This window comes from Triticum urartu, chromosome 7A (assembly GCF_056163025.1).
Source record: "Triticum urartu cultivar PI428250 chromosome 7A, HENAU_Tu73, whole genome shotgun sequence".
NCBI classification, from domain to species: domain Eukaryota; kingdom Viridiplantae; phylum Streptophyta; class Magnoliopsida; order Poales; family Poaceae; genus Triticum; species Triticum urartu.
Window position 1 is genome coordinate 735,121,474 of NC_141879.1, and position 142,039 is coordinate 735,263,512.

The 142,039-nt window shown below is 45.5% G+C and overlaps 11 protein-coding genes, 1 long non-coding RNA gene, 1 other non-coding gene and 3 pseudogenes across 18 annotated transcripts in view; 10 read left to right on the plus strand and 6 right to left on the minus strand.

Moving 5' to 3' along the window:
* LOC147962453 (uncharacterized) overlaps nt 1-9,925 on the plus strand; it is an 11,477-nt gene extending 1,552 nt beyond the window's left edge. The window contains exon 2 of the mRNA XM_087537470.1: nt 9,777-9,925. Within this exon, the coding sequence (XP_087393596.1) occupies nt 9,777-9,925 (149 nt within the window). The remainder of the gene's footprint in view (nt 1-9,776) is intronic.
* LOC147962454 (uncharacterized) lies at nt 3,834-9,365 on the plus strand. Its single transcript, XM_087531375.1, has 3 exons — nt 3,834-4,935; nt 7,274-7,280; nt 9,020-9,365. The coding sequence occupies exons 1-3, from the start codon at nt 3,834-3,836 to the stop codon at nt 9,075-9,077; spliced, it is 1,167 nt and encodes a 388-aa protein (XP_087387501.1). The 3' UTR covers nt 9,078-9,365.
* Nucleotides 9,926-72,959: 63,034 nt separating the features above from the next.
* Nucleotides 72,960-78,887, plus strand: LOC125519588 (catalase isozyme 1). Of its 2 annotated transcripts, none has more exons than XM_048684340.1 (8): nt 72,960-73,117; nt 73,265-73,361; nt 74,253-74,530; nt 74,992-75,768; nt 75,903-75,992; nt 76,160-76,227; nt 76,328-76,421; nt 78,828-78,887. In XM_048684340.1, the coding sequence occupies exons 1-8, from the start codon at nt 73,103-73,105 to the stop codon at nt 78,885-78,887; spliced, it is 1,479 nt and encodes a 492-aa protein (XP_048540297.1). In that variant the 5' UTR covers nt 72,960-73,102. The 2 variants fall into 2 exon arrangements, with proteins under 2 accessions (XP_048540297.1, XP_048540296.1); XM_048684339.2 differs by lacking the exon at nt 78,828-78,887 and adding an exon at nt 76,553-77,169.
* On the minus strand, nt 77,365-77,579 carry LOC125526202 (small nucleolar RNA U3). Its single transcript, XR_007291618.1, has one exon. It is a non-coding gene; the product is annotated as a small nucleolar RNA U3 (small nucleolar RNA).
* A 376-nt stretch (nt 78,888-79,263) lies between the features above and the next one.
* On the plus strand, nt 79,264-85,639 carry LOC125523599 (uncharacterized). Of its 4 annotated transcripts, none has more exons than XR_007290299.2 (6): nt 79,264-79,858; nt 81,180-81,441; nt 81,522-81,623; nt 82,546-82,678; nt 82,847-83,048; nt 83,144-85,636. It is a non-coding gene; the product is annotated as an uncharacterized LOC125523599 (long non-coding RNA). The 4 variants fall into 4 exon arrangements; XR_007290300.2 differs by having other exon boundaries at nt 81,183-81,441; XR_007290297.2 differs by having other exon boundaries at nt 79,264-81,441; nt 83,144-85,639.
* Nucleotides 85,640-88,111: 2,472 nt separating this feature from the next.
* LOC125519345 (catalase isozyme 1-like) lies at nt 88,112-89,174 on the plus strand. Its single transcript, XM_087534921.1, has 2 exons — nt 88,112-88,828; nt 88,964-89,174. Exons 1-2 carry the CDS (start codon nt 88,157-88,159, stop codon nt 89,072-89,074), a joined length of 783 nt encoding a protein of 260 aa, XP_087391047.1. The 5' UTR covers nt 88,112-88,156; the 3' UTR covers nt 89,075-89,174.
* A 938-nt stretch (nt 89,175-90,112) lies between these two features.
* On the minus strand, nt 90,113-90,247 carry LOC125526210 (small nucleolar RNA U3; annotated as a pseudogene).
* Nucleotides 90,248-91,740: 1,493 nt separating this feature from the next.
* On the plus strand, nt 91,741-92,809 carry LOC125530310 (catalase isozyme 1-like). Its single transcript, XM_087534922.1, has 2 exons — nt 91,741-92,462; nt 92,598-92,809. The coding sequence occupies exons 1-2, from the start codon at nt 91,791-91,793 to the stop codon at nt 92,706-92,708; spliced, it is 783 nt and encodes a 260-aa protein (XP_087391048.1). The 5' UTR covers nt 91,741-91,790; the 3' UTR covers nt 92,709-92,809.
* A 937-nt stretch (nt 92,810-93,746) lies between these two features.
* On the minus strand, nt 93,747-93,881 carry LOC147962455 (small nucleolar RNA U3; annotated as a pseudogene).
* A 1,522-nt stretch (nt 93,882-95,403) lies between these two features.
* Nucleotides 95,404-97,184, plus strand: LOC147962456 (catalase isozyme 1-like; the record flags this gene model as incomplete). The annotated part of the gene is made up of 5 exons (XM_087534198.1): nt 95,404-96,096; nt 96,232-96,323; nt 96,512-96,577; nt 96,678-96,771; nt 96,887-97,184. Coding segments are annotated over 5 exons (1,005 nt in total), but the record flags the coding sequence as incomplete, so codon positions are not given.
* A 198-nt stretch (nt 97,185-97,382) lies between these two features.
* Nucleotides 97,383-97,517, minus strand: LOC147962457 (small nucleolar RNA U3; annotated as a pseudogene).
* Nucleotides 97,518-100,348: 2,831 nt separating this feature from the next.
* LOC125521196 (uncharacterized) lies at nt 100,349-103,611 on the plus strand. The gene is made up of 2 exons (XM_048686255.2): nt 100,349-103,094; nt 103,241-103,611. Exons 1-2 carry the CDS (start codon nt 100,361-100,363, stop codon nt 103,609-103,611), a joined length of 3,105 nt encoding a protein of 1,034 aa, XP_048542212.2. The 5' UTR covers nt 100,349-100,360.
* A 1,027-nt stretch (nt 103,612-104,638) lies between these two features.
* Nucleotides 104,639-108,186, plus strand: LOC125521195 (uncharacterized). 2 transcript variants are annotated; one of them, XM_048686253.2, is made up of 2 exons: nt 104,639-107,438; nt 107,603-108,186. In XM_048686253.2, the coding sequence occupies exons 1-2, from the start codon at nt 104,639-104,641 to the stop codon at nt 108,019-108,021; spliced, it is 3,219 nt and encodes a 1,072-aa protein (XP_048542210.2). In that variant the 3' UTR covers nt 108,022-108,186. The 2 variants fall into 2 exon arrangements, with proteins under 2 accessions (XP_048542210.2, XP_048542211.2); XM_048686254.2 differs by having other exon boundaries at nt 105,143-107,486; nt 107,603-107,814.
* A 1,734-nt stretch (nt 108,187-109,920) lies between these two features.
* Nucleotides 109,921-113,131, minus strand: LOC125521197 (putative galacturonosyltransferase 3). The gene is made up of 8 exons (XM_048686257.2): nt 112,957-113,131; nt 112,706-112,776; nt 112,567-112,615; nt 112,325-112,471; nt 112,136-112,246; nt 111,546-111,880; nt 110,468-111,440; nt 109,921-110,323 (listed from the first exon to the last, which is right to left on the minus strand). The coding sequence occupies exons 1-8, from the start codon at nt 113,059-113,061 to the stop codon at nt 110,045-110,047; spliced, it is 2,070 nt and encodes a 689-aa protein (XP_048542214.1). The 5' UTR covers nt 113,062-113,131; the 3' UTR covers nt 109,921-110,044.
* A 3,637-nt stretch (nt 113,132-116,768) lies between these two features.
* Nucleotides 116,769-120,742, minus strand: LOC125520653 (putative serine/threonine-protein kinase PIX13). Its single transcript, XM_048685615.2, has 6 exons — nt 120,335-120,742; nt 119,114-119,466; nt 118,316-118,451; nt 117,743-117,885; nt 117,528-117,651; nt 116,769-117,432 (listed from the first exon to the last, which is right to left on the minus strand). Exons 1-6 carry the CDS (start codon nt 120,411-120,413, stop codon nt 117,017-117,019), a joined length of 1,251 nt encoding a protein of 416 aa, XP_048541572.1. The 5' UTR covers nt 120,414-120,742; the 3' UTR covers nt 116,769-117,016.
* A 13,819-nt stretch (nt 120,743-134,561) lies between these two features.
* On the plus strand, nt 134,562-138,745 carry LOC147962458 (uncharacterized). The gene is made up of 4 exons (XM_087534920.1): nt 134,562-134,896; nt 135,367-135,490; nt 135,615-135,840; nt 138,585-138,745. The coding sequence occupies exons 1-4, from the start codon at nt 134,562-134,564 to the stop codon at nt 138,743-138,745; spliced, it is 846 nt and encodes a 281-aa protein (XP_087391046.1).
* Nucleotides 138,746-142,039: the final 3,294 nt, after the last annotated feature.

Consider the following 142,039-nt stretch of genomic DNA (forward strand, 5'->3'; position numbering starts at 1 on the left):
CTTCACCATGCGCAGCTTTCCTTACCAGCAGATTTTATAATAGAACTGTCATTACAGATGGCAAATTAACTTGAAAACGAAGCTTGATGCTTAATTAGTAAATAAAAAATGCACTTGCTGTGAATACCACCCTGGCAATTATAAAGAATATGACATAATGATATATCAAAACTTTAGCATATTTCAGAGTTAACTGCTGATAATTGGAAATCAAGTTATATTGTAATACTTGCAACCTGTAAACCCATTTGATCCTTTGTGAAATATAATTACTGGTAGGCAGTTGATAAGCTAACACGATATATAATTTATATATACTCCTCTCTGTACAGTTTCTGTTTTTTATTAGGATGCTCTGTGTTGGATGTGGCTGCCACATTCAGATCATTTTTTAACAGCTCGTGATGTACAACAATTAAGTGTTTAGAAACACTCGCAAAAAAAAGTGTTTTAGAAACGATATGACTAACAGAATGCGTTTTTCCAATTTATCCATTTTGTGTGCAGCTAGTCTTACTGTTGTCTTCGAAGAGAACATTGACACCGATTGATTTATGTGAAACTAGAATTTTTTTTTGTTTAGTACGCTTATCACATGATTCCTCTGATCAATAAAGTGATTGCGGTCGGAGTTGGACTGGCATTGGTGCAATCTTGGGTAAATTCAAGCAGTCACAAATCAGATCAGTATAATAGAGCCCATCCACCCACCGATTCTGAGATATCCTTTCCAAGAGAAGCCTGACGTATATATACTCAGGGTAGCAGTAGCGAGATAAATTTTTCATAACATTTTATTTTGAGCACAAGAAATTGCAACAGCCTTTGCCCAAATAAAAGCAGGAGATGCAGTACTCCCTCCATTCCACAATGTAGTGTGTCCCCGCTTTCCGAGATCTAACTTTGACCATTGATTTAGCCAACGAGACCAACTGCGGCTGGAGTAGAAATTATACCACTGAATTTGTCTCTCGATACGAATTTAGTGGTATATTTTGTTCCCGCCGCAGTCGGTCTCATTGGTTAAATTTAGAGTCAAACTTAAATCTCAGGAAACGCAGGGGCATTACATTGTGGAATGGAGGGAGTAGTTGATATACAAGACAATTAGTCCAACTTTCATCTGTTGAAAAAAAAACAAAGGGAGGAGCCGAGATGGCGTGCGACACGCTCCCGTGCACCACACTTCCGTGCGACGCACGTCTCTCATATGAGACCGATTTCGCTGCGAATACGTGCCGGATCTAGGCGCGGCGCTGCTGATTTTTCGACCTGGTTCAATTAGCCGGCGAGGACGTCGCCTAGAGCTCGCTGACGCCGATGGAGTGGTGGTGGACGCGCGAAGTTGGCCCGAGGGAGATGCGGTCAAGGTGGGCGAAATGGTGGAATTCCCATGTCACCTGGCACGTGTCGCGGCGGATGACCGGTGGGGCGTCCCCAGGTTGGTTCCCGAGGAGAGTAATGGCGATGAGAGGGGAGGGGGGAGAGAGAAGTTATTTGCCCGACGCACCGGCTCTTCGTCACTTCCTCCACCACTTCCCCGCATCCAGATCTCATCCAGAGCAACCGCTGCGGCACGACCCACCCAGAGTTAGGGTTCGATGACGACGCGCGAGCAGCAGATTTGGGCCCTGGCCGCCGGCGACGAGGTGATGATGGGGAGACTCCAGGAGCTCGACCGCTGGTTTCCGACGGCAAAGGCCCTCAACGACGCGTCGGAGTTGGTGCGGGACAAGCTCATGGAGAGGAGATCCTCTGGTGCTTCCCCAACTACGAGCGCCAGCTGGCGATGGGGGTGCTTCTCTGGGCGATGTTGGAGGCGGAATCGTTGGATCCGGTGTAGAGGGAGAAGTGGAAGCTGTTCCGCTCCCTCCGCTATCGTCTAATCCAGCCGAGGGCGCCGCTGCCGATGCAACCGCAGGAGCCGCCACGGGCGGTGGTGATGGGGATCCTGGCCCCCGGGTCCAGATGGCTGCCTATCGAGATCGAAGAGGGCGAAGTGGCGGCGGTGACTCCAAGACGCAGGGCAAGAGCACCAGCGACCCCGACCACGCTCCCCCGCCGCTCCCCCCGCTTCCCGAGGCGCTCGCCGCGCCTCCTTGCCCTCCGCCGCCAGTAGGATGTTCGCCGGCTGGTAGCCACTTCTGGTTACTGGCCGGTGAAGGCTCCGAGGAGGTGGAGGGAGGGGGGGCCTCTGTCTTCTGCTCAGGTATGTTTCCCAACCCTAAATACCTAGTTTCTACTGCTTCAATTGAGGTAGATGATATTAGATTGGGGAAGAAAAAGGGGAACAAGGGATTCCGTGATGATCATAGGGAGAAAAATGGGTTCAAATCCCAAATCGCAGATGACTGCGATAGAATTTCTGTTGAGGCTAATAGTCTGAATAGTATAAACCATATAGAAGGGATTGGGGGAGAATTATTGGAATAGCTTGTAGAAATAATGGTATTGATGCACAGATTGTTTCTAATCACATGGGAAAAACACAAATCATCCTATTCCCGTTTGGTATGAAGAAGATGAGATTGATTTTGGAGAAATGGTCATCTGTAAGACTCCCATTGGGGCCTTTTGTGCCCCAGGAGAGGAGAGAGGGGAAAAAACGAGGAGAAAGTGGTTCTGAGACCCCTGATTATTTTGGGGGGCTCAGTTGGGGAGGATTTGAATATGGACTTGGATGTAGGCCTGGCCTGGTGGAAGCCCAGTGGGCCTGATAGCAACATGGCCCAGGAAGAAGTGGTGGGTCTGGCAGGTATAAAGGCTAGTGAGAGGGAGGGGGTGAGCAACTCCATCGTGTAGGGTTCCCCCCCTCTCCTCCCACGCCGCCGCCAGTAGACAAAATGGAAGGGAACTTTGGGAGGGGATTTGGAGGTCCTAGATTCAATCATGGAGGAGTTGGGGGTTTTGCTAGAGGGAGATCTAACTACAGTAACAGAGGGGGTGGATGGAATAGAGGAAGTTTCAACTCAACTGATCATTTTGGCAGCTTTGGGAGAGGAGGTGGTAGATTTGGGGTTGATTTCGGAGGGGGCAGAGGGAATGAAGGTGGAGAGGGGAGCATCGAAGAAGGAAAGGAAGAGAGCTTGATTTGGCAAGCTAAGACAGGGAAAAAGGAGACGGTGGAAGCTAGGATGGAGAAGGCAAGTAATGAAGGAGAGAACTCTAGAATGGAGAAAGGAATTGAGAAAGATCTGATGATTCAGAAAGAGCAGAATGGTCAACAACAGCTTCTGACTTCCCTTCTGTCTCAGTTAGTTCAAGGTTTGAGGGGTGGTGAAAAAGAGATCTTAGAAGGGATGGTTGGGAAGCCCACGGAGACCCAGGCTAGCAGAGACAGCATTAGGAGAGAAGATGGTAGGGGAGATCAGGTTCAGAAAGCTGACAAGAGAGGTGATCAAGACTCAGTTATGGGGCTGAAAAAACAGGGGGGAAAGGGAAATTGGCAAATAAACTTGGATGAAGGCAAGAAAGGGATGGAAAGGTTCAACAAGCAAGTTTGTGGTAAATGCAAGGACCCCAGACATTCTACCAGAGATTGCAGAGTGGGACACTATTTGATTTGTGGAAGGGAGAACCATATCACCAGTGAATGTAATTTGTTGAAGTAGATGAAACCAGTTCCCAAGTATGTTGGATATGCTGCCAAAGGACTGGGAATACTTCTGGTTCAGAGTTACAAGGATGTGCTGGTAGCTGAACATACAAACCCCTTAGGTGTGGTGATCATCAGAGAAGGGAACATTAATGAGACTGAACTCATAAAAGCCATGGGGGAGATGTTTGACTGGGGGTGGCAATGGAGAGTCAAAGAATTTGGGAAAAATGGTTTCATGATGAGATTTCCTAACAAGGCAAAACTAGTGGAGCTGGCTAAGTTCAATGATTTCAACTTGCTTGGGACAGGGGTAGTCATCAAAGTGCAACCCTGGTCTCTGGACCACCAAGCCATTGGGAAGTTACATACTGTTTGGATTAAGCTAAATAAGGTGCCTGATTGTTTCAGACACTTCTTGGGCATGTGTGAAGTGGCTGCTGCAGTGGGCCCTGTACTAGAAGTGGATATGGATACAGTCAGTGAAGAAAAAGTGAGGGTCAAATGTGGGCTCAAAGATGTAGAAAAAACTCCACCCCATGTGGAAATCACTGCCCCTGATCTTCTCATGTTCAGGATTGGGATGGAAGTGGAAAAGGTGGTGGAAATTGGATGGTATAAAGAGGATAAGAGGAAAAATGAAAACACAAATGATCTAGAGGAGGAGGATAGAGATACTGAAAACAGAAAGAGATCCAGAGTGGAAGATGCTGACCACAGAGGCATTACACTTGGATGTTTGTCTCTCAAACAGAGTGAGGAAGTGGATGGAAAACTGACAAAAATGAAGTTACAATTGGAAGAAAATATGATGCAATGGCAAGATGAGATATATTCTGAGAGGAGAAAGTGGCAAAAAGAAAGTGATATCATGTTCAGCAAGATCAAAAATTTGGAAGAAGATAAAGCCAGACACAATGCATTGTGGGCTAAGGCTGAGCAAAAAATTAAGGATTTGGAGAGCAATCAACAAGTGATGCAGGGAAAGATCAATCAACAACAGGAAGAGATCCAAAAGTTAATTCAAGAGGCTGTTAACAAAGAACAATATGAAATGGAGCTGGCCAATATGGACCTGGAAGACTATGAGAAGGAAAACCAACAAAAAAAAGGAGAGTCTGAGTCTAGGAAATACAATGAACCCACTGACTATAATGCTAGCCAGGAATCAATTGGGACACTGGGTGAGAGGATGATTGACCTGCATGGAGCTGAGGTTACAAATAAGGAGGAGGAGGAAAAAGAAGTTGAACTTAAAAGAAGTCTCAGGAACAAAGGGAAGGAAGATCAGAAAATAGAGGAAATGGCTAAGATCAGAGCTGAAGAAAGAGATGACTATGGTAAGGATACTGGTTCTGACTTTGTTAACTCTTCCTTACTACAAATTAGCTCCATGGTAGGGATTGACTTGGGGTGCTCTATAGACATGATTGAGAGAAATCTGGATATTATCAATAAAATGGAGAAAGCTAGAAGAGATATATATATTTTCAAAATATTAAGAGAGAAAGAGATAATGAAAATGAAAATGAGAAGGTAAGAGAGAATATAGAAAAAGGTAGTGACACACCAGTATACATTAATACTGGAGATGTGGATTTGGATGAATTATGTTCTGATTTGGAGCACTCTGATGCTGAGATTGAAGAACGGCAATATAAAAAACTCAGAGAGATGCTCTTGGGGAAAAAAGGGGGCAGAAGAGGCTCACCAGCATTAAGCTGTGTGAAGCAGTCGGTGGGGATTGGAGTACTAAGGAGAAAAAGAGGGAAGAAGACTAATTAGTCTCTAACCTATAAACAGTTAGACTAGGGGCGATTGAATAGAATATAAAAATATCAGAAAGTTACTAATTAGTAGCTATTTAAAAATGAGGGGGTTTTTTTGGAATGTGAGGGGTATAGGGCAAGACCATAAAAAGAGATATATAAGAGAGATGATCATGGAACACAAGTTAGATTTTATTGGAATTTCAGAAACAATCAAACGAGACTTCACCAAAAATGAATTACACAACCTATGTGGGGGTAAAAGTTATCAATGGAGCTGGAATCCTCCAAGAGGAATGTCAGGAGGGATCCTACTTGGCATTAATAGGGAGATGTTCGATGTTGAACACATTGAGAATGGGCAATATTTCATAAGAATGCTATTGTTTGACAAAAAATAAAAATGCATTGGAATCTAGTTGCTGTATATGGGGATGCACAGAAGGAAGGGAAAGCTGATTTCCTTGCTGAGTTAGCTAGACTATATCATGACAATCCGCTGCCTTGTTTGGTGGGAGGAGATTTTAACATCATTAGAAATGATAAAGAAAAAAACAAACCCATGTTAAATGAACAGTGGTCTTTTATGTTCAATGCCATAATAGAACAAGCTGGTCTGAGGGAGCTACCTTTAAATGGGGGGCAATATACTTGGGCTAACAACCAGGATGACCCCACTTATGAGAAGTTGGACAGGGTGTTGATGTGCCCTGCATGGGAGGAAAGATATCCTTTAACTATTTTGAAAGCCTTTGCTAGGGAAATATCTGACCATACTCCTCTATACTTAGATACAGGGGAGTCACAAACAACAAAATATACATTCAGATATGAAAATGCCTGGTTTTTGAGAGAAGGATTTAAAGAATTAATATATAAGACCTGGAATGAGAGATATGGAGGGAATGTGTTGGATAGATGGCAACTAAGAATGAGGAATTTAAGAAGAAAAGCCAAAGGATGGAATAAAAACATGGATGCTTGGTATAGGAAACTCAAAGTAGAAATCGTCAATAAATTAGATGGAATAGATAAAAGAGCTGAGAGAATGGGCCTAACTGCTGCAGATAGAACTGAGCAGAAAGAGCTCAGAGAGCAACTTAAAAGAATTATGATACAAGAAGAAATAAAATGGATACAGAAATATAAGGATAATGAGATTAAAGATGGGGATGGGAACACTAGATACTACCATGCAAAGGTGAATGGGAGGAGAAGGAAGAACAGAATAATTTCCTTGGAACAAGAAGAAGGGAATATAGAGGGGGACAAGAACCTGATGGACTACATTACCAAATTTTACAAAAATCTGTTTGGACACCCTGAAGAATCTAACATATCCTTGGGGATATGGTTATGGAAAAAATAAAACCACAAGAGAAAGAAGATCTGCTGTCCCCGTTTTCCCTAGATGAGATACATCATGTAGTTTTTGGCATGAAAAGGAACAAAAGTCCAGGGCCTGATGGGTTCCCTGCTGACTTCTACCAAGACTTCTGGGATTTGGTTAAGTGGGATCTGAAAGCTCTAGTTGATGGTTTTGCTAAAGGGGAAATTAACATAGCCAGACTTAATTATGGCATCATTACACTGATCCCCAAGACCAATGATGCCAAACAAATTCAAAAATTTAGGCCTATTTGCCTACTAAATGTGAGTTTCAAGATTGTTACAAAAATTCTGATGAACAGACTGACCAAGTGTGTCTCCCCTGTTATTTCCAAAACACAAACTGCATTTATCAAGGGGAGGTACATTATGGAAGGGGTGGTTATATTGCACGAAGCTCTGAATTCATTTCATAGAGATAAGGAAGATGCTTTGGTTTTCAAGGTTGATTTTGAAAAAGCATATGATAAAATCAAATGGCCCTTTGTTATGCAAATGCTAAGATTGAAAGGTTTTCCAGATAAGTGGTGTGACTGGGTTATGGAAACTATGAGAGGGGGGCATGTAGGAATTAAAGTCAATGATGATATAGGGCCTTACTTTAAAACTTACAAAGGCTTGAGGCAAGGAGATGCTATGTCACCACTACTTTTTGACGTAGCTGCTGATGCACTAGCTATTTTAATGAATAATGCCCTGGAACATGATATTGTCAAGGGGGTCCTGAGTGAAAATGGCAATAAAGGAGTTAACATGTTACAATATGCTGATGACACCATCTTTCTGATTAAAGATGATTTGGAAAGTGTGAGAAATCTTAAATTCATATTAGGGGCCTTTGAACAAATGTCAGGACTTAAAATAAACTTTCATAAAAGTGAACTGATGCTATTTGGGAAAACTAAAGAAAAACAATTGATATATCATGAATTACTGACATGCAAAATGGGAGATATGCCCATTAAATACCTGGGTATGCCTGTGTCTGAGACCAGGATTAGAAATGCACACTGGAACTATGTAACTGATAAGATTGAAAAGAGATGTGGATGCTGGCAAGGAAAACTACTAGGCTCTATAGCTGGTAGGATTACCCTGGTACAAGCCTGTCTGACTAATATTCCTCTGTTCATGATGTCCTTCTATGCCATTCCTAAAAAGATTATTAAGAAAGCTGATTTCTTCAGGGCAAGGCTGGTTTGGCAAGAAGATGAGAATGTTAAAAAAATATCATTTAGTGAAATGGAAAGAATGTTGTCTACCCAAAGAGATGGGGGGCCTAGGAATTCTTAATTTGGAAATGATGAACATAGCTTTGCTGGCTAAATGGTTCTGGAAAATGGAGACAGAAAAGGGGATTTGGCAAGACATTCTAAAAAGAAAATATAAAACAGAGAAATGCTTAGCTCTAACAGAGAAAAAACCTGGTGACTCCCAGTTTTGGAGCAGCCTGATGAAAATAAAGAATACTTTCTATAAATTTACGAAAAAAGAACTTGGGGATGGAAAAAATACTAGATTTTGGGAGGACACTTGGGTAGATGACAAGCCTTTGAAAGATGCTTATCCTAGAATTTATGATATATGCTTTGACCACAAGATTACTGTGGATGAGGCCATTCAAAAAGGATGGAGGGGATTTAGGTTTAGGAGGACCTTATATGGGGAAACTCTGGATTTGTGGAATGCTCTTAAAAGAAGATGTGAAAAAATAAAAATGAAGGGAGGGGATGATAGGATTACCTGGACCCTCACTGCTGATGGAAAATTTTCTGTGAGATCCTTATATAAGAAAATGATTACAATTGGGCTGAAATTTCCACAAAAATACCTGTCGAAAACCAAAGTTCCTGCCAAAATCAAAGTCTTTCTGTGGCTGATTAATAAGAAAAGCATTTTAACTAGGGATGTCCTACTCAGAAAAGGGTGGAAAGGGGGAAAGGGGTGTGTGCTTTGTGGACAGGATGAATCAATTGATCATCTGCTGTTCACCTGCTCTGTGGCTTCCCTGCTGTGGAGCTTGGTTAAGTGCGTTTGTGGTCTTAAGACCACTCCTGCAAATACTGAAGAATGTTTTGGGGAGTGGATTAACAAATTTAGCAAAGAGGACAAGAAAATGGTATTGGTTGGGGTTTCTGCCTTATTCTGGGCAATCTGGAAAAGTAGAAATGCTATAATATTTGAGAATAAGAGGATAAATGATCCTTTTTATATAATCAAACTAATGAGTCGATGGTTGGTTGATTGGTCCATATTGCAGATAAAGGAGCCATCAAGAAAATGTTGGAGCTGGGAGCAAGAGTGCTAGAACGGGCAGCAAGTGAGGTGTACACAGCTGGGCAAGGGTGGCGGATCAACGTGGCGAGGCTACCCGGCTGATGAATGTGACATCCTCGCTGCGGCTGCTGCAGTTCTTAGTTTCTTTGTTCTCTGGCTTAGTTAGATCGCTTTTATTTTGCTGTCGCCTTGTTGGTTCTGTAAGACTTATGTGCGCTGGGTCCTGTTACCCCTTGCCTATGATCGAGATGTTGAGGCCTGTGTTGGCCTGTTGGTGGGATGCTGGTCCTGTTAGCTATCTGTTAGGTTCTGCTATGTAGCTCTTGAATACTTTGTTACTCTGATGCGTGGTTTTCAGTAATGAAAATCGGAAGGGGGCAAGCCCTTCTTTGATCAAAAAAAAAACTTTCATCTGTTATTTAGATCCTGTGGAGTGATATCATTAGGTGTGTTTGGCTCGATGGTATTGGTTCACTTCATCGGATATCTACCTAGTCTTGATGTTCAGAATAATTGTCTAAGGTATACACTATGATAGTATGAAATATACACTCTCCAAAGTTGATGGCGCCAGTATTGTGTGGAGATCCGCCACGGCGGTTTTGGAGGAACCAATGTCATGTGCTTGGGTGCTTATTTATGTCGCTAGTAGTGGGATGCCTTTTTTTATTTCCATTCGCCTATTTTACTTTCTATATGTATGTTTTTGTCTCGATGGTGATGAGAGTTTTTTGGATTTCAAGCAGGAGAGTTTGGTCGCTGCAGAGGTCTGGATAGCATGCCGAGCCCAGAAGATCCTTCCATCCCGACAAGCATAGAAGCTCCACCAGTCATGAAGGCACCAGAGCAACAGGCTTGGACGTTCCAGCATGTACCAAGGAAGCGTAGGAGTTGATGGTCAGTTTGGTAGTGTGATGCCTGTCGGGTTCGTTAGCTTAGAAGAGCGGAGTCACTACTACCGGAGGATACGTCAGAAGTAGAACAACACCGTTTCAGCTTCTTGGAGAATTGTCGATGTCTTCACAGTAGGATGATATAATGTACTAGTATGATCCTCCCACGCGCATTTTTCTTCTTCCTCTCCGATCGAGCCCTCCCCTCACTATTTGAATCTCCATTAATAATACTTATCTCTCATGTGGTCTAGTGGTAGACACCTTGGTTGGAGTTGTGGCGGACCCAGGACTCATTTCCCCTATAAGAATAAGACATGGAGCTTCTTTTCCTCTTTTCTCATCGTTTTCTTATAATACTGCAAACTCCTACGATCTGGATTTTTGAGTGCCCTTGTTTTAGGGTTAGTCGGGTTTTTTATTGGGCTTGAAGAACAGTCCTGACGCAGTGGTGCAATACTCTTCATTTATGCCAAGAGGTCATGGGTTCTACGTGCCTTCTATGCATTGCATTGTGCTAGGATAAGGCATGGCTCGTATAATTCTTCCGGAAACCCAACCTAATGTGGAAGCTTCTAGCACAAGGTCTGTCCTTAAACCTCATTATCCATTATTTGTTATTTTTTCCTTTTTTCATGTGTTATTTTTTTAGTCAATTTTATTTTTCCTATGATTATTTCTGGGATGTTGGGTCATTTGAATCTTTGTCATTCACTATTGAGGATGCAGATATGTTACAATAGACTGGCAAAGTGTTTAGATATGCATGACACATCAATATTTAAATTTAAATCACCACTCAAAATTATCAAAAGAGTCTTAAAAGGCATAACAATGAGACTTTGGTTTTCCCTCTCCAGTTACCTATAGCAATAATAAATCATAAAAACATATATGGAAAAGTACATCCACTCAATAGCCCAACAATCCAACCCCACACAGCAACTCTTTAGCCCTACCGTAGCTGGAGTAACAAGCGCGCGCTACCACGCTCGGCCCAAGTGATCGGAGAGTGCTAGGCGTATAAGCTGCTGGGAGTCGCAGTCGTCTAGCAAGGTGGTACTATTAACTTCACTGAATCAGCGTCCCGGCGTGCATGAGACGTACGAGCTGGGCCACGTTTGTGAGCCATGCGTGGTTCCAACAAACACACGCGTGCACAAACCTAGCCAGTCACTGCTCACTAGCACGTACACTTGCGCGAATCAACTTGTGGTTGGATGATTAGAGGGACTGTGCTATCCTCAGCCCACCAGGGTTCAAATCCTGATGCTCGTATTTATTTCTGGATTTATTTCAGGATTTCCGGCGATGCGCATTCAATGGGAGGAGACGTTCCCGTCGACGACGAGGCGCCTACGGTGACTTTGTAAATTTCAAGATAATATGACAGCTCAGTTTTTCGGAGGTGCTCATAGGGGTAGGGTGTGCGTGTATACGTTCATAGGGGTGAGTGTATGCGAGTGTATGTGAGCGCTTGCGTCTGTACATTTCTCAAGGTTCAAGTCCTAGACTTGACACATGTGCTCGCATTTCTCTAGATTTATTTCAGGCCTTCCATATACTTTCGGTGGGAGGAGACGTTTCCGTCGACTACGAAGGCGTCAGCAATGACTCTATCAATCTCAAGATGATGTGCCGATCGACTCGGTTTCTCGGAAGAGCTCGGTCGTTCAAAGAGATGAGTGTATATGTGTATGTATGAACTTCCGCGTCTATATGGTATTAAAACATTCTAACTGGCGTGCGTGCATTTTTCTTATTTCTTCCCCGAGGGCACACGTGCATGCAACCCATCTCTCTGCATTGGATAAGAGTATCTACAACCGGGGGGCCCATATCCGCAAATTGCCCGGTCATTGCCCTGACAGAAAATTGGCACCCAGCCGGACCTGCCAAAATCGGCCTAAACGTCTGGCCTGACCGTTCTCCCCATACCCAACCCATATCTGAGACAGATATGGACACGCCCAGACAAGTATGCCATGTTGGATCCAACATACCAGACCCATGCTAAATCCACTACAAATTGACTAGTCCACCAAACCGACCACACTCCCCAAGTGTTTGTCCTCCATTTCCCCGCTCTGCACCGCCATCCTCTTCTGTCGACGTAGATGTCATCGCCGACTACCTTGCTTGCAACCATCAACATGGATGATGCCTCTACAAAATCGGTGGGGTTCCCGACCATGGTGCTAGCTAGGTTGCAAGGCGGAGAACGTTGCCTAGAGATTGCACTGCCGGAAGTGGCGCGAGCGTGAAGCAGTTGGGAAGGTAGTTGCGGAGATGCCCGGTGGTGATGATATGGACTTGGGCACAGGCGGTCTGGCGACCCCGACCGACCCCTTCATCCAAAATTGGTAAGTAGTATAAAGTTGCCCCAAAATTGGTAATATGATTTTGGATGATATATTATGATGCTGAGGAGGTTATTGGTGTTGAATAGAATAGCAATATGAAATAACCCTGCATATATGTGTTGGTTTTTAATTTGAGCCTTTCAACTAAACTGGAATTTTTATTTGTACAGTATTTACTGTCTTTTACCTCTTGTTTTGCAGGTTATCTGGAATGATGGTAGGTATTAATGAAGTAGTCCACGTTAGCTGGACTGGCTAAAAATGGAGAAGCATGATTGTATTAAGCATTTAAGCTCTTAGCAATTTAGAACCTCAATATCTTGGGGTTGCCTTTGTTGGGGAACGTAGTAATTTCAAAAAATTTCCTACGCACACGCAAGATCATGGTGATGCATAGCAACGAGAGGGGAGAGTGTTGTCTACGTACCCTCGTAGACCGAAGCGGAAGCGTTGACGCAACGTAGAGGAAGTAGTCGTACGTCTTCCCGGTCCAACCGATCCAAGCACCGTTACTCCGGGACCTCCGAGTTCTTGACACACGTACAGATTGATGACGCACCCCGGGCTCCGATCCAGCAAAGCTTCGGGGAGGAGTTTCGTCAGCACGACGGCGTGGTGACGATCTTGATGTTTAACTGTCGCAGGGCTTCGCCTAAGCACCGCTACAATATGATCGAGGTGTAATATCATGGAGGGGGCACCGCACACGGCTAAGGAATGATCGCGAAGATCAACTTGTGTGTTCTAGGGTGCCCCCCTGCCCCCGTGAAAGCACAAGTGCTCCCTAGGTGGTTTTGATAATTGATGACAACATATCTCTTGTTGGACTAACACTTCTATCTAGCATGTTTCAGATAAGTTCAACAATGGAGTGGCATGGACTAAAGGTTGTGGGAACTCCTTCAAGATGCTAAGGACAAATGATTAGCTAAAGCTTCAAGCTCAAGACTCTTCACTTTTACATTTTAGTGATCCAAGATCACATTGAGTCCATAGGAAAAGCCAATACTATCAAGGAGGGATGAGGTGTTGCTTAATGAGCCTCTTGCTTCATGTGCTTAATGATATGCTCCAAAATCCTCAACTACTTTCCCACATCCACATATGACCTAAACTCTAAGCCAAACTCGGTCCTACCGATTTTTCCTATCCGGCGCCACCGAGTTTCAATTGTCATTAGCCACTGCCAAACCCTAGCAATTCGGTTCTACCGATAAGGATCTCGGTCCCACCGAGATGGGATTGCAAACTCTCTGTTACCCATTGCACTATTCTCGGTCCCACCGAGTTTGTGTAATCGGTCCCACCGAGATTGCAATGTAAACTCAGTGTTTCCCCTTTGTAACTTTTCGGTCTCACCGAGTTCCACTCGGTCTCACCGAAAGAGCAAATCGGTCCCACCGAGTTTGCCTGACCAACTCTCTGGTTAGCTAATTACCAAACTCGGTCTCACCGAGTTTGTGTAATCGGTCTCACCGAGATTACGTTATGCCCAAGCCCTAACCGAATCGGTCCTACCGAGTTGCATGTCAGTCCCACCGAAATTCCTAACGGTCACTAGGTTTACTACTTCGGTCAGACCGAGTTTATTTATTCGGTCCCACCGAGATTGGTAAATTGTGTGTAACGGTTGGATTTTGTGTGGAGGCTATATATACCCCTCCACCTCCTTCTCATTCGATGAGAGAGCCATCAGAACACACACATCATTCCTACTCATATGTTCTGAGGGAAAACCACCTACTCATGTGTTGAGATCAAGACATTCCATTCCTACCATATGAATCTTGATTTCTAGCCTTCCCAAGTTGCTTTCCACTCAAATCTTCTTTCCACCAAATCCAAATCCTATGAGAGAGAGTTGAGTGTTGGGGAGACTATCATTTGAAGCACAAGAGCAAGGAGTTCATTATCTACACACCATTTGTTACTTCTTGGAGAGTGGTGTCTCCTAGATTGGCTAGGTGTCACTTGGGAGCCTCCGACAAGATTGTGGAGTTGAACCAAGGAGTTTGTAAGGGCAAGGAGATCGCCTATTTCGTGAAGATCTACCGCTAGTGAGGCAAGTCCTTCGTGGGCGTTGGCCATGGTGGGATAGAGCAGGTTGCTTCTTCATGGACCCTTTGTGGGTGGTTGCTTCTTCGTGGACCCTTCGTGGGTGGAGCCCTCCGTGGACTCGTGCAACCATTGCCCTTGGGTGGAGCCCTGTGTGGACTCGCGCAACCGTTACCCTTCGTGGGTTGAAGTCTCCATCAACGTGGATGTAGGATAGCACCACCTATCCGAACCACGGGAAAAACATCCGTGTCTCCAATTGCGTTTGAAATCTCCAAACCTTTCCCTTTACATTCTTGCAAGTTGCATGCTTTACATTCCGCTGCTTATATACTCTTTGCTTGCTTGCTTGATATGTATTGTGTGTGCTGAAATTGTGCCTAAACTTCACTTAAACCGAAAAGGCTTAAAAATTGCAACTTTAGCACGAAGTGTCTAATCACCCCCCTCTAGACACATCTACTTCTAGATCCTACAAGTGGTATCAGAGCTTTGGTCTCCATTGCCTTGGTTTAATCACCATTGGAGGAAGATGGATGTGTCTACTCTAGGGAGTCTTAGACATAGAGTGCCTATTTTTGATGGAAAGTATTTTCATGAGTGGAAAAATGAGATGCTTGTAATCTTCAATCAATATCATTTGAACAAGTATATTGCTAGCCCTTGTGCACCCCATATTGATCCCTTGCATCCTACCCTAGATGAAGATATTGACATGATTCGCAATCTTAGAACTATTGAGCTCATCATTACAGGATTGCCCAAAAATCTGATTGCTAGTTTGCCTACTCAAGATTGTGCCTATACTATATGGAAATTTCTTGAGGAATGATTTTCCAATCATTCCTTGAAAACTTTAGATGAAATTCTCCATAAAACCATTGCCTTGAGTAAGATGAACTCTAGTGATTCTAGTTTTGGTAAATGTCTTCTTGAACTTGCCAATCTTAAGCATGCTAAAGGAGATGTTGGAATCATTAATGATATCATATTCAAAGCTATGAGAATTCATAAAAGTAACCACTTCGATCATTTATCTAATGATTTGCCCTCTCTAGGAAATGACGAGTCACAAGATCATGATGAACATGAATATAATGATGATGATGATGATAGTGACTTCGATCTCGACGATGCAATGAGACATTTTGGTCTTATGGCAAATCTTCGGGGATATGAATCAGGAGGAAAGGAATGGGTTCTTCATAGTGGATGTACTGATCATATGACCGGAGATGAAGAGATGTTTCGTGAGCTTGCTGAAAACAACAGCCCTCGAAAATATGTCACCTTTGGTGATAATTCAAAGGGTAAAGTGGTCGGCCTTGGTAAGGTGGCCATCTCACATGATAGTTCCATTCAAAATGTCATGCTCGTTGAATCTCTTGGCTACAACTTACTTTCAGTATCTAGACTTGCTGATTTCGGTTTGAACATCCTGTTTACTGAAGTAGATTGCCAAGTATTTCGTCGGGACAATCATAAAATGGTCTTTACTGGTATGCGTAGAGGTGATCTTTACATTGTCGATTTCTCTAAAAAGGCACAACCTAAAACTTGCTTTGTTGCTAAATCCCCAAAAGATTGGTTGTGGCATATACGACTAGGTCATGTTGGCATGAGAAATCTTGACAAACTTATTAAAGGAAATCATGTCCTTGGAATTAATGATGTCTTATTTGATAAGGATAGACTTTGCAGTGCTTGTCAAGCAGGTAAACAGGTTGGAGGAAGACATCCAGTGAAGAACATCATGACCACAAGGAGGCCACTTGAGCTGCTTCACATGGATCTTTTTGGTCCCAATGCCTACAAGAGTCTCGGTGGAAATTCATCTAGAGTTTCCAAGGAGAGGGGGGAGTCCTCCTCCTAGTGGGAGTAGGACTCCCCTTTCCTAGTCCAACTAGGAATAGGGAGGGGAAGGAAAGAGAGGGAGAGGGAGAGGGAAAGGAGGGCCGCCCCCCCCTCCTAGTCCTATTCGGACTCCCCATGAGGGGGGGCGTGCCACCTCCTGGGCTGCTGCCCTCTCTCTCCCCTCAGGCCCAATAAGGCCCATTACTTCCCCGGGGGGTTCCGGTAACCCCTCCGGCACTCCGGTTTTATCCGAAATCACCCGGAACAATTCCGGTGTCCGAATATAGTCGTCCAATATATCGATCTTTATGTCTCGACCATTTAGAGACTCCTCGTCATGTCCATGATCACATCCGGGACTCCGAACAACCTTCGGTACATCAAAATACATAAACTCATAATAACTGTCATCGTAACGTTAAGTGTGCGGACCCTATGGTTCGAGAACAATGTAGACATGACCGAGATACGTCTCCGGTCAATAACCAATAGCGGGACCTGGATGCCCATATTGGCTCCTACATATTCTATGAAGATCTTTATCGGTCAGACCGCATAACTACATACGTTGTTCCCTTTGTCATCGGTATGTTACTTGCCCGAGATTCGATCGTCGGTATCCAATACCTAGTTCAATCTCGTTACTGGCAAGTCTCTTTACTCGTTCCGTAATACATCATCTCACAACTAACACATTAGTTGTAATGCTTGCAAGGCTTATGTGATGTGCATTACCGAGAGGGCCCAGAGATACCTCTCTGACATTCGGAATGACAAATCCTAATCTCGAAATACGCCAACCCAACAAGTACCTTTGGAGACACCTGTAGAGCACCTTTATGATCACCCAGTTACGTTGTGACGTTTGGTAGCACACAAAGTGTTCCTCCGGTAAATGGGAGTTGCATAATCTCATAGTCATAGGAACATGTATAAGTCATGAAGAAAGCAATAGCAACATACTAAACGATCGGGTGCTAAGCTAATGGAATGGGTCATGTCAATCAGATCATTCAACTAATGATGTGACCTCGTTAATGAAATAACAACTCTTTGTTCATGGTTAGGAAACGTAACCATCTTTGATTAACGAGCTAGTCAAGTAGAGGCATACTAGTGACACTCTGTTTGTTTATATATTCACACATGTATTATGTTTCCGGTTAATACAATTCTAGCATGAATAATAAACATTTATCATGATATATGAGGAAATAAATAATAACTTTATTATTGCCTCTAGGGCATATTTCCTTCAGTCTCCCACTTGCACTAGAGTCAATAATCTAGATTACACAGTAATGATTCTAACACCCATGGAGCCTTGGTGCTGATCATGTTTTGCTCGTGGAAGAGGCTTAGTCAACGGGTCTGCTACATTCAGATCCGTATGTATCTTGCAAATCTCTATGTCTCCCACGTGGACTAGATCCCGGATGGAATTGAAGCGTCTCTTGATGTGCTTGGTTCTTTTGTGAAATCTGGATTCCTTTGCCAAGGCAATTGCACCAGTATTGTCACAAAAGATTTTCATTGGACCCGATGCACTAGGTATGACACCTAGATCGGATATGAACTCCTTCATCCAGACTCCTTCTTTTGCTGCTTCCGAAGCAGCTATGTACTCCGCTTCACATGTAGATCCCGCCACGACGCTTTGTTTAGAACTGCACCAACTGACAGCTCCACCGTTTAATGTAAACATGTATCCGGTTTGCGATTTAGAATCATCCGGATCAGTGTCAAAGCTTGCATCAACGTAACCGTTTACAATGAGCTCTTTGTCACCTCCATATACGAGAAACATATCCTTAGTCCTTTTCAGGTACTTCAGGATGTTCTTGACCACTGTCCAGTGATCCACTCCTGGATTACTTTGGTACCTCCCTGCTAAACTTATAGCAAGGCACACATCAGGTCTGGTACACAGCATTGCATACATGATAGAGCCTATGGCTGAAGCATAGGGAACATCTTTCATTTTCTCTCTATCTTCTGCAGTGGTCGGGCATTGAGTCTGACTCAACTTCACACCTTGTAACACAGGCAAGAACCCTTTCTTTGCTTGATCCATTTTGAACTTCTTCAAAATCTTGTCATGGTATGTGCTTTGTGAAAGTCCAATTAAGCGTCTTGATCTATCTCTATAGATCTTTATGCCTAATATGTAAGCAGCTTCACCGAGGTCTTTCATTGAAAAACTCTTATTCAAATATCCCTTTATGCTATCCAGAAATTCTATATCATTTCCAATCAGTAATATGTCATCCACACATAATATCAGAAATGCTACAGAGCTCCCACTCACTTTCTTGTAAATACAGGCTTCTCCGAAAGTCTGTATAAAACCAAATGCTTTGAACACACTATCAAAGCGTTTATTCCAACTCCGAGAGGCTTGCACCAGTCCATAAATGGATCGCTGGAGCTTGCACACTTTGTTAGCTCCCTTTGGATCGACAAAATCTTCTGGTTGCATCATATACAACTCTTCTTCCAGAAATCCATTCAGGAATGCAGTTTTGACATCCATCTGCCAAATTTCATAATAATAAAATGCGGCAATTGCTAACATGATTCGGACAGACTTAAGCATCGCTACGGGTGAGAAGGTCTCATCGTAGTCAACCCCTTGAACTTGTCGAAAACCTTTTGCGACAAGTCGAGCTTTGTAGACAGTAATATTACCGTCAGCGTCAGTCTTCTTCTTGAAGATCCATTTATTCTCAATTGCTTGCCGATCATCGGGCAAGTCAACCAAAGTCCATACTTTGTTCTCATACATGGATCCCATCTCAGATTTCATGGCTTCAAGCCACTTTGCGGAATCTGGGCTCACCATCGCTTCTTCATAGTTCGTAGGTTCATCATGATCTAGTAGCATGATTTCAAGAACAGGATTACCGTACCACTCTGGCGCGGTTCTCACTCTGGTTGATCTACGAGGTTCAGTAGTATCTTGTCCTGAAGTTTCATGATCATTATCATTAGCTTCCTCACTAATTGGTGTAGGTGTCGCAGAAACAGTTTTCTGTGATGTACTACTTTCCAATAAGGGAGCAGGTACAGTTACCTCATCAAGTTCTACTTTCTTCCCACTCACATCTTTCGAGAGAAACTCCTTCTCCAGAAAGTTTCCGAATTTAGCAACAAAAGTCTTGCCTTCGGATCTGTGATAGAAGGTGTATCCAATAGTTTCCTTTGGATATCCTATGAAGACACATTTCTCCGATTTGGGTTCGAGCTTATCAGGTTGAAGCTTTTTCACATAAGCATCGCAGCCCCAAACTTTCAGAAACGACAACTTTGGTTTCTTGCCAAACCATAGTTCATAAGGCGTCGTCTCAACGGATTTCGATGGTGCCCTATTCAATGTGAATGCGGCCGTCTCTAAAGCATAACCCCAAAACGATAGCGGTAAATCAGTAAGAGACATCATAGATCGCACCATATCTAGTAAAGTACAATTACGACGTTCGGACACACCATTACGCTGTGGTGTTCCAGGTGGCGTGAGTTTGCGAAACTATTCCGCATTGCTTCAAATGTACACCAAACTCGTAACTCAAATATTCTCCTCCACGATCAGATTGTAGAAACTTTATTTTCTTGTTACGATGATTTTCAACTTCACTCTGAAATTCTTTGAACTTTTCAAATGTTTCAGACTTATGTTTCATTAAGTAGATATACCCATATCTGCTTAAGTCATCTGTGAAGGTGAGAAAATAACGATATCCGCCACGAGCCTCAATATTCATCGGACCACATACATCTGTATGTATGATTTCCAACAAATCTGTTGCTCTCTCCATAGTACCGGAGAACGGTGTTTTAGTCATCTTGCCCATGAGGCATGGTTCGCAAGTACCAAGTGATTCATAATCAAGTGGTTCCAAAAGTCCATCAGTATGGAGTTTCTTCATGTGTTTTACACCGATATGACCTAAACGGCAGTGCCACAAATAAGTTGCACCATCATTATCAACTCTGCATCTTTTGGCTTCAACATTATGAATATGTGTATCACTACTATCGAGATTCAACAAGAATAGACCACTCTTCAAGGGTGCATGACCATAAAAGATATTACTCATATAAATAGAACAACCATTATTCTCTGATTTAAATGAATAACCGTCTCGCATTAAACAAGATCCAGATATAATGTTCATGCTCAACGCTGGCACCAAATAACAATTATTTAGGTCTAATACTAATCCCGAAGGTAGATGTAGAGGTAGCGTGCCGACTGCGATCACATCGACTTTGGAACCGTTTCCCACGCGCATCGTCACCTCGTCCTTAGCCAATCATCGCTTAATCCGTAGTCCCTGTTTCGAGTTGCAAATATTAGCAACAGAACCAGTATCAAATACCCAGGTGCTACTGCGAGCATTAGTAAGGTACACATCAATAACATGTATATCACATATACCTTTGTTCACCTTGCCATCCTTCTTATCCGCCAAATACTTGGGGCAGTTCCGTTTCCAGTGACCAGTCTGCTTGCAGTAGAAGCACTCAGTTTCAGGCTTAGGTCCAGACTTGAGTTTCTTCTCTTGAGCAGCAACTTGCTTGCCGTTCTTCTTGAAGTTCCCCTTCTTCTTCCCTTTGCCCTTTTTCTTGAAACTAGTGGTCTTGTTGACCATCAACACTTGATGCTCCTTTTTGATTTCTACCTCCGCAGCTTTCAGCATTGCGAAGAGCTCGGGAATAGTCTTATTCATCCCTTGCATATTATAGTTCATCACGAAGCTCTTGTAGCTTGGTGGCAGTGATTGGAGAATTATGTCAATGACGCAATCATCTGGAAGATTAACTCCCATCTGAATCAAGTGATTATTATACCCAGACATTTTGAGTATATGCTCACTGACATAACTGTTCTCCTCCATCTTGCAGCTATAGAACTTATTGGAGACTTCATATCTCTCAATCCGGGCATTTGCTTGAAATATTAACTTCAACTCCTGGAACATCTCATATGCTCCATGACGTTCAAAACGTCGTTGAAGTCCCGATTCTAAGCCGTAAAGCATGGCACACTGAACTATCGAGTAGTCATCAGCTTTGCTCTGCCAGATGTTCATAACATCTGGTGTTGCTCCAGCAGCAGGCCTGTCACCCAGCGGTGCTTCCAGGACGTAATTCTTCTGTGCAGCAATGAGGATAATCCTCAAGTTACGGACCCAGTCCGTGTAATTGCTACCATCATCTTTCAACTTTGCTTTCTCAAGGAACGCATTAAAATTCAACGGAACAACAGCACGGGCCATCTATCTACAATCAAACATACATAAGCAAGATACTATCAGGTACTAAGTTCATGATAAATTTAAGTTCAATTAATCAAAATACTTAAAGAACTCCCACTTAGATAGACATCCCTCTAATCCTCTAAGTGATCACGTGATCCAAATCAACTAAACCATGTCCGATCATCACGTGAGATGGAGTAGTTTCGTTGGTGAACATCGCTATGTTGATCATATCTACTATATGATTCACGCTCGACCTTTCAGTCTCCGTGTTCCGAGGCCATATCTGTATATGCTTGGCTCGTCAAGTATAACCTGAGTATTCCGCGTGTGCAACTGTTTTGCACCCTTTGTATTTGAACGTAGAGCCTATCACACCCGATCATCACGTGGTGTCTCAGCACGAAGAACTTTCGCAACGGTGCATACTCAGGGAGAACACTTCTTGATAATTTTAGTGAGAGATCATCTTATAATGCTACCGTCAATCAAAGCAAGATAAGATGCATAAAAGATAAACATCACATGCAATCAATATAAGTGATATGATATGGCCATCATCATCTTGTGCCTGTGATCTCCATCTCCGAAGCACCGTCATGATCACCATCGTCACCGGCGCGACACCTTGATCTCCATCGTAGCATCGTTGTCATCTCGCCAATTTTATGCTTCCACGACTATCGCTACCGCTTAGTGATAAAGTAAAGCATCACAGTGCGATTGCATTGCATACAATAAAGCGACAACCATATGGCTCCTGCCAGTTGCCGATAACTCAGTTACAAAACATGATCATCTCATACAATAAGATTTAGCATCATGTCTTGACCATATCACATCACAACATGCCCTGCAAAAACAAGTTAGACGTCCTCTACTTTGTTTGTTACAAGTTTTACGTGGCTGCTACGGGCTTAAGCAAGAACCAATCTTACCTACGCATCAAAACCACAACGATAGTTTGTCAAGTTGATGCCGTTTTAACCTTCGCAAGGACCGGGCGTAGTCACGCTTGGTTCAACTAAAGTTGGAGAAATAGTCACCCGCAAGCCACCTATGTGCAAAGCACGTCGGGAGAACCGGTCTCGCGTAAGCGTACGCGTAATGTCGGTCCGGGCCGCTTCATCCAACAATACCGCCGAACCAAAGTATGACATGCTGGTAGGCAGTATGACTTATATCACCCACAACTCACTTGTGTTCTATTCGTGCATATAACATCAGACCATAAAACCTGGCTCGGATGCCACTATTGGGGAACGTAGTAATTTCAAAAAATTTCCTACGCACACGCAAGATCATGGTGATGCATAGCAACGAGAGGGGAGAGTGTTGTCTACGTACCCTCATAGACCGAAGCGGAAGCGTTGACGCAACGTAGAGGAAGTAGTCGTACGTCTTCCCGGTCCAACCGATCCAAGCACCGTTACTCCGGCACCTCCGAGTTCTTGACACACGTACAGCTCGATGACGCACCCCGGGCTCCGATCCAGCAAAGCTTCGGGGAGGAGTTTCGTCAGCACGACGGCGTGGTGACGATCTTGATGTTTAACTGTCGCAGGGCTTCGCCTAAGCACCGCTACAATATGATCGAGGTGTAATATCATGGAGGGGGCACCGCACACGGCTAAGGAACGATCGCGAAGATCAACTTGTGTGTTCTAGGGTGCCCCCCTGCCCCCGTGAAAGCACAAGTGCTCCCTAGGTGGTTTTGATAATTGATGACAACATATCTCTTGTTGGACTAACACTTCTATCTAGCATGTTTCAGATAAGTTCAACAATGGAGTGGCATGGACTAAAGGTTGTGGGAACTCCTTCAAGATGCTAAGGACAAATGATTGGCTAAAGCTTCAAGCTCAAGACTCTTCACTTTTACATTTTAGTGATCCAAGATCACATTGAGTCCATAGGAAAAGCCAATACTATCAAGGAGGGATGAGGTGTTGCTTAATGAGCCTCTTGCTTCATGTGCTTAATGATATGCTCCAAAATCCTCAACTACTTTCCCACATCCACATATGACCTAAACTCTAAGCCAAACTCGGTCCTACCGATTTTTCCTATCCGGCGCCACCGAGTTTCAATTGTCATTAGCCACTGCCAAACCCTAGCAATTCGGTTCTACCGATAAGGATCTCGGTCCCACCGAGATGGGATTGCAAACTCTCTGTTACCCATTGCACTATTCTCGGTCCCACCGAGTTTGTGTAATCGGTCCCACCGAGATTGCAATGTAAACTCAGTGTTTCCCCTTTGTAACTTTTCGGTCTCGCCGAGTTCCACTCGGTCTCACCGAAAGAGCAAATCGGTCCCATCGAGTTTGCCTGACCAACTCTCTGGTTAGCTAATTACCAAACTCGGTCTCACCGAGTTTGTGTAATCGGTCTCACCGAGATTACGTTATGCCCAAGCCCTAACCGAATCGGTCCTACCGAGTTGCATGTCAGTCCCACCGAAATTCCTAACGGTCACTAGGTTTACTACTTCGGTCAGACCGAGTTTATTTATTCGGTCCCACCGAGATTGGTAAATTGTGTGTAACGGTTGGATTTTGTGTGGAGGCTATATATACCCCTCCACCTCCTTCTCATTCGATGAGAGAGCCATCAGAACACACACATCATTCCTACTCATATGTTCTGAGGGAAAACCACCTACTCATGTGTTGAGATCAAGACATTCCATTCCTACCATATGAATCTTGATTTCTAGCCTTCCCAAGTTGCTTTCCACTCAAATCTTCTTTCCACCAAATCCAAATCCTATGAGAGAGAGTTGAGTGTTGGGGAGACTATCATTTGAAGCACAAGAGCAAGGAGTTCATTATCTACACACCATTTGTTACTTCTTGGAGAGTGGCGTCTCCTAGATTGGCTAGGTGTCACTTGGGAGCCTCCGACAAGATTGTGGAGTTGAACCAAGGAGTTTGTAAGGGCAAGGAGATCGCCTACTTCGTGAAGATCTACCGCTAGTGAGGCAAGTCCTTCGTGGGCGTTGGCCATGGTGGGATAGAGAAGGTTGCTTCTTCATGGACCCTTTGTGGGTGGTTGCTTCTTCGTGGACCCTTCGTGGGTGGAGCCCTCCGTGGACTCGTGCAACCATTGCCCTTGGGTGGAGCCCTGTGTGGACTCGCGCAACCGTTACCCTTCGTGGGTTGAAGTCTCCATCAACGTGGATGTAGGATAGCACCACCTATCCGAACCACGGGAAAAACATCCGTGTCTCCAATTGCGTTTGAAATCTCCAAACCTTTCCCTTTACATTCTTGCAAGTTGCATGCTTTACATTCCGCTGCTTATATACTCTTTGCTTGCTTGCTTGATATGTATTGTGTGTGCTGAAATTGTGCCTAAACTTCACTTAAACCGAAAAGGCTTAAAAATTGCAACTTTAGCACGAAGTGTCTAATCACCCCCCTCTAGACACATCTACTTCTAGATCCTACAAGTGGTATCAGAGCTTTGGTCTCCATTGCCTTGGTTTAATCACCATTGGAGGAAGATGGATGTGTCTACTCTAGGGAGTCTTAGACATAGAGTGCCTATTTTTGATGGAAAGTATTTTCATGAGTGGAAAAATGAGATGCTTGTAATCTTCAATCAATATCATTTGAACAAGTATATTTCTAGCCCTTGTGCACCCCATATTGATCCCTTGCATCCTACCCTAGATGAAGATATTGACATGATTCGCAATCTTAGAACTATTGAGCTCATCATTACAGGATTGCCCAAAAATCTGATTGCTAGTTTGCCTACTCAAGATTGTGCCTATACTATATGGAAATTTCTTGAGGAATGATTTTCCAATCATTCCTTGAAAACTTTAGATGAAATTCTCCATAAAACCATTGCCTTGAGTAAGATGAACTCTAGTGATTCTAGTTTTTGTAAATGTCTTCTTGAACTTGCCAATCTTAAGCATGCTAAAGGAGATGTTGGAATCATTAATGATATCATATTCAAAGCTATGAGAATTCACAAAAGTAACCACTTCGATCATTTATCTAATGATTTGCCCTCTCTAGGAAATGACGAGTCACAAGATCATGATGAACATGAATATAATGATGATGATGATGATGATAGTGACTTCGATCTCGATGATGCAATGAGACATTTTGGTCTTATGGCAAATCTTCGGGGATATGAATCAGGAGGAAAGGAATGGGTTCTTCATAGTGGATGTACTGATCATATGACCGGAGATGAAGAGATGTTTCGTGAGCTTGCTGAAAACAACAGCCCTCGAAAATATGTCACCTTTGGTGATAATTCAAAGGGTAAAGTGGTCGGCCTTGGTAAGGTGGCCATCTCACATGATAGTTCCATTCAAAATGTCATGCTCGTTGAATCTCTTGGCTACAACTTACTTTCAGTATCTAGACTTGCTGATTTCGGTTTGAACATCCTGTTTACTGAAGTAGATTGCCAAGTATTTCGTCAGGACAATCATAAAATGGTCTTTACTGGTATGCGTAGAGGTGATCTTTACATTGTCGATTTCTCTAAAAAGGCACAACCTAAAACTTGCTTTGTTGCTAAATCCTCAAAAGGTTGGTTGTGGCATATACGACTAGGTCATGTTGGCATGAGAAATCTTGACAAACTTATTAAAGGAAATCATGTCCTTGGAATTAATGATGTCTTATTTGATAAGGATAGACTTTGCAGTGCTTGTCAAGCAGGTAAACAGGTTGGAGGAAGACATCCAGTGAAGAACATCATGACCACAAGGAGGCCACTTGAGCTGCTTCACATGGATCTTTTTGGTCCCAATGCCTACAAGAGTCTCGGTGGAAATTCATCTAGAGTTTCCAAGGAGAGGGGGGAGTCCTCCTCCTAGTGGGAGTAGGACTCCCCTTTCCTAGTCCAACTAGGAATAGAGAGGGGAAGGAAAGAGAGGGAGAGGGAGAGGGAAAGGGGGGCCGCCCCCCCCCTCCTAGTCCTATTCGGACTCCCCATGAGGGGGGGGCGTGCCACCTCCTGGGCTGCTGCCCTCTCTCTCCCCTCAGGCCCAATAAGGCCCATTACTTCCCCGGGGGGTTCCGGTAACCCCTCCGGCACTCCGGTTTTATCCGAAATCACCCGGAACAATTCCGGTGTCCGAATATAGTCGTCCAATATATCGATCTTTATGTCTCGACCATTTAGAGACTCCTCGTCATGTCCATGATCACATCCGGGACTCCGAACAACCTTCGGTACATCAAAATACATAAACTCATAATAACTGTCATCGTAATGTTAAGTGTGCGGACCCTATGGTTCGAGAACAATGTAGACATGACCGAGATACGTCTCCGGTCAATAACCAATAGCAGGACCTGGATGCCCATATTGGCTCCTACATATTCTATGAAGATCTTTATCGGTCAGACCGCATAACTACATACGTTGTTCCCTTTGTCATCGGTATGTTACTTGCCCGAGATTCGATCGTCGGTATCCAATACCTAGTTCAATCTCGTTACTGGCAAGTCTCTTTACTCGTTCCGTAATACATCATCTCACAACTAACACATTAGTTGTAATGCTTGCAAGGCTTATGTGATGTGCATTACCGAGAGGGCCCAGAGATACCTCTCCGACATTCAGAGTGACAAATCCTAATCTCGAAATACGCCAACCCAACAAGTACCTTTGGAGACACCTGTAGAGCACCTTTATGATCACCCAGTTACGTTGTGACGTTTGGTAGCACACAAACTATTCCTCCGGTAAACGGGAGTTGCATAATCTCATAGTCATAGGAACATGTATAAGTCATGAAGAAAGCAATAGCAACATACTAAACGATCGGGTGCTCAGCTAATGGAATGGGTCATGTCAATCAGATCATTCAACTAATGATGTGACCTCGTTAATGAAATAACAACTCTTTGTTCATGGTTAGGAAACGTAACCATCTTTGATTAACGAGCTAGTCAAGTAGAGGCATACTAGTGACACTCTGTTTGTTTATATATTCACACATGTATTATGTTTCCGGTTAATACAATTCTAGCATGAATAATAAACATTTATCATGATATATGAGGAAATAAATAATAACTTTATTATTGCCTCTAGGGCATATTTCCTTCAGCCTTGCAGTATTTCAGAGAGCTGTATTATTTCCAGCCATTTTATATTGCCTCACGATGAGAGTTGAAAGTTCTGGTCTGGCCTGACGCGCTGTCAGAACCTGTGTGTGTGTGGGGGGGGGGGGTGTCTGTGTGTGTCTGTGTGTCTGTGTGTCTGTGTGTGTGTAACATCTTCGAACATGTGTTTAATGGGAACAAAGTACTCCGTGTGTTTGTCTTTAATTAATGGATAATAACCTACACATGCTTTGGTGAGATGATCGAATCTTAAGCATAAGTAATAAAGGCATTCAAGTGTTATTATCATTTGTAGAGAAGTGCACAATAAAGAGTTCAATCTTTCGGTTTTTTTTCAAAATATATTGCAAGTGAAGTGGAGTTCAATTATTATTTTTTGTTATTGGCTATCTTTTCAATCTATGTTAAATTTGACATACAATAGTACAAATTTTACAAAGCCCATGGCAATGCACTGGCAGTCTACTAGTAGTAATCAATGACAACCGATGAACAAACAACCGACCCAGAACGGAACATGTAGTGTGAACAAGATTGATGCCTCCCCCGCAGGTCATTGAAGGCGCCGCGCATGATCTCGATCGGATCATCAACCATGCCCTGACGACGAAAGAAGAGAAAACAGATCACTATCAACTTTTGTTCCATCTATATCCATCTCCAACCAATGCCCCTATACCCTATCTATCTATCTTTATCTGTTGCGATGATGCAAGCAAACTGAGCAGTAAGCGGAGTATGTGATGGGCACGACCACCATCCGCGCAGTCCCCGCCTCTCTCCCCCACTGCGCCTGGGCCACACCCGTTGGTTGGCCATAGGAAAAAATGGTGGGGGCGAGCGGACACAAGGCCCACCAACTAAGAATGGCCAACCCAAGTCGGCGCTTCCTTCAGCATCAACTTTCCTCTTCCCCTCTCGGCCTTATTGCCCATCACTCTCCCCCTCCCCCTCCGGACATGCAAGCGCCCGGATCTCCAGCCCCGGCAATGGATCCCTACAAGTAGTACCTTCCCTTCTTCCCCTGCCGATCTGATCCCACCAGGCAGCCCGGATCATCGATTTGGCTGTCTTTGTCGCACGATTCGGCCATCGCGAAAAAGCTGGAACCGTCCATGCCCCATGCTGGGACCGACGAAAGCATCACTTTACGAGCTGGATGCCGGGGTGGTCATGCTGTGACTGGAAGTAAACATCGGCGAGCTGCAAACTGGAGCACAGAAACTAGCTGCAACCAAATGGCGGTGAGGTGCACGGGCAATGCGTGGGGTGCTTCAATCGAAGGTGAACAAGATCGAGGGTGTTTTTTTGCTGCAATTAGCCATGGCGGTGCTACGATTGGAGGTCGACGATTGCTGCTACCAACTACATCACCACCCGGTCGGCCATGAGTTAAACCTCGCCGGAGCTCGACGGCCACAACCAGGATGGCGTGGGCAGACGCTACCTTGAGGGATGGAAGGGGCGAGCGTGGGAGCGGTGCTTCGTGCGTAGGAATGTGGGGTTTCCTCTTTTTTTCTCACGTAAGCGTTGTGAGGGAACTCTGCATATGTCTTCTAGGCATAGCCGGTCCCAAGCCCGGGTGAAGAAGGAGGGTTGTGATAGAGTTGGCGAGCCAACGTAAAAACTAGCCAGTCCCATGGGTATGAAACCCATTTGAGCGAGAGTAGTACTAGGTTGGGTGACCTCCTAGGAAGTCCTCATGAAAGGGTTTCATATCTAAGGGTTGTGATAGGCTTGGCGAGCCAACGTAAAAACTAGCCAGTCCTTTAGATATGAAACTCATTTGGGTGAGAGTAGTAATAGGATGGGTGACCTCCTGGGAATTCCTCATGAAAGGGTTTCATATCTAGCCTACCCCAACTTGTTTGGGACAAAGGCTTACTATGTAAGTAAGCAAGTAAGCGTTGTGAGGGGAGAATAACAACGTGGAAGTCAAATCTAACGGTTGCATGTATATAGAGGGGCTGTGCAGTGGCCGGCCCAAATTTGAGCTGATCGACCGGCGCTCATAGGGGTAGGGTGTGCGTGTATACGTTCATAGGGGTGAGTGTATGCACGTGTATATGAGCGCTTGCGTTTGTACATTTCTCAAGATTCAAGTCCTAGACTTGACACAGGTGCTCGCATTTCTCTAGATTTATTTCAGGCCTTCCATATACTTTCGGTGGGAGGGGACGTTTCCGTCAACTACGAAGGCGTCAGCAATGACTCTATCAATCTCATGATGATGTGCCGATCGACTCGGTTTCTCGGAAGAGCTCGGTCGTTCAGAGGGATGAGTGTATGTGTGTATGTATGAACTTCCATGTCTATATGGTATTAAAACATTCTAACTGGCGTGCGTGCATTTTTCTTATTTCTTCCCCGAGGGCACACGTGCATGCAACGCATCTCTCTGCATTGGATAAGAGTATCTACAACCAGGGGGCCCATATCCACAAATTTCCCAGTCATTGCCCTGACGGAAAATTGGCACCCAGCCAGACCTGCCAAAATCGGCCTAAACGTCTGGCCTGACCGGCCCTTCCCATACCCAGCCCATATCTGAGACAGCTATGGACACGCCCAGACAAGTATGCCATGTTGGATCCAACATCACTAGTAGGAAAGGGGGCAATGGTCCAGGCCGGGTCAGCCCATTAGTCCCGGTTCAGTCTAGAACCGGGACCCATGGGCGCATTGGACCCGGTTCGTGAGCCCAGGGGGCCGGCCGGGCCACGTGGGCCATTGGTCCCGGTTCGTCTGGACCTTTTGGTCCCGGTTGGTGGGACGAACCGGGACCAATGGCCTCGCTCCTGGCCCACCACCATTGGTCCCGGTTGGTGGCATGAACCGGGTCCAAAGGCTCCCCTTTAGTCCCGGTTCATGCCACCAACCGGGACCAATGAGGTGCCTATATATACCCCCTCGCGTAAGAGCAGAGCACATTGCTTTGTTTTTTCCGGCCGAGGGGGAGAGGGCTTGGTGGTGCTCTAGCTCACCTCCTATGCACACAAGGTGTTCGATTGTATGCCCGAGCCACACTACTTAAGCTTTCTCCTCTCCAAGCTCGACCTTCAAGCTCCATTTTCCTCAATATTTGTCTAGGTTTAGCGGTCCGTCACGCCCCGTCCCCGTCTTCACCGCCGTCGATCACCCGCGCCGAGCTCATCGCCGGCACCACCATGGTGAGCCTCTTGTTCTTATCTTCTTTTTGAAAGGAAAAAATATTCTTACTTGTATGTTTACATAGATACTTGTATTATTTTGTTACTTTTATTATTGCATCTTATATAGTGCGATGGTTTTGGTATCCGCCCCCGTTGGCCCTCGTCCTGTCTATGATTCGGATGTGGTATATATATTATCTTTATAACTATTGGTTCATTTATTGTTTATGAAAATTATGCCGACCAATGTGACATAGATTTTATTTATCTAGGATGTATGTGAATCGAAAATTCCAACCGACCCTATTGTCGAGAGGTTAAATTAGTTGAAGAACAAAACAATTTGTTGAAGGAAAAAATAAAAAAAATTGAGGAGGAGAAGATGATATTGGAGTTGCATGTTGCATATGTCGTCGATGATCACAAGATCAAGATGGATGCAATGCGCTTGAAGATTAGAAAGATTAGAAAATATGCCATTCATACGGAGGCTTGATATCATTATGCCGTTGGATCAATTGTTACCTTGGTTGCGATTATGATCGCATTTGTTTTCGCATTGAAATGTTTTACATAGTTTCAATGTATGGTTTAATTAATTAGATGCTCTGGAGAGCTATATGTTGTTAGATGAGAACTATGTATGTACTTTGGTTTTAATGTGATGATGAACTTCTATTAATTTGGACACTTAATTATATATAACGCACGTAGATGAACCGGCAATGGATGTACGGTGACAGGCACACCTCCGAGTACATTAAGGGCGTGCATGAGTTTCTCGATGCGGCTGAGGCAAACAAGCAGAATGGTTTTATGTGTTGTCCATGCACTGAATATGGGAATACGAGGTCTTACTCTAACCGGAAAATCCTTCACTCCCACCTACTTTACAAGGGTTTCATGCCACACTATAATGTTTGGACGAGGCACGGAGAAATAGGGGTTATGATGGAAGACGACGAAGAAGAAGAGTACGATGACAACTATGTGCCCCCTGAATACGGTGATGTTGCAATGGGGGGAGCTGGTGAAGATCAAGAGGAACCAGACAATGTGCCTGATGATGATGATCTCCGTCGGGTCATTGTCGATGCAAGGACGCAATGCGAAAGTCAAAAGGAGAAGCTGAAGTTCGATCGCATGTTAGAGGATCACAAAAAAGGGTTGTACCCCAATTGCAAAGATGGCAACACAAAGCTCGGTACCATACTGGAATTGCTACAGTGGAAGGCAGAGAATGCTGTGGCTGACAAAGGATTTGAGAAGCTATTGAAAATATTGAAGAAGAAGCTTCCAAAGGATTGCCCGACAGTACATACGCAGCAAAGAAGGTCGTATGCCCTCTAGGATTGGAGGTGGAGAAGATACATGCATGCCCTAATGACTACATCCTCTACCGCGGTGCATACAAGGATGTGAACGCATGCCCGGTATGTGGTGCATTGCGGTATAAGATCAAACGAGATGACCCTGGTGATGTTGACGGCGAGCCCCCCAGGAAGAGGGTTCCTGCGAAGGTGATGTGGTATGCTCCTATAATACCACGGTTGAAACGTCTGTTCAGAAACGAAGAGCGTGCCAAGTTGATGCGATGGCACAGTGAGGACCGGAAGAAAGACGGGAAGTTGAGAGCACCCGCTGACGGGTCGCGGTGGAGAAAAATCGAGAGAAAGTACTGGGATGAGTTTGCAAAGGACCCAAGGAATGTATGGTTTGCTTTAAGCGCGGATGGCATTAATCCTTTCGGGGAGCAGGGCAGCAATCACAGCACCTGGCCCATGACTCTATGTATGTATAACCTTCCTCCTTGGATGTGCATGAAGCGGAAGTTCATTATGATGCCAGTTCTCATCCAAGGCCCTAAGCAACCCGGCAACGACATTGATGTGTACCTAAGGCCATTAGTTGAAGAACTTTTACAGCTGTGGAATGGAAACGGTGTACGTACGTGGGATGAGCACAGACAGGAGAAATTTAACCTAAAGGCGTTGCTGTTCGTGACCATCAACGATTGGCCCGCTCTCAGTAACCTTTCAGGACAGACAAATAAAGGATACCACGCATGCACACACTGTTTAGATGACACTGAAAGTATATACCTAGACAAATGCAGGAAGAATGTGTGCCTGGGCCATCGTCGATTTCTTCCGACCAACCATCATTGTCGAAACAAAGGCAAGCATTTCAAAGGCGAGGCAGATCACCGGAAGAAGCCCGCCATGCGTACCGGTGATCACGTACTTGCTATAGTCACTGATTTACACGTAATCTTTGGAAAGGGTCCCGGCGGACTAGCTGTTCCGAATGACGCTGAGGGACACGCACCCATGTGGAAGAAGAAATCTATATTTTGGGACCTACCCTACTGGAAAGACCTAGAGGTCCTCTCTTTAATCGACGTGATGCACGTGACGAAGAACCTTTGCTTGAACCTGCTAGGCTTCTTGGGCGTGTATGGGAAGACAAAAGATACACCTGAGGCACGGGAGGACCTGCAACGTTTGCACGAAAAAGACGGCATGCCTCCGAAGCAGTACAAAGGCCCTGCCAGCTACGCTCTTACGAAAGAAGAGAAAGAAATCTTCTTTGAATGCCTGCTCAGTATGAAGGTCACAATTGGCTTCTCGTCGAATATAAAGGGAATAATAAATATGCCAGAGAAAAAGTTTCAGAACCTAAAGTCTCATGACTGCCACGTGATTATGACGCAACTGCTTCCGGTTGCATTGAGGGGGCTTCTACCGGAAAACGTCTGATTAGCCATTGTGAAGCTATGTGCATTCCTCAATGCAATCTCTCAGAAGGTGATCGATCCATAAATCGTACCAAGGCTAAGGAGTGATGTGGTGCAATGTCTTGTCAGTTTCGAGCTGGTGTTCCCACCATCCTTCTTCAATATCATGACGCACGTCCTAGTTCATCTAGTCGACGAGATTGTCATCCTGGGGCCCGTATTTCTACACAATATGTTCCCCTTTGAGAGGTTCATGGGAGTCCTAAAGAAATGTGTCCGTAACCGCGCTAGGCCAGAAGGAAGCATCTCCATGGGCCATCAAACAGAGGATGTTATCGGGTTTTGTGTTGAGTTCATTCCTGGCCTTAAGAAGATAGGTCTCCCTAAATCGCGGTATGAGGGGAGACTGACTGGAAAAGGCACTCTTGGAAGTGACTCAATAATATGCAGGGACGGATATTATTGGTCTCAAGCACACTACACAGTTCTACAGAACTCTACCTTGGTGACCCCGTATGTCGATGAACACAAGAACAGTCTGCGCTCCAAACACCCGGAGCAGTGCGACGACTGGATTACATGTAAACACATCAGGACTTTCAGCAGTTGGTTGGAAACACGTCTCAGAGGTGACAACACTGTTTGTGATGATCTGTACTTGTTGTCCAGGGGACCATCTTTGACTGTATTGACTTACAAAGGATACGAGATAAATGGGAATACATTTTACACGATCGCCCAAGATCAAAAGAGCACCAACCAAAACAGTGGTGTTCGCTTTGATGCAGCAACCGAGAGCGGAAAGGACACATATTATGGTTACATAGTGGACATATGGGAACTTGACTACGGACATGATTTTAAGGTCCCTTTGTTTAAGTGCAAATGGGTCAATCTGTCAGGAGGCGGGGTACAGGTAGACCCACAGTACGGAATGACAACAGTGGATCTGAAAAATCTTGGGTACACTGACGAACCGTTCGTCCTAGCCAATGATGTGGCACAGGTTATCTATGTGAAGGACATGTCTACCAAACCGAGAAAAAGATAAGATAAGGAAGCGAATACATCATACGATGAGCCAAAGCGCCACATAGTTCTTTCAGGAAAAAGGGATATCCTGGGAGTGGAGAGCAAGACAGACATGTTTGAAGATTATGAAAAGTTTCATGAAATTCCTCCCTTCAATGTCAAGGCTGACCCAAGCATCCTGATAAACGATGAAGATTATCCATGGTTACGGAGCAATAAGCAAATGACACAAGCGAAGAAAAAGTGAAGACTTTCTCCCGCAACTATTATGATGATACCATGCCAACTTTGTAACACACGAGTATGCTATGCCAATTTTTCCAAAGTTCATTTGAAAACTATGAATTTAGGTCGAATTTTCTCTATAGGTGCATCTATGTTCATTTTTTTTAGTAAAGTTAATCACAAACTTGTGATTCACACAAATTTCAAAGAATTCAAATTTTAACTATTTAAATTTGAAAACTAATAGCACTAACAAAAAGTTTATAATTTTTCTAAAACTAATGGCACTAACGGAACGTTTATAATTTTGCTGACCTAAAAGCAAAAAGAATTAAAAAATAAAGCAAAAACCAAAAGAAAATAAATAATACAGAAAACAAAACAAAAAAACTGAAAAAATAGCAACAATACGTATTTTGTTGTAAGTAGAAACAAAATAAAATAAATAAAGCAACAAAGAAAACTAAAAAACTAAAAAAGTGTTTTCAAATTTGAAAACTAATGGCACTAACAGAAAGTTTATATTTTTTTCTAAAACTAAACGCAAAAAGAATTTAAAAATAAAGCAAAAAACAAAAAAATAATGCAGAAAACAAAACAAAAAACTGAAAAAAATAGGCACTAAAAGCAAAAAAAACTAAAAAAGTGTTTTCAAATTAAAAAATAAAGCAAAAAACAAAAGAAAATAAATAATGCAGAAAACAAAACAAAAAACTGGAAAAAAAATTAAAAATAGCAATAATAAGTAAAGAAAACAAAAAACAAAAAAAGTCTTTTCAAATTTGAAAACTAATGGCACTAACAGAAAGTTTATAATTTTTCTAAAACTAAAAGCAAAAAGAATTAAAAAATAAAGCAAAAAACAAAAGAAAATAAATAATGCAGAAAACAAAACAAAAAAACTGGAAAAAATTTAAAAATAGCAACAATAAGTAAAGAAAACAAAAAAAACAAAAAAAGTGCCTCCTACTGAGCTCCCACGGCCTGAATACGACTAGAAACCCTACCATGGGCCAGGGTTCAGACCCGCAGGAGACCCAGTAGGCCCACAGGCACAGACAGTGGATTTAGGCCCGTAAGCCTGGAGTAGAGAGGAGCTCGAAGTGGTCGGCTCGGCAGAGCTTATAAACCACTCCAACCCCTCTCGGCTAGCGAGGTGGGACTAAACATCCCACCGCACTGCGCCAGTTCTAGCACATAACCTTTGGTCCCGGTTGGTGCCACCAACCGGGACTAAAGGGGGGCATTGGTCCCGGTAGGGGTGCATTGGTCACGGTTCGTGGCACCAACCGGGACCAATGCCCGCCTTTGGTCCCGGTTGGTGGCACCAACCGGGACTAAAGGGGGCATTAGTCCCGGTTTGTGCCACGAACCGGGACCAAAGCCTTTGCTATATAAGCAACACTTGGGAAATTTTCAGATTTCCCTCGCCAGTTGCCCCCGACGACGCCGACCTCCTCGACGCCGCCAGGCTGCCCGTGTGCTCGCCGTCGTCATCGCCCCGCGCCCCTGCCCCGTGCTCGCCGTCGCCACCCGCTCCTCATCGCCGCCACCCTGCCCCTGCCCCGTCCGGCCCCCGCGCGCCGGCGCCCTCGCCGCCCCCGCCGTCGCCTCGATCTCCCCTGCTCGCACGCGCCGCCTCGGCGCCCCGAGCCCTGCCTCGTCGCTGTCGCCGTCGCCGCCCGCTCCTCGTCACCGTCGCCGCCCTGCCCCCGCGCGCCGGCGCCCTCGCCTGCCCCCGCGCTGTGAGCCGCCGCCCGGCTCTGTTTTTTTATTAGTTTAATTTTTTCATATATATATAATGTATATGTGTATGTATGTGGATATATGTTTTTGTTCATATGTTGCTATATGTTTATTTTATTTTTATTAGTTTAATTTTTGTTCATTCGAGGGGGTCGACGATCGCCGAGGGGTCGAGGGTCGAGAGGGGGTCTAGGGTCGCCGAGGGGTCAAGGGTCGAGAGGGGGTCGACGGTCGCCGAGGTGTCGAGGGTCGAGAGGGGGTCTAGGGTCGCCAAGGGGTCGAGGGTCGTCGAACATGAGAGGAAGAAGAGGATAAAAAAAGAAGAGGAAGAAGAAAAAAAGAGAAGAAGAAAGAATAGAGGAGAATCTTCTCCTCTATTCTTTCTTCTCCTCTTTTTTTCTTCTTCCTCTTTTTTTTATCGGGAACGAGGGTCGAGAGGGGGTCTAGGGTCGCCGAGGGGTCGAGGGTCGAGAGGGGGTCGACGGTCGCCGAGGTGTCGAGGGTCGAGAGGGGGTCTAGGGTCGCCGAGGGGTCGAGGATCGTCGAACATGAGAGGAAGAAGAGGATAAAAAAAGAAGAGGAAGAAGAAGAAAAAAAGAGGAGAAGAAAGAATAGAGGAGTTCTTCTCCTATATTCTTTCTTCTCCTCTTTTTTTTCTTCTTCTTCCTCTTTTTTTTATCAGGAACGAGGGTCGTCCAGGGTCGCCGAGCGGTAGAGGAAACCCTAAATAGCAAGTATCGTCGATGTGAGATACATGTGGCCGTCGATGTCGGACACTACATCCACGTCCCACAAGTGACGCGGGCGACGGCCACATGTATCTCACACCCACGATACTTGCTATTTAGGGTTTCCTCTACCGCTCGGCGACTCTCGACGACCCTCGTTCTCGATAAGAAAAGAGGAAGAAGAAAAAAAAAAGAGGAGAAGAAAGAATAGAGGAGTTCTTACTCCTATATTCTTTCTTCTCCTCTTTTTTCTTCTTCTTCCTCTTCTTTTTTTATCCTTGAAGCGTTGTCGAGGCCACCCCAAACCCTAGAGAAGCAGCATCGAGGCCACCCCAAACCCTAGAGAAGCAGCGTCGAGGCCACCCCAAACCCTAGAGAAGCAGCGTCGAGGCCACTAATTAATATTAGTTCTACGTTTGCCACTAATATATCCATCTGTCATGTTTGAATAATAATTGCCATGTTGTAAATATTTGTAGAAACTATGGACACCGTCGGAGATGAAGTACAAGAAGAGTTGTTGGGGGACATAATCGCACAAGGAAGTGATGCCGTCTGCTCGTTGTTTCTCAATGACACCGATGGTCTGGAAGCAACTGGCTATGATTATGATGGCTCCGGTGACCTAATGCCGGTGCAAGAAGGAGACCGTGAGGACGGCTCCGGTGACCCAATGCCGGTGCAAGAAGGAGACCGTGATGACATCTCCGACCAGGTAAATATATTAGTTAAGCCTGTGATGACTAGCTAATTGATGCATTCATTGTTTTGGTATGTACACATATTAATTAACTCTCGTCTTTCTTCTAGCCCTCCGGATCGAGCACAACTTCGGTAAAGAGACGAGGCCCGAAGAAAAAGTTGCGCTCGAATGAAAGGTTTGAGATCACAGCAATCGCGCGCGATGGCATGCTGATTGGACCCATCCGGACAAAGGAAGCATTTGCTGCTCAGTGCGGGGTTCTTGTTAGGGACAAGATCCCAATCAGCATCCAGCAATGGTATAAGCCTAAGAACAAAGATCCCGAGGTGTCTTATGTCAATGATATGCAGAAAGATGATCTTTGGACTGAGCTGAAGGCAAATTTCACCCTACCGCCAGAGGAGGATCCGGAGAAGCCAGTTAAAGAGCAATTAATCAAGTCTCATGCTCTTAAGAAGATGGCAGACCTATTCAGGAGGTGGAAGAATGAGCTGAAAACGTTTGTCGACAAAGAAGAGACACCAGAATTCATCGGCAGATATGAGAAGATCAGAGATCACTTGCCCGCATTTGTGGCCTACAAGACATCGGAAAAGAGTAAGAAGATGTCGGCGACAAACAAGAAAAATGCTGCGAAGAAGAAGCTTCACCATCGCACGGGGTCAGGTGGCTACCTCAAAGCCCGGCCTAAGTGGGCCAAGGCTGAGAATGATCTGCTTGATAAAGGGATCGAACCACAGACAATGAACTGGCCAGACCGTTGCCGGACTTGGTTCTTCGGGGCTGGCGGAACCTTGGACCCTGTATCAGGGAAGTGCGTTTGAACGGACGAGCAAATGAACATACCAGTCAAGAGGCTTAAGCACTATATCGATGTAGCGGAGCAAGGGACGTTCGTTCCAGACAGAGAGAACGATGAGCTCACAATGGCCCTCGGGAATCCTGAGCACCCTAGACGGACACGAGGCACGCCAGGCTCCGTTCTGTGGAAGGATGGTTTTCCGGACGCAGGCGGTTACAAATGCCAGGAGAGGAGGAAAGAAGTGGAGCATGCCCAAATTCAGACGTTGCACGAAAGGGTTCAAGCGCTAGAGGAACGAGAAGTAGCTCGCGTCAAGCGACCTGCCGAAACTACCCCCGAAGCTACCCCGCCATCTCAGCGGAGAAGCAGCGTGGCTTCCACCGAGCTGCTTCAGCCGGAGCATGTCTTGACGGCTCCTGCTAGCTACCCCGTGGATGCTATAACGGAGTCTCAACATTGCCACCTTATGACGCAATGGCAGAACTTCAAAGTCAAGGCGGCTGTTGGCTCTGTTCGACCTCCTGAACCCGGCGCAACTTTTCGCTGTCGTCCGATTCCAGAAGGATATGCCAGGGTGACAGTGGACGAAATAACGGAGGGATTTGAGGACCTCCATCTTGACTACCCTATCGGTGAAGGGGAGACTCGGCTGGGTTCTTCTCTATTGACTCCATGCCTATGGAGGAAGGAGCTCATCAACCTTCTGAACTGGACGCCTCCGCCTCCTCCTCCTCCTCTGGCGAGTCAGGGCACTCCGCCTCCTCCTCCTCCTCTGGCGAGTCAGGGCACTCCATGCCTATAATCCTTTTACAAGTTTCATAGCTCCAAATTAATGCAACCTAATAGTTTATCCATCCCTTCACCTGGTGACCTCTTGGACTTAAGTAGAGATGATTTCTGAAACAAAATGTGAGATGTTTAATCTGGGCCTCACCCAAACACACTTATGTACTTTGTTTTGGAAAATATGTATTCAAATAGCTTGCATAGAAAATGGTGTCAAGAAAGAGCCAACTTAATCAAATGGCCTTGCTACATATAATTGATAACCTTCAAGCTATTTCGAAGTCCATATTTCTTTTATCAAAAACCATAATAAAGTTCTTGTGTCATAACAAATAACCTGCTGGACAGGATGCAGAACCTGGATGTTTTTTCCATCTGCATAACACACTGCAGTTTATGAGAAACCGCAAAAAAATCATATCACCCAAGAGAGGCAACCTACAAACACACATCAATTACATTGTCCGAAATAAATATTTCTAGCATCAATTGAAACCATGTTTGAACTATAAATGAGTAATGTATGTAGTTAGTGACATACAGCGATCCAGCCACTGAAGTTTGTGCTCTTGAGCACCTGCACAGGCACAAAATAAGTAATCATAGGAGAGGGAAATCACTAATGAACATTGCAAGTTTGCAACTAATTTGTAGAGTGTGGTTAATCTTTGTCGACCGGGCAGAGAAGAAAGCACTCATGATCCTACGTACTGCTGAACACCCTCCCGATTATGCACTCCAATGGACTATTGTTCGCGTCATCAATTTGCACAAATTTGCAAGATGAACTTGGATAATGCATTTCAAGTATGAACTGCTAGCTAGGAGAAAACTGAATGTGGAGCACCTGACGAGGGTGACGATGCGCTTGGAGGCGGGAGCGATGCACTGGCCATGGTCGTCAAGGACGAAGCCAGCGGGTGGCTTGGGCATGGCGTCGCCCGACCATGTTCCCCCCAGCGAACCTCCCCCTCCCCCTCAGCCTCCTCGTTGTCATAGTCCCTATACCCTGCCTCATCGTCGAAATTCTCATCCAGCCACAGAGCGTCGGGCGAGCGGGCCATGCCTGCCGGTGGCGCGCGTCTGGATTGCTCCCTGGACGGCGGCCGCTCGTCTAAGCCTTTCGGCGGCCCGCGCCCCTGGTGGTGGCGACTGGGTGCGCCAGCAGGGCCTCGCCTCCCTGGCGTACCTTGTTCTTCGCCGTCATCGTCGTGGAGCCTGGGCGGCAGCCCATGCTGGCGGGTTTGCGGAGGAGGGCCGCGGTTCCTGGGTGGCGGCCTGGACGACCGCTGCTGCCTCGGCGGTGCAGTCACTCGGACAGAGACACACCTCCCGCAACCCACTCTTAAGCAGATTAAGCCTCGGCCCAGCGGAGAATCGGCTGGCGGCGAGACCGCGACCCACGCTTAAGCAGATGCGAGCGCTCATAGGGGTGTGGCGACGGCATGGGGCGGTGGCGGGGCGGCGGAGTGGAGGAGCGGTGATCGGTGACCCTCCAAGCGGTTGGTGGCAGCAATAGGGGAGGGATGGCATGTGGATCATGGCATCGTGCTCATGTATTCTAGGACGACGAAGGGGTACGGATGGATTAGCGTGGGATCAGTGGGTTAGTGGAAACGTGGAGTGGCATTGGTGGGTAATTAAAGTGTAAAACACGTTTGATAGATTGGAGCCATTTGGACCATCAGATTGCAAGTTTCAACGGATAGGATGATTTGGTTCTCTGTCCTCTCGTGCTTTTATAGGGGTAGTAGATGATGATGTATATGCTTGTTATCATAATTGTTTTTGTTCATATATATGATGATTTTTATATAGAATATGATGTTTTTTTGTTCATAGATGATCATATATATGATGTATGCATGGATGTGGATGAAATGAGATGAGATGAGATGTGTTTTGTGTTGGAGAAGAAAACATTTTTTCCATGTATATATGTAGAAGTTACATTTTTAGAAAAGTTTTATATATCTAGCTAGGAAAGGAAGAAGAAGAAAAAGAATGAGAGGAAAAAGGAAAATAAGAAGAGGAAGAAAGGAGAAGAAGAGGGGAGGAAGAAGAGGAGAAATAAATAAGAAGAAGAAAAAAGAAAAAAAAAAGAGGAGAAGAAGAAAGGATAGAGGAGAAGAAGAGAAAATAGATATCTATTTTCTCTTCTTCTCCTCTATCCTTTCTTCTTCTCCTCTTTTTTTTCTTCAATCTTCTCCTCTATTAATATCTTCTTCTCCTCTTTTTATTTCTTCTTCGTCTTCTTATTTTTTATCGGATATGTCATTGTCGATATACCCCGTGTCCCGATAACTTCAACACGAGGGGGGGGGTTCGACCTACCCCCACCTAGATAACATTATTTTCCCATGTATGTATGTCGTTGTTGTCGATATAACCCCCTCCCGGATAACTTCGACCGTGATAACTTATACCACGGGAGCACCCCCGGCCCTCTCGCTCGACCAGAACTCTCGAGGACACCCAAACCCTAGAAAAAAACGATGTCGGTCTCCTACCCCCTCCCACCGCGCCCCTACCCTTGAAGCGTTGCCGAGGCCACCCCAAACCCGGAATAAGCTAGGTCTACGTTTGCCACTAATATATCCACCTGCTGTCATGTTTGTGTAATAATTGCCATGTTGTAATATTTGCAGAAACAATGGAGCACAGACGAGACGAGGAAGCAGAAGAGGTGTTGGGGGACATAATCTTAGCCGGAGGTGATGTCTTGTCGTATCTTAACGACAATGATGGTCTGGAAGAACAGGGTGAAGAAGAAGCAGGCTAGAGTGATCGAAGAATGGAGGAGGAAAGACATGATGTGACCCATTGCTGGTGCAAGAAGGAGCCCATGGTGACGACACCGGTGACCGAACAGAGTCCGACCAGGTAAATATATTAGTTAAGCCTGTGATGACTAGCTAATTGATGCATTCATTGTTTTGGTATGTACACATATTAATTAACTCTCGTCTTTCTTCTAGCCCTCCGGATCGAGCACAACTTCGGTAAAGAGACGAGGCCCGAAGAAAAAGTTGCGCTTGAATGAAAGGTTTGAGATCACAGCAATCGCGCGCGATGGCATGCTGATTGGACCCATCCGGACAAAGGAAGCATTTGCTGCTCAGTGCGGGGTTCTTGTTAGGGACAAGATCCCAATCAGCATCCAGCAATGGTATAAGCCTAAGAACAAAGATCCCGAGGTGTCTTATGTCAATGATATGCAGAAAGATGATCTTTGGACTGAGCTGAAGGCAAATTTCACCCTACCGCCAGAGGAGGATCCGGAGAAGCCAGTTAAAGAGCAATTAATCAAGTCACATGCTCTTAAGAAGATGGCAGACCTATTCAGGAGGTGGAAGAATGAGCTGAAAACATTTGTCGACAAAGAAGAGACACCATAATTCATCGGTAGATATGAGAAGATCAGAGATCACTGGCCCGCATTTGTGGCCTACAAGACATCGGAAAAGAGTAAGAAGATGTCGGCGACAAACAAGAAAAATGCTGTGAAGAAGAAGCTTCACCATCGCACGGGGTCAGGTGGCTACCTCAAAGCCCGGCCTAAGTGGGCCAAGGCTGAGAATGATCTGCTTGATAAAGGGATCGAACCACAGACAATGAACTGGCCAGACCGTTGCCGGACTTGGTTCTTCGGGGCTGGCGGAACCTTGGACCCTGTATCAGGGAAGTGCGTTTGAACGGACGAGCAAATGAACATACCAGTCAAGAGGCTTAAGCACTATATCGATGCAGCAGAGCAAGGGACGTTCGTTCCAGACAGAGAGAACGATGAGCTCACAATGGCCCTCGGGAATCCTGAGCACCCTGGATGGACACGAGGCACGCCAGGCTCCGTTCTGTGGAAGGATGGTTTTCCGGACGCAGGCGGTTACAAATGCCAGGAGAGGAGGAAAGAAGTGGAGCATGCCCAAATTCAGACGCTGCACGAAAGGGTTCAAGCGCTAGAGGAACGAGAAGTAGCTCGCGTCAAGCGACCTGCCGAAACTACCCCGAAGCTACCCCGCCATCTCAGCGGAGAAGCAGCGTGGCTTCCACCGAGCTGCTTCAGCCGGAGCATGTCTTGACGGCTCCTGCTAGCTACCCTGTGGATGCTATCACGGAGTCTCAACATTGCCACCTTATGACGCAATGGCAGAACTTCAAAGTCAAGGCGGCTGTTGGCTCTGTTCGACCTCCTGAACCCGGCGCAACTTTTCGCTGTCGTCCGATTCCAGAAGGATATGCCAGGGTGACAGTGGACGCAATAACGGAGGGATTTGAGGACCTCCATCTTGACTACCCTATCGGTGAAGGGGAGACTCGGCTGGGTTCTTGTCTATTGACTCCATGCCTATGGCGGAAGGAGCTCATCAACCTTCTGAACTGGACGCCTCCGCCTCCTCCTCCTCCTCTGGCGAGTCAGGGCACTCCGCCTCCTCCTCCGGCGAGTGATCAGGGCACTCAGCCTCCTTCTCCGACGCGTGGCGGCACTCCGCCTCCTTCTCCGCCTGCGGCGGCGCGCCCAAGCAGCCAGCCTGCTCCTTCTCCGCCTCGTCAGCAAGGGCGGAAGAGACCCGCTGCCGCTCCGGCTGCTCCGGCGCGTCGTAGTCCTTCTCCTCCGCCTCGTAAGCAAGGAAAGAAGATAGCCGCAGCCGCTCCGTCTGCTCTGCTGGCGTCTAGCAGTACAACCAGAGGCGGGAGGCAATACAGATTCGGTCCTTCTCTGAAGATTCCAAAGAAGTTACCATACGAGAGGACCCCGGAGGAGAACGCGAAGATCGCGCGAGCCGAAGTGACGAACTTCTTTGAAGGGGTGAAAGCAAAGGAACATCCACCTCCAGAGGAGAAGGTAGATCCAGTGAAAGCGAATCACACTCTGGCTGCCCTGAAAAAACCAGCAAAGTCTCCGCCGAAAGGCAACTATGAGCGCATTATTGCAAAGACATTTGTCGAAGTGGAGCGGTCGGGAAGTACTGTCAGTGATCAAAGGATAAAATAACGACGAACTAGGAAAAAAATTTCCCAGCTCCGCGAACAAGCGAACCAATCGTGCCCCCCGCTCAAGGTGTCTAGCGACATCCTCGCTAATGATCTGAGGATGGTGGCCGGTTATAGCAATCTTGGAGATTACCTGCCCGACGATGTACATTATGATTTCTTGGAGGTGGAGGAACACAAATACGAGTACGGGAAGCCTCTCGTCAAAGATGAAAGATCTCTAACAACGATGATGCGAAGATTCCATGATTGGTACATGAAAACCTGCAGAGAGTCTGGGGGAGGAATACTTTGATGCTGAGAGTTAGAGAGGAGCATGACCTCGTTGGAATTGAACAGTTGAATGTTCCATTTGAGGAGTTCTTCCAGTTTTTCAATCAAAAGGCCCTCGATAAAGCAACGATCACTTGCTACTGTCTATAAGTAGTACTACTTCTGTCATTAAGTCTCTCTATATAGGTCAGCTCTTTCATTACATGTATTTATAATTATCCTCACTATATTATGCAGATTGAAGGAGCGGTTAAATATTGGGTTATATTGGGTTCATTAACACAAATCTCATAGAGAGACTGAGGTTAAATATCATGCCGAAGATACCGAGGCCAACTTGCTACGATCGTTGGTAATAAATGAAAACAAAGATATAATACTCTTTCCTTACAACTTCAAGTGAGTGTTACTGTCCTGTGCATATTCGGTTTCCCTTATATATTAGTCAAGGTTATAGTAATGTAATTGATGAGTTATGCATGCGTGTGCAGTTTCCACTATATTCTCCTAGAGATTAAGCTTGAGCAGGGACTAGTAACCGTCTTAGACTCAAGACAAAAAGATCCCCGGGACTATGCGGACATGACTCAAATGCTCGAGAAGTAAGTTAAATCGATCATTATCCACCATATCAGCAACTTTGTTCATCTCCTGATATATCAAGTAATTGTTTTCTTTGTCTGGCAGGGTTTGGAAAAAATTCAACAAAAAAGCTCCGGGACTCCCGAAGAAGCTGCAATTTAGACACCCGAAAGTAAGTACTATGGTAGCATGTTCCGCGCATCTCCTATTGATTCAAGTGCTAGTTTCATCAATACCATTTGGCATTCTTGCTTATCAGTTTGATTGACCTCTATTTCTTGTAAAGTGGTTGTGGCAGGAACAAGGGAATGATTTCTGTGGATACTACGTTTGTGAGTCCATCCGCCACACGACCTGTGAGCGGGGCTACTCTGACGAACAATATGAAGTGCGTAAATAACAACATTCACAATTTTATTTTATTACCATCATTTGTGTTGAGTTTCATTCATTCATATATATATATATATATATATATATATGTATTGACCCCCTTCTTCAAATTAGAAGTTTCGGAAGCGGGATGAACTCCTAGCACCAGCTCGCATGCGAGCAATTCAAGAAGAATTGGCGGCATTCTTTCTTGACCACGTGATCGCTGAAGACGGAGAATACTATGTGGACCATGCGTCTGTATGATTATATTTGTAAGAGATAATCATTGTATATATGTAGCCGGTAGTGTCGGATAGATATACAAGAACTTGTTATTCGACCAATCTCTCGGAGAAGGAGAGGTGGTCGATATCACTTCTCTCTGTATGCATATATATTCATGACGATCTTCTGTTTCCTTCGCTTGCTTACTAGCTAGCTAGCGTGTCTAGTCCTCTCTATACGTATGTATAGTACGTAGCGTCGACCAAGCACGGACATAAGAGAGGACACTTCTCTCTATTAATTATAGCTAGCTAACACAATATATGAAACACCTAAATTAACCCCCCCCCCCTTCAAAAAAAACAAAAAAACCCAGCCACAGAAATGCTGACGCGTGGATGCCTATTGGTCCCGGTTGGTGCCACCAACCGGGACCAAAGGCCCTCCTGCCTGGGCTCCGCGCACAGGCCATGTGGAGGCCCATCTGTCCCGGTTCTGGATTGAACCGGGACTAAAGGGACAGGGCATTAGTACCGACCCTTTAGTCCCGGTTCAGGAACCGGGACAAAAGGCCCTTATGAACCGGGACAATAGGCCCTTTTTCTACTAGTGCATACCAGACCCATGCTAAATCCACTACAAATTGACTAGTCCACCAAACCGACCACACTCCCCAAGTGTTTGTCCTCCATTTCCCCGCTCTGCACCGCCATCCTCTTCTGTCGACATAGATGTCATCGCCGACTACCCTGTTTGCAACCATCAACATGGATGATGCCTCTACAAAATCGGTGGGGTTCCCGACCATGGTGCTATCTAGGTTGCAAGGTGGAGAACGTTGCCTAGAGATTGCACTGCCGGAAGTGGCGCGAGCGTGAAGCGGTTGGGAAGGTAGTTGCGGAGATGCCCGGTGGTGATGATATGGACTTGGGCACAGGCGGTCTGGCGACCCCGACTGACCCCTTCATCCTTTCATCCAAAATTGGTAAGTAGTATAAAGTTGCCCCAAAATTGGTAATATGATTTTGGATGATATATTATGATGCTTGTAACACCCCCAGTGTCATGCTACAGTAATCTCCTGTTAATGGTGCCATGTCATCATGTTACTGTTGCTAATCTTCACTTGATCCAAATCATAATTCAAATTCAAATCCAATCTAAAGTCAAAAATTCATATTTGTTAGACATGAAATCTAAAATGTTCATCATGTGGCAATTATTCTTTTGATAATATTGGCAGTGAACTAACTTTTTTCCAAAATGTCTAAGTGCCCTAAACTAGTTAAAACAGTGGCTAAAGCATTTAAATTAAATGCTTTTTAAGTTAAAAAATGCTAAGCTAATGTATTATAATGTTAAGCTTAATGTGGTAGTAGCCTAAGTTATACTCTTATGCTAAGTGTAAGTTTTATAAATTATAAAACTGTTTTGCTTTTTGAAAATAAAAGAAAGCAGAGAAGTTTTAAAAGAAAGCCAAAAAAATGTGTGAAAAGGCCCACTGCCCCTGGGCCTAGACCCCCCCCCCCGGCCTAGTCGGCCAGCCCATCCCGACCGGCCCACCTCTCCCCGCTTAACCCCCCCCCCCCCCCCACGCCTCCTCGAACCCTAGCCCGATCCACCACCACACCCGCACGACCCCCACTCCTCCTTGTTCCCCACTCCCCCTCCCTCACCCGATCCCGTCTGGATCGAGATCGGGGCAGCGAGCCCCGACCACCTCGCCGTCGCCCCTCGCCACCTCATCGACGCCCGCCTCTCCGTCTCCTCCTGCACGGCACGCCCTGACCCTACGCCTGCCCTCGCCGTCGCCCCTCGCCGCTCGCCATTGTTGGACCTCGCCCAAAGCTACTCGACTCCGCCTCCCCGACGCCGCGACGCTGACGCCACATCCTCGTCCTCCTCCCCGCCGGCCTCCTCAACCCTCGCCGACCCCTGCACCTCCCTGAGTCGCCCCGACCTCCCCTGTGAGCTCCCGCGACTGCTCCCCCTCTCCCTTCCCTCGATTTCTGCCGCAGGCCATCGTTCACGCCGCCCATTCTTCTGACCGAAGCCGTAGTCGCCGTGTGCCCTCATCATGGTCGTCGCGGCGGTTGACGCGCCCTCACCCGCCTGTGGTCCCGCTGGTCATGCATCGGCTATGCCCGGGCTGTGCCCCGTGCGTGCGCCCGCCCCTGCCGGTGATGCTGCCCGCTGCTGGCCGCGCCTGCGGCCTTGCCCTGCTGCACCTCGCCACCTGCTGCCGCCCGCGGCCCTCCTCCACGCCGCGCCTCCCGCGCTTGCCCTGGCCGGTGCCTCGCCGCGCCTCGGCGGCCTCGCCCGCGCTCCTGGGTTCGTCCCTTCGGGCGCCCGCCCCGCTAAGGCCTCTGTGCCACTGTCGAACGGGCCCCACGCCCCAAAAAAAAGAGAATAGAAAAATTTTTAAATAATACTTACTTAATTAACTTAATTTAATTTAGGCTTAACTAGGTAACTAACGTAATGTGTCTATTACATACGGGCCCTGCAGCTAACTAAAAGATGTTAAAAACTGAAATAACACATGTGACATTGACATGCGGGACCTGCATGCACTATTCACTCTGTTGACCAGTCTTTGTTGACTGGGTCAACTGAGCCACCTGACCCACCTGTCAACCCCTGGTGCACTGCACCGGGTGCACCTAGCTCTTTTCTGTTTATTTTTTCGAATTAGTTATTTAATAATTTTAGAATATGGCTAAATCTTTGGAAATTAATATAAAATAAACCGTAGGCCAGATGGAAAAATTTTGTACATGAAAGTTGCTCAGAACGATGAGACGAACCCGGGAACGCAGCCCGTTCGTCCGCCACGCGTCCCGAGCATAGCAAACACGCAACTTTCCCCCTCCGGTTCTACTGTCCGAAAACGCGAAACACCGGGGATACCTTCCCGGATGTTTCCCCCCTTCGCCGGTATCACCTCCTACCGCATTATGTCACCCCCGGCACATCTTCTTGCCTTGTTATGCTTTGTGGTGCTATGTTTGCTTTATATTTACTGTTTCTTCCCCCTCTTCTCTCCGATAGACCCCGAGACCAATGCTGCCCTTGTGACCGACTACGTCGACGACGACACTTCTTCCTTTTCTACAGAGCTTCCAGGCAAGCAAGCCCCCCTTGAGCATTCCGATATCGCCCATTTCTTTCCCTCTCATGCTTGCATTAGAACTGCTACTGTTTTCTGTATGATCCTACTCTGATGCATAGCCTGTTGTTGTTACCTGCTTTCATACCTTACCTGCTTATCCTAAACTTCTTAGTATAGGATGGTTAGTGATCCATCAGTGACCCCCACCTTGTCCCAGTTGCCCCGCTTTATGTTCGATGACTTGATCAACGTGATCGACGCCCAGGCCCCGACACCGCACATCACCCCCCCCCCCCTTAGTTGTACGAATCTGCAGAGTTACCATCGAGTGTCGAGGGTGGAACCTCTTACATCACTCCTGATGAGATCTCCGTAGTGTAGCTTTATGGTCGAGGTCATCGAGGGTGATTTCCTCCTTAACCACTTCCGTTACGGCTCTATCGTGCAACCCATCAAACATGAACCTCGAGGGTGGATCCTCTTACGTTCACCTTGATGACAACATCGAGTGGAATTCACCTGGGGTGATTCCTCGGGTTTTCCCCTTGTTGTTAGACACACAGTTACTATGGTTACTATGACTTTGCACTGAACCATGTGACTAAAGACGGGTTGACCCTGAATGGTACCCGCGCAAGCTTAATTGCGAGTGATGTGGAGTTGGGTTGACCTCGAAGGTGCTCGCGAGATACTTACGAGGCGTGGTCGGGAATTCTTAGCCCTTGTCGCAAGTACTCGAGACGGGGCGACGGGGTCACATCGATCGTGAGTCTCTGCTCGCTACCGCGCGTTCCTAATCCACTACGATTTGGATATTTGATCCGAGGGGCCTCTGGCCTGATAGCACTAACCATCACGTGGGCATAGTATGGGCGTTCTGCATCGTATACATCAGCCGAAGCTTAATAGACGTCAGCGACTGAGCGGCGCGTGCCGGGTTGGACTGGAAAGCACCTACCTTGTTGAAGGAGGTAGCTAGGTCTGCTCACCGGCCACGTTCGCAACGTGCAGGAGTTCCCGGGGAGATGGCCCATGACCCCTGGGGGCATAGGTTTAGTCCGGCGTGTTGGCCTCTCTTTTAAGCCTAGGTCGGGTTGCGGCGTATTGTTTGGCCGAGGCCGGGCATGACCCAGGAAAGTGTGTCCGGCCGGAGTTAATTGAGCGTGGTGGGTAAGTTGGTGCACCCCTACAGGGAAGAAAACATCTATCGATAGCCTGTCCTACCGTAACGGACACTTGGAGTTGTATCCCGATCGATACAACTAGAACTGGATACTTGAGGTGAGACATGGTGATGAGAATTGGATTGTGATGATAACTGGATAGTATGGCTCTGGGATTGCTTTCTCGCAGGGAGTCGAGAAAGGATCTCTGGCCGAGGTTGATAACATTACTGCTACTTTACTTTATGCTACTCTACTCCCTCATGTTGCTGCAAGATGGTGGTTTCCAGAAGATGCTAGTCTTCGATAGGCTAGGCTTTCCCCTTCCCTTCTGGCATTCTACAGTTTAGTCCACAGATACAGCCCATCTCCTTTGATACAGATGCATACTTGGTTTAGATTTGATGTAAGTCTTGCGAGTACTTTGGATGAGTACTCACGGTTGCTTTGCTACCTCTTTTTCCCCTATACCCGGTTGTTGCGACCAGATGACGGATCCCAGGAGCCAGATGACGCCACTGAAGACTACTACTACCCGGAGGATGCCTACTACTACGTGAAGACCGCAGACGACTAGGAGTAGTTAGGAGGCTCCCAGGCAGGAGACCTTGCCTTTTCGATCGTTGTTGCTTTTGTGCTAGCCTTCTTAAGGCGAACTTGTCTAACTCATGTCTGTACTCAGATATTCTTGCTTCCGCTGACTCTTGTGTATTCAAGCTTATGTATTCGAGCCCTCGAGGCCCCTGGCTTGTAATATAAAGCTTGTATTATTTTAATTTGTGTCTAGAGTTGTGTTGTGATATCTTTCTGTGAGTCCTTGATCTTGATCGTACACATTTGCGTGTATGATTAGTGTACGATTGAATCGAGGGCGTCACAAGTTGGTATCAGAGCCGACTGCCTGTAGGAATCCCCTTCCAAACTCCTTGGCCGAAGTTGAGTCTAGTCCGTGAAAATTGTTTTACTAACATGGCTATGTGGCTTACGGCCCCACGTCGCCATTGGGAGGTATTAGGATCTTTTACTCCTCGTCTATACTCTAGGACTCTGATCTCTCTTCTATTCGGGTTAGAAGGTTTTACTAACTCGAAAATTAGGATCTCGTGATCACATCCGCCCGGAGAGCCCCCTTATTTCAGATGATCGCCTGCTGCATCAGAAGATTCCGAAGATATTCTATGATAGTATCTCGAGACTTTGTGCCTGTTGCCTTTGCAATTCCCTACCAGCGAAATATCCTTATAAATAACTACACACACTTGCCAATCTTACATTCTATCCCCTTGATCTTGTTATTACAAGATGCCCTGAACTACTCTCCTTTTTCCGAGAATCCTTTGAGATTACTGCCTTGCAGTTCCTTGTCATCTGAATACCCCTACAGATAACTTTGTGCACCTATCGAGTGTCCGCTCATCCTCATTTGATTCATGTACTTCACAAAATCTTCGTAATACCATTCGTTCTTGTGAAAATCCTCAACAGCCTTTTGTTCTTGAATTTCTTGCTTGCTTGCATTATGGTCAATACCATAAGTCTAGTAATATTATTTTCATCCTTTGTCTTTATCATTTTGAGTCCGTTGATACAATATGTTGCGAATGCTCGCAATCCTCAATCAGATCCTAGAATTCATCCTTCCAGCTCAGACGTCATTTTGAACATGAGCTAGTTCTCGACCAATCTTTTTATCATCGATTGTGCCTCTAGGTCTATTCTACTTATCCATCCTTGATCACGCGTCTGCTTCTGATCCCCCGAATTGGAAATCATAATTCCTTTGCATTTAAGCTTTGGAATTATCAGATATTTCCAAAATCCGACACCTCTACATTATTTCTTCTTCTGATTGAATATCGATACTCACATCAGCTCCGTTGTGGATCACCGGATCCATTATTGGATTATCATCCGACAGTGTCCTTCATATTAAAAGAACCTCGTGAAGTCCTTTCCCACATACATAATGCCTTTGGTAAATTGTATCATCTCCTTTTGTCAACCATGCTCTTCTTTCGAGCTTGTGTTGTTTACTTCTGAAGTTTGTGGAATAGGTTCCTAAGCCGCCCCTATGGGTTGAACCTATGCCTCCCCTAATCCGTTTGAACCCGAGAGTTTTAACGAGTCTTACTCTTCTGGTGTTTAGCCAGATAACATTTCAACACTACAACCTCATCAAAAGCGAGAAGTAAATGAAATGATATGCACTGAAGAAGTGGGAGTCGACCTTGAACTTTGTGTTCATGCCCATGGACACGATGTAGATCTTATCATGGAAGCTTCTCTTAAAATTAATTGTCCCCATGGTATAAGATCATCTTATATCTGGGACTTGATCCTTTGCAACCGTGGTTCTGACCATGAGTGTTCCCCTTTGATCCCATTTCTCAGACGAGTTAAAGTACTTGCCTTCTGCAGATCAGTACATCTCCGCAACCTCTGTTTTGATCTTCCTTCGATTATTACCCTCCGGTATCTCGAGAATACCAAAGAACTGTGTTTCTTTCTATAAGTCTCTTCTAATATTGCTTCTCACTGATTTCAGATTTCCTTCGGGTTTTGAGTTGTTAGTCACTTGAGAACACCGATAAGTGAATCGATTCCGCACTCCGATTCAATAACTCTAAGTAATTTTCGTTGCTTACGAGTTTAATAATCCCTCAAGTCATTCCTAGCCTAATCGGTTATATCATTATCGTGCTAATTTTAACTGTGCTACCTGGTCCTTATTCCTGGAGCACAACTTTTCGACGATGAGCGAAGCTTACATCGATCTTCCTCATCTTATCATTCCACCTTGAACAACAAGCTTGAATCCAAGCTTGTGCCATATACATGGTTCCAATATCCTTTGCTTCATCATTCCTTTTGCTTGATGCCATTGCTGCTCGATGGCATCTTCATAGAGCCTCTCGACAAAATTGGTCATGATCACCATCAATATACTATCTTGTTCCAAGATATCGATCGAATTCTTGAGGAGAAATACCATCCTTGCCTGTCGATGATTCGTGTTGTCATCGACACCATCCTTGACTTCCTGCCAATATAGACTTGGTCATGTTTTGATTATATCTTACATTCCTTGACATTCTTGGAATTGTCCCTTTGTACTTCTTGTGACCTGCAGATTCAATCTTGCTTGAAACAACATGTTATTGCTACCTCGAAGCAGGACTATGGTACTCTGTATATCAACAAGAACATTGGAAGCGCAATGTTTCTTGATTTATTATTCCAACATCGTGGTGTGGATAATATCATGATTCTTCCCTCGCCCCTTTGTCTAAATACTTTTGAACTTGCTGTCCTATCATGTATATCATGCCCCGCCTTTCCTTGGGAAGGATATACACTAAATTCTTGTGTGCAAACACATTTTTTCCTTTCCATTGTTCTGTTTAAATCTGATAATCACTTTTCCTTTTCATTGGTTTGTTTAACCCTTCTTGTGATATATATGATATAAGCAGAAATAATTCCCTGCTTATAAAACACTCTGTTGTACAACCTTGTCAGTGAGACTCTGTTACTGTTGTTGATGACATTCCGGTAACCACCAATGGACGAGAACTTTGCCTATTGGTCCTCCTCGTTCAACGAGCAGGAAAATAGTTCTCTTCGTCCCTCTCCCTTGGTACCAACGTTGTTGGCAACATACCTGACAGTCTATCACCTGACATGCCTTGCTATCGGCCCCCTTTCTATTTTAACCCACATGGTGGGCCCATAACCCACAGTTCCACAGGATCGGAACCTGACTCTCCTGTATATCTTCGATTCTGAAATATTCTTGCATTTGGCTTCATATCATGTCACGAGCCACCTTTCGAGAGATGATCTATTCCGATGCTCTGAACCCCTTTCTCACACTCTGTTCAAGTACCAATCGTTCATCCCTTCGCTTGAAACTTCCTATTGTACCTTCATACTTTGCTCTTGATGTTTTATTAAGTTTCAACTCGAGAGATATTTCTACCTCATTCCCTGAATTGTTCACCAGATAATCAACCCTATAAGGGTCAGTTCTCCCGAAGTTGCTCTTTACTTCCCCACTTAAATCTCGGGACGAGATTTCTTATAGTGGAGGAGATTTGTAACACCCACGGTGTCATGCTACAGTAATGTCCTGTTAATGGTGCCATGTCATCATGTTACTGTTGCTAATCTTCACTTGATCCAAATCATAATTCAAATTCAAATCCAATCTAAAGTCAAAAATTCATATTTGTTAGACATGAAATCTAAAATGTTCATCATGTGGCAATTATTCTTTTGATAATATTGGCAGTGAACTAACTTTTTTCCAAAATGTCTAAGTGCCCTAAACTAGTTAAAACAGTGGCTAAAGCATTTAAATTAAATGCTTTTTAAGTTAAAAAATGCTAAGCTAATGTATTATAATGTTAAGCTTAATGTGGCAGTAGCCTAAGTTATACTCTTATGCTAAGTGTAAGTTTTATAAATTATAAAACTGTTTTGCTTTTTGAAAATAAAAGAAAGCAGAGAAGTTTTAAAAGAAAGCCAAAAAAATGTGTGAAAAGGCCCACTGCCCCTGGGCCTAGACCCCCCCCCGGCCTAGTCGGCCAGCCCATCCCGACCGGCCCACCTCTCCCCGCTTAACCCCCCCCCCCCACGCCTCCTCGAACCCTAGCCCGATCCACCACCACACCCGCACGACCCCCACTCCTCCTCGTTCCCCACTCCCCCTTCCTCACCCGATCCCGTCTGGATCGAGATCGGGGCAGCGAGCCCCGACCACCTCGCCGTCGCCCCTCGCCACCTCATCGACGCCCGCCTCTCCGTCTCCTCCCGCACGGCGCGCCCTGACCCTACGCCTGCCCTTGACGCCGTCGCCTCGCCGCTCGCCATTGTTGGACCTCGCCCGAAGCTACTCGACTCCGCGTCCCCGACGCCGCGACGCTGACGCCCCGTCCTCGTCCTCCTCCCCGCGGGCCTCCTCAACCCTCGCCGACCCCTGCACCTCCCCGAGTCACCCCGACCTCCCCTGTGAGCTCCCGCGGCTGCTCCCCCTCTCCCTTCCCTCGATTTCTGCCGCAGGCCGTCGTCCACGCCGCCCATTCTTCTGACCGAAGCGGTAGTCGCCGTGCGCCCTCATCACGGTCGTCGCGGTGGTCGACGCACCCCCACGCGCCTGTGGTCCCGCTGGTCGTGCACCGGCTGTGCCCCGTGCATGCGCCCGCCCCTACCGGAGATGCTGCCCGCTGCCGCCCACGCCTGCGGCCTTTGCCCTGCTGCTCCTCTGTTGGGGAACGTTGCAGAAAACAAAAAATTTCCTACTCGTTTCACCAAGAGCATCTAGGAGTTCATCTAGCAACGAGTCATCGGATGCATCTACATACCTTTGTAGATGGCGCACGGAAGCGTTCAAAAGAACGGTGATGATGTAGTCGTACTCGACGTGATCCAAATCACCGATGACCAGCGCCGAACGGACGGCACCTCCGCGTTCAACACACGTACGGGACGGGAGACGTCTCCTCCTTCTTGATCCAGCAAGGGGGGAGGAGAGGTTGATGAAGATCCAGCAGCACGACGGCGTGGTGGTGGATGCAGGACGTCACAGAAGCAGGGCTTCGCCAAGACTACGAGAAGGAGACGTAACGGGGAGAGAGGGAGGCGCCAGGGGCTGGTGTGAAATCCCTCCTCTCCCCCCCACTATATATAGGGGTGCCAGGGGGGTTGGTGCGCAGCCTAGGAGATCTGATCTCCTAGTAGGGCTGGTGCCCTTGGCCCATGTAGGCCAAGGCGCACCCCTACAGCCCATGTGGCCCCCCGGGACAGGTGGCCCCACCCGGTGGGCCCACGGGACCCCTCCGGTGGTCCCGGTACAATACCGATGACCCCGAAACTTGTCCCGATGGCCGAAACAGCACTTCCTATATATAATTCTTTACCTCCGGACCATTCCGGAACTCCTCGTGACGCCCGGGATCTCATCCGGGACTCCGAACAACATTCGGGTTACTGCATATACATATCTTCACAACCCTAGCGTCATCGAACCTTAAGTGTGTAGACCCTACGGGTTCGGGAGACAAGCAGACATGACCGAGACGACTCTCCGGTCAATAACCAACAGTGGGATCTGGATACCCATGTTGGCTCCCACATGCTCCACGATGATCTCATCGGATGAACCACGATTTCGAGGATTCAATCAACCCCGTACGCAATTCCCTTTGTCTATCGATATGTTACTTGCCCGAGATTCGATCGTCGGTATCCCAATACCTCGTTCAATCTCGTTACCGGCAAGTCACTTTACTCGTACCGTAATGCATGATCCCGTGACCAGACACTTGGTCACTTTGAGCTCATTATGATGATGCATTACCGAGTGGGCCCAGTGATACCTCTCCGTCATACGGAGTGACAAATCCCAGTCTTGATCCATGTAACCCAACAGACACTTTCGGAGATACCCGTAGTCTACCTTTATAGTCACCTAGTTATGTTGTGACGTTTGGCATACCCAAAGCACTCCTACGGTATCCGGGAGTTACACGATCTCATGGTCTAAGGAAAAGATACTTTGACATTGGAAAACTCTAGCAAACGAACTATACGATCTTGTGCTATGTTTAGGATTGGGTCTTGTCCATCACATCATTCTCCTAATGATGTGGTCTCATTACCAATGACATCTAATGTCCATAGTCAGGAAACCATGACTATCTATTGATCAACGAGCTAGTCAACTAGAGGCTCACTAGGGACATGTTGGTGTCTGTTATTCACACATGTATTACGATTTCCGGATAACACAATTATAGCATGAATAAAGACAATTATCATGAACAAGGAAATATAATAATAATGCTTTTATTATTGCCTCTAGGGCATATTTCCAACAGTCTCCCACTTGCACTAGAGTCAATAATCTAGTTACATTGTGATCAATCGAACACCCATGGAATTCTGGTGTTGATCATGTTTTGCTCTAGGGAGAGGTTTAGTCAACGGATCTGCTACATTCAGGTCCGTGTGCACTTTACAAATTTCTATGTCTCCATCTTGAACATTTTCACGAATGGAGTTGAAGCGACGCTTGATGTGCCTTGTCTTCTTGTGAAACCTGGGCTCCTTGGCAAGAGCAATAGCTCCAGTGTTGTCACAGAAGAGCTTGATCGGCCCCGACGCATTGGGTATGACTCCTAGGTCGGTGATGAACTCCTTCACCCATATTGCTTCATGTGCTGCCTCTGAGGTTGCCATGTACTCCGCTTCACATGTAGATCCCGCCATGACGCTTTGCTTGCAACTGCACCAGCTTACTGCCCCACCATTCAAAATATACACGTATCCGGTTTGTGACTTAGAGTCATCCAGATCTGTGTCGAAGCTAGCGTCGACGTAACCCTTTACGACGAGCTCTTCGTCACCTCCATAAACGAGAAACATTTCCTTAGTCCTTTTCAGGTACTTCAGGATATTCTTGACCGCTGTCCAGTGTTCCTTGCCGGGATTACTTTGGTACCTTCCTACCAAACTTACGGCAAGGTTTACATCAGGTCTGGTACACAGCATGGCATACATAATAGAACCTATGGCTGAGGCATAGGGGATGATACTCATCTCTTCTATTTCTTCTGCCGTGGTCGGACATTGAGCTGAGCTCAATTTCATACCTTGCAACACAGGCAAGAACCCCTTCTTAGACTGATCCATATTGAACTTCTTCAATATCTTATCAAGGTATATGCTTTGTGAAAGACCTATGAGGCGTCTCGATCTATCTCTATAGATTTTGATGCCTAATATATAAGCAGCTTCTCCAAGGTCCTTCATTGAAAAACTTTTATTCAAGTAGGCCTTGATGCTGTCCAAGAGTTCTATATCATTTCCCATCAAAAGTATGTCATCTACATATAATATGAGAAATGCTACAGAGCTCCCACTCACTTTCTTGTAAACACAGGCTTCTCCATAAGTCTGCGTGAACCCAAACGCTTTGATCATCTCATCAAAGCGAATGTTCCAACTCCGAGATGCTTGCACCAGCCCATAAATCGAGCGTTGGAGCTTGCACACCTTGTCAGCATTCTCAGGATCGACAAAACCTTCCGGCTGCATCATATACAATTCCTCCTTAAGGAAACCATTAAGGAATGCCGTTTTGACGTCCATTTGCCATATCTCATAATCATAGAATGCGGCAATCGCTAACATGATTCGGACGGACTTCAGCTTCGCTACCGGTGAGAAAGTCTCATCGTAGTCAACCCCTTGAACTTGTCGATAACCTTTAGCGACAAGCCGAGCTTTATAGACGGTTACATTACCATCCGCGTCTGTCTTCTTCTTAAAGATCCATTTATTTTCTATGGCTCGCCGTTCAACGGGCAAGTCAGTCAAAGTCCATACTTCGTTTTCATACATGGATCCTATCTCGGATTTCATGGCTTCTAGCCATTTGTCGGAATCCGGGCCCGCCACCGCTTCTTCATAGTTCGAAGGTTCACCGTTGTCTAACAACATGATCTCCAAGACAGGGTTGCCGTACCACTCTGGTGCGGAACGTGTCCTTGTGGACCTTCGAATTTCGGTAGGAGCTTGATCAGAAGTATCTTGATCATTATCATTAACTTCCTCTCTAGTCGGTGCAGGCACCTCAGGAACATTTTCTTGAGTTGCGCCAGTTTCCGGTTCAAGAGGTAATACTTCATCAAGCTCTACTTTCCTCCCACTTACTTCTTTCGAGAGAAACTCTTTCTCTAGAAAGGACCCATTCTTGGCAACAAAGATCTTGCCTTCGGATCTTAGGTAGAAGGTATACCCAATCGTTTCTTTAGGGTATCCTATGAAGACGCATTTTTCCGACTTGGGTTCGAGCTTCTCAGGTTGAAGTTTCTTAACATAAGCATCGCATCCCCAAACTTTTAGAAACGACAGCTTAGGTTTCTTCCCAAACCATAATTCATACGGTGTCGTCTCAACGGATTTCGATGGAGCCCTATTTAAAGTGAATGCGGCAGTCTCTAAAGCATAGCCCCAAAAAGATAGCGGTAAATCAGTAAGAGACATCATAGACCGCACCATATCCAATAGAGTGCGATTACGACGTTCGGACACACCGTTACGTTGAGGTGTTCCAGGCGGCGTGAGTTGTGAAACTATTCCACATTTTCTTAAGTGTGTGCCAAATTCGTGACTCAAGTATTCTCCTCCACGATCTGATCGTAGAAACTTGATTTTCCTGTCACGTTGATTTTCAACCTCACTCTGAAATTCCTTGAACTTTTCAAAGGTTTCAGACTTGTGTTTCATTAAGTAGATATACCCATACCTACTTAAATCATCAGTGAGGGTGAGAACATAACGATAGCCACCGCGAGCCTCAACACTCATTGGACCGCACACATCAGTATGTATGATTTCCAATAAGTCGGTTGCTCGCTCCATTGTTCCTGAGAACGGAGTCTTGGTCATTTTACCCATAAGGCATGGTTCGCACGTGTCAAATGATTCATAATCAAGAGACTCTAAAAGTCCATCAGCATGGAGCTTCTTCATGCGTTTGACACCTATGTGACCAAGGCGGCAGTGCCACAAGTATGTGGGACTATCATTATCAACCTTACTTCTTTTGGTACTCACATTATGAACATGTGTAGCATCACGTTCGAGATTCATAAAGAATAAACCATTCACCATAGGAGCATGACCATAAAACATATCTCTCATAAAAATGGAACAACCATTATTCTCAGATTTAAAAGAGTAGCCATCTCGAATTAAACGAGATCCCGATACAATGTTCATGCTCAAAGCTGGCACTAAATAACAATTATTAAGGTTTAAAACTAATCCCGAAGGGAGATGCAGAGGCAACGTGCCGACAGCGATCACATTGACCTTGGAACCATTCCTGACGCGCATCGTCACCTCGTCCTTTGCCAGTTTCCGCTTATTCCGCAGCCCCTGCTTTGAGTTACAAATGTGAGCAACTGCACCGGTATCAAATACCCAGGAGCTACTACGGGCACTAGTAAGGTACACATCAATTACATGTATATCACATATACCTTTTGTTTTGCCGGCCTTCTTATCCGCTAAGTACTTAGGGCAGTTCCGCTTCCAGTGACCACTTCCCTTGCAATAAAAGCACTCAGTCTCGGGCTTGGGTCCATTCTTTGGCTTCTTCCCGGCAGCTTGCTTGCCGGGCGCGGCAACTTCCTTGCCGTCCTTCTTGAAGTTCTTTTTACCCTTGCCTTTCTTGAACTTAGTGGTTTTATTGACCATCAACACTTGATGTTCCTTCTTGACTTCTACCTCCGCTGATTTCAGCATTGAGAACAACTCAGGAATGGTCTTTTGCATCCCCTGCATATTAAAGTTCATCACAAAGCTCTTGTAGCTTGGTGGAAGTGACTGGAGGATTCTGTCAATGACCGCATCATCCGGGAGATTAACTCCCAGCTGAGACAAGCGGTTATGCAACCCAGACATAGTGAGTATGTGCTCACTGACAGAACTATTTTCCTCCATCTTACAGCTGAAGAACTTATCGGAGACTTCATATCTCTCGATCCGGGCATGAGCTTGAAAAACCATTTTCAGCTCTTCGAACATCTCGTATGCTCCATGTCTCTCAAAACGTTTTTGGAGCCCCGGCTCTAAGCTGTAAAGCATGCCGCACTGAACAAGGGAGTAGTCGTCAACACGTGTCTGCCAAGCGTTCATAACGTCTTGGTTCTGTGGGACGGGAGCTTCACCTAGCGGTGCTTGTAGGACATAATCTTTCTTGGCAGCTATGAGGATGATCCTCAGGTTCCGGACCCAGTCCGTATAGTTGCTGCCATCGTCTTTCAGCTTGGTTTTCTCTAGGAACGCGTTGAAGTTGAGGACTACGTTGGCCATTTGATCTACAAGACATATTGCAAAGATTTTAGACTAAGTTCATGATAATTAAGTTCATCTAATCAAATTATTAATGAACTCCCACTTAGATTAGACATCCCTCTAGTCATCTAAGTATTACATGATCCGAGTTAACTAGGCCGTGTCCGATCATCACGTGAGACGGACCAGTCAACATCGGTGAACATCTTCATGTTGATCGTATCTTCTATACGACTCATGCTCGACCTTTCGGTCTTCTGTGTTCCGAGGCCATGTCTGTACATGCTAGGCTCGTCAAGTCAACCTAAGTGTTTGCATGTGTAAATCTGTCTTACACCCGTTGTATGTGAACGTCTGAATAAAACACCCGATCATCACGTGGTGTTTTGAAACAGCGAACTGTCGCAACGGTGCAAAGTTAGGGGGAACACTTCTTGAAATTATTTATGAGGGATCATCTTATTTACTACCGTCGTTCTAAGTAAACAAGATGCAAAACATGATAAACATCACATGCAATCAAATAATAAACGTGACATGATATGGCCAATATCACATAGCTCCTTTGATCTCCATCTTGGGGCTCCATGATCATCTTGTCACCGGCTTGACACCATGATCTCCATCATCATGATCTCCATCATCGTGTCTCCATGAAGTTGCTCGCCAACTATTACTTCTACTACTATGGCTAACGCGTTTAGCAATAAAGTAAAGTAATTTACATGGCGTTTCTCGATGACACGCAGGTCATATAAAAGAATAAAGACAACTCCTATGGCTCCTGCCGGTTGTCATACTCATCGACATGCAAGTCGTGATTCCTATTACAATAGCATGAACATCTCATACATCACATATAGATCATTCATCATTCATCACAACTTTGGCCATATCATATCACAAACCACTTGCTGCAAAAACAAGTTAGACGTCCTCTAATTGTTGTTGCAAGTTTTACGTGGCTGAATTAGGGTTCTAGCAAGAACGTCTTCTTACCTACGTTAAAGCCACAACGTGATTTGTCAACTTCTATTTACCCTTCATAAGGACCCTGTTCATCGAATCCGCTCCAACTAAAGTGGGAGAGACAGACACCCGCCAGCCACCTTATGCAACTAGTGCATGTTAGTCGGTGGAACCGGTCTCACGTAAGCGTACGTGTAAGGTTGGTCCGGGCCGCTTCATCCCACAATACCGCTGAAGCAAGAAAGGACTAGTAACGGCAAGAAAGTTGACAAATCTACGCCCACAACTCATTGTGTTCTACTCGCGCAAGAAGAACTACGCATAGACCTAGCTCATGATGCCACTGTTGGGGAACGATGCAGAAAACAAAAATTTTCCTACTCGTTTCACCAAGATCATCTAGGAGTTCATCTAGCAACGAGTCATCGGATGCATCTACATACCTTTGTAGATGGCGCACGGAAGCGTTCAAAAGAACGGTGATGATGTAGTCGTACTCGACGTGATCCAAATCACCGATGACCAGCGCCGAACGGACGGCACCTCCGCGTTCAACACACATACGGGACGGGAGACGTCTCCTCCTTCTTGATCCAGCAAGGGGGGAGGAGAGGTTGATGAAGATCCAGCAGCACGACGGCGTGGTGGTGGATGCAGGGCGTCACAGAAGCAGGGCTTCGCCAAGACTACGAGAAGGAGACGTAACGGGGAGAGAGGGAGGCGCCAGGGGCTGGTGTGAAATCCCTCCTCTCCCCCCCACTATATATAGGGGTGCTAGGGGGGTTGGTGCGCAGCCTAGGAGATCTGATCTCCTAGGTGCGGCGGCCAGGGGAGGGTTTCCCTCCCCCCCAAGGCACCTCGGGGTGCCTTCCACCACTTGGACTCCTCCTTGGTGGAAACCCTAGGCGCATGGGCCTAGTAGGGCTGGTGCCCTTGGCCCATGTAGGCCAAGGCGCACCCCTACAGCCCATGTGGCCCCCCGGGACAGGTGGCCCCACCCGGTGGGCCCACGGGACCCCTCCGGTGGTCCCGGTACAATACCGATGACCTCGAAACTTGTCCCGATGGCCGAAACAGCACTTCCTATATATAATTCTTTACCTCCGGACCATTCCGGAACTCCTCGTGACGTCCGAGATCTCATCCGGGACTCCGAACAACATTCGGGTTACTGCATATACATATCTTCACAACCCTAGCGTCATCGAACCTTAAGTGTGTAGACCCTACGGGTTCGGGAGACAAGCAGACATGACCGAGACGACTCTCCGGTCAATAACCAACAGCGGGATCTGGATACCCATGTTGGCTCCCACATGCTCCACGATGATCTCATCGGATGAACCACGATGTCGAGGATTCAATCAACCCCGTACGCAATTCCCTTTGTCTATCGATATGTTACTTGCCCGAGATTCGATCGTCGGTATCCCAATACCTCGTTCAATCTCGTTACCGGCAAGTCACTTTACTCGTACCGTAATGCATGATCCCGTGACCAGACACTTGGTCACTTTGAGCTCATTATGATGATGCATTACCGAGTGGGCCCAGTGATACCTCTCCGTCATACGGAGTGACAAATCCCAGTCTTGATCCATGTAACCCAACAGACACTTTCGGAGATACCCGTAGTCTACCTTTATAGTCACCCAGTTATGTTGTGACGTTTGGCATACCCAAAGCACTCCTACGTATCCGGGAGTTACACGATCTCATGGTCTAAGGAGAAGATACTTTGACATTGGAAAACTCTAGCAAACGAACTATACGATCTTGTGCTATGTTTAGGATTGGGTCTTGTCCATCACATCATTCTCCTAATGATGTGATCTCGTTACCAATGACATCTAATGTCCATAGTCAGGAAACCATGACTATCTATTGATCAACGAGCTAGTCAACTAGAGGCTCACTAGGGACATGTTGGTGTCTGTTATTCACACATGTATTACGATTTCCGGATAACACAATTATAGCATGAATAAAGACAATTATCATGAACAAGGAAATATAATAATAATGCTTTTATTATTGCCTCTAGGGCATATTTCCAACATCCTCGCCACCTACTGCTGCCCGCGGCCCTCCTCCACGCCGCGCCTCCCGCGCTTGCCCTGGTCGGCGCCTCGCCGCGCCTCGGCGGCCTTCGCCCGCGCTCCTGGGTTCGTCCCTTCGGGGGCCCGCCCCGCTAAGGCCTCTGTGCCACTGTCGAATGGGCCCCATGCCCCAAAAAAAAGAGAATAGAAAAATGTTTAAATAACAATTACTTACTTAATTAACTTAATTTAATTTAGGCTTAACTAGGTAACTAACCTAATGTGTCTATTACATACGGGCCCTGCTGCTAACTAAAAGATGTTAAAAATTGAAATAACACATGTGACATTGACATGCGGGACCTGCATGCACTATTCACTCTGTTGACCAGTCTTTGTTGACTGGGTCAACTGAGCCACCTGACCCACCTGTCAGCCCCTGGTGCACTGCACCGGGTGCACCCAGCTCTTTTCTGTTTATTTTTTTCGAATTAGTTATTTAATAATTTCAGAATATGGCTAAATCTTTGGAAATTAATATAAAATAAACCATAGGCCAGATGGAAAAACTTTGTACATGAAAGTTGCTCAGAACGACGAGACGAACCTGGATACGCAACCCGTTCGTCCGCCACGCGTCCCGAGCATAGAAAACATGCAACTTTCCCCCTCCAGTTCTACTGTCCGAAAACGCGAAACACCGGGGATACCTTCCCGGATGTTTCCCCCCTTCGCCGGTATCACCTCCTACCGCGTTATGTCACCCCCGGCACATCTTCTTGCCTTGTTATGCTTTGTGGTGCTATGTTTGCTTTATATTTACTGTTTCTTCCCCCTCTTCTCTCCGGTAGACCCCGAGACCGATGCTGCCCTTGTGACTGACTACATCGACGACGACACTTCTTCCTTTTCTACAGAGCTTCCAAGCAAGCAAACCCCCCTTGAGCATTCCGATATCGCCCATTTCTTTCCCTCTCATGCTTGCATTAGAACTGCTACTGTTTTCTGTATGATCCTACTCTGATGCATAGCCTGTTGTTGTTACCTGCTTTCATACCTTACCTTCTTATCCTAAACTGCTTAGTATAGGATGGTTAGTGATCCATCAGTGACCCCCACCTTGTCCCAGTTGCCCCGCTTTATGTTCGATGACTCGATCAACGTGATCGACGCCCAGACCCTGACACCGCACATCACCCCCCCCCCCCTAGTTGTACGACTCTGCAGAGTTACCATCGAGTGTAGAGGGTGGAACCTCTTACATCACTCCTGATGAGATCTCCATAGTGTAGCTTTACGGTCGAGGTCATCGAGGGTGATTTCCTCCTTAACCACTTCCGTTACGGCTCTGTCGTGCAACCCATCAAACATGAACCTCGAGGGTGGATCCTCTTACGTTCACCTTGATGACAACATCGAGTGGAATTCACCAGGGGTGATTCCTCGGGTTTTCCCCTTGGTGTTAGACACACAGTTAATATGGTTACTATGACTTTGCACTGAACCATGTGACTAAAGACGGGTTGACCCTGAGTGGTACCCGCGCGAGCTTAATTGCGAGTGATGTGGAGTCGAGTTGACCTGGAAGGTGCTCGCGAGATACTTACGAGGCGTGGCCGGGCATTCTTAGCCCTTGCCTCAAGTACTCGAGACGGGGCGACGGGGTCACATCGATCGTGAGTCTCTGCTCGTTACCGCGCGTTCCTAATCCGCTACGATTTGGATATTTGATCCGAGGGGCCTCTGGCCTGATAGCACTAACCATCACGTGGGCATAGTATGAGTGTTCTGCGTCGTATACATCAGCCGAAGCTTAATAGACGTCAGCAACTGAGCGGCGCGCGCCGGGTTGGACTGGAAAGCACCTACCTTGTTGAAGGAGGTAGCTAGGTCTGCTCACCGGCCGCGTTCGCAACGTGCAGGAGTTCCCGGGGAGATGGCCCATGACCCCTGGGGGCATAGGTTTAGTCCGGCGTGCTGGCCTCTCTTTTAAGCCTAGGTCGGGTTGCGGCGTATTGTTTGGCCGAGGCCGGGCATGACCCAGGAAAGTGTGTCCGGCCGGAGTTAATCGAGCGTGGTGGGTAAGTTGGTGCACCCCTGCAGGGAAGAAAACATCTATCGATAGCCTGTCCTACCATAACGGACACTTGGAGTTGTATCCCGATCGATACAACTAGAACTGGATACTTGAGGTGAGACATGGTGATGAGAATTGGATTGTGATGATAACTGGATAGTATGGCTCTGGGATTGCTTTCTCGCAGGGAGTCGAGAAAGGATCTCTGGCCGAGGTTGATAACATTACTGCTACTTTACTTTATGCTACTCTACTCCCTCCTGTTGCTGCAAGATGGTGGTTTCCAGAAGATGCTAGTCTTCGATAGGCTAGGCTTTCCCCTTCCCTTCTGGCATTCTACAGTTTAGTCCACAGATACAGCCCATCTCCTTTGATACAGATGCATACTTGGTTTAGATTTGATGTAAGTCTTGCGAGTACTTTGGATGAGTACTCACGGTTGCTTTGCTACCTCTTTTTCCCCTATACCCGGTTGTTGCGACCAGATGATGGATCCCAGGAGCCAGACAACGCCACTGAAGACTACTACTACCCGTAGGATGCCTACTACTACGTGAAGACCGCAGACGACTAGGAGTAGTTAGGAGGCTCTCAGGCAGGAGGCCTTGCCTTTTCGATCGTTGTTGCTTTTGTGCTAGCCTTTTAAGGCAAACTTGTCTAACTCATGTCTGTACTCAGATATTCTTGCTTCCGCTGACTCTTGTGTATTCAAGCTTATGTATTCGAGCCCTCGAGGCCCCTGGCTTGTATTATTTTAATTTGTGTCTAGAGTTGTGTTGTGATATCTTCCCGTGAGTCCTTGATCTTGATCGTACACATTTGCGTGTATGATTAGTGTACGATTGAATCGAGGGCGTCACAATGCTGAGGAGGCTATTGGTGTTGAATAGAATAGCAGTATGAAATAACCCTGCATATATGTGTTGGTTTTTAATTTGAGCCTTTCAACTAAACTGAAATTTTTATTTGTACAGTATTTACTGTCTTTTACCTCTTGTTTTGCAGGTTATCTGGAATGATGGTAGGTATTAATAAAGTAGTCCACGTTAGCTGGACTGGCTAAAAATGGAGAAGCATGATTGTATTAAGCATTTAAGTTCTTAGCAATTTAGAACCTCAATATCTTGGGGTTGCCTTGCAGTATTTCAGAGAGCTGTATTATTTCCGGACATTTTATATTGCCTCACGATGAGAGTTGAAAGTTCTGGTCTGGCCTGACGCGCTGTCAGAACCTCTCTCTCTCTCTCCCTCTGTGTGTGTGTGTCTGTGTGTGTGTGGTTGTAACATCTTCGAACATGTGTTTAACGGGAACAAAGTACTCCATGTGTTTGTCTTTAATTAATGGATAATAACCTACACATGCTTTGGTGAGATGATCGAATCTTAAGCATAAGTAATAAAGGCATTCAAGTGTTATTATCATTTGTAGAGAAGTGCACAATAAAGAGTTCAATGTTTCATTTTTTTGTCAAAATATATTGCAAGTGAAGTGGAGTTTAATTATTATTTTTTGTTATTGGCTATCTTTTCAATCTATGTTAAAGTTGACATACAATAGTACAAATTTTACAAAGCCCATGGCAATGCACGGGCAGTCTACTAGTAGTAATCAATGACAACCGATGAGCAAACAACCGACCCAGAACGAAACATGTAGTGTGAACAAGATTGATGCCTCCCCCGCAGGCCATCGAAGGCGCCGCGCATGATCTCGATCGGATCATCAACCATGCCCTGACGATGAAAGAAGAGAAAACAGATCAACATCGACTTTTGTTCCATCTATATCCATCTCCAACCAATGCCCCTATACCCTATCTATCTATCTTTATCTGTCGCGATGATGCAAGCAAACTAAGCAGTAAGCGGAGTATGTGATGGGCACGACCACCATCCACGCAGTCCCTGCCTCTCTCCCCCACTGTGCCTGGGCCACACCCGTTGGTTGGCCATCGGAAAAAATGGTGGGCGCGAGCCGGACACAAGGCCCACCAACTAAGAATGGCTGACCCAAGTCGGCGCTTCCTTCAGCATCAGCTTTCTTCATTCCCTCTTGGCCTTATTGCCCATCACTCTCCCCCTCCCCCTCCGGACACGCAAGCGCCCGGATCTCCAGCCCCGGCAATAGATCCCTACAAGGTAGTACATCCCCTTCTTCCCCTGCCTATCTGATCCCACCAAGTAGCCCGGATCGTCGATTTGGCTGTCTCTGTCGCACGATTCGGCCATCGCGAAAAAGCTGGAACCGTCCATGCCCCATGCTGGGACCGGTGAAAGCATCACTTTACGAGCTGGAGGCCGGGATGGTTGTGTTGTGACTGGAAGTAAACATCGGCGCGCTGCAAACCGGAGCACAGAAACTAGCTGCAACCAAATGGCGGTGAGCTGCACGGGCAATCCGTGGGGTGCTTCAATCGAAGGTGAACGAGATCGAGGGTGTTTTTTTTGCTGCAATCAGCCATGGCGGTGCTATGATTGGGGGTCGACGATTGCCGCTACCAACTACAGCATGACCCGGCCGGCCACGAGCGGAACCTCGCCGGAGCTCGACGGCCACAGCCACGATGGCATGGGCAGACGCCACCTTGAGGTATGGAAGCGGCGAGCGTGGGAGCGGTGCTTTGCGCGTAGGAGTGTGGGGATTTTCCTTTTTTTTTCTTTCGCGAAAGCTGTGTGAGGGAAGAATAACATTTCTTCTTTTTGAGAACTAGTGAGGGGAGAATAACAACATGAAAGTCAAATCTAACGGTTGCATGTGTATAGAGGGGATGCGCAGTGGCCGGCCCAAATTTGGGCCGGTCGACCTGGTGCTCACCGCCAAACCGGCTTGGCTTCAATTTTACTTTTGGAGTTTGGTTTTATATATATAAAAAACGCAGATTTTTGGAGTTTGGCTAAACCTAACCAAACACCCCTAAGCCTATATAGGCGGTCGATTCCAACAAGAATCTGCGAGATCGTCCCCCAATGTCGACTTCGCCGCCGTCACCAATGGAGGGAGAATCTAGCAGGTTTTTTATTCCGGACCAGTGGAATATTTTTTTTCTCGAATACGCACGAGAGAGTGCGTATCATTCATTAGTGAAGGACCAGTGGAACATGAGCGACGAGGAGTGGGCCGGGATGTCTGAGTTCGCCCAGCGCGAGATCATGCAGATCGTCTCCAAGGAAGAAGAGACCCGCCGCCGCATCATCCGTGCCCGCGGCAGCGGCGATCCCAACAGCAAGGCAGAGGAGAAGAGCCGCCCCCGCGGCCGCGTCCTCACGATCGGTGGCAGGGACTCCAAGATCCCTGTCCGGCCGTCGCACAGTTACGACGGGACGGCAGTATGAGATGCAGAACCGAGCGGGCAGAAGGCCAAGAGGCAGCGTCGGGCGTGGAGCCGAGCGGGATGGAGGTCATGGCGTCATGCAGTGCGGCGTCGGCGACGGCCTTCATTGTCAGCCATCGTAGAACTTCCTCGTGTCTGCCAGAATGGCACGTGGATGCTCGGCTCTCACCTCAACATGTTGATTGATGGTTGGGAAACTGAGATCCGTTTATTTATCAATATTATTTTTCAGACAACTCGATTTATCATATTGTACCACTGAACCTTTGAATAAAGAAAATCCTTTCCGTGAGTCCGATGCATGGCGCGCTAACTTAGGTGGGACCGTGGTCAGAAGTACCAACAGGGAGTTCGCACAAGGGGTTACCCTACTTCCTGCATTTTTTTTAGGGTACCCTACTTCATGCATTGTCTTGTATTAAGGTGGGAGCACCTCGTGCAAGGGTGTTACCTAGCCACAGGCAGCCTGGCCCTGACAGCCCAAAAATCCTGGGCCGGGCTGAGCCCAAACATGCCATCGGGCCGGGCTCAGGCCTGAAAATCAAGCCTGACGGGCAGATTAGGCCGGGCTTGGGCTTGCAGAAAATGAGATTTTAGCCGTGGTCGGGCCGGGCCGTGTCGGGCCTTTTTTGGCTCAGGCCCGATTTAGCAGGCTCGGTTGAGCCGGGCTCAAGCCTTGGTTTTCAGCACCGGGCTATTTTTGGCCCGGCCCAAGATATACCCAGGTATAGATATGACTACAGAGAGAATGGTCTACGGAATCGATGGGAATGGACCCCTAGCCTCACCTTAAATAGAGGGAACCAGAGTTAGTGTTTATAGGGTCCCTAACTGATTTGGCATGAGAGGGCTTCTTTGGCTTTCATGCCAAGATGATCTTCTTACTTCAAGTTGGGCCCTGGACTGCCTCCTAGAGCTGGGTTGCTGTCAGGCTCCGAGGTCGGCTCAACACCAGGCTGCCTGGCCAATGGGCCACCCCCGGTATATCAAACCTTCACCTATTCCCAGCGTAATGTGAGTAATAGCATGCAAACGCGCACCCTTGCTGTTAGAAGAACCTTCTTCCCACAACTACTACAAAGAACCTTCGTTGCACCAATTTTGCCTTTTCTTCTAGTTTTTCCCTTTCTTTTCCTTTTTTCTTTCTTTATTTATAAATTGGAACTTCGTACTTATTTATAAATTGGAACATTTTCAAATTTGTGAATATTTTTCAAGATCTTCTTAAAAAAACTGGAGACATATTTCAAATAAATGAATATCATTAACAATTAGGACCATTTATTGAAATCTCAGACATTTGTTAAATTTATGAAAAAAAATTGAAATACTAAAATTCAGGAGCATTTCACAAAATCCAAAACATTTTTAGAAATTAAACTGGAGATTATTTTCTAAAATCCAAGAACATTCCTCCCCTTTCCATGAACATGTTTTGAAATCCATGATAATTTTTAAAGTTCATTAATTGTTTTTTCAAATTGGGAATAAATCAAACTCACGAATATTTTTTGAAATTTGGAACACTATGTGAAATCCAAGAACATTTTTCGAATTCATGAACATTTTATTTGAAATTCAGAGCATTTTTAAAATCAAAAACATGTTTTCAAATTTGTGATTTTTTTTAAAAAAATTCCTATACTTTTTTTATGCTAAAGAAAGCAACCAAAAAATAAAAATAAAATAATGGAAAAAGCAGGGGCACCTCGTCCCCGCACATGGGCCGACCAATATCACGCGAGGGGCACATGAGAATCGAAAAAGAAAAAAGAAAAACCTTTCTGTGAGTCCCATGCATGGCGCGCTAACCAGGGTGGCCAACTTGGTCAGAAGTACCAATAGAAAGTTCACACAAAGGGGGTTACCCTATGACAAGATGATGGATATGACCAGGGGCGGAGCCAAGCTGGCCGCGTGCCCCGGGCCGCCTTCAAGCATTTCTCCTGGATTTGGGCCTCACGTATTAGGTAGCAGTACATTCACCAAAGGAGTTGGGCCTCACGCCCCGGGCCCAGGCCCTGGGGGCCTGGGGCCTGTCTCCGCCCCTGGATATGACTATACCTGGCCATGGGCAGCCTGGCCCGGACAACCCAAAAAACCCGGGTCGGGCTAAGCCCGAATATGCCATCGAGCTGGGCTCAAGCCTGAAAATCAAGCCCGATTTGCAGATCAAGCTGGGCCCGGGCTTGCGGAAAATAAGATTTTAGCCGTGGTCGGGCCGGGCCGTGTCGGGTTTTTCGGGCTCGGGCTCGAGCCTGGATTTTCAGCACCGAGCTATTTTTGGCCCAGCCCAAGATATGCCCAGGTATAGATATGACTACAGAGATAATGGTCTACGGAATCGATGGAAACAGACCCCTAGCCTCACCTTATATAGAGGGAACAAGAGTTAGTGTTTATAGCGCCTCTAACTGATTTGGCTTGCGAGGGCTTCTATGGCTTGCACGCCAAGATGATCTTCTTACTTCAAGTCGGGCCCTGGATTGCCTCCTAGAGGCGGGCTCCCGCCAGGCTACGAGGTCGGCCCAACACCGGGATCCTTGGCCAATGGGCCATCCTTGGTATATCACACCTTCACCTATTCCCAGCGTAACGCGAGTAATAGCATGCAAACGCGCACCCTTGCTGTAAAAAGAACCTTCTTTCCACAGCTGCTAGAAGAACCTAAATATGCTGGTATAAGTCTTTGTAGGGATTTCACTATGGACTACATATGCAGCAAAATGAGTGAATCTACATTCTAAAATACTCCCTTCGATCCTTTTTACTCCGCATATTAGATTTTTGTCAGGTCAAACTTTGTAAAGTTTGACCAAATTTATATAAAAAGGTACAAACATTTACAATACCAAATATATATACTATGAAACTACATTTCGTAATGAATCTAACAATGTTGATTTGGCATTGTAAACGTCAATACTTTTTTCTATAAGTTTGGTCAAAGTTGGGATATTTGACTTCGGACAAATCTTATATGCGGACTCAAAAGAACCGGAGGGAGTACATCTATATACATCCGTATGTGGTTCATAGTGAAATCTCTACAAAGACTTATATTTATGAACAGAAGGAGTATCATGCATGACAATAACTAAAGTATTACATGATACTAATATTTGATACTATGCATTAGGAAGATAGTATAATACACTAGTATCATATGCATGATACTAATATATGATACTCCCCGTTACAACCAACCCCATCATCGGCCGTGCCGTGCCGCGAGAGGAAAAATAAACAAATCATCACCGACTTTTGTTCCATCTGCTATCCATCCATCTCTAACCAACGCCCCCTATCCCCCTATCTCTATCTTTCCATCCCCATCCGGCGCGATGATGCAAGCAAACCGATCACTAGCGGCGTACGTGACGGCCACGACCACCATCCGCGCAGCCCACGCCCGTCTCCCCCACTGCGCGCGGGGCCCACCCGCCGGCCCGCCGGAACAAAGGTGGGCGGCCCACCAACTAGAAAAGGCCGACCCGACCCGCCGCTTCCTTCGCCCATCAGCTCTCTCTCTTCCTTCTTCCTCCCCCTCTCTCGACCTCATCGCCCACCACCCTCCCCCATCCGGACACGCGAGCGCCCGGGTCGCCGGCGCCGGCCATGGATCCCTACAAGGTAGCACCTCCCCTCCCCTTCTTCCCCCGCCGATCCGGCCTCGCCGGCCAGCCGGCCGGCCCGGATCGCCGGTTCGGATGTCCCTGTCGCCCCGCGATCCGCTGATCTGACGCGCTCGGTTCTCTTGGTTTCTTGTGTTGTTTGCAGCACCGGCCGACGAGCGGGGCCAACTCCGGCTACTGGACCACCAACTCCGGCGCGCCCGTCTGGAACAACAACAACGCCCTCACCGTCGGCCAGCGAGGTCGGTAACCCACCCCAACCACCTGCCTCTAAGCGTAGCTTAGCTTAGTTTGGATCACCTCTCTGGTGGCCAGATTCGGGGGCTATTCGGCTCGATTGCCTCTGGATCTGCGAAAGTTTCCCTCTGCTGTGGCGTTAGCACCCTGGCCTTGCTGTCAATTCACATGCCGTTTACATCTACTACTAGTATTCGATACATTCACCTACCGGCTTAGGTTTGGTTCCTGTAAGCGCTTGATTGAATTCTGTGGGCGCTCCTTGTAGCTTCATTCGCAACACGCCGTGCTCCGTGGTCCAGCCTGACAAAACTTTTGTTGCAAACATATAGGAAGCTTGATATTTTCGTCAGTCACTGTCATGCCATAGGGTTGCTCAATCAACGGGGAAGCTAACAAGCAATACCTTTTTCACACGGCATGGCATGTCACGGTCCAGTCATAGTAATTATCCGATCATGTGAGATGGTTGGAGGCTCCTAGATAGTGATCTGTCTGGGCCGTCTGGTGGTCCGTTACTCTTCAGTGCATTTGCTCATAGCACTAACCTGATGTAGGTAGGGACCAAGTTCTGCACCCACAAGAAAAGATAATCTTACAACAATTCATCTATGTTTGGCATAGCGCAAGCTTCAAAACTGGTTCGAAATCAAAGTTTGATTGTTCAGCATAACTCCCCAACTTTGAAAGCGATTGGAATTCCAAACTCCAAACATGGCTGTCTGTCGTAACAAAATGCCAATTTTCCTGAAAGTGATTGCAAAAGCTACCTGAAGTTGCCCGGTGTGATTTTTCCTCTTTTGTATCTGTAGCTATGCCCAGAAGCTTCTGCTTTTCTTATCTTCTCCCGTGGATAATTTGTTACTCGGCATAATGATGAATTCTTCCTTTCACAGGACCTATCCTTCTTGAGGATTACCATCTGATTGAAAAGCTTGCACAGTTTGACCGGGAGCGTATCCCTGAACGTGTTGTTCATGCACGGGGAGCCAGTGCTAAGGGGTTCTTTGAGGTGACTCATGATGTTTCTCAGCTCACTTGCGCTGATTTCCTCCGGGCTCCTGGGGTTCAGACCCCGGTTATTGTCCGGTTCTCTACCGTTGTGCATGAGCGTGGAAGCCCTGAGACCTTGAGGGATCCACGTGGTTTTGCAGTGAAGTTCTACACCAGAGAGGTACTAATGATCATTCTTAGTGTCATATTTCATGTTACCCTTTTGAGATGAGATTATTATTACAGCTACTTTATGCTGTGTACAATCACATTTGAGCAGTTTATCTTCTGTTAGCATGTCATTCGCCATAATGCCTTTTTGTCCAAGCCTGTTAAATAGTAAAAGACTCTTTAGCCTGTTTTAGCTGGTACAGTAAAATTCTGGCTGCTTTGAATGCCTTTTTAGTTCTATCAACAATTGCCAGCGTGTGGCTATTGGAAGATGGAAGTTGAAACCATAGCACATGTTCCATTATGTAGTAGTATAAATTTACCATTGTTTATAAGGATTGAGTCCTCTGCCCCACCTTATTTTCCCTTATGTAGTAAACTGTTTATCATCTGCACTTGGATAATTATTGCTGCAGACCTTTTCAGTCAACCTGTAAGTTTAACTGACATCTCGTGGCATGCATTTTTCAGGGTAACTTTGACCTTGTTGGGAACAATATGCCTGTGTTTTTCATCCGAGATGGGATGAAGTTCCCTGACATGGTCCATGCTTTCAAGCCAAGTCCAAAGACCAACATGCAGGAGAACTGGAGAATAGTTGACTTCTTCTCGCACCACCCGGAGAGTCTGCACATGTTCACCTTCCTCTTTGATGATGTTGGCATTCCACTCAACTACAGGCACATGGACGGTTTTGGTGTCAACACCTACACCTTAATCAGCAGGGATGGAAAGGCGCACCTTGTTAAGTTCCATTGGAAGCCTACATGTGGTGTGAAGTGCCTCTTAGATGATGAAGCCGTTACTGTAGGAGGCACCTGCCACACCCATGCCACAAAGGACCTGACTGATGCTATTGCAGCTGGGAATTACCCAGAATGGAAGCTTTTCATTCAGACCATTGATGCTGATCATGAGGATAAATTTGACTTTGACCCTCTTGATGTCACCAAGACCTGGCCAGAGGATATCATCCCACTGCAACCAGTTGGACGGATGGTGCTCAACAAGAACATTGATAATTTCTTTGCAGAAAATGAACAACTTGCTTTCTGCCCAGCAGTCACTGTCCCTGGAATCCACTACTCTGATGATAAGCTGCTCCAGACAAGGATTTTCTCCTATGCTGATACCCAAAGGCACCGTCTCGGTCCAAACTACTTGATGCTTCCTGTGAATGCCCCGAAATGTGCTCACCACAACAACCATCATGATGGCTTAATGAATTTCATGCACAGGGATGAGGAGGTACATTGTTCTTTAAAACTTTTTCATCCCCTTCTGCTTGCATGATGCAGTATTTCCTCCGATTGACAGAAATAATATGTACGTAGTTATATTTCAAGTTCACTGCATTTACATATATTTGGCTTGATTTCCAGGTGAACTACTTCCCTTCAAGGTTTGATCCTACTCGTCATGCTGAACAGTACCCTATCCCTCCTCGCGTTCTATCTGGCTGCCGGGAGAAGGTATGCAACTTGGAATGACAGAATTCTTGTCTACTACTGCCATTCGTCGGCCATTGAGCCATAAGAACTGTTTCCAGTTATTATTTATGACTAAAATACTCTGTGAATTAAAAACCCACCATGTGTTTGACAAATGGTTTGCTACATTTGTACTTTTGGAACTGCAGTGCATCATCGAAAAGGAGAACAATTTCAAGCAGGCTGGCGAGAGATACCGTTCCTTCGACCCTGCCAGGTTCCATCCCAAACTCAGTTTGATTTGTTTCAAGTCTTTAGGCACATAGAAGAAATCAAGCATCGTTGCTAACCGAACTGTTTCTTATATGAAAACACAGGCAAGACCGTTTCCTACAGCGCTGGGTTGATGCGCTCACTGATGCTCGTGTTACCCATGAAATCCAGGGCATCTGGGTCTCATACTGGTCACAGGTACATTCTTCTGTCTTTTTATTCACTCCCAGTTGCCAGTGGGTGACCATGCACACTGCTCTACTGTTATTTGTGTCTGTATCATCTAAACACACTGAAACCAACCATGCTTTTTACCAATGCTGTTGCAGTGTGACGCATCCCTCGGGCAGAAGCTGGCATCGCGGCTCAAGATTAAGCCGAGCATGTAGATGGAAAAGGAGGAGGGAACCAGTTGCTCACCCGCTTCGGTTGGCGTCCATCGAGCCAAGGAGGGTGCAGCATGAACTGAATCTGTCTCTGTGTGGGTGTAGCCATGAATAAAAATGTGTAATGAATATTGTATGTAATACCCATGATGGTGGGTGTTGTGATACAGTTCGTCTGTCGTATTGTGTCTGTGCAAAAGAGAAAATAAAAGACAATGTGTTGGTTAATCTTTGCTGTGTTCCATCTTCAGTCTGATAGTAGAAGTTTTTGATGATCCACTTTTGTTTGGCTTTCCTGCCACTGTTGTATCATAATTAAGCCGAGCATGTAGATGGAAAAGGAGGAGGAGGGAACCAGTTGCTCACCCGCTTCGGTTGGCGTCCATCGAGCCAAGGAGGGTGCAGCATGAACTGAATCTGTCTCTGTGTGGGTGTAGCCATGAATAAAAATGTGTAATGAATATTGTATGTAATACCCATGATGGTGGGTGTTGTGATACAGTTCGTCTGTCGTATTGTGTCTGTGCAAAAGAGAAAATAAAAGACAATGTGTTGGTTAATCTTTGCTGTGTTCCATCTTCAGTCTGATAGTAGAAGTTTTTGATGATCCACTTTTGTTTGGCTTTCCTGCCACTGTTGTATCATAATTACAGATGTGGTAATTGCCATAAACAAAAGTGCACCTAATTTCAGATCAAGAGATTTTTATGCTACTAAAAATTTTAATTAGGAAGGCAAAAAAAAAAAGATTTTGGAGTCTGTCAGACAACCTCTGGGCCACCCTGCACAGGCTGAGCCAGGCAGGAACGATCCTCTACAGCCGTCGGATCCATCAGATGAATCCTGGCCGTTAATCACGCTCTGGCCCAGAGGTCAGAGGTCATCAACCAGACTTGAGTGCTTGCCTCCTTATTGGTAAAGGATGCAACGGTACGAGCCTATAGAACAGATCCTGTTCAAGTAAGGTCGTGCTACAAGCTGCAGCGCCTCAACTTATAAACCGGTACCTCTCCGCGTGAACTAGCGAGGTGGGACTAATATAAGGGAGCGCGCAGCAGCGCAGCGCCTCCTCCTCGGTCGCAGGCTCGCGGCTTAGAAGGGCTCGTGGGCTGTTGGCCCATGTGGTTGGGCTGGAGAAGACATGCAGCGCGGCCCATCTGAGTTGAGATACGATACGTAGACAGAGATAGGCCCATCTGAGAAATACTTGTCCTGCTGTAGTATGGCTTTTCTTTCTTCCCTCCCCCCAAAAAAAAGAGTATGGCTTTTCTTTCCTGTGAACTTGGATTATTATTTTCTTTCCTGTACGGCAGTTGCATCAGCTTTTCATTTCCTTCCCGAGATTTTGATATTTTTTTCTTTTTTTGTCAAAGTATATGAGAAATGTTTTTTTGGGCGGGGATACCTGAGAACATTAAGTTGTTTTTCCAGTGTACGCGTATTCTCTTGTTAGCTCATCGCATTACTATTAAATATTAATAAAAACACCCATGCGGCATGCACTTCTTCTCTTTGCTGGCTCGGTTCTTCAAAGTTACCTCTGTTGCTGCAGTTTCAGGCTCAGGGCTGATTCAAAGAGGGATGAATGAGCTGAGGACTGGCTCGGTCCGTGTACTTTTGTTGCATTTCCAGCGCTCATTTTCGAAGTATTGTCCAACATCGGCTCAGCCTCAGCTTCTTGCTGCATGTTCAAGGAATAATCATTGAACTTCTCTGAAGTTGCTGACCCTTGCATAAAAAACCAACAGATAATCTACAAAAACAGCCACCTGCTCTTCCCTTATCCATCCTCAACTTGCCATTTCTTCCAGCGGGCAGAAGGCATAGAAAAGCTTATCCTTGGCTCCCATCAGGCAGTTCTGGTTGTCCATTCATTGCGCCGCGCCTTGATGGATCGCCGGGACCGGACCTCCTTGGGGTTTCAACACCATGGATGCATGTGGGAGCATGGGACCAGGTGCAGCTCCAGTTAATCAGGGTCAGCAAGTCAGAATTCGGTCTGATGTCACAAACAGGAAAAGGTTGGTGCTGCTATTAAACAGGTGCATCGCTATTTCTGTACAGGCCTGAAAGTTGGGGGTGCAGATATTAGACATGTAAGTTAAGTAGATAATAACAGTTAATAATTCAGTAATGGAGTGTATGTACTTATGTATACCTGGATCATATGAACACACACACTGTAACCAACCAATGTTTTTACCAATGCTATTTGCAGTGTGACGCGTCCCTCGGGCAGAAGCTGGCGTCGCGGCTCAGGATGAAGCCGAACATGTAGATGGGCAAGGAGGAGAGAAGCAGTCACTCACTCGCCTTGGTGGGTGTCGATCGAGCGGGCCAAGGAGGGGGCAGCATGAACTGAATTTATCTTTGTGTGGGTGTAGCCATGAATAAAATTGTGTAACATTGATATGAATAATAAAAGACAAAATGTGATGGTTAATCTTGCTGTGTTCCGTTGTTCAAATCATAATTTCAGATGTGCCATAGACCGTTTAATCTTTCATAATCAAAAGTGCAGCTAATTTGCAGTTGTTTTTACTAGCCTGAAAACTTAAAAGTGCACGCGCATTATTTGATCAACTCAAGCGGCCGGTTGTTGACCGCACGATCGCGTCCTGATCTGAAGCGTGCGTCAGGTGCGACCTGGTCAGGACCGTGCAGGCGTACACACAACCCACCTTGCGACACGTCAATGGCCCCACAAGCCGTGGAAGGGAGTGGACGGTTCGAGCGGCGCACAGACGACTGTCTCTCCCCGATCCCTTTCTCTCCTTCATCTCTCCTGTTCGTTGTCAAAACAGAAATCCCCCACATCCCATCGATCAGCGGCAAAGAAGGAAGGGCACGGCTGGCGGGGAATCGCCGCCATGACTGCGTGCAAAGGGGAGATTGGTGCAGTAGCGGCCAGGCGAAGAGATCTCTTTGTGGATCCGGCAACTGTGCGGGCAGTGACAAAAAAGACTAGATCGGCAAGGCGGGATGGACACGGTGAGGCGCCACCATCCGGCGGTGGGCGGCGGCTGCGGGGGCCCGACGTCGTTGCGGTGCTCCAGCTCTTCGGCGCAGGAGTTCGCGGGGCTGGCGTCCGTGTTCCGGCGGCGGCTGGTGGTGGGGACGACTATGGTGGCGGCCGACTTTGGGGCGTCATCAGGCTGTCCCCAGAGCTCGGGCGCTCGCTGAGGCTCGACGTGCCTGGACTCCTCCATCTGCGGCTTCACACGATGCCTGGACTCCTTCATTGATTCGGTAATTTGATGCCTGGACTCCTTTGGTAGCTTAGCTTCCTTCTCCTACTTTTTTTTATCAACTCTTGGTTGAACAAACAGACTACTACTGCTCAACGTTTACGCATTAACAGCTGATTTCTGTCATTCCATTCTCCTCAAGGGATTGAGTTGCTCTTTCAGATCCGTCACGCCATTTTGCTAAATTTTTCAGAGTTCAAAGCTTTTGGATTCTAGCCAAACACTATACTACTGAGGTAATATCATGCAAAAAAGAAGCACTTCAGCCACAACTCATTTAGGGACCAGCCGAAAATGTTGCACACACACATATTCGCGCGTGGCCGCAGAGTTGCACGCTCTAGTTGGTATAGTCGCACACGCTTGGTCGCATAGTTGCACACTCTTTGGCACATGCCCGGCCGTGTAGTCGCACATGCACGCCCGCGGAGTTGCACACCCTCGTCCGCGTGGTCGCACATGCACGCCCGCGGAGTTGCACACTCTTGCCGGTATAGAAGCACATGCCCAGCCGTGGAGTTGCACGCTCTTGTTCGAGTAGTCACGCATGCACTCCTGCGGAGTTGCACACTCTTGTCGACTCTTGTCGGCATAGGAGCACACGCCTGGCCGCAGAGTTGCACACCCTCGTCCGCGTGGTCGCACATGCACGCCCGCGGAGTTGCACACTCTTGCCGGTATAGAAGCACATGCCCAGCCGTGGAGTTGCACGCTCTTGTTCGAGTAGTCACGCATGCACTCCTGCGGAGTTGCACACTCTTGTCGACTCTTGTCGGCATAGGAGCACACGCCTGGCCGCAGAGTTGCACACTCTCGTCCGCGTACGTAGTCGCACACGCACGATCACGGAGGTGCACACTCACTTCCAAGCAGTCGCACACGCACGGCCACAGAGGTGCACACGTGTGTCGGCACAGTCATGTGTGCGTGTGGTTCTTTGGTTGCACACTCAAGTGTGCCCTGTTTTCAAGTGTATACGTGAGGAGTTTGTAGATCTAAGCAGTTCATATCCTAGTTGGCTTTGCCACAGTTATGCAGTTTCACAGGGAATGGCTATCGGCTAGTTTAGTTTTGGCTCCAGTGCCTACATCATCTTCAGGCAGTGTGTATGCTGATTTTTTTTTGGTTGCACACTAATGTCTGCCCAGTTGGCCATACAGTGCATCAAGTTGCACACAATTTTGTTTTGTTTGGTAGGTGTGCTTTGAAAAATCAGCATGAGTTGCTTACCTCATGGCACTTTTTTGATATCAATTGTTCTTGCTCATTTTTTCTTTATACATTTGGTTGCTGCGACTAATTTGTTTGTTCGCTTTTTTTAGCAGACTAAAAATGGTTGTAGAAGGAGATGTGGCTCCTAGTGAAGGATAGGCATGCTCGCTTTTTCATCGTTTTTCATTTATCCTTGTAGCAGTTTTGTTTTCAATTATAATAACTATTATTTTGGGGTTTTCCTACCATGTTCTATGTTTTGTTTGTTTTATGCAGGGGTCTGCAAACTGTTCTTCTCGGCAGAATTCGAAACGGCATGCCGATCGGCAGTCTCGTCGTGTTGATATCGATAGGGAGGTAGAGGATGATGAGGTAAGTATCGAGCAAGCACTGTGGGTGCATTCCCCTTTCCTGCATACACACACAAGTAACTTCTTCCATGCATCCTTTAGGTTGGTGACCAATTCTGCATTGTGAAACGATGGAAATGGAAGGCGGCCGCGCTGGTGGGAGTTGTGTATGGAGATGGCACATCGTTTGCAACAGTTGTTGAGGTAACATGAAATGGTATTAGGCATTTTTCTTTTCTTTTTTCTACACAAAGAAGCCTGGGATGTGATTTTTTTACACAGGTGCATAAGAACCAGCTAGGTACTGGCATCCCGAACTTTTATAGTTGCACAAAAATTAATTAAGAGTTGTTATCCTCAAATTTTCAAATAGTTGCACAACGGTATCATACGAGTTGGCATCCTCAACTTTCGTAGTTGCACCAGAACCATTTTGGAGCTGGCAGTCTCAGCTTTTTAAATAGTCCCACAATAGTATCACTGAGTTGGCATCCTCAACTATTTTAGTTGCACAAGAACCAATCAGGAGTTGGCATCCCCAACTTTTCTTAATAGTTGCACAACAATGCCACATGAGTTGGCATCTTCAACTTTTTTTTGAGGGAGGCATCTTCAACTTCTTTACTTGCACAAGAACCATTAAGTAGTTGGCATCCTCATGTATTCACATGCATGCACTTGAATGTAGTTGCACTACTTATTTGCAAGATTGTAATCTTTTAGAATTCACTATTTTTTTCCATTTCTTGTGTCCAGACATGCTAAATTCATCAAGTTCATCAGGTCAAAATTCATTACATAGTTGAACAAACATGCAATATGAATTGCATGCAGGAGTACTTGCAGTTGCACAAAATAGATGATCTAGTTGCACAACAACTAGTATAAGTTTTTCCATTTGGAATTTTGCATACAAAATTTTAGCCAAACCAAAATGAATCTAAAATTATATGAGTTGGCATCTTCAACTTTTTATGAGTTGCAGATGCCAACTACTGAAATTCAGACCCCACAAGTAGATGGATATGGCAGTGTTGTCAGTTGCACACTTGTGTTGGTTAAGTTGCACAGATACAACCCAGAGCTGGTTCATTTTTCTAAGGCTTCATTTTTGCATGATGTGTAGGTTTTACAGGTTATGGGGGTAGAAGAGCTGCTATAGATTTGTGCACACAATTCTCAGCTACAAAGTCACATATACTACTGTGTGGAAAGATCAAAGGAAAAAAACACTTCCAAACCAGATTCTTGTCTAGTAGGTAGTTATCTTTTCATAGTAGCTACAACACTTTTTTTTGCTACATGTACATCTGTTCTTCTGCATTATGTGTGAATAAGATTCTCTATGTGCACTCTCCTATATTTTTGCACATTTTCTGCGTTTTGTTACACACATGTTGTAAAAGTTGGCTTGTCCCATGATGTAGTTGCACGAAAATCAGTTAAAAGAGCACAAGTACCAGATCTCCCCGTTTTAATCTCTGTTTATGCTATCTTCAACAACTATGGAGAAGCTACTTTTGCAAAGAGAAATTTGGTGAGGGAGAAAGGGAAAGGCAAGGAGGAAGGACCTGAACAGGAGGAGAAAGGATCACCTCTTTTTCCACCCTTGCTGGTGCCTACTGCCTGGTACGTTCTGATCTATCATCCCTCTCTCTTCTTTTTTTTGCACCAAATTGTTCCAGTTCCACTCTTATTGAACTTTGATTCATCTGCCATGGCAGCTCTAGCAATGGAGATCCAGACATGAAAACCCCTTTGTTTCATGGGTAAGAAGGTGGGGCAGGCAGAGGCGTGGGGAAAAAGAAGTTGGTGGTCAGAGGGGCGTGAGAGCTTCAGGAGGGGAGGGAAGGGCATGTGATGGCCTGGGGACCACGTCCAATGTGTGGTTTGTTGGGTTGACGCGCCTGTTGCTACCGGGGAAGGGCTTTCCTTTTCTGAGATGGGGGGGGACAGGATCTTTCCTTTCCTAGCGGCCGCCGGGGAACGCTAGGGAGCAGCCGGCCGCTCCTAGACGCTCCCTTTTACTAGATCTGGAGATTTTCTGCAGCTAAAAAAGTCATCAAGGAAGCAAAAAAAAGATTTTTGAGAAAAAAAACTTTGTGTGTGTGTGCGTTTTTTTTTTGAGAAACTAAAAAAATATTGTGTAGTACGTCAGACAACCTCTAGGCTACCTTGCACAGGCAGAACGATCCTCTACAGCCATCGGACTGCAGGGAGGAGTGGGGAATGACCCTTTGAACCGAACGCATCACGCTAATTTTTTTAAATAATACATTTTTTTTATTAATTTGCAAAAATATTACGCTGAAAAAATAATTTAGGCTACCAGTCGGCCTGCTGCGGGCTGACGGTGTATTATTTTTATAAATTAATTTTTCGGCATAATATTTGTGAAAATTAATTAAAAATATATATTATTTAAAAAAATTAGCACGCATCACAACTTATTTTTTCAAGGAAAGCAAGCCGGTAAAGTTTCATGCAAATCGAACGGAGCTGAGCGAGTGAGATGCATAGACGGAAGCTCAGCCCATCTGAGAAATACTTACATTCTCAAAAAACAATTCTGAGAAATACTTGTCCCGTATGGCTTTACCACCCTAAAAAAGTATGCCCTTTTCTTTCGTTGAAACTGTTTTTCATTTTTTTCTATGTAATTAGTTTTATTTTTGTTAAATACTACTCCCTCCATCTCATAATGTAAGACTAGTGTCGAAAAACGTCTTACATTATGAGACGGAGGGAGTACCTCCGCCTGGGTTTAAAAATTGTGACATCCCTAGTTTGACAATACACTAGGATAGCTCTTCTTGTTTGCATCATGTTTAAACTTCAAGATTTTACCGAAGTACTGGGGGTTACCGGAACACTCCCGGGGGTTTAATGGGCCTACATGGGCCTTAGTGGAGAAGAGAAGGGGCGGCCAGGGCAGGCCGCGCGCCCCCTCCCCCTCTAGTCCGAATTGGACAAGGAGGGGGGCGGCGCCCCCCTTTCCTTCCTCTCTCCCTCCTCCTGACGCGCCTTCTCCTGGCCGGTCGCCTCTCCCTCCCTTGCTCCTTTATATACGGGGGCAGGGGGGCACCCCAGAGACACAACAATTGATCTCTTGGATCTCTTAGCCGTGTGCGGTGCCCCCCTCCACCATAGTCCACCTCGATAATATCGTAGCGGTGCTTAGGCGAAGCCCTGTGTCAGTAGAACATCATCATCGTCACCACGCCATCGTGCTGACGGAACTCTCCCTCAAAGCTCGGCTGGATCAGAGTTCGAGGGATGTCATCGAGCTGAATGTGTGCTGAACTCGGAGGTGTCATGCATTCGGTACTTGGATCGGTCGGATCATGAAGACGTACGACTACATCAACCGCGTTGTGCTAACGCTTCCGCTTAACAGTCTACGAGGGTACGTGGACGACACTCTCCCCTCTCGTTGCTATGCATCACCATGATCCTGTGTGTGCGTAGGAAATTTTTGAAATTACTACGTTCCCCAACACCCCGTTCCTCCGCTCTGTAGTTAGATTTTGAATTTGTAGATCGTGGTGCGCCGTTGGGGTGGTGGGAGCGGCGCCGAGACGAATAAGTCTGCCTCAGCTTCACTCCCACACCGGCAGTGTCGTTCATGGCGGCGTCTCGGAGTTGATGGCATCGTGTGATTGCCTATCCTTCGGATCGGTTCTGTTAGGGTTCATGGATGATGTCGGCGAGGCAGCGACGGCGACTCCATCAGGTGTGTCTCTCCTTCTGCTCTGTCCCCGTTGCTGTGGCGTTGTCTCCGACGTCATGGTGGAGCAGAGAGGTTTTGTCATCCAGGAGTATGCGCAGACGGCTGTCTGCGCAAGTGACAGCTGGAAGATGGTGCATCCCGTGCTGGGTTTGTGGTTGGTGGCTGATAGTTCTGGTTTCCTCCTTCGACGTCGTTGTCGTGCTGGGGTGTCAGATCTAGAGTTCGATGGCGTGTCCGGGGACATGTTGCCCCGGTCCGATTCTTTCAACGGCAATGGTTTTGCTTCTGACAAACTACTTTCGAGGTCCGTAAAGCTGCTGATCAGCGATGGAGCCGCGTCGAGCTCGGGTGAAGAGGTGATCTGTTTTCTTTCCCTTTGGTGGCCACTTCGATGGTGTCGGAGGAGAGGAACATGCGCTGATATTTTGCATAGGATTATCCTATTTTTTTCAGCCTTGTAATGTCGGTGCTTACGTGCCTTGTAACCGGATCTTTATTTTATAAATGAGACACGTATTACCATGAAAAAAAATGAAAAAAAAAAGACAGCAGCCGTCTAAACCTTTGTACATGCCCTCATTAGCCTAGACGAGTGAATTAGGCAGTGTGTCATTCATAATTGATGACTGAAACTCTGCACCGTGACACAGCCATGGTACATACCTGTGCCGTGGCATGCCTCCTACGGTCCTATCTCGTACGGCGTCCTGGTCATTTTTATTTTATTTTTTTGAGGAACCGCGTCCTGGTCTTTCTTGCGGGGCAAGTGGGCCGGCCCGCGAATTTAACACCAGCCAATACAACCAACGATGGCCTGGATACCGAGCCCACTGAGCGCCGTCCTCCGAAACAATTTCGGCTGTCGCGGCTCACTAGCGCGTTGGCTAAGGTCGTGGGCCAGCGGACGAACGCGACGGCCCAGTCTGGGAATAAACTAACGCAGCCCCTGGAAACGTTTAGCACCACATCGCTTGGCTAGAAACATTTTACGCGGCTTAAATAGCCCAGGTGCCGACGTTTCCATCGCCGAGGACGCAGAGCTGATTCATCAGCTCAGCCGAGGCGAAAGCAGTCGCTACGCACTTCTGGCCGGGCCTGTCCTGGCGGCCTGTGACCCTAGGTCTCTCCCCTGGAGGTGCAGGGGGTTGGAAGTACGGTGCGATGTTAGTCTTTTTTTCCCTAATATTTATTACTTTTCTTTCATATTTTGCAGGTTGTGCAACATGTGCACATGTAAAGTCTAAAATAAAAACTAAAAATAAACAAACTTTTTTTCTTTACCTAATATTTTTTCTTTTCTTTTATTAGTCTTTTTATTTTTTTTTAATTTTGCTAATATTACTCTATTTTACTACTCTAAGGCTCAAAATCTAATAATTTGCAGGTTGTGCAATAGGTGCACATGTAAAGTCTAAAATAAAAAAAATGAAAACTAAAAATAAACTGAGAAAAGAATGTTGGTGGCCAGCCGAGTTGAGAAAAGAATGTATCCAATAAATGCTTATTTTTGGCAGGAATAGCAGAGAAACTAGTTCTTCTTTTCAGTGCTCGTATTATTTTCTTAGTTCGTACTACCATCTTTCTTTACTTGAGAAGAAAATGGTAGATAACAACACCCAGCCATTACTTACAAACGTACTGCCCATGCAGCATTGTCAGCAATGCAAATTAAATTTGTCCAAGGAAAAATCTTAGAGTTATTGATAATAAAAAATAATTCAAGCATACGGTGCACAGATTCAGGGGCTATTCGGCTCGATTGTCTCGGATCTGCTGTCAATTCACATGCCATTTACATCTACTAGTATTCGATATATTCACCTAACGGATTAGGTTTGGTTTCTGTAAGCACTTGGTTGAATGCTGTGGGCACTCCTTGTAGCTTCACAACATGCCGTGTTCCATGGTCCAGCCTGACAAAACTTTTGTTGCAAACATAAGACGCTTGATATTTTCGTCAGTCACTGCCATGCCATAGGGTTGCTCAATCAATGGGGAAGATAAGAAGCAATACCCTAATATTTATTACTTTTCTTTCATATTTTGCAGGTTGTGCAACATGTGCACATGTAAAGTCTAAAATAAAAACTAAAAATAAACAAACTTTTTTTCTTTACCTAATATTTTTTCTTTTCTTTTATTAGTCTTTTTATTTTTTTTTAATTTTGCTAATATTACTCTATTTTACTACTCTAAGGCTCAAAATCTAATAATTTGCAGGTTGTGCAATAGGTGCACATGTAAAGTCTAAAATAAAAAAAATGAAAACTAAAAATAAACTGAGAAAAGAATGTTGGTGGCCAGCCGAGTTGAGAAAAGAATGTATCCAATAAATGCTTATTTTTGGCAGGAATAGCAGAGAAACTAGTTCTTCTTTTCAGTGCTCGTATTATTTTCTTAGTTCGTACTACCATCTTTCTTTACTTGAGAAGAAAATGGTAGATAACAACACCCAGCCATTACTTACAAACGTACTGCCCATGCAGCATTGTCAGCAATGCAAATTAAATTTGTCCAAGGAAAAATCTTAGAGTTATTGATAATAAAAAATAATTCAAGCATACGGTGCACAGATTCAGGGGCTATTCGGCTCGATTGTCTCGGATCTGCTGTCAATTCACATGCCATTTACATCTACTAGTATTCGATATATTCACCTACCGAATTAGGTTTGGTTTCTGTAAGCACTTGGTTGAATGCTGTGGGCACTCCTTGTAGCTTCACAACATGCCGTGTTCCATGGTCCAGCCTGACAAAACTTTTGTTGCAAACATAAGACGCTTGATATTTTCGTCAGTCACTGCCATGCCATAGGGTTGCTCAATCAATGGGGAAGATAAGAAGCAATACCTTTTTCACACGGCTTGTCGCGATCCAGTCATAGTGATTATCCGATCATGTGAGACGATTGGAGGCTCCTAGATAGTGATCTGTCTGGACTATCTGGTGGTCCGTTACTCTTCTGTAGATTAGCTCTTAGCACTAACTGGATGTAGGTAGGACCAACATGCAGGAGAACTGGAGAATAGTTGACTTCTTCTCGCACCACCCGGAGAGTCTGCACATGTTCACCTTCCTCTTTGATGATGTTGGCATCCCACTCAACTACAGGCACATGGACGGTTTTGGTGTCAACACCTACACCTTGATCAGCAGGGATGGAAAGGCTCACCTTGTTAAGTTCCATTGGAAGCCTACATGTGGTGTCAAGTGCCTCTTAGATGATGAAGCCGTTACTGTTGGAGGCACCTGCCACACCCATGCCACAAAGGACTTGACTGATGCTATTGCAGCTGGGAATTACCCAGAATGGAAGCTCTTCATTCAGACCATTGATGCTGATCATGAGGATAGATTTGACTTTGACCCTCTTGATGTCACCAAGACCTGGCCAGAGGATATCATCCCACTGCAACCAGTTGGACGGATGGTCCTGAACAAGAACATCGATAATTTCTTCGCAGAAAACGAACAGCTTGCTTTCTGCCCAGCAGTCACTGTCCCTGGAATCCACTACTCTGATGATAAGCTGCTCCAGACAAGGATTTTCTCCTATGCTGATACCCAGAGGCACCGTCTCGGTCCAAACTACTTGATGCTTCCTGTGAATGCCCCGAAATGTGCTCACCACAACAACCATCATGATGGCCTAATGAATTTCATGCACAGGGATGAGGAGGTACATTGTTCTTTAAAACTTTTGCATCCCCTTCTGCTTGCATGATGCAGTATTTCCTCCGATTGACAGAAATAATGTATAGTTAAGTTATGTTTCAAGTTCACTGCAGTTACATATATTTGGCTTGATTTTCAGGTGAACTACTTCCCTTCAAGGTTTGATTCTACTCGTCATGCTGAACAGTACCCTATTCCTCCTCGTGTTCTGTTTGGCTGCCGGGAAAAGGTATGCAAATTGGAATGTTAGAATTCTAATTCTATTCGTACTACTGCCAGTCCCTTTGCATGTAGCCAAACTGTTTCCAGTTATTATTTATTGCTATTTGCTAATGATGACTAAAATACTCTGTGAATTAAACTCCTACCATGTGTTTTGACAAATTGTTTGCTACATTTGTAATTTTGGAACTGCGGTGTATTATCGAGAAAGAGAACAATTTCAAGCAGGCTGGCGAGAGATACCGTTCCTTCGACCCTGCCAGGTTCCATCCCAAACTCAGTTTGATTTGTTTCAAGTCTTTAGGCACATAGAAGAAATCAAGCAGCGTTGCTAACCGAAGTGTTTCTTATATGAACACGCAGGCAAGCCGTTTCCTCCAGCGGTGGGTTGATGCGCTCACTGATGCTCGCGTAACCCATGAAATCCAGGGCATCTGGGTGTCATACTGGTCACAGGTACACTTCTGTTCTTTATTTTCAGTTGACCATGCACACTGCTCTACTGTTACATGTATCTGGGATTATTGAAACACACTGAAACCAACCATGCTTTTACCAATGCTGTTTGCAGTGTGACGCGTCCCTCGGGCAAAAGCTGGCGTCGCGGCTCAAGATGAAGCCGAACATGTAGATGGGCAATAAGGAGAGAACCAGTCGCTCACCCGCCTCGGTTGGTGTCAGATCGAGCCAAGGAGGGTGCAGCATGAACTGAATATGTGCTCTGTGGGTGTAGCCATGAATAAAAATGTGTAACAGTGAAATGAACATCGTATGTAATACCGATGAACAATGATAGTTGGTGTTGTGAACCGGTGTTGCCGGGTTCTTCTGTCGTACTGTGTCTGTGCAAAAGAGAAAATAAAAGACAATGTGTTGGTTAATCTTTGATGTGTTCCATCTTCAGTCTGATAGAAGCTTTGATGATCCATTTTGTTTGGCTCTCCTGCCACTGCTGTTTCATAATTTGAAATGTGGTACTTTTCATAAACAAAAGTGCACCTAATTTCAGATGAAGAGATTTTTCTGCCGGAAAAAAATTCAAATAGGAAGGAAAAAAAGTTTTTAGAGTCTGTCAGACAACCTCTAGGCCACCCTGCACAGAGGTCAGAGTTCATCAACCAGACTGAAGTGCTTGCCTCCTTATTGGTAAAGGATGCAGCGGTACGAGCCTATAGAACAGATCCTGTTCAAGTAAGGTCGTGCTACAAGCTGCAGCGCCTCGCCTTATAAACCGGTGCCGCTCCCCGCGAACTAGCAAGGTGGGACTAATGTAGGGGGGTGCGCAGCAGCGCAGGCAGGGCCGGCCCTGGGTAGGGGCAAGAAGGGCGACGCCCTAGGGCCCAGCCCGATTGGGGGCCCCGACCCTGTGCATATATATACTACACAACCGAACAAGACGGGCCTTAAAGCATGTAGCGCACGTACTGTTAAAAAAACTAGTAGGTTACTTCAATTGTAAAAGGCACAATCCCAGTCTCGTTTCAATCGATCCATCTCATAACACCAGCCGCCGTTGTTTCTTATTCCTGTATCCTCGTTCCCCGTTCTGCTCCTACTCCCGAAGCATGCAGCATGCCTAGCAAATTAATGGATATTGCTGCTATACTTGATTCCTTTGATACCCTTTCAGTTTCTCCATCTCACTCCTCTATGGATTTGCCTATAACTATTCTCATCTAGCGGACGGCCACAGGCAGAGACAACACTTCATAAGCTCAGTTACTTTGCAAGTTGCAGCAGGACATTTTCTTCTTACTACTCTAAGGCTCATATATTAATATTTTGCAGGTTGTGCAACAGGTGCACATGTAAAGTATAAAATAAAAACTAAAAATAAACAAACTTTTTTTCTTTACCTAATATTTTTTTCTTTTCTTTTATTAGTCTTTTTATTTTTTTTAATTTTGCTAATATTACTCTATTTTACTACTCTAAGGCTCAAAATCTAATAATTTGCAGGTTGTGCAATAGGTGCACATGTAAAGTCTAAAATAAAAAAATGAAAACTAAAAATAAACTGAGAAAAGAATGTTGGTGGCCAGCCGAGTTGAGAAAAGAATGTATCCAATAAATGCTTATTTTTGGCAGGAATAGCAGAGAAACTAGTTCTTCTTTTCAGTGCTCGTATTATTTTCTTAGTTCGTACTACCATCTTTCTTTACTTGAGAAGAAAATGGTAGATAACAACACCCAGCCATTACTTACAAACGTACTGCCCATGCAGCATTGTCAGCAATGCAAATTAAATTTGTCCAAGGAAAAATCTTAGAGTTATTGATAATAAAAATAATTCAAGCATACGGTGCACAGATTCAGGGGCTATTCGGCTCGATTGTCTCGGATCTGCTGTCAATTCACATGCCATTTACATCTACTAGTATTCGATATATTCACCTACCGGATTAGGTTTGGTTTCTGTAAGCACTTGGTTGAATGCTGTGGGCACTCCTTGTAGCTTCACAACATGCCGTGTTCCATGGTCCAGCCTGACAAAACTTTTGTTGCAAACATAAGACGCTTGATATTTTCGTCAGTCACTGCCATGCCATAGGGTTGCTCAATCAATGGGGAAGATAAGAAGCAATACCTTTTTCACACGGCTTGTCGCGATCCAGTCATAGTGATTATCCGATCATGTGAGACGATTGGAGGCTCCTAGATAGTGATCTGTCTGGACTATCTGGTGGTCCGTTACTCTTCTGTAGATTAGCTCTTAGCACTAACTGGATGTAGGTAGGACCAACATGCAGGAGAACTGGAGAATAGTTGACTTCTTCTCGCACCACCCGGAGAGTCTGCACATGTTCACCTTCCTCTTTGATGATGTTGGCATCCCACTCAACTACAGGCACATGGACGGTTTTGGTGTCAACACCTACACCTTGATCAGCAGGGATGGAAAGGCTCACCTTGTTAAGTTCCATTGGAAGCCTACATGTGGTGTCAAGTGCCTCTTAGATGATGAAGCCGTTACTGTTGGAGGCACCTGCCACACCCATGCCACAAAGGACTTGACTGATGCTATTGCAGCTGGGAATTACCCAGAATGGAAGCTCTTCATTCAGACCATTGATGCTGATCATGAGGATAGATTTGACTTTGACCCTCTTGATGTCACCAAGACCTGGCCAGAGGATATCATCCCACTGCAACCAGTTGGACGGATGGTCCTGAACAAGAACATCGATAATTTCTTCGCAGAAAACGAACAGCTTGCTTTCTGCCCAGCAGTCACTGTCCCTGGAATCCACTACTCTGATGATAAGCTGCTCCAGACAAGGATTTTCTCCTATGCTGATACCCAGAGGCACCGTCTCGGTCCAAACTACTTGATGCTTCCTGTGAATGCCCCGAAATGTGCTCACCACAACAACCATCATGATGGCCTAATGAATTTCATGCACAGGGATGAGGAGGTACATTGTTCTTTAAAACTTTTGCATCCCCTTCTGCTTGCATGATGCAGTATTTCCTCCGATTGACAGAAATAATGTATAGTTAAGTTATGTTTCAAGTTCACTGCAGTTACATATATTTGGCTTGATTTTCAGGTGAACTACTTCCCTTCAAGGTTTGATTCTACTCGTCATGCTGAACAGTACCCTATTCCTCCTCGTGTTCTGTTTGGCTGCCGGGAAAAGGTATGCAAATTGGAATGTTAGAATTCTAATTCTATTCGTACTACTGCCAGTCCCTTTGCATGTAGCCAAACTGTTTCCAGTTATTATTTATTGCTATTTGCTAATGATGACTAAAATACTCTGTGAATTAAACTCCTACCATGTGTTTTGACAAATTGTTTGCTACATTTGTAATTTTGGAACTGCGGTGTATTATCGAGAAAGAGAACAATTTCAAGCAGGCTGGCGAGAGATACCGTTCCTTCGACCCTGCCAGGTTCCATCCCAAACTCAGTTTGATTTGTTTCAAGTCTTTAGGCACATAGAAGAAATCAAGCAGCGTTGCTAACCGAAGTGTTTCTTATATGAACACGCAGGCAAGCCGTTTCCTCCAGCGGTGGGTTGATGCGCTCACTGATGCTCGCATAACCCATGAAATCCAGGGCATCTGGGTGTCATACTGGTCACAGGTACACTTCTGTTCTTTATTTTCAGTTGACCATGCACACTGCTCTACTGTTACATGTATCTGGGATTATTGAAACACACTGAAACCAACCATGCTTTTACCAATGCTGTTTGCAGTGTGACGCGTCCCTCGGGCAAAAGCTGGCGTCGCGGCTCAAGATGAAGCCGAACATGTAGATGGGCAATAAGGAGAGAACCAGTCGCTCACCCGCCTCGGTTGGTGTCAGATCGAGCCAAGGAGGGTGCAGCATGAACTGAATATGTGCTCTGTGGGTGTAGCCATGAATAAAAATGTGTAACAGTGAAATGAACATCGTATGTAATACCGATGAACAATGATAGTTGGTGTTGTGAACCGGTGTTGCCGGGTTCTTCTGTCGTACTGTGTCTGTGCAAAAGAGAAAATAAAAGACAATGTGTTGGTTAATCTTTGATGTGTTCCATCTTCAGTCTGATAGAAGCTTTGATGATCCATTTTGTTTGGCTCTCCTGCCACTGCTGTTTCATAATTTGAAATGTGGTACTTTTCATAAACAAAAGTGCACCTAATTTCAGATGAAGAGATTTTTCTGCCGGAAAAAAATTCAAATAGGAAGGAAAAAAAGTTTTTAGAGTCTGTCAGACAACCTCTAGGCCACCCTGCACAGAGGTCAGAGTTCATCAACCAGACTGAAGTGCTTGCCTCCTTATTGGTAAAGGATGCAGCGGTACGAGCCTATAGAACAGATCCTGTTCAAGTAAGGTCGTGCTACAAGCTGCAGCGCCTCGCCTTATAAACCGGTGCCGCTCCCCGCGAACTAGCAAGGTGGGACTAATGTAGGGGGGTGCGCAGCAGCGCAGGCAGGGCCGGCCCTGGGTAGGGGCAAGAAGGGCGACGCCCTAGGGCCCAGCCCGATTGGGGGCCCCGACCCTGTGCATATATATACTACACAACCGAACAAGACGGGCCTTAAAGCATGTAGCGCACGTACTGTTAAAAAAACTAGTAGGTTACTTCAATTGTAAAAGGCACAATCCCAGTCTCGTTTCAATCGATCCATCTCATAACACCAGCCGCCGTTGTTTCTTATTCCTGTATCCTCGTTCCCCGTTCTGCTCCTACTCCCGAAGCATGCAGCATGCCTAGCAAATTAATGGATATTGCTGCTATACTTGATTCCTTTGATACCCTTTCAGTTTCTCCATCTCACTCCTCTATGGATTTGCCTATAACTATTCTCATCTAGCGGACGGCCACAGGCAGAGACAACACTTCATAAGCTCAGTTACTTTGCAAGTTGCAGCAGGACATTTTCTTCTTACTACTCTAAGGCTCATATATTAATATTTTGCAGGTTGTGCAACAGGTGCACATGTAAAGTATAAAATAAAAACTAAAAATAAACAAACTTTTTTTCTTTACCTAATATTTTTTTCTTTTCTTTTATTAGTCTTTTTATTTTTTTTAATTTTGCTAATATTACTCTATTTTACTACTCTAAGGCTCAAAATCTAATAATTTGCAGGTTGTGCAATAGGTGCACATGTAAAGTCTAAAATAAAAAAATGAAAACTAAAAATAAACTGAGAAAAGAATGTTGGTGGCCAGCCGAGTTGAGAAAAGAATGTATCCAATAAATGCTTATTTTTGGCAGGAATAGCAGAGAAACTAGTTCTTCTTTTCAGTGCTCGTATTATTTTCTTAGTTCGTACTACCATCTTTCTTTACTTGAGAAGAAAATGGTAGATAACAACACCCAGCCATTACTTACAAACGTACTGCCCATGCAGCATTGTCAGCAATGCAAATTAAATTTGTCCAAGGAAAAATCTTAGAGTTATTGATAATAAAAATAATTCAAGCATACGGTGCACAGATTCAGGGGCTATTCGGCTCGATTGTCTCGGATCTGCTGTCAATTCACATGCCATTTACATCTACTAGTATTCGATATATTCACCTACCGGATTAGGTTTGGTTTCTGTAAGCACTTGGTTGAATGCTGTGGGCACTCCTTGTAGCTTCACAACATGCCGTGTTCCATGGTCCAGCCTGACAAAACTTTTGTTGCAAACATAAGACGCTTGATATTTTCGTCAGTCACTGCCATGCCATAGGGTTGCTCAATCAATGGGGAAGATAAGAAGCAATACCTTTTTCACACGGCTTGTCGCGATCCAGTCATAGTGATTATCCGATCATGTGAGACGATTGGAGGCTCCTAGATAGTGATCTGTCTGGACTATCTGGTGGTCCGTTACTCTTCTGTAGATTAGCTCTTAGCACTAACTGGATGTAGGTAGGACCAACATGCAGGAGAACTGGAGAATAGTTGACTTCTTCTCGCACCACCCGGAGAGTCTGCACATGTTCACCTTCCTCTTTGATGATGTTGGCATCCCACTCAACTACAGGCACATGGACGGTTTTGGTGTCAACACCTACACCTTGATCAGCAGGGATGGAAAGGCTCACCTTGTTAAGTTCCATTGGAAGCCTACATGTGGTGTCAAGTGCCTCTTAGATGATGAAGCCGTTACTGTTGGAGGCACCTGCCACACCCATGCCACAAAGGACTTGACTGATGCTATTGCAGCTGGGAATTACCCAGAATGGAAGCTCTTCATTCAGACCATTGATGCTGATCATGAGGATAGATTTGACTTTGACCCTCTTGATGTCACCAAGACCTGGCCAGAGGATATCATCCCACTGCAACCAGTTGGACGGATGGTCCTGAACAAGAACATCGATAATTTCTTCGCAGAAAACGAACAGCTTGCTTTCTGCCCAGCAGTCACTGTCCCTGGAATCCACTACTCTGATGATAAGCTGCTCCAGACAAGGATTTTCTCCTATGCTGATACCCAGAGGCACCGTCTCGGTCCAAACTACTTGATGCTTCCTGTGAATGCCCCGAAATGTGCTCACCACAACAACCATCATGATGGCCTAATGAATTTCATGCACAGGGATGAGGAGGTACATTGTTCTTTAAAACTTTTGCATCCCCTTCTGCTTGCATGATGTAGTATTTCCTCCGATTGACAGAAATAATGTATAGTTAAGTTATGTTTCAAGTTCACTGCAGTTACATATATTTGGCTTGATTTTCAGGTGAACTACTTCCCTTCAAGGTTTGATTCTACTCGTCATGCTGAACAGTACCCTATTCCTCCTCGTGTTCTGTTTGGCTGCCGGGAAAAGGTATGCAAATTGGAATGTTAGAATTCTAATTCTATTCGTACTACTGCCAGTCCCTTTGCATGTAGCCAAACTGTTTCCAGTTATTATTTATTGCTATTTGCTAATGATGACTAAAATACTCTGTGAATTAAACTCCTACCATGTGTTTTGACAAATTGTTTGCTACATTTGTAATTTTGGAACTGCGGTGTATTATCGAGAAAGAGAACAATTTCAAGCAGGCTGGCGAGAGATACCGTTCCTTCGACCCTGCCAGGTTCCATCCCAAACTCAGTTTGATTTGTTTCAAGTCTTTAGGCACATAGAAGAAATCAAGCAGCGTTGCTAACCGAAGTGTTTCTTATATGAACACGCAGGCAAGACCGTTTCCTCCAGCGGTGGGTTGATGCGCTCACTGATGCTCGCGTAACCCATGAAATCCAGGGCATCTGGGTGTCATACTGGTCACAGGTACACTTCTGTTCTTTATTTTCAGTTGACCATGCACACTGCTCTACTGTTACATGTATCTGGGATTATTGAAACACACTGAAACCAACCATGCTTTTACCAATGCTGTTTGCAGTGTGACGCGTCCCTCGGGCAAAAGCTGGCGTCGCGGCTCAAGATGAAGCCGAACATGTAGATGGGCAATAAGGAGAGAACCAGTCGCTCACCCGCCTCGGTTGGTGTCAGATCGAGCCAAGGAGGGTGCAGCATGAACTGAATATGTGCTCTGTGGGTGTAGCCATGAATAAAAATGTGTAACAGTGAAATGAATATCGTATGTAATACCGATGAACAATGATAGTTGGTCTTGTGAACCGGTGTTGCCGGGTTCTTCTGTCGTACTGTGTCTGTGCAAAAGAGAAAATAAAAGACAATGTGTTGGTTAATCTTTGATGTGTTCCATCTTCAGTCTGATAGAAGCTTTGATGATCCATTTTGTTTGGCTCTCCTGCCACTGCTGTTTCATAATTTGAAATGTGGTACTTTTCATAAACAAAAGTGCACCTAATTTCAGATGAAGAGATTTTTCTGCCGGAAAAAAATTCAAATAGGAAGGAAAAAAAAGTTTTTAGAGTCCGTCAGACAACCTCTAGGCCACCCTGCACAGAGGTCAGAGTTCATCAACCAGACTGAAGTGCTTGCCTCCTTATTGGTAAAGGATGCAGCGGTACGAGCCTATAGAACAGATCCTGTTCAAGTAAGGTCGTGCTACAAGCTGCAGCGCCTCGCCTTATAAACCGGTGCCGCTCCCCGCGAACTAGCAAGGTGGGACTAATGTAGGGGGGCGCGCAGCAGCGCAGGCAGGGCCGGCCCTGGGTAGGGGCAAGAAGGGCGACGCCCTAGGGCCCAGCCCGATTGGGGGCCCCGACCCTGTGCATATATATACTACACAACCGAACAAGACGGGCCTTAAAGCATGTAGCGCACGTACTGTTAAAAAAACTAGTAGGTTACTTGAATTGTGAAAGGCACAATCCCAGTCTCGTTTCAATCGATCCATCTCATAACACCAGCCGCCGTCGTTTCTTATTCCTGTATGCTCGTTCCCCATTCTGCTCCTACTCCCGAAGCATGCAGCATGCCTAGCAAATTAATGGATATTGCTGCTATACTTGATTCCTTTGATACCCTTTCAGTTTCTCCATCTCACTCCTCTATTGATTTGCCTATAACTATTCTCATCTAGCGGACGGCCACAGGCAGAGACAACACTTCATAAGCTCAGTTACTTTGCAAGTTGCAGCAGGACATTTTCTTGGGTCAAAGGCCTACAAAGTTCTTGTAATTTCATAGTCCTTTTCCGCTTGATTTTTGTACTGTTTTTCTTTGTTTTCCAGCGATTCCCTGACTGATCTTCTATTTCTGTACGGGGTTGTTCATTTGAGGATACGAGGACCCTAGGATGACCTGATATGCTTGGGATTGGATAGCTGGATTTCTTCTATTTTTCATCAGACAAATTCAGGTACTTCGACTCCTTTCTTGTAAAATGTTGGCTAAAAACATGATTTTGAGAAAGAAGAAAGAAAATGCTAGCAGATAAGTTAGATCCGATATATTTTATTTAGTAATGAAAAAAGGATGTTTTTTAGGCATAAAAATGTTGTGCTTTGTATCTTTTTTTTGCACCGATTGTGCTATGCATCGATGTAATATATATTTTTCACTATATTAGGCCCACTTTTTAAGTTCGCCCCGGGCCTCTAAAAAGTCAGGACCGGCCCTGAGCGCAGCGCCTCCTCTCGGTCGCAGGCTCGTGGGGTCGTTGGCCCATGCGGTTGGGCTGGAGAATAGACACAGCGCGGCCCATCTGAGTGAGATACGTAGACAGAGCTCAGCCAGCCCATATGAGAAGTACCTGTTTCGTATGTCTTTTCTTTCCTTTTTCGTTGCAAAAATCTGCTCTCTCTTTTTTTCTTTGCATAAAAAAAGGCTTTTCGTTTTTATTCCCTGTGATTTCGAATTAATTTCGTTTTCTTCCGCAAAGAAGATGGAATTTTCTTTTTTGGTAAGTATCCGAGAAATGTTTTTAGGGAATACCTGAGAAACTTTGTTAAGTTGTTTTTCCAGTATACTTGTATTCTCTATTTTTTACATCAAAAAGTGTATACCCATGCAGCATTTTCCGAAATACAATTAAACTGGTCCAGGGGAAAAGCTCCACGGTTATTAATCCAACAGAAAAAAAAAACATTGGAAAAGTGGCCAGCACACTGCCAGCTAATAACTAAGAACAAAATTGAGTTCCGTACATGATAATGAAGTAAAAAAAAAGTTGCTATATGATATAACATAAAAAAAACATGCGCTTCTTCTCTTTGCTGGCTCACTTCTTCAAAGTTAATTCTGTCGAATTTCCAGTCCACTTTGTTGGCTAAGCTACTTTTGTTGCATTTCCAGCGCTCTCTGTTGAAGCACTGTCCCAGTGTCCCACCTTGTGGGCTCAGCTTCTTGCTGCAGGTTCAGGGAATAATCACCCAACTTCCCTTTTCCTTGACCTTCTTCATTTGCTGAAGTTGGTCTCAGTGTTGTGCTGGAACTGCCTGTGCTGCTAATCTTCAAAAGTTGTTTTTGTTGGCTCAGTCACAAAAACAGCCACCTGTTCTTTCCTTTTCCTTTTCCTTAAAAAGATCCAACACACGCCACAAAACAGCCACCTGTTCTTTCCTTCTTCACCCTGAACTTCTGTTTTCTTCCTACATAAGGAATAGAAAAACTTATCATTGGTTCTCATCAGGCAGTTTTGATTGTTCCCATCAGGCAAAACAAGCAATTCCTTCTTTGACAAACTGTAGCAGGTTGCAACTGATGTCAATAGAACAGAACAGGTTTTTCGGGGCAATTGCCAACCTCATTGTCTAACTTGTCCAGAAACATACAAGAGCTAAATATTTTTGCCAACAATATATCTGGCACTATCCCATCGGATATCAGAAACTTGATAGGCCTGGAGGTGCTTGTTCTTGGTCGCAACTTGCTCAATGGGATAATTCATGAGAGCATAGGGAAGCTTGCACAGCGGGATGTAAATGGCAAATAAACGGCGTTCACAAGTCCCGTTTAGTTAGTTTTATCTAGCTTGATAGTTCATTCTCCCCGGGAAAAAAAACAAATTATTGAACTGTTAAGACCATAAGTGGGTTTAAACGGGACCCACTTTGCATCCCAAAGTCAATTAATATGGATCGAAGGGAGTAATAAAAACATAGAAGAACTAATGCTAATTGGTTTCCATCAAACAGATGGACCCGATTGTTTCATTCATTGCACCGCGCCTTGATAAATCACTGGGGCCTCCTGGACTACATCATGGGGGGCAGGTGCAGCTCAGGAGCATTTAATCAGGGAGAGCAAGTCAGTTTCGGCACAGGTGCAGAAGTGGTCAAATTCAGTCCTAGGTCACTAACATGAATAATGGTACCGGTACTAATTTAATCCGGCAAAAGGCTCGCCGGCATCATCCAAATTCTGTATCAGAAAGAAAGAGCTTGTAGCTCCAATGATCCATACCGAGGAGAGAGAGAAAAGAACCACCCAAATAACCAGCCCGATGCAGCAAACCATGTGGCGGAGGGGTACACCGCTGCCACGGCGCCTCTTCGGAATCAGATGTCTTGTGCTTCTCCTACTCTCCACCATGGGGGTCATGCACGCACACGACGACGACGAGGGAGCTCTCACGGCTTTCAAGGAAAGGATTTCAGACCATTCCGGGGTGCTGGCCTCCTGGAACCGGAGCATCAGCTACTGTGTCTGGGAGGGCGTCACGTGCAGCCGGAGACATCGGTCGAGGGTGGTTGCTCTGGACCTAAACTCTCAGGGGATCTCCGGCACTATCTCCCCCGCCATCGGCAACCTCACGTTCCTCCGCACGCTCAACTTGAGCCTCAATCCCTTGCACGGCAAGATTCCTCCCAGCATCGGCTCCCTCCGACGTCTCAAGTACCTTGGTGCAATCCCAAGCAACATTAGCCGCTGCACCAACCTCAGGGTGATGATAATTGCTGACAACAAGGGGTTGCAAGGAAGCATACCTTCTGAGATCGGCAACATGCAATCGCTTCGTGTTGTACACCTATACAACAACAGCCTCACTGGGACCATCCCCTCATCACTTGGGAACCTCTCACAGGTGACCATCTTGTCCCTGGCAGCTAACCATCTCGAGGGATCAATCCCCGAGAGCATTGGGAACAATGCACATCTCGGGTTCCTTCAGCTGGCCATGAACAACCTCTCAGGTTTGCTTCCTCTTTCGCTGTACAACCAGTCATCTCTGTACATGTTTTTTGTGACGGACAACTACCTGCATGGCCGTCTACCAGCTCATCTGGGAAGAAGCCTTCCTAGCATACAGCAGTTTGGATTTGGGAATAACCGATTCACTGGAGTTGTGCCTCCATCACTGACTAATATCTCCAGACTCCAGCTTTTTGATGTTGCAAATAACGGATTCAGTGGGGTTGTCCCTTCAGACTTGGGAAAATTGCAGTATCTTAGAAGGTTTAATCTGGTTGGAAACAAGTTTGAGGCAAACAATGAGCAAGAATGGCAATTCCTTACTTCTTTGACAAACTGTAGCAGGTTGCAACAGATAAATATAGAACAGAACAGGTTCTCGGGGCAATTACCAACCTCATTGTCTAACTTGTCCACAAACATCCAAGAGCTAGATATTTTTAACAACAATATATCTGGTACTATTCCATCAGATATTGGAAATTTGATAGGTCTTGAGGTGCTTATTCTTGCTGGCAACTTGCTCACTGGGGCCATTCCTGAGACCATAGGGAAGCTTATACAATTGAAGAGGCTACATCTGAGTTCCACCAACTTATCAGGATTCATCCCCTCTTCCATCGGAAACCTCACTGGTCTTTATAGGCTTGGTGCAAGCTTCAACAGCTTGGAGGGACCGATTCCATCAAGCATTGGAAATTTGACAAAACTTTCAGCACTAGATATATCGACGAACCATCTTTCTGGCTCAATTCCAAAGGAAATTATGCAACTATCATCCATCTCAATTTATTTGGCTTTGTCTTACAACTTGCTGGAGGGACCTCTACCTTCAGAGATTGGCAATTTGGTAAATCTCGAACAGCTTATCCTATCAGGGAACCAGTTGTCTGGTAAAATACCTGCAACCATTGGTGGCTGCGTGGTCCTGGAAACCCTCTTGATGGATGGCAATTCATTCCAAGGAAACATCCCTCCCACTTTGAAGAACATCAAAGGGCTTACTGTACTGAATTTGACGAACAACAAACTGAACGGTAGCATCCCAGGGGAACTGAGCAATATTACCAGCTTGCAGGAACTGTATCTTGCACATAATGATCTGTCAGGGTCAATCCCTGAACTCCTTGGTTATTCAACATCTCTGCTCCACCTCGACATATCGTTCAACAATTTACAAGGTGAGGTACCAAAAGAAGGGATTTTCAGGAATTTAACTGGACTATCAATTTTTGGAAACAATGAGTTATGTGGTGGAATACCACAGCTTCAACTGCCAAAATGTCCAAGCTCCAAGAGAGGCTTGCCAAAGTCCCTGAGAATAGCTGTCCCTGCAGCAGTTGGTATCCTAGTCTTACTTGTAGCTCTTGCTTTAGCTGGATTTCTGTACAGAAAATTTAAGTCAGGATTGAGGAAAGAACAACTGTCACCTCAGAAGATTGACCTTCCAATGGTTTCATACAACGACATACTCAAAGCAACGGACGGGTTTTCAGAAGCCAATCTGCTTGGGAAGGGAAGATATGGTACTGTATACAAAGGCACTCTAGAAAATTTTGCTGCCGCTGTGAAGGTGTTTAATCTGCAGCAATCTGGATCCTACAAGAGCTTCCTGGATGAATGTGAGGCACTAAGAAGAGTTAGGCACCGTTGCCTTGTAAAGATCATCACATGTTGTTCAAGCATCAACCACCAAGGCCAAGACTTCAGAGCGCTAGTCTTCGAGCTCATGCCCAATTTCAGCTTAGACCGCTGGATCCACCCAGATATTGAAAGCCAAAACAGAATGGGAACACTCAGCCTGTCACAGAGGTTAGATATCGCCGTTGACCTCGTGGATGCTATAGACTATCTTCACAATGGTTGCCAACCTTCCATCATCCATTGCGATCTCAAGCCAAGCAACATTCTTCTCACAGAGGACATGAGGGCTCGTGTTGGGGATTTTGGCATTGCTAGAATTCTAAAAGAAGCTGCAAGCGAAGCTTCTGCAAGTTCCCTTAGCTCCATGGGAATAAGAGGATCCATTGGATATGTTGCTCCAGGTAACTGAATATGCTCCCCCTATGCTTGAAATGATCACATTTAATTAGATATATGTTTTTTAAGGCTTAATTAGATACAATATATGTATATGAAATAACTTCTGTGCATACCTGTTTATACCCCGAATTGTTTCAATCCATTGTAGAATATGGAGAAGGGCTTCCAGTATCTACTTATGGTGATGTGTACAGCCTTGGGATCACCTTGATCGAGATGTTTACTGGAAGGTGCCCGACAGATGATATGTTTAGAGATGGGTTAACCCTGCAATACTTTGCAGAGGCAGCAGGTCTATCTGGGAATGTCATGGAGATAGCAGACTCCAACATCTGGCTGCATGATGAAGCAAACGATAGCACTGATACAGAAAATATAAGCAGAGCCAAGGAATGTTTGGCTGCCATCATCCAGCTTTGTGTCCTATGCTCAAAGCAATTGCCCAGAGAAAGGATGTCAACAAGTGATGCTGCTGCAGAGATGCATGCCATCAGAGATGCCTACCTCAGTAGTCAGTGAAGTGATGTTAAATCATATGAAGAAACCACTACCAAATGCCGATAACCATGGGTTCTCCAAGTATATTATTGAGATCTGTACTATATTGTGATGTAAAGTCTATCAACTGGTACTGTATTATTCACTTTATACACGTTATCATTTGTGACAGCATTGCTGTGGTCTAGGGTATAAAGAACACAAGAACATATGCCTTCCATCAGTTTTATTCCAGTCAACCAATTTCTGAATCAACCAGCCGCTAAGTGCAAGAAACAAGTCGCGGCTCGCCTACTGTTTAATCCAAATTTCAGCACTGGCTTTTGTTTCCAAGTTACTTGTGTTGCGCTTCCAGCCACTTTTGCTGAAGTATCATCCTTTGTTGGTATCAACTAGATGCTGGCATGCTGCAACCTCAGGGCTAATTCAAGAGGGGAAACAGGGGTGCTACGTGAGAAGAACAAAACTCAAGAAATGTGTGTGTAAAGTATCCAGTACATCACAAGACATACACCAACTCTCTTTGCAGACTCGGTCTTCCAAAGTCAATTCTATTGCACTTCCGGCCTCTTTTGTTGAATTATCAACTTCACTGGGGAAACTACATGCTGCAACTTCAACTTCAACTTCAGGGCTAGTTCAAAGGGAACGAAACACCGAACTTTCCTTTTCCTTCAAAAAAAATCCAACACGAGCACTTGTTCAACTATGGGCCCCTAAACACCAGCCACGCGTTCTCATCTATACTCTTTTTTTTTGACAAAAAACATAGAAGAATTCAGGCTAATTGGTTCCCATCAGACAGAGACAGTCTTGATTGTTTTATTCATTGCATTGGGACCTCCTGGACTACATCACTGGGACCAGGTGCAGCTGAGGAGCAATTAATCAGGGACAGCACGTCAGTTTCAACACAGCTGCATAAGTGGTCAGATTCAGTCCGAGGTCACTAACATCGACAACTTGGTACCAGTACTATTTTAATTTCGCGAAAGGCACACCAACATCGTGCAAATTCTGTATCAGAAAGCTAGAACTTGTAGCTCCAATGTTCCATACCAAGGAAGAGAGAGTGAAAATAACCACGCACAGAACCATGTGGCGGAGGGGTACACCGCTGCCACGGCGCCTCGTCGGAATCAAATGTCTTGTGCTTCTCCTGCTCTCCACCATGGGGGTGACGCGCGCACATGACGGAGATGAGAGCGCTCTCGAAGCATTCAAGGAAAGGATTTCAGACCATTCAAGGGTGCTGTCCTCCTGGAACAGGAGCATCAGTTACTGCGCCTGGGAGGGCGTCACGTGCAGCCAGAGGCACCGATCAAGGGTGGTCGCTCTGGACCTCAACTCCCAGGGGCTCGCCGGCACCATCTCCCCTGCCGTCGGCAACCTCACGTTCCTCCGCACACTCAACTTGAGCCTCAACCCCTTGTACGGTAAGATCCCTCCCAGCATCGGCTCCCTCCACCGCCTCAGGTACCTTGGCCTGCAAGGGAACATGCTCACCGGTGCGATTCCAAGCAACATTAGCCACTGCAGCAGCCTCAGGAAGATGGTAATTGCTGACAATAAGGGGTTGCAAGGAAGCATACCTTCTGAGATCGGCAACATGCAATCGCTACGTCTTGTACACCTATACAACAACAGCCTCACCGGGACCATCCCGTCATCACTAGGGAACCTCTCCCAGGTGTCCATCTTGTCCCTGGCAGCTAACCATCTCCAGGGATCGATCCCTGAGGGCATTGGGAACATCCCATCTCTCGAGTTCCTTCAGCTGGCCATAAATAACCTCTCAGGTTTGTTTCCTCTTTCGCTGTACAACCAGTCATCTCTGCACAGATTTTATGTGGCGGACAACAACCTGCACGGCCGTCTACCAGCTGATCTGGGGAGAGGCCTTCCAAACATGCAACAGTTTGCAATGGGGGACAATCAATTTACTGGAGTTGTGCCTCCATCACTAACTAATCTCTCCAGACTCCAGGTTTTTGATGCTCCAAATAACGGATTCAGTGGGGTTGTCCCTTCGGAGTTGGGAAGATTGCAGTATCTTAGATGGTTTTGTCTGGATGTGAACAAGTTCGAGGCAAACAATGAGCGAGAATGGCAATTCCTTATTTCTTTGACAAACTGTAGCAGGCTGCGACTGATGTCTATAGAACAAAACAGGTTCTCGGGGCAATTGCCAACCTCAGTGTCTAACTTATCCACAAACATCCAAGAGCTAAGTATTTTGGCCAACAATATATCTGGTACTATCCCATCAGATATTGGAAATTTCATAGGTCTGGAGGTGCTTCATCTTGGTCACAACTTACTCACCGGGATAATTCCTGATAGCATAGGGAAGCTTACACAATTGAAGGAGCTACACCTGGGCTACAACAACTTATCAGGATTTATCCCGTCCTCCATTGGAAACCTCACCGGTCTGTCTAAGTTTGATGCAAGCTTCAACAGCTTGGAGGGACCAATCCCATCAAGCATCGGAAAATTGACCAAACTTTCACAACTAGATCTATCAAGAAACCATCTTAATGGCACAATTCCAAGTGAAATTATGCAACTATCATCGATCTCAATATATTTGGCTTTGTCTTACAACTTGCTGAAGGGACCTCTTCCTTCAGAAGTTGGTAAGTTGGTAAATCTCGGGCAGCTTCTTCTATCCGGGAACCAACTGTCTGGTAAAATACCTGCAACCATTGGTGGCTGCGTAGTCCTGGAAACCCTCTTAATGGATGGCAATTCATTCCAAGGAAACATCCCTCCCAGTTTGAAGAACATAAAAGGGCTTACTGTGCTGAATTTGACGAACAACAAACTGAATGGAAGCATTCCAGGGGACCTGAGCAATATTACCAGCTTGGAGGAATTGTATCTTGCACATAATGATCTATCAGGGCCAATACCTGAACTCCTAGGTTATTCAACATCACTGTTCCACCTCGACATATCCTTCAACAATTTACAAGGTGAGGTACCAAAAGAAGGGATTTTCAGGAATTTAACTGGACTATCAATTGTTGGCAACAATGAGTTATGTGGTGGAATACCACAGATTCAACTGCCAAAATGCCCAAGCTCCAAGAAAGGCTTGCCAAAGTCTCTGAGAATAGTTGTCCCTACAACAGGAGGTATCCTGGTCTTCCTTGCAGCTCTTGCTTTAGCTGGATTTCTGTACACAAAATTTAAGCCAGGGTTGAGGAAAGAACTACGGTCACCTCAGACGACCAAGATTGACCTTCCAATGGTTTCATACAACGACATACTCAAAGCAACGGATGGGTTTTCAGAAGCCAATCTGCTCGGGAAGGGAAGATATGGTACTGTATACAAAGGTACTCTAGAAAATTTCGCTGCGGCTGTGAAGGTGTTTAATCTGCAGCAATCCGGATCCTACAAAAGCTTCCAGGATGAATGTGAGGCACTAAGAAGAGTTAAGCACCGTTGCCTTGTAAAAATCGTCACGTGCTGTTCAAGCATCAACCACCAAGGCCAAGACTTCAGAGCACTAGTCTTCGAGCTCATGCCTAATGGCAGCTTAGACCGCTGGATCCACCCAGACATTGAAAGTCAAAACAGAAATGGAACACTCAGCTTGTCACAGAGGTTAGATATCGCTATTGACCTTGTGGATGCTTTAGACTATCTACACAATGGTTGCCAACCTTCCATCATCCATTGCGATCTCAAGCCAAGCAACATTCTTCTCACTGGTGACATGAGGGCTCGTATTGGGGATTTTGGTATCGCTAGAATTCTTAATGAAGGTGGAAGCGAAGCTTCTGCAAATTCCCTTAGCTCCATCAGAATAAGAGGATCCATTGGATATGTTGCTCCAGGTAACTGAATATGCTCCCCCTATGCTTCACATGATAACACCAGATTAGGTATATGTTCATGAAACAACTTCTGTGCATAACTTCCCCGCAAAAAAAAAAAAAAAAAAAAAAAAAACCTTCTGTGCATACCTGTTTGAACTCCAAATTGTTTCAATCCAATGCAGAATATGGAGAAGGGATTTCCGTATCAACTTATGGTGATGTGTACAGCCTCGGGATCACCTTGATCGAGATGTTTACCGGACGGTGCCCGACAGATGATATGTTCAGAGATGGGTTAACCCTGCAATACTTCGCAAAGTCAGGTGGTATTCCTGGGAATGTCATGGAGATAGCAGACTCCAACATCTGGCTGCATGATGAAGCAAATGATTGCAATGATACAGAACATGTAACTATAGCTAAGGAATGTTTGGCTGCCGTTATCAAGCTTGGTGTCTTATGCTCAAAGCAATTGCCTAGAGAGCGGCTGTCAACAAGTGATGCTGCTGCAGAGATGCATGCCATCAGAGATGCCTACCTCGGTAATAGTGATGAAGTGATGTCGAACTATATGAAGAAACCACTACCATATGCTGATTAGCATGGGTTCTCCAAATTGATTATTGAAATCTGTAGTTATATTGTGGTGTAAACTCTATCAACTGGTACTGTATTATCCACCTTATACGTGTTATCATTTGTGCCAACATTGGTGTGGTCTAGGGTATAAATAAGACAGACATATGCCCTCCATCAATTTATTTCAGTTAACCAATTCCTGAATCAACCAGGCTCTGCAAGAGAAGAGTCGCGGCTCGGGGTGACTTTTGTTTCTAAGCTGCATATGGTTCTGAGATTGAGAATTCCTCATTTGGTTTCACATTCTTAAGCATGATTACTCCATTCTTAATTGGGCCTATAACTCATAGCAGAGCATACACATTTGAATTTCTTTATTATCTTCTTGAACAATTACTTTTTGTCAATTCATATTCCATAGAATATCTAGTGTACCCTTGAGCAAATAAAAGAAAATATTTACTAAAAACAACAATGATAAGAATATTTACTAACCATTCATCACTGTACACAGTACACACAGTTGATACATAAGTAATAGCCCCTGTTCAAGGATTCGTCCGATTAATCTCTACTCGTACGGTCAGCGAGTAGCCGATAAACTGATAAATCAGCCGATTAACTTGCCGTAGCCTATTAATCCCCTACTCGCCAGCCAAACGAGCAGCTACCAGGTAACGATTTCCTCAACAATGGTAATAGCTAGATTATTAAGCGCAAGAATGACAAGATTATGAAGCTAAACTACTCTACCTAACTCCCTCCTGGTGAAAAACATGCCAAAACATACCGAATGTGTGAGCTGTCAATATCGACGTACTTGGACCAGTATGCCTTGTATTTGGAGATGGGTCAAACCCTGCAATACTTTGCACATGCAGCAAGTCTTCCTGCGAATGTCATGAAAATAGCAGATTCCAACATCTGGCTGCATGATGAAGCAAACAATAGCACTAATACAGAAAATATAACCAGAGACCAGGAATGTTTGGCTGCCATCATCCAGCTTGGTGTCCTATGCTCAAACAACTGCCTAGAAAAGGAATGTCTACAAGTGACGCTGCTGCAGAGATGCATGCTATCAGAGACACCTACCTCAGTAATCAGTGATTAATTCATGTCAAATCATATGAACAAACCAGTACCACATGCCGATTAACAAGGGTTCTCTGAATTTATTCTTGAATCGGTAGTATATTGTGATTCAAACTATGAGCTGGTACTGTATTAACCAACAAAAAATATCACTACCAGATGAGGTGAAAAAAGGTGCTACATGTGAAGAGAAAATTCAATTAAAATGGGTGCTGTAAAAAGGTTCTACATGAGCACATCACTAGACATAACTGAGTCAGTTCTCCAGAGTTACCTTTTGTTGCATTTCTAGCCACCTTTGTTGAAGCACTATCCCTCGTTGACTCAGATTCTTGCTGCAACTTCAGGTTCAGTGCTACTTCAAAGGGAACAACTTCAGGTTCAGTTCTAGTATTCATAGGGAATGAGCACTGAACCTTCCTTTTTCCCTAAAAAAAATCCAGCACAAGCTCTTCGCAAACAGCTACCTGTTCATTCTCCACTCTCAGCTTCTCTTTTCTTCTTAGAGAAGGCATAGAAAAATTACTCCATTTGTTTCCAAATTCTTACGCATAATTACTCCGTACTTATTGGGCCTGTAATTCATATACCAGATAATAAACAGTTGGGTTTCTTTATTACCTTGTTGAACATTTACTGTTCTTCCAATTATTTTTTGTATCCTTGAATGAGCAGAAGAATATTTACTATGCTGTGACTTAGAAATCACTGTGCATGTAGTTGATACATGAGAAAAAGCTACTCCCTCCGTCCCATAATGTAAGACGTCTTTTGACACTAGTGCAGTGTTAAAAAACGTCTTACATTATGGGATGAAGGGAGTAGATTATTAAGCACAAGAATGACAAGATTATGATGCTGAACAATGTTAGACATATCACTGCTCTACCTAACTCGCTCCTGGTGAAAAACTCGTGGCACAAAAGTACCAAAACAGAATGATACATATGTCATTGTTTGCTTGCGTAGCAATGCCGAATGTGTGAGCTGTCAACATCGACATACTTGGACCAGTAGGCCTTGTACTTGGAAACGGCAAGGTCCAGCCAGGGCTTGTAATTCCCATTATAGTGAACTACCGCTGCATTCTCGATTTCAGCAATGTCAACAGCAGGATCATAGCCAAGGCCCAAGACATGCCAAGTGTGATCCAATGGGTGTGTCAAATTGTAGAATGTAATTAGTCCTGGAGGTAATGTGCCCAGCTTCCACAACTTGCGATCCTCATTCTGCCAAAAGAGCTTCTCTTAGTAAGTGAAACCAATAAAAGCTACTGACAAGCGATTGTTGTAAGATACACCGTAGACATAACATACACGGTAGGATAAATGTAGTTCAACAATATAACAATATTTTTTTGCTCCATTACTTACCAAATTTTGCCAATAATGGTATATTCCAGTGATGTTTCGCTTCTTCCACTCCTTCAGGTCAAACATGTTCATTCCAAAAGCCCAACCACAAGCACGTGGATCAAAGTTCTCAGAGATCTTAGGATGTGAGAAGTTGAGATAAGTGTCGAAGCGATGGAAACTTTCTTTGCAGGTTTCAACAGCACCATTTACCATCCCTTTAAGATCAACATCCCAGAGGGGTGTCAAGTCCTTCTGCACAACAACATCATCATCGAGAAACAGTATCTTGTCAAGCTTGGGATGTATCTCTGGCATGTAGAACCTCAGATGGTTGAGCATAGACAAATATTTTGGGTTCCTGTACTTCAGATTTTCAGTCCCATCAGAGAGTGATGACGGGTCATGTGCTTTAAAGTAGAATTCCTTGAGACGAGCTGACTCAAGTTGCCGCATAACCAAACAATAAGACGAATTGAGCCACTTGAAATTGTCAATGTTCTCCACGTGGACAGTAGCAGGGCGGGGAGAATGACTGATGAACCACATCTTCATAGCTGCAAAATTAAGCTTGTCAGTGACGATGTGGAACACATGCTTATTTGGCTCCTTGGCATTTGTCACGGTTGATCTGACAACTACTGAGGCTGCAAGGACATTATCAGAAAATATAGCATAGTGATAGAGTGACCGATCATCGAGCTTTGCTTTATCTTCTTCGTCCTTCAAAGCAGCAGCTTGAAAATACTCCTTGATCACACCATCACGGAGATGATAATCGGTTATCAACTGCATATGTAGGCAGTGCAAGGGCATGGGAACCGTCTTTGCAGCATGCTGAACCAGGAATGTGTTTTGCTTTTTCGCAGTGTCGATATTAAGTTCCGCTGACTGCAGCATAACACGCAATCTTCTGGATACTTCATCAGAGTTGTACAGAACATCTCTAGCTGAAGACAACACATGCCCCATTGCTTTTGCTCTCTCTAAAGCGCTGCAGAACAAGAGAGGGTGATAAATATAACACATCGTTCCATGCCAATGCGAACAAGAAACTGAAGAAAAGACTGAAAAAATTCAGAGGTGTAAAATGAAGTACCTTGAATCCAGTTCACTGTCCATATGTGCATCTCCAATAGCTGCTTTGCTTTCTTTTATGCACTTCATGAGTGATGCATACAAGTCGGGCTCATTCTGGGAACGTGCAATGGTGGCGTACACCTTTGCCATTATTATCTGATCTATCATGAGCTTCACCGTGGAGTCTGTATTTGTGTGGTGAAACTCCTGCCTCCAGATATTGTAACTGACTTTCACTTTATTATCAAAGTTCCTCGAGCTGTTTGTGGCCGCATTTCGCAGCTGGAGCTCGGCCTCCTTGTCCATCTGAAGCAACTCTTGAATCCGCTGCTCCTTTCTTCTACGTCGAAATACCTGCAGGAACCGTGTGATGTTTACAACAAGGCGGCAACAATGAATATGAGCTTGACAATTTAGGGAGTGAACCAGAAACACTTGCGATGTACTCCCTCCGTTCCGAATTACTTGTCGCAGGTATGGATGTATCTAGATGTATTTTAGTTCTAGATACATCCATTTCTGCGACGAGTAATTTGGAACGGAGGAAGTAAAGATGAACGAATATCCACCATCTTACAAAACAACTATGCAAGACAAATAATATTTGACCTCTCGCTTTAGCTTTATTGGATCGGGTCTTTGGGTTGCCGAAACCGCTGCAGTTGAAACAATGTTGGCTTCTGATCCAGCGGCCAGTTGCTGCTCCTCTACAGTCTCTTGCTACCATAACAGAAGAAGAACCACCGGTGAGAATTAGAAACTAAAACAGTGAGCCAAATATTTTTGTTCATGGCATACAATTTCAGCAGCCGGATAGCTATCTCTGGGCAGCAGAGGGTTCTCCCAGATAGAGGACGACGCGAACTCCCTGGCGGTGACCTTGAACAGCTTGATCCGGCCATCCTGGTCCGTGTACGCGATGGTCTTGTTGAAATCCTCCACATCCTGCCCAAGCAAACATAACCCCACATTGTTTCACATTGCACAATCACACACACGGTTCCAAAATTCCTGGGCTGAGAAGTCAGGTACAGTATAACCTGCAAATCGCCGCACCCGGGGCAGCTCCGGGGACTGGCCTCCCGTGCGCTGGAAAATGAAGGTGGCGTCAGAATGAGAGAATTTCAAGCACGGCGCGGGCGTCGGAACGGAGAGTCTGGCGGCAACGGCGGTACTTACGCTCGGTGGCGGTGGTCGGAGAAGAGCCGCCGCGACACCGCCGATCTGACGGAGGGGACGTGGACGACGACCTGCGGGGCCGGAGCGGGAGGAATCGTCAGGAGCGAGGAAGGAAGGAGGGAAAGAACCCCTTTTTTTCCGCGGGCTCGTGCTGCGCCGCCGCATTCCGCCATTGCGGCCGGCGAGGGCAGGGGATAAGAGTGCGCGTGCGTGCGGGCTGGTGAGCGGTGCGGACGGGAGGGGAGGGGTACCTGGAAGGAGAGGAAGAGGAGGAGCAGGAGGAGCGCGACGAGGCCGGAGCGCCGCCGCCACGCCGCCGCCGACGAGGGGTTGGGGGGCAGGGAGGGGAACGCCATGGAGGAGTGGAGGTGGGGTGATGGGGGTGGGGCCGGTGTCGATTTTTCGGGGGACGAATCGCCGGGTGGCGCTAGCGGGAGCAGGGCCGCCGTTTTTCCGTTCGGATCGCAACGGGAATGGAGGGGAAACTGTTACGGCCACATGTGGTGGTACACCCAAGGCAGTGGCGGCGTCCATTTGATATCATGAGCCATGGTTTCTCACGAAATTGAAGCTCCCCTTTTTGTTTTCTAGCCTAATTTTGTTAATTTCGTCCTAAATTCGAAAATTCCTCATCAAAGATAGTTCCAAATTTTTTTGTGATTTGTCGGTTTTGATGATGTTTTGTTGGATTTGATCCATGGATTTGCTTGGTTTCAAGTGGATCTAGCTTTCCTCCATCTTTTCCCCACCATCCATTCCCAAAATCTCCCTAATTTTGCCCAAGAAATCTCCATTTTCCGCCACGAAATCGCGAAATTTCTGCCCACCCGTGCCCACGGACCCCAGACCCCGTGCGCACGGGCCCCTCGAAAAGTCTCTGGACACCCCGTGCCCACGGGACCTGTACCGTGCGCACGGGACCCCGTGCCCACGGGCTCCTACCCCCGTGCGCACGACCCCCAGGACAGCCGTGAGTACTTCACCATTTCGCCCATAACTTCCACATCCGGAGTCCGATTTTCGCGTTCTTTAGCTCGTTGAGTAGCTATTGACATCCCCCATCCACCTAGATAGGTTCCATCACCATTTGACTCCATCAAAGTTTTGACATTTTGGCTTCTTTAACTAGGCCTTCCATCATATCATCCGCAAAATCCACCATAGCCTTCTGCAACCTAACCCATTTTGCTCCATTTAGCATTTGTGGTTGTTTGAGTGGTGACTTGAGTCTCCTAAGGTGTTTCGGCTACTTAGGGACGGTTGCTTCTTCATCATCCATCACCACCACTTCCACATTGCCATCTCCACTACCACCATTTGACTTTTGTCCTTGAGATTTTGAGTTCGCGGTTTTTCCGTTTCCTAAGGTGTTTCGGCTACTTAGGGACGAGTCTCCATCATCTTGGTATCTACATCAAGAACACCGCCACTCACCATCTTCAAGGACGGTAACCTCGACGACACCATTGTACAATCACCCTTGCAATTGCATTGATAACCCCTAGCCCATTTTGCGTCATTTGCCTATCGAGACTAGCCATTTGAGTATTGCCGGCAACGTTACTTGTGCATATTAGTGATCTACACCTCCCATTGCATACATACCATATCATATCATCCCTTGTGCCTCAAGTTTGTTCCCGCATATACACAATCGCTATCTTGGTTTGTGCATTTCGCAAAGTGGCCATATACAAAAAAAGAAAAGAATAAGCTTTTAAGCAAAAGAAGAGAAAGAGCAAAGAGCTTGTAAGCAAGTGCCATAGCATAATATCACGTTGCACATAAGATTGTCATATCCGATCATCTTGGATCATCTTGAGAAGAACAACGGGAACATCATACATATAGCATACTTGGGATAGAAAGCTCATACATTTTGCATCTTATAGGTTGTGCACAAGTGTCGTATCCGCCTATTGAGCAATCGTGCTAGCGTCTCTCTTGAGTTGTGCAACACAAGCGTTTCCCGTGGATTCCACATTTTGTGCTCATTCCTTGGTTGCACGACCCCATTTATCTATCTGTGTGTGTTTCCGTGTGCCACATATTGCAATTGGTCTACTTGTTTCACTTGCGAATTTGTGAATCTTTTCTAACATTATTGACTCTTGCTAACATTTTGCATCAAATTTTTGTGCCACTATCCTCACCGAGCTCCACCATAAGCCTTATTTGTGTAGGTGTGAGAATTGACAAGATCCGGTACCAATTGTGCTATTTCCTTGATACATTATTGAGTGATCTTTGATCCATCCTCAACATTGGATAAGGTACATTGGTCTAGTTCTTTCCTTTCTTCCACTCATATTTGCGCGAGTCTTGTGATGTGTTAGTTGTTCTTGAATTTGAGAATTATTACGGGTGGAGAAGAATACCGCGAGTAAAATCACAACTGCGTAGTACTCCCTCCGTCCCAAAATTCTTGTCTTAAATTTGTCTAGATACGCCCTTTCATGAAAAGATCGAGGGCGAAACCAAGATAGGCCTTTTTGGCCGACAGGGGTTGGGAGGGCACGCCCCAAGCGCAACCTCTTGTCGTGCTCGTGCTTCGTGATTGCGATCATGGCCTCACAACTCCACATGTCAATTTTGTCTTTCCGGTCCAAAAGAGGGTTTCTTGCCTTCATAAAGATTGCTCTTTCACCGTACAAAGTGTGGTATGGTTGTCAACTAGTGGTTTGGCGTGGAGTTTCCCATCAACCCTCGTTCCCATCGGTCGATGATTGGTGGAATGCGAGTCTAAATGCATCCTTGGACCACAACCAATGTGTATGTCATGTTGAGTGTGTGCAAGGAAAGGAGCATGCATGACTTCAACGTCCTTGGGTTAATCTATTGGGGGGTTGTAACATATTTTTGCCTTAAATAAAGGAAATATAGTTGTACTAAACTTGAGACACCTATTTTCGGACGGAGAGGGTACGTAGAATGCCATTTTGGACGCACTTCACATATAAATGACGGGAACGTAAGCTTGTTTTTACCAAAAACAAGTTCATGTGTAGATTTAACTATGTCCTAATTGAAGGAGTGTCTTCCTGCAAATTTATTGAAAAGAATATAAACATCGGACCCCACAAAAAAACAATATAAACATCGGTCTCTACTTCGACGGCACAATCTTTGTTTTATTAGAAGGTAGAATATTAGCCATGTAGAGGATAGACAAATATTTTTTGCAGTGATAACACAAACAGGTAGGTATAGTTCCAACTTCCAACAAAGCTCCAACTTTTTTGACCAGCCATTCTCCTAGTGCAGCATCATATCCTCAGTTTTATTTTACTGCAAGGAAGGCATCAAAGCATGATCTGATCCTCTAAGCGTCCTCAAATCATTTGTATCCACTGAAGAAAGCTCCTTATTTGATAATAAGATTGGGGCTTTGTTAGTGAGCTTCCCACTAGGAGCAAACAAAGAAAAGGGAAAGTGAAAGGGTGCCTAAATTGTTCTGAAGAACTTTGGTTCAGTCTAGCACTTTAACCAGCTTCATCCAGGAGTAATCTGCAGTAGTTAGCAGAAAGTAAAAGTCCACCATCACTTTCTGTCTCTTTTTTCGCGAATACGCAAAAGGCTTGCGTACCATTGCATTGATAGGTAGGATTTGAGGAAATGTTTTTTCAGCAACAAAACAAAATCTTGACCGCATCAGAAATATCCTGCCGGAAAATGTTAAAACGCCCCTTTTCAATAAAAAAGGTGAAAGCAAGATTCTTAAGATCTTTTTTTAACATAGATTGTTAAGATCTTTCAGGTAATGATTCAAAGGTTTGCTTTCTTCACAGCAGGAAAATGTACAGAACTTCAACACTTGAACAGAACCATGCTTGAAAGTCTACCATCACTTTTTCTGTCTCATGATTTTCAGCAACCAAACTAAAATATCCAACCAGAAATTTTTTTGGTGAAATATTTCTGGTAATGAGTCAAATGTTTGCGTTCTTCAGAGCAGAAGATGTATGGAATTTCAGCACTTGTACAGAAGCATGTTATTGGCAAGACCCAGAAAAGGGGGGCATTATATAACTGATAATGACTGAATGCTGTTCTTGGTGCAACCTGATGCAAATGCAACCAACCCATGGCATTTCAGTGGAAAAAAATCATTGAATTCATGCGTACAAGTATGGCAACAGCTAAATATCTCCGTGTATATCGCTACACTATTACAATGACCGTCATGATCGGCGCAAACTTCGTCATGACAACGGAAAACAATGGTGTGGTGGTGGTGGTGGTCTACCTTTACATTCTCCAAATGGATATCAGTTAAATGGTTACATATCCTATAGACACTCCTGATCATGATCATCTGCCCCTAGAGTTGGTCCTAGCGCCGTCGCTCCTCGGCGAGTTCCCCCGGCCACGCGGCATCGACGGGCTGTCTCGCCTGGCCTCCCTCGACTTGGACTTGCTCTTCATCGCCTCGATCTGCTCGAGCGCCTCCACGACCTCCTTCATGGACGGCCGGCTCTTGGGCTCGCCGGCCAGGCACTTGAGAGTGAGCTGAGCGGCGCGGAAGGCCCCTCTGGCATGGTACTGCCCCTCGAGCCGGCTGTCCATCAGCTGGGTCAGCCTCCTCCGGTCTGACAGGAGTGGCTTCGCCCAGTTCACCAGGTTGAGCTTCTCGCTGGGGCGGCTCGGGTCCAGCGCCCTCAGGCCACAGAGCATCTCGAGCAGCACGACGCCGAAGCCATACACGTCACTCTTCACATATAGGTGGCCTAGCATGAAAGGTGTTCAGTGTTAAGTAACCAGTGCTATGAACGGATGATGCACAGTGTTAATTTGTAATGTGACTGTTAACTGACGAACATACCGGTAGAAACGTACTCCGGAGCGGCATACCCGTACGTGCCCATGACTCGTGTCGTCACATGAGACTCCCCGTCATCTGGGCCATGCTTGGCCAATCCAAAATCCGAGAGCTTCGGGTTGAAGTGCTGAACATGACATGGTTGCAGGGTGATCAGGGTATTATTCAGGGACTAAAGTTTGTCGCTAATATATAGGATATTCATCAATAGTGCATACTGAATCTAGTAGGATATTGGACGCCTTGAAGTCCCGGTAGATAATCTGCCTTTCGGAAGAATGAAGGAAGGCGAGGCCACGGGCTGCACCGATGAGAATCTTCAGCCTGAGGCTCCAAGGCAGTGGCTCATAGATGGCCCCTCCTGATAACATCAATGAATTAGTATCACAACTGAGCTAGATGGTAAATTTGATCACAAATAATCTTTGACAGCTAAGCAAAAAGTAGAACAGGAAAAAAAAAATCCAAGTCCTACTTTTGACCCTCTATTGCAAATTGACCTGGCAAGAATGATGGAAGGTAGCAGCAGCAAGAATTTGGCTGGGTTCAGACAATTTAGTGGATGCTCGTGCCCTTGAAAAGTGCTAGTCGTTAGTTGTATAGCACTATGGACTATGGTGCTCGATATATAGTATGCGATGAAAACGATGTTGCAGTTTCACCAGCATCTGCAAGGCGTGCTACTTTGCGGACTAAGTTGGCATAAAGAGGAAAAACAGATTGACAAAAGGAGAACTGTTTCAGATATTTATCGTTTGAAAAAGGCCGTCTGCGGCCGAAAGAAGACTCACTTCTGAAGAGGTGGTTCTCCAAGCTCCCCTTCGCCATGAACTCGTACACGAGTAGTAGCTCGTTGTCCTCCATGCAGTAGCCCAACAGTTTGACGAGGTTGGGGTGCGAAATTCTCCCAAGGAAATTCACTTCAGACTGCATCAAAAGGATATAGTAATTCCTTTTTCAGAGAAATGCATAATGAACATCTTAGAAATCTGGTACTGCTTCCAGAATTAGCAATAAATAGATAACTAAATAAAATGAAAGCAACAGCCACAATACAAATTCCTAGTGTCTGCCAATAAGCAGTACCAGTACTTGTCAAGAATAGCATAAATATGAAGTGACCAATAACTAGTGAGAGCAGAGTACTGGAATATGCACAAAAACACACAGGGATAATCTAAGAGAGTGGTACTACTTATAGCAATAAAAAAATGAAACATGGAAATCATATTTTGCCAATAATTAGTAACAGTACTTGCCAAAAAGGCCATAAATATAATAATTTTCAATGACTAGTGAGACAATAGTATTGGAGTATACACAAAAAACAAGCAACCAGAGTACTGTGGCCGTGGCAAATAATGCAAAGGTTTAGCATTCTCCACTTGGCCAAAAGCATGCAAATGTGGCAATTGCAACTTGAGCAAAACTACAAGGCAACACTATCACTAACTTTTAACAATTGTAGGGAAACTGAAATCTGCCTAAGAACTGAAAGCACCATTTTTTTAAAAAAAAATCGTGTCACTGAAATTCGTCGAAGTAGAAAACAAATATAAAGGTAACCAATTCATCAGGATCATACTCACCTGCCATTGCTCCATCCCCTGCACACTCTCAGGGTTGAGCTTCTTGACGGCGACGACCATGGGGGTGCTTCCCTTGGCCGGGTTCACGTCGATCCACCCCTTGTAGACCTTCCCGAAGCCGCCCTCGCCGAGCACGGTCTCGGGCTTGAAGTTCTTGCAGGCGCCCCTGAGCTCGGCGAAGGTGAAGATCCTGAGGTTCGGGGACTCGAGGATGTGCCCCCCCTCCTCGTAGCAGTCGTCGGTGCTGGCGCCGCTGACCGTCGACGCCATGAATGTGCTGGTGCTGACCGTCGACAGCTTCCCTGTTGTGGCGGTGGTGGAGGAGCTCGTGGTCCTCTTCGACGCAGACATCCCTGCACATGCATAATAATTAGCAAATGTCAGGCGCTGCTTCAACTATGGATACCAGATGGAGATGTTTCTTGTATTTATAAACTTTACCAATGCATTTGATGATGTGAGTTACTATGACACTGAAGTAAAAAAGTTGAGGGGGCCGAATTAAATCGTATCATTTGGGCAAGATTGTTACTACTTATTCACGAAAGAAATGAAACAAGTGAATCCATGCTAAAAGAAACTAATCGGCACATAAAACATAATTTGTACAGAAAATTTTCTGCACTTGGTGGTTGGCACGCAGCGATCAACAGAATTGATTTCAAGAGCAGGAATGTTGGATTCATTGCAGCCACATGTATAGGCATGCAAGTTGGCCCAGTTGGCCCGTACGCACATAATCATATATTGGTGAAGTATGTGCGTTCCAATACAGAAGTGGCAGCATGGAGAGGATAACTACTAGTACTAGTAGTAGTACTACATGGCCAAATCAATGATGAACAGAGATACATATTCTGTAGTCACATGAATGGAATATTACAGTTGAAATCATCAAGAATGCACAGGGCCGTCCCAAAACAAAAACTGGGAGGGGATTAGGGGGAAAAACAAATCTCCAACTGCATATTAGTTAGTCAAGGCTGCCATCAAGTTGGCCACAGAGATTGCTGTGACAAAATTTAAAAAATTGGCCACAGAGATTGCTGTAACAAAATTAAAAAATGACCACATGGATTTGTGAAAGAAATCAGTCTGTAGAGGCCTCAGCAAGCCCCAGAGACTAGGATAAAATATTCTTCTCACATGGAAGGGGCCAATAATAAATAAAACAAGATAAAAATGAGTGGGCGAATGAATCGATTAGCATCCGAGCGGTACCTGCGGGATTGGCGGCGGCGGCCTTGGCGCCCCAGCCCCACGGGATGAGGCCGTCCATGGCGCTGGCGCAGTTCCCCATCGCTCGCGGATGGAGGGAGGGTCGGGGCCAGGCGGCCCGCCGTGCGCGACGGGGAAGCTGCCGGCGACCCCGCAGCAACCAACCGCCCTGAGCAGAGCGCGCCAAGAAGAAGTTCCAATCCGGACGGGAGGAGCCAAGAAGAAGAAGCCAAGAAGAAGAAGCCAAGAAGCCAGGAAGGAGAAGGGAAGGGGGAGCGAAGCGGCGAGGAAGGTGGGAGGAAGTTGTGCTGGGACGACCACGACGAGGAGGAGGAGGAAGAACCACCGCCGAGCGAGCGAGGGAGGGAGTTGCTCCACTCAGTTTCTTGATTTCTTCCCCTCTCCCCTCACTTTCAGAGGAGAAAAATATATACCTCTGCCCCGCCGAATTTCTCCGCGCCCGCGACGACGAGTGGGGCACGCCCGCCCCCGCCGCTGGCGCGTGGGGCCCCGGGAGAGAGGGGTGCGTGTCGTCTCCTGCCTGGGTCAACGGGGTCAACGGCCGGTTGGCTGCCCCCGTATTATAACCGTGGCGGTTTTTCGTCGTGTGTAACTCGGGCTCGCGACCGCCGACCGGCGACAAGGACCCCGTCGTGGTTTCCGGCGAGCAAGGCAGCGCCTGGTCCTCATCGATCGACCAACGCCGTACGGTTTGGAAACCACGTTTGAAAGTTTTGGAAACAATTCTAAGAGGGAAAATATGGGATGTTGAGGGTTTTTTTTGTCCTGTTGTCATGCGAAATTACTGTGTTTGGCACTGTTCAACGTTGATTTTGTTGTTTTTTTATACCTAGCATCTTCTAACGCCTTTGAGCTTGAAATTTCGCATGGCGACACAACATCACCCTCTTAACATCTCTCTTCTTTTTTTAGATTTTTTCGAAACTTCGAAACATCTTTTCCACTAAATGTTTTGTTTTCACGTGATATTCTATCCTCTAAGGGATGGGAACCGGGGAAGGGAAGCGACGTCGCCGCACCAGCGGGGGGCCACGGCCTCCGTTCGTCGTAGTGGCAGCGGGCTGGATCCTGTGAAGGATAGTCGTCATGGAGGAGGCGACGGACTCCACTGGTCATTGTGGCACGGCGGTGGCCCTCGACGACTGCGACAATGAGATCAGGGGGTGGTGTCGTCGCATCTACATGTGCATTAGTGTAGCATGAGGGTGTTTATCGACCCTAGAATGTACTGCTATGAAAAAGTCGAGTTAATCATTTGTGTTTATATCTTGTAGTGGTGGTTGCCTTTGTTTTGCACTCTATTTAAGAATAAAAATGGTTAGGTGCATCATAATGATGCAGATGTCACGGGTTTCAACCTTCTTTTGGGAAAATAGAATTGAGGAGTCTGTCGTCTTCGGCCACCAGAACGAGTGGATCGATGGCGCCCCGACATTCCCTACCGAAGCCGGCCAAACCTTGCTCATCGCGGATGGCAAGTTATCGGCACTCCAACTCTGTCGGCCCAACATCCCAAAAACCAAAGTTGTTGCCGAAATCACATGGGAATGCTGGCCCAGAGACTTGAGCGCTACTATAAAATCAAGCACCCTCCCCCATTGAAGATAAAGAAGGGAGGCAAAACATCAAGCCGTCGTAAACACCCAAGCAACCACCATCATCCAGGACAATATCAGAAGAGCGCCATCACGCACTGTTGCTTGAGCAAGCACACCAATGCTAGTGCACCCAAAGAAACTGCCGGATCTAACCAGGTCCACCAGAACCAAACCTTCACGCGTCCCCGTCGAAGCCAATACTAGGCGGGTGGACATTATTCCGACTTTAGGTCATCACCATCGTCTCACCACCCCGACCAGGACCAAACCTTAACAAAAACGGAATATGGTTCCTCCCGCCAGCGAGGACCGGGCCCCGCCCCGCCACCAAGGCCCATGGGGCCACCGAAGGAGAGGCAGGCCAGCGGTGGCACCGGTGGAAGGAGCGGAAAGCCTAAGAGCCTTGTAGACGGGGTTACGAGAGGTTTGATATGGAGTCGATTCAACAGTATTTTCTGATGGAGTAGACAACAATCAATTGCATTTCTATGCGGTCCACCACAATTCGCTTGATTTGATTTGTGTTTCTTCGCGTGGTGGAGGCAACATGGCTGAGTCCGTCCACGACACGTGCCTCGATTGCATCATTCACTGGTTAAGAAATTGGTAGGCGTTCGCTCCAGAGTCATATCTGTTATCCTGTGAAGGAAGAATCAGTTCACTCTGGCCCTCTTCACCGCCAAGGATACAAACAACCAAATTATTGAAGAACAAGCTATCCAAGACAATACATGCCAAAGCTCTCGGTCCCTAGCACCTAGGATACACCTACATATGTGCATGTGTGCGTGCGGTGTGTATGTGGGCGGTGGAGTGTGTGGTATGTGCGAGATTGAGAGGAAGATAGTCAAAGAGGAAGGAAAAAAGAAGAGTTGATGTGAGAAGTTTGAATGCACCTTCATGGAATTCCAGGTCTATTATCAAGCTAAAGTTGTGAGAAATGATAAAAACCAGGAGAAAGGAACAAAACTTTTACTTTTAGAAAAAAAGTGTCCCTTAGCTGATCGATTTCATTGAAAACCCATATCAGTAGGGAAGCTAGCACAACGACCTTCTTGTTTCTTCTCTAGTGAAGAATACAAAGTAGAATAATCGAGCGAAAATGTATATTGTGCTCTGAGAGTCTCTAAAATACCTTTTAAACTTGATCACTCAGTTCAAGTGATGGAAAAGCGAGCGAAAAAAGCTATTATGGTCAATCCAGGTGCGTTTGCATAGAGAAAATCAATGATCTTCTCCTTTCCCTCACGCATAGGAGGCTAGGGCAAAGTTCCCCTCCCCTCCAAGCTCCACCTGTACTCAGTCTGCCGCTCCGAAGGCTGGTGGCAGGGTGGAGAATCTCGTGCCTCGGCTCCGCCTAATAGTTCAGGCTAGGGTTTTGTAGTCCTCACAGAGGCGGTGCTCGAACTAATGATGATACTTCATCTTTGAGTTGGTCCTCTGAGCTTTGATCCTCCTCGAATACGTCTATCAGGACGGAGCTCCAGCGTAGACTGCTGCCGTCTTCTTGGGGCGATAAGGTTAGGGTTTTTGGTCATGCATGCATGACGACGAGATCTAGTGTCGGGCGCTTTAGAACGATTCAAGCGTTCAATGACTCTATGGCGATGGTTTGTGTGTGTGTGTGTGTGGGGGGGGGGGGGGGGGGACGTGAACAAAAGACTCTCCGTTTGTCATCGACGAGCTCAGGCCAGCTGCGGCATGGGAGCAGAGACAGCAACACGTCGGCAGTTTGTTCTGGCGACGATAACGGACCTCAATATATCTTTTGTCATGTTTGAGATGTCTTATACTTTCGATGAACTTTTATAGTATAGAGTATATTTTATAAATAGAAAATCATCACTTGATTAAGGCCTGGCATTATGCCGCATGCGGTTAACATGTTAACCGTCGACTCTTTCATTATAGGCCGCAGCTGTCCGGCTACAACGCATCGGTGGATCTTCCGGAGTGCCGGCTGGCCGGGTCTACTAAAATTCGTCGTGTCCGGCCGTCGGCGTCGTGCATGCGGCCATAGCTGCCGGGTTTTCCACGACGAAGACGAGCTGTGCCGTGCGGAACTCCGACCGGACGAGTCAGGCTTTCTTTTTCTTTTACCGGGAGACAGACAGAACGAGTTGAGTCAGTCGTCTACTGCCAAGTTGCATCTGTCCATGCCATGCCACGGCACCCCAATTCAATTCCATCGTCGACATGCCATGGGATCGTACGTATTCCATTTGTTATTGCAAAGAACTACTAGTAGGAACGATGTACAGCTCGCGCGCACAGGGCTGTGTACAGTTGAATCTGACCGATACGTGTTTGGTAAGACGATCCGGTTAATTACATCCACAAGCCTCCGACTAAGCTCCTGCTGGCGGTCTTCGTATTCGGGCTTGTATAACTATAGCTAAAGTCATTCTCCAAACGTGCACCGATAATGCAAGCTAACAGATGGCAACGTGCCAAAGCCTCATTGGTCACTGGTAGGTATTATTCGGCCTTGTCTATCGTAGAATTTGGAGTAGTGAAGTGTCCAGCCTTGTCGGTTGTGAACGAAAGAAAAAAGAAGACTAGCCTTGTCGTCCATGACTAGTCTCCGGCCTCATCAAACGGGTCAATAGTAAGCCTTGCCACCGCCCCTCCCATTCGCATTACACCCAAAATTGTGACTGTTTTACATCGTCCTAATTCAGGTTCACCAACTCACGATTGACACTAGTTCAAATAAACTCATGATGGAGGACAAAGCAAAGTAATACTTCAAGTTTATAAGGCATACACATATTTTAAAATTATCAATTTGACCAACATAATACTTCAAGTTATGTCATAAAAGCTATGTCATTCAACACCTCTCTCGACTACAAATTTAAAGGTATATCTTTTGTGACATATAACCCGTATTTTGTTGGTCAAATTGACGACATAGGAATACACCGAGCCTTATAAATGACGACAATTTTTGTCTTGTAAACCAGGGATCACGAGTAAGAACATATGGTTCACGTGTCTATCGTGTTGAAAACTCCGATAGAGTAATGGGAAATGCGTGAGGGGAGAGGAGCTTTGATGCAAAAATGTGAAATTCCACATGTGTGGTCAAGTAGTGGACCATAAAACACTAGCAAAAAACAAACACTTCGGATGTGTAGAGAAAATTCCAAGTCTTTGTTTTTGGGGAGAAGATAGCCCTCGGCATTTTTTTTTTGCGGCATAAAGGAGTTTGTATTACTCAAGAGCAAAGGAATTCTTCCCTAGACAGATTACAGATATTACATGGACCGGAGCCAATCCAAACCACAGTGCGATCCTCCGTCCTACCGTCGTTTGCCAAAACATGGCTGACATTATTTCGCTCTCTACTAATATGAGTAACACTACACTCTCTTTCACTCAGGAGTCTCTTGATCTCCGTGATCAACATCGAGTACCGGGAACGATCTTGGTCCGGTGAAGTAATTATCTGGACTGCTTGCTTACTGTCACACTCGAGTATAAATTGGTAGATTAGTCCACTGATGTGCTAAGGCCGATCCGTCCATACATCCGTACCCCGGCCGATTTCATTGAAAAAGACCATGTCCTTGGCACACAGAGCATGAAAATTGAAACTCTGCCTTTGCCAAAAGAGAAAGAGAAAAGTATACTTTTCGTCCCTTAATTTTTGGTGAAATCTAGATTTGGTCCTTTAACTTAAAAACCGGACAACTTGCACCCCCAACTACAGAAACCGGACAAGGTTCGTCCTTGGACTCAGTTTTGACCGGTTTTGGTGTTGACTCACCCCGGTTTTGACCGGTGCTCACTCATATTCCTGTAATTTTTTTATATCAGTGAACTTCTTCAAAAATAAACATACTTTTTTCAAATCAGCGAACTGTTCTAAAATTTGCGTACTTTTTTCAAATCCTTGATTTGTTAACATTTACGTACTTTTTCCAAAACCCCGTATTTCTCCCAATTTTGCGTAATTTTATCAAATCCAAGTATTTTTCAAAGCCATGAACTGTTTTTGAAATTCGCATACTTATTTCAAATCCACATGCTTTTCGAAGTCCGCATTTTTTCAAATCCATGTTCCTTTTATAATCCATGAACTTTGTTTGAAATTCACGTACTTGTTTCAAGTTGAAATAATTTTTGAAATCCACATATTTTTGTGTAAAAGAAGTCCATATCCACGTATTTTTTTCAAGTTCGCATAAAATTTTCAAAATTCATGAACTCTTTCAAAAAAATGTATTCTAATATGAAAAGGTACATAAATTTTTAAAAATTAAATGAACTTCAAAAAACCAAATGAACTTTTAAAAAATACGCATATTTGAAAAAGTACATGAACTTGGGAAAAGTACACAGATTTAAAAAAAGTACACAAATTTTAAAAAGGTTCATGTATTTGGAAAAAGTAACCAAATTTGAAAACATTACGTGGACCTAGGAAAGATAGGCAAATTTGAGTCGGAACGGTCAAAACCGGCGTGGGACAGGACCAAAACCGGTCAAAACCGTGACCAGGGATGAATCTTGTCCGGTTTCATAAGTTAAGGATGCAAATTGTTCGGTTTTGAAGTTAAAGGACTAAATCTAGACTCTGCAAAGAATTGAGCGATGAAAAGTATACTTTTCTCAAAGAGAAAATAAAACCTCTAGCTCTCCACTCCCGTGACGACCGAAAGTTGTCTACAGCATATATCGGTACTTGTGCGCTTATCGGGCACTCAAGTTGGATCGATGCATACATATATGAATATGGTTGACATAAAAAAATGTTTTTTATTTTTATAATAAAATATGTTATTGACCCGTACGAAGGCGACCTGAGAGTGTGCATGTGTGTTCACGACGAATATGTCCAAGACAGGCGACTAGCTGCATGCAGCTGGCTAGCTGCGACGCCACGGCGCATGGATCGGACTTTCTTCCGTCCAGCCTCGACCATCATGTCACCGGGTTTAATTGGCTGAATAAAATTCGCCGATCTTGTTCGCGTGCGGTGCAGATCAGCTGGCCAGTTTTTCCAGGACGAAGAACCAACCCCGTACGTTGGTGATGCATGCATGAGGCCGTGGGTGGCAAGTTTTTCCTGAAAAAACCCCGACAGGACGAGTCAGTCGTCTCGTACCAAGTTGCATCGGCAGCCAAATTTCGTTCGTGACGTAGACTTTCTCGTCTAGTCCACGCACGCTATGCACGCGTCAGCCGGTATGTAATCTAGCCAGCTCAGGGCAACTTTAACGCGGTTCATAAAAGTGGTCTCAAATGTTCATGTTGTTCGGGTATTTTTGTCATCCAACCCGTACATCAAATCCGTGTCTGGACGTCAACTTGTGGGTGATTTGGAAGAGTCCGGACACATTATGAACATGCCAACTCAGCCTTAGACCCCACCATAAACTCATCCCCCCCTCTTCCTCCTCTTTTCATTCCACGAAGTGATGGATATTTGATGGATACGGTTGGATGGTCGAGTCCCCTACCACTGTCCACGGACATTTACGTTGTCCATTTGGTGAACCGTGATTGGAGTTGCCCTCTGTGCCTCCCTAGCCATCTACATGCATGCATACATGCATTCATCATATTTACTATACTCCTACCTTACTTACGTGTGCTACGGTCGGTGTGCCCTCGATCGTGTTGGGTTAGTTCCGAATGTACCCACCTTTTCAGTCAGTTTTTTTTTTCTTTTGAGCGAACAACATTTTCAGTTTTTTTAGCAGTGAACCCTTTTTAGTTGGTTGGTGCAAGTGTGCAACCATTGAGGATGAACACTCATTAGCACCACGACCGCTCCCCCATGTCTCTTTGAGAATGAACACTCATTAGATCTCTGACCCCACCCCCTCTCTTCTTACAATAATTGACGGTGCCATGACCCTAGGGTATAGCTATAGAGGACAAAAGAGGCCCAACAACCATGGTGTGGCCCGAGCCCACTCCTCGAACTCCTGTGACAATACAAGGCACATTGCCATTGTGGGGCAGAAGACAATAACTCTATCTAATACTAGTTGCAAACTGACTAAGACTCTACCTTAACCGACCATGACTCTTGTAATCCTACTCCCCGTCCACCTATATATGGGGAGGTAGGGGCCTCCTAATCGGTATCTTTTTACACATACAGTCATTTGAGGTGACAACCCCTATACGATCCTATGATCGACCCCTTGTACACACAAACCATAGTTCTCATATGAGGTTAGGCCATCAATGGGGACAATCAGGATGTAGGATATTACCTCGACCTGAAGGCTTGAACCTGAGTAAATCTTTCTCATGTGCACCATCTAGATCCCTAATGCATAATGCTCTACCCTCAGATGGATATTCATGGGACACTACCATGACAGTCAGCATGCCAGGTATGGGCTGCACATGTTGGTAACATGGTTAGGATGGCTTTCGATCTTCATCGCCGGCAAAATCGGTGCCCTGCAAGGCTACAACTCTGCAACACGGCCTCCGACCAGACAACGGAGTTGCCACCCAAGCAATCCCTCGAGTATTCACCAACATCTACTTTGAGCTCACCTAGAGATCATCAAAAAAATTTGTCCATGACAGTGGCTCGACATCGACATCGACATCACCCACGTGCAACGATGTGCAGAACAACACGAGTGACTGGCTCGTTTACGTTGCCCCCGCCTCCTCGAGCATCATTTTGCCGATCCCTTTAGCGAGATTGTGTTAAACTGAGTCTACATTGATCTTGAATTAAATAGTGATTCGGCGGCGGGATCTCTCACTAGATTCGAAAAGGCAAGGCATTATTGGATCTGATGGGGATTCACACAACTTGTGAAAAATAAGGATATCGCCCAACTCCGACCACCTTTCAATGATCACACCGTCCAGATTGTGCAAATTGTCATGACTGCATCGCCTAAAAAAATTCGGCCCGGCCAGATGGTTCAGTCCCTGCGAAATGCTCGAGAAGTACGTCAATTTACAAATCTGATCTCCTGTGCGGAAGAAATCCGACCCGAGTTTATCTTTGTCGCTGGATTGTAGCAACTGGACTAGGATTTGAGGAGATATTTTGTGCCAATGAAGAACCTGATGCATTGATGAGATTAGTTGCTAATTATTTTAACGCACTTAGTATCTTGTCTAAACACCAATCCATTGAAAGAGGCATTATGTAGAAAGAAAGAAATAGAGAATTTTCAACAAACACCCGTTTGATCCACTTCGAATAACGTGACTTCTCGTAAATATTGCATGTGCCAGTTAAAACTAAATAAATATCTTATCGACTGTCTGGGGCAGGATGCGACTTGAGTGAGAGAGGAATAAGTCCAATACGCGAGACTGTAGCAGCAGTAAAATTCGTCGCGTCCACCGTCGACGGTCGTCTGTCTAGTAGCGGCTGGCTACGACGCCACACCATGCACGCACGCACGGGTATTTCTCTTCCGGCCGGCCTCGGCGGTCATCATGTCACCGGCTTACTAACTGGCTGAGTACGTAAAATTCGTCCTGACCGTGTGCGGTGCAGAGCAGCTGCCGGGTTTTCCACGACGAAGACGAACCAACCCTACGCCGTCGGTGCATGCATGCACGGGGGTTTTGGAGCGGATGTTGCCGTGTGAAAATCCGACAGAGTGAGTCGTACTCGTACGTCTACCAAGTTCAAGTTGCATCGGCAGCCACATTGGTAGTCGACTTTCTTGTCTAGTCCACGCACGCTATACACGCGCCGGAATCGAGTCTAGCCAGCTCAGTGCTTGTCATGGTTGTTAAAAGAAAGCTCAGTGGCTGTCATCCACATGCATGCATCCATCGTATGCATCTACTCGACTACTCCGGTCTATTTTCGGACAGGCAGCTAAGAGCAACTCTAGCAGACCCCGCATTCTCCCGGCCCGCAAAACGTATTTGCAGTTCACGGAAAAACGTTTTTACGGGCCGGTGCGGACGGTCGCGGTTGCAGACCCCGCATAATGGATCTGTAAAAAAAGATATTCTTGGAATATACTTTTTTACGGGTCGGCTTTGCGGCGTCTGATCTGCCGCAGCTCCTCCTGGCCCGCAAAACTTAAATTTGCACCAATTTGATCTAGCATAATGCATTTTTTTTTGCTTTTTCAACAATATTGGATACAATAGACATCTCCAAATCTTTGCTAGAATAGTAAGACCAAAAAAACAAGAACCACAAATATGCATTTCAGAAGATTTCCAACTTCCATAACTGCTCCCACAAGTTGGACTAATATCTTCTTCATGCATTTATTGTTTATCTGCGGATTCTTGATTTTGCACTCTTCTTTCTTCATCTTTGGTTCGAAAGAAGTAGACATTGCTTTCTCTCTAGTTGCACATGCAGCCGCATCATTGCCTTCGGTTGTATTAAGGAGTGCACCAACATCTATTAAGTTTCTTTCTATCAATAAATCAATGTATTGGCCTTCCCAAAATCAAAATGAGCATCCATCGTCCTACACAAAAGAATGAGCAAGTTCGAAATGAGCTACCGCAATTGAACTAAAGAATGTGCTATCAAATGAGAGCTACCGCAAGTGCACGTACCCCGTCATTTTCGCATTTGAAGAACACCCATTCAGGGTGCTTCGGCGTGCCCGAAGTTAGCCGCATCACAGTCCGCATGCAGTCGTCGCACTGTATGAGCGGCATCGGCAAGCCACAGAGACGCTGCGCGAGCGCCGAGCCCGGTGGACGGCCGGACGAATCCATGCCCGGAAACCGTCGGCGGCGGCGGGCGGACGAACCCGTACCTGCATGCGGCGATGCGCCCTTGCCGGGGCTGCGGGAGAGGCTCCCCGACCACTCCATCGCTTGGTGCGGCAACCGGCGACCGGAAAAGCCAAATCCGGCGGCCCGCGATGAAGTACCGCAGATCCGCAAATCCGGCGGCCCGGGGGAGGGAGGGGAGGCCTTTCGGCGTGCTCCTGCTGGGAGAGGTGGTTGGTGGGGAAAGCGCGGGCTGAAATGTCCCCCCGCCAACCGCTTTCGCTTATATGTGGAGCACCGCAGCGGCGAGGGGGAAACCCGCGAATCTGCGGGTTGAGACCGAGATTTTGCCGCGTCCCTCAATTTTTTTTGCGGATCAAGGCGGGATGCAGGGTCTGATCGGGCATGTTTTTCTGCTCCGACCCGCATTTTGACGGTTATTTTACGGGTTGGGACGGGATGCGGGGTCTGCTAGAGTTGCTCTAAGAAGACGGAGGCTCTAAGATTGCGTAGTCCTGCGTGAGGCTCACAACATCTTCAATAGTTGCTTTGTTTTGGGCTTGGAGTAAAATTTAGAGCATAAATGGCGCATTTTCTAGGCAGGAGAAAGTGACGTCTTCAACCCGCTGCCCTAAATATCTCTTTAAACGAACATTCAAACTAGTTTGACCATATTTCATACTTCGGAAATACTTTAACCACATTTAACGTTTATACATATGCAACGTAGTTCAACTTCGACATGCAAACATAAAATACGCCATGCAAACTACAAACACACTACAGGCTATCCCACTTAATGCCATCATCGTCGGAACCCTCCTCCTTCTTTACCCCGGATGAAGGCCCTGCTTCGGCATTGTTCTTGCGCTTGGACTTCTCGAGATCCCTCTTCTAGTAGAACTCATCTCGTTCTGCACGTACTCTAGGTGCTCTCTCAGATTTTGTCTTGCTCGTTAGTGGCAATGTGGGTCGCCGGCTTGATCAGGTTGGACTCAATGGTCACCGGAGACCCGATGTGCTCTGTCACCGCCTGAGACTTGATCTTCGAAAAGTTTAGCCTCCTGTGCGGCGGGCCGAGCCTCCAAGCCGCCACGTCGTAGGCACGAGCGATAATGTCGCCTTTCGGGTAGGTGCCAAGACAGTAACCCCGCCGTCTTGGAACTCGAAGACAAACTGACTAGACGACTGCGGCTTGCACCCCCTTGAAGTCGGCTTTGTCCAGGCAGGGGCGGATCCAGCCCAGCCCAGCGCCTCGGGCCCCCTTTGTATACTGTAGCAGTTGCTACAGTATTTCCCTACAGCCCACAAAGAAAATGGGCCTCACGTCCCGGGCCTGGCCCCCCCGACCTGGGGCCTAGATCCGCCACTGTGTCCAGGCCCTTCGGCGGTTGGCGAGGACGCGGTGATGTCAGGGAAGGAGGCGGCGATGAGAGGCGACGAGGATGCGGCGGACTTTGATTGCGGTTGTGCGGCAGATTCTGACTACGGCGTTGAGAATCCTATGGTCCAGCGGTCGGAGGGTAGGTAGAAGGGTGCGACGGTCGCAGATTTGGAGGTGGCAGCGAGGCGGGCGGTCGTGGGCGGCTGTTGACGAAGGCTGCTAGCCGTTTTGGTCTTGTAGCAGCCGCCCGCGTGCTGTATATTTGTCGCATCACAATGGAGCTATGTTTCAGTCTCATCGCGTCACATCGTCGACGCTTTGCATAGGACTATCGCATCCCGTGAGTAAATGGCCGGCCCATTTTAGCATTAAATAAAATTGCGGTTTTGGTTTTGGAAACCTTCTAAAGGTTCTGGGACCTTCCAGAAGGTTATTTAACTAGTTCTTTTAGGGTTTTGGGAATTATCATTTTTTCTGGTTTCTTTTTCTTTTTTCTTCTTTTCAAGTATATTGTCCCTTTTCAAAAAAAAATCAGGAATTTCAAATATATATTGGAATTTTTAAAAAATGCTCATGTTTACAATATCTTTTTGAAATTTCAAAAAATTGCGCCTTTTCCCAAAAATTGCCAAGAATATTATAAAGTTTTCCCCACTTTCATAATTCAATTAAAATATATTTCTGTTTCTAAAAAGTCCAAGAATTTCAGGAAAAGTTTGTGCTTTAAAAAATATTATTCCTGTATTCAAATTTTTTTCAAAAAATGTCCGTATTTCTGAAAATAATCCGGGAATTTAATGCAATGCGTATTTTTAAAAAATTGTTGTTGTTCTCAAAACATATTCGCTTTTTCAAAAATAAATTGCTAATTTCATAAAATGTTTGCGTCTTTCTTCAATTGTTCAGAATTTCAAAACATATTATTGTTTTTCCAAGTTTAATCATAAATTCGAAAAAATATTTTTATTATTTTTTTCTGCCTTTTCAGAAAATTGCGTTTAAAATTCGGTTGAAGTAAAGAAAAAAGATACAAAATCTGATCCGTTAAAGTAGCCAGTCCGCTATGATGAACCGGGATGATTCAATAGACAAACTTTTTTTTTTTGCAATCCAACTTGAGAGCTTTATTCAACAAAAGTGCTTCTGGGATCATCAGCCAGAAGGCTAGTGAGCAGGAAAGAGGGTCTAGAATCAGTCCAACTTTCGGTAACCAGCAGTGTGCATGCATGTTTAGCACAAAGATGGGCCGGTACATTGGCTGATCTTAATACATGTTGAATATGAAAAGAAGCAAAAGATGAAGCTAGCTCTCCAATTTCTAAAAGTAGCGGTGCCACAACAGATAAACCATTGTGACGATGATTCCAGAGATTGACAATCTCCAGGCAGTCTGTTTCCAGAATCACATGAGAGAAACCACGAAGATTAGCAAAAATTACTCCATCGCGCAGCGCCAAGGTTTCCCCAATGAACGGATCTGTAACCCCCACATGGGGTTTGCTCCATGCACCCAACAAGGCCGTGGAAGATCGGGCAACACCACCCGCGCCCACCTTGTCGGAATCCATACTGAAAGCCACATCAGTATTAATTTTGACCACCCCTACCTCCGGAGGAGTCCATCCATAGCCCGACAACACTGAAGCATGAGATTGTGGAATATCCAACACCGCCAGGTCTTCTCTGATGCGCTGCGCTGACACAAACGGATCCAATTGATCATCGTCATGGGTGACTCGATTTCTTGAATGCCATATAGCCCACATAACAGAGACCATTTGAGCCCTCTCATTTTCAGAGAACTGCTCATCACAAATAATATCCCGAGACCATGTATCTGGGTGAAGGCGCGGCCTTCGAATACCGAAGAGTGCAAACGCTTGTTCCCAGAACAATTTGGCATGAGAACAATGCACTAGTGCATGCATAAGATCCTCATCCATTGCAAGACAAACATTGCATCTACTGATGGCTTTGATGTGTCGATGCCGCAGTGTACATTCGTCTGGTAATATTTTCCGAATAACTCTCCACCAGAAGACACGCACCTTTGGCAAAACTTTGAGCTTCCAGAGTCGCTTCCACATCTGTTCTTCAGTCTGTGAGGTGTTTGTAATCGTCCCTTCCTCTTGGGCTAAGCGCTCTTTGCGAGTCACTAGAGACCGATACACAGATTTAACAGAATAGATTCCACTCCGCTCATGAGCCCAAGATAGGAAATCATCACCACCGCCCACACGCAATGGGATATTTAAAATGGCATCAGCATCGGGTGCAGCAAACACATACCGGATCAAATCCCGCCTCCATGTCCAGTTTTCCATATCAATCAGCTGATCCACCATCGCTACAGTGCAAAAACCGCTATCCTCCCTCGTACGTGCCTATACATGGGCCGGCCCAAGTGGTTCGCTACTGTGCGCCGCGTCCCGATATTACGTTAACTGGTTCGTAAAGCGCTTTATAGGATTTGCGCCTTCCTCTCGTCTCCGATAAACCCTAGACAGCAGAAATCACCGATTCCAAGTCCAAACCGATGGAGGGCGGCTGTAGTGGTTCGTCGTCGAGCGAGCCGGCGGCGCCGGCGAGGAAGAGGAAGCCCGGGACATGGAGAAGGCTCCCGCGCACCCTGCCGCTGGAAGTGGAGGTCAGGATGAAGTTGGGTTCCATAACGCATGAGGAGCTGAAGCGGCAGCACCTGGCGCGCGCCGAGGAGCTGGAGAAGATGGACGACAGCGGGTGCGACACGGAGGATGCCAAGATCGCCTTCAAGGCGTTCAAGGAGGAGCATGTCCGCTGGTACCGCAAGCTCGCCGAGGGCTGGCCGGAGCATATAGTCATCAACTACAACCCCAAGCCCAGCGACACAGAGTAGGGATACTCACTTTTTGACTTGCTCCCTTATCCACCACTGGTTAATGAACATGCAGTTAAAGTATGCATGCAGTAGAAACACGACCATGTTTGGCAGCGGCAAATTGGTTTGTGCATGGCAGATATGTGTGATGTTAGAATCCAGATTGGTTTTGGTCCGCTTGGTCAGCTACCAACAAAAATTGCAATCAAAGATTGGTTTTTAATTAGGATCTTCAAAAGTACTCCTAAAAAGTTATTTTCTTTTCATTTTTTTTCTTCCTTGTCGATGTTCTACTAATAAAAGACCGAGACTTAAATGGTTTGTGTTTTTCTACCATGTTTGAACACCTATGTATCTATCTGTGTTATCTAGAACGACAAAGGCTATGTAAATTATCGATCAAACATGAAGCTACTAAAGAGATGACACAATTTTATCCAGCTAATGCGATAAATAAGCGCTAATTAGCTTACTTCGCCTGCAGGGAAGAGTATCTGACCGCCGAGGACATGGAAGCACGCTTCACTCATCGTAACCCCACTCATGGAGCACAACTAAAACACTTTGCTTGCCTTGCTTTGGCACATTACAATGCCAGAAAGACCGAGGTATATGCCTTGCATGCACAACTTGTCAATCTAATATTTTTTCTTTTGAGAACACCAATCTCCTATATAATTCTACCCTTTGATGCACTAAAAAGATCTTCCTTAATCAATTTTCAACAACCAGCACAAGTTTGACCTTGCGGAGGCCTTGACATCTAACTGCTTTTCTGAGGCGTGTGGGACGACATATGGTCATGTCAACTTCACCGCCATTCCCCAGAAGACTAATGACCCTACGAAGAGGTTGTTCTTCGCTGAGCTCATGCTCATTCCGGAGCTCCAGATGGAGGAGGATACCGAGCCTATGCGTGTGCTGCATGTCTCAACTATTGATGATGTTCCCTGTTATGGTATGTTTTCTGGATATCTTATTATGTATTCTGGCACTGTACCTAAATATTGGTTGCTAGTTTTGTATTGTCACCACTCGCTAGATGTATTTAGCAACTAACATGGTGCTGTTGGTGGTTAAAGCTCCCATCATTAGGTACCAACCCTTACTTGGTCACACTACTAGGGACCAAGAAAATGTTAGTGACTCTAGGTCCTTCACAATTAATTGGTGCTTGGTAATAGTAGATATTATAGATCGCCTTGGCTGCTATGACCTTGTTGAATGCATAGTAAACATATAGCATAGAAATAATAATTATGAAAAAACAGATGTCTTCATATAGTATTGGCTCAGCAGGAGCGATAAGCCATATTCACGGTAAGAAATATAATGAAGTCTTTCCCATTCGTTACCCTGATCCTACTACGAGGAAAGATGCACATTTCCTAAATCAGTCACTGAGAAGCTGCTTCCAATGTGGTTGTTTCTCGTGTATCCAATTTAATCATGGACATGTATGAGAAATATCACAATATTATGGAACAACAAATATATCTATATATATATATATATATATATATATATACCTACTATTAAAGAAAATAGGTATTCTTGGTTTGGTTCCTCTTTGTTTTGTCCTGCTTTTTGATGATTTTTACGTATGCTATTTTCTGGTTTGGTTCGGTTTGAGGAACGTATGTATAACGTACGTGCATAGAAAACGAGAAACAAAAGGCTGCAGACATGCGTGCAAAGGAAATCGGGCCGGCCGGCCCATGTGCAAAGGAAACGAAAAACTAACTGCTGAGGGCGTACGTGAAAGGAAACTGGGACGGACGGCCCATATATCTATTTTAGTTGCCAGCCCATATTGCGCCGAGGACACTTCATCGCTCGGTTGAGGAGATAACGCACGGCGTACGACGTGCTTACGGCACCGCTGCCGCTGCCTTCTCTCCAGCGCCGTGTCGGTTTTGGATCAGATCCACGTAGGAGAACTACTCCAATGCAGAGCCATGGATGCCCCGATCCAGATTCCACAAAGAATTCCCGCAATAAAAAGAGGCTCGACTAGAAATCAAGCTAAATTGCATTACAATTCGCAAGCCTGCAATAAAAAGAGCCGCAATAGAAAGAGGCTCGACTAGAAAACAAGCGGGCGTCCGATAGTACTACATAGTTTGCCGGAACTTCGTCAGCCGATTTTACACTTGAGCTACCTGGACAAGCAGGCTTGAAATCATGATTTTTTGCTTCTCTAGCAACCTACAGTTCATTGCTTTAAGTATGTCTGCAACCCCAACTCGCTTTGGCTACTTGACTGTATCTCAATTTGGTCTAATGTATTAGCCCGTACTAATCTCTTTTTGGATGTATTTATTGGCACTAATTAACCTTAATGATATAGCAATGTTTCTTGCTGGAGAGATCCATGCGAAGCAACATATTCTCCAGGACAAAGATTAAAGGTCCTGAATTATAGTGCTATGCATCAGAGATACATTCATGTATATGACTGACAGTAACATTAGCAACTGTTGTATGTTATTTTTTCTAGGGAATCAAGAATTCTGCAAGAGTTGCTTCCTACAGTTTATCCCTTAGTTTGGATTTAATATTTAACTTATCTTTTTTCCTAAGGGGAAAAAATGAGTTCTTTTTTTTGGCGGAAAGGGAAAAAATGAGTTCATATATAACTCTACTCATAACATGCCTGTACCCTCCGTAGATGCATTTTCCGCATACATTCATGGTTGATCTAGAGGCATAATAGTATATTGTACAATTGGTGGACAGAACATGCAATACCTGATGTAGATTGGTGACCAGAACACAGTATTGCAGCATATCTCTTAATTTTGTACTCCCTCTGTTCGGAATTACTTGTCACAAAAATGGATGTATCTACAACTAAAATACATCTAGATACATTCATTTCTTAGACGAGTAATTCCGAATGGAGGGAGTATTTGGTTAGCACACACTACACTACCAAGTAGCCCAAAGTTCCAAACTCATATCTGTATAGTTGGTGATCATGTAGATGCTTGTAGGTACGCTAGGTGAGTACTCATGAGTGCTTGCAATAGTGGATGAATTAGTGCAGATCTTCGATACATGCAGTGTTTGGAGGCACAACTTTTACATGTCACTCACGTCCTAATTTAAAAGTAGTTTGTACTATTAATTTATTTCTCATGTGCTTCATGAAGTTTTTGGTAGTTCACTGTATCAAGAGCACATTGTATTTGACATACGTTGTGGATCATCTCACCCCTAAGCAGTGAAAGAGTCAGAGGTATTTGAGGAAATTACCTCGAGTTGTTTGATAATTTAGTTCCCAATTCTCATTTAATTTTATCGCCCGTTGCAACGCATGGGCATTTGTACTAGTAGGATGCCAATGTACATCCATTGTGGTAATGTCGTGACCTTGGGAGCCTTGGGCTCTTGGGTTGTATCTTAAGTTGTACCTAGAATGAATGCAGATATAGAATATCGGTAGGGTGCCATGCAAACAATGGTTGATATCTATTTTCTTGGTAGTGCTGCTATATTTGCACCCTTTGCTTGCTAATCTAGGTCTGCTGCATGTGTTGAAGTGATACATGGAGACCACTCTTATTCATACATAAACCTTGTGCTATATTACCATATACCTTGGAGTATATACGTGCGTTTGCACATGAATGTAATATTTATTATTTTGTATTTTATTCAAAATATAATGTGCCTGCTTTACTTTTGTTTGCTTTGCAGGTGGATGCCATGAAATACGTCGGAAGATTAATCACAGGATGAGGGGCGTCATGGACTACGAGCGATGCCACGCATGTCACAGCAGTCTAAAGCATCCGAAAGGAGATATGTTCATTGGAGGGCATAATAGCACGAGGATGCCCTACTATTCTGCAACCTAAGATGTGAAGTGGTACCAGCTTAGAGTGTTAAAATTACCATTAGCTGTGATGTTTGCATGACTAAAGTCTAGATGTTTAATATTATTGTTATATGTGGTGTGATGGTGTAAATTATTGGTAGGTTTGATGTTCGCATGCCTACAATTTAGGGGTCAGGGCAAATCAAACGGTCTCCCACATTCATCCCACAAATGTCCAGACCGACAATGCAACACAACTTGCTTCCCCATTTTGGTCTGGACAGTCCAAATTGTTAAATACCACCCAGTCTTGCCCCGAATGGATGAGAATACATACTCACAAAATCTTGACCGTACGCCACATCAGTCTAAAAAAACCCATTCCCACCCTCTAATCACATCCTGACCCCTCCTCATCCGCCATTGCACCCCTCCTCCACTTGCTCTCCCCGCTCTTAGACCTTATGCCGCCACCCCACCTAACTCGACCACAACCGCTGTTGCAAATAATCCCACATATTCTTCCGCCTATCGTTGAGGTGCCATTGCCCGCCGGGCCGAACTCAGAGTTTATACAACGTATAATGCCTAAATTGCAGGTGCGGAAACGCGAGCAAAAGCACATATAGCCTGCAAAGCATTATCGACCAATCATTTTGCCCAGGTCTCCTAGTTTGATCCATTGTCATAGTTCACTATCGTCCACAACTCCGACTACAACATCGTTGAGTCCTCGCCGCTCATCAGGCAACTGTCACCTTAGTAACGCACTAGCTCCGTGGATGGACACAATCAGATTGGTGGAATGACCACCCCCAGCTCGATGGCAGAAGAGGTGTTGATGTCTATGATCAATGCATGTCAATAGTCTGAAGTGGTCAAAAATTGGTCGGCGCTCGATGTGTACAGAATCTAGAAAGTGAAGAGAGCCACATAAACACGATGAAGGAGAACTGATTGTTATGCTTCACATGGTTGGAGGTGAGCTTTGATCTAGTTGCCAGTGTGGAGCAAAGATGGGCGGATTATTGGAGGAAGGTTTGTGAGTTTTTTAATGCGATGAAGAACTACACTCCATTCAATATCTTAGCTCCATCTCCAGCTACCCACCTATATCCAAACATAATAGTCTCCTCTCTAGAAAATGGAGAGTCAATAGAAGAACTAGGAAAAATGTAAGGAGCACTAATGGAATAGTTGCTATCTATCACAATTTCTAGAGTTTATCATCTCCATGCACATACCTCTTGATCCAAGATCCAACAAGGCCTGTGATCACTTCCTTAAGGTTACAAATTCCTAGCACATCAATTTTTTTCATGCATATCATGCTCCAATTGGCAAGATGTAGTTTCATCATTCCCTCAAAGTCATTCAACAAACAGTTGTCCATTTGAGTATTAATTAGGTCTAGAGCCCATTTAGGGAACTTGAAAATGGACAGAAGAAAGATACATAAGAATGCTGGCCATCCAAGGTTGAGAGAATTAGCCTACCTCTACAAGAAAGATGCTTACCCCTCCAGCGTACAATCCTTTTCAGGATCTTATCAGTCAAGGGTTAGATATCCTCTCTCTCAATTTTTCATAATGTAGAGGTAGACCTAAATATTTATTGGGGAATGCTCCTATAGGACACCCAAAAAATTCTAGAAATGGAGCATTGTCTTCTTGAGGTAGACCTATAGGGACCGATCTCACTCTTGTTGTAATTAGTTTTCATCCTTGAGGACAAACTGAAGGTTGTTGCCTTTATCTAGGTTAAATTCAGAAAAAATAGTGATGTCATCTGCATATTACAAACAAATCACCCAATCAGGACGGAAAGATGGGAATATCCCACTAATCAGGTTAGCAAAAGTTGCTTTACTTAATTTCCTAGTAATTGTATCTACGACTAAGTTAAGGAGAAGGCAAAGATGGGGTCACCCTGTCTAAGACCTTTGATAGCAACAAAGTATCTCCAATGGATTTATTAAGTTTGAAAGCCACAGAACCACCACGGGTTATCTTGGCTATCCAGCTCAGCCAGGCACTACCAAAGCCTCTTAATTCTAAGATTTCAACAAGGAGGTCAAGATTAATCATATCAAAAGCTTTCTCATAATCTTGTTTAATCACTATGCATAGAATATAAACGTCATGGGTTTTAACCACATTTTTCAGGATATATCTCCCTTTGATGAAGCAATTTGGTTACTAGATTTGAGGTGTACAAGAATAGCAACTAGTCTATTAGTAAGCACTTTACTGAAGATCTTTAAACTACAACTGAGTAAGAAAATATGCCTGAACTTTTTCATAATACTTGCATCCATTTCCTTAGGAATTAATTAAAGTCAGGATATCAAAGTTCAACCTAAAGATATCTAGTTTCCCTAAACAGAAGTCACAGAAAAGTGCCATTAAATCTGACTTCGTCAGTTCCCGGAATTCTCAATAAAACATACAATCCATTTGGGCATGGGGCTCCATCAGCATAAGAATCCATTACTATGGTTTTAACTTCCTTTCAGTGAAGTTAGCTTACAGTAAGGAGTTTTATACATCGGTGGCTTTTTCTTCACCACTAAAGAAATCTCTATTAATCTTAAAGCCTCCTCTATTTTCTAGTTTGAACAAATCATTGTGGAAGTTGGTGGCAATATCTAATATCCCCCTTGTTACTGCTGAAGAAAAGCATTTTAGAAACTTTGCACCAGTTGTACCCGGTAGGCTAGCAGCACATGATTCCCTCTACTATTTTTTTTGTGGGTGACCCTCTGCTAATAAATGGATCCACATGAGATGCCTAGATGGGATGGACTGGGATCAGGTGACTTGCCTCTTGGCAGTCACGCTGTAACATGCGGCTGTGAATCCAGGCAAAAACGACAAATTTGACCTATGAACGAAAAGAATTTACAAAATGAACTGTGTTTGAAAAAAATTCACTACACTGACCCTTTAGTATGGCGCCCGACAGTCAGGCGTCACACTATATTGTGCAGCACCTAACTGACAGGTGCTACACACCTGTCTAGCGTCGCACTCCAAATTGTCTAAAAATTGTTAAGTTAGTGTGCAACGTCTAAGAGCTAGGCGCTATACTATATAGTGTAGCGCCTATACGTTAGGCGCTGCACTGTTTGCATTAGCCGTGCCGCGTTTTAGTTTTCTGTACCGTGGCAGAGACAGGCTTGCCGCTGCTACGGGATGCTCGGCTTTTGTCAGTGATTGTATAGTATGGTCTACTGCTAGCTGCTATAGTATGGTCTGCTCCCAGTAGATGTCTGCTCCCCTCCCATAGATGGATGAGGTTTATTTTATTTTTTCTGTTTCTCCAGTAGATGTCT

Excerpts from the sequence above, each read along its gene's own strand:
- LOC147962454 (XM_087531375.1), top strand. The coding sequence starts at position 3,834 with ATGATGAGATTTCCTAACAAGGCAAAACTAGTGGAGCTGGCTAAGTTC.
- LOC125519588 (XM_048684340.1), top strand. Across the intron at positions 74,531-74,991 it reads TGAAGTTCTACACCAGAGAG|GGTAACTTTGACCTTGTTGG; the intron begins GTACTAATGATC and ends TGCATTTTTCAG. Across the intron at positions 75,993-76,159 it reads TATCTGGCTGCCGGGAGAAG|TGCATCATCGAAAAGGAGAA; the intron begins GTATGCAACTTG and ends TTGGAACTGCAG.
- LOC125519345 (XM_087534921.1), top strand. The coding sequence starts at position 88,157 with ATGCAGGAGAACTGGAGAATAGTTGACTTCTTCTCGCACCACCCGGAG. Across the intron at positions 88,829-88,963 it reads TCATGCACAGGGATGAGGAG|GTGAACTACTTCCCTTCAAG; the intron begins GTACATTGTTCT and ends CTTGATTTTCAG.
- LOC125530310 (XM_087534922.1), top strand. The coding sequence starts at position 91,791 with ATGCAGGAGAACTGGAGAATAGTTGACTTCTTCTCGCACCACCCGGAG. Across the intron at positions 92,463-92,597 it reads TCATGCACAGGGATGAGGAG|GTGAACTACTTCCCTTCAAG; the intron begins GTACATTGTTCT and ends CTTGATTTTCAG.
- LOC125521196 (XM_048686255.2), top strand. The coding sequence starts at position 100,361 with ATGCAGCAAACCATGTGGCGGAGGGGTACACCGCTGCCACGGCGCCTC. Across the intron at positions 103,095-103,240 it reads CATTGGATATGTTGCTCCAG|AATATGGAGAAGGGCTTCCA; the intron begins GTAACTGAATAT and ends AATCCATTGTAG.
- LOC125521195 (XM_048686253.2), top strand. The coding sequence starts at position 104,639 with ATGTTCCATACCAAGGAAGAGAGAGTGAAAATAACCACGCACAGAACC. Across the intron at positions 107,439-107,602 it reads CATTGGATATGTTGCTCCAG|AATATGGAGAAGGGATTTCC; the intron begins GTAACTGAATAT and ends AATCCAATGCAG.
- LOC125521197 (XM_048686257.2), bottom strand. The coding sequence starts at position 113,061 with ATGGCGTTCCCCTCCCTGCCCCCCAACCCCTCGTCGGCGGCGGCGTGG. Across the intron at positions 112,616-112,705 it reads TCCGACCACCGCCACCGAGC|CGCACGGGAGGCCAGTCCCC; the intron begins GTAAGTACCGCC and ends TTCATTTTCCAG. Across the intron at positions 110,324-110,467 it reads ACCATTATTGGCAAAATTTG|AATGAGGATCGCAAGTTGTG; the intron begins GTAAGTAATGGA and ends CTCTTTTGGCAG.
- LOC125520653 (XM_048685615.2), bottom strand. The coding sequence starts at position 120,413 with ATGGGGAACTGCGCCAGCGCCATGGACGGCCTCATCCCGTGGGGCTGG. Across the intron at positions 118,452-119,113 it reads AGGGGATGGAGCAATGGCAG|TCTGAAGTGAATTTCCTTGG; the intron begins GTGAGTATGATC and ends CTTTTGATGCAG. Across the intron at positions 117,886-118,315 it reads GGAGAACCACCTCTTCAGAA|GAGGGGCCATCTATGAGCCA; the intron begins GTGAGTCTTCTT and ends TGATGTTATCAG.
- LOC147962458 (XM_087534920.1), top strand. The coding sequence starts at position 134,562 with ATGGAGGGCGGCTGTAGTGGTTCGTCGTCGAGCGAGCCGGCGGCGCCG. Across the intron at positions 134,897-135,366 it reads CCCAAGCCCAGCGACACAGA|GGAAGAGTATCTGACCGCCG; the intron begins GTAGGGATACTC and ends CTTCGCCTGCAG. Across the intron at positions 135,841-138,584 it reads TGATGATGTTCCCTGTTATG|GTGGATGCCATGAAATACGT; the intron begins GTATGTTTTCTG and ends TTTGCTTTGCAG.